Source organism: Eleginops maclovinus, chromosome 4 (genome assembly GCF_036324505.1).
Source record: "Eleginops maclovinus isolate JMC-PN-2008 ecotype Puerto Natales chromosome 4, JC_Emac_rtc_rv5, whole genome shotgun sequence".
Taxonomy (NCBI): Eukaryota; Metazoa; Chordata; class Actinopteri; order Perciformes; family Eleginopidae; genus Eleginops; species Eleginops maclovinus.
Genome location: NC_086352.1, coordinates 9,834,744 through 9,956,639, shown reverse-complemented (window position 1 = coordinate 9,956,639; position 121,896 = coordinate 9,834,744). Strand labels below are relative to the sequence as shown.

General features: G+C 41.3%; 6 protein-coding genes across 16 annotated transcripts in view; 5 read left to right on the top strand and 1 right to left on the bottom strand.

Moving 5' to 3' along the window:
* Nucleotides 1-11,097: 11,097 nt before the first annotated feature.
* Nucleotides 11,098-14,078, top strand: LOC134863439 (trans-1,2-dihydrobenzene-1,2-diol dehydrogenase-like). Its single transcript, XM_063881961.1, has 5 exons — nt 11,098-11,359; nt 11,804-12,056; nt 12,675-12,799; nt 12,984-13,134; nt 13,499-14,078. Exons 1-5 carry the CDS (start codon nt 11,270-11,272, stop codon nt 13,606-13,608), a joined length of 729 nt encoding a protein of 242 aa, XP_063738031.1. The 5' UTR covers nt 11,098-11,269; the 3' UTR covers nt 13,609-14,078.
* A 926-nt stretch (nt 14,079-15,004) lies between these two features.
* On the top strand, nt 15,005-19,928 carry LOC134863260 (trans-1,2-dihydrobenzene-1,2-diol dehydrogenase-like). Its single transcript, XM_063881676.1, has 7 exons — nt 15,005-15,135; nt 15,789-15,900; nt 16,078-16,241; nt 16,417-16,669; nt 17,075-17,199; nt 18,748-18,898; nt 19,749-19,928. Exons 1-7 carry the CDS (start codon nt 15,046-15,048, stop codon nt 19,856-19,858), a joined length of 1,005 nt encoding a protein of 334 aa, XP_063737746.1. The 5' UTR covers nt 15,005-15,045; the 3' UTR covers nt 19,859-19,928.
* A 1,164-nt stretch (nt 19,929-21,092) lies between these two features.
* On the top strand, nt 21,093-25,056 carry dhdh.2 (dihydrodiol dehydrogenase, tandem duplicate 2). Its single transcript, XM_063881677.1, has 7 exons — nt 21,093-21,275; nt 21,935-22,046; nt 22,224-22,387; nt 22,563-22,815; nt 23,223-23,347; nt 23,540-23,690; nt 24,871-25,056. The coding sequence occupies exons 1-7, from the start codon at nt 21,186-21,188 to the stop codon at nt 24,978-24,980; spliced, it is 1,005 nt and encodes a 334-aa protein (XP_063737747.1). The 5' UTR covers nt 21,093-21,185; the 3' UTR covers nt 24,981-25,056.
* A 455-nt stretch (nt 25,057-25,511) lies between these two features.
* Nucleotides 25,512-43,754, bottom strand: pkma (pyruvate kinase M1/2a). 4 transcript variants are annotated; one of them, XM_063881673.1, is made up of 11 exons: nt 43,553-43,754; nt 33,715-33,899; nt 33,473-33,564; nt 31,544-31,675; nt 31,243-31,429; nt 30,873-31,143; nt 30,582-30,732; nt 30,292-30,444; nt 28,568-28,734; nt 26,860-27,041; nt 25,512-26,741 (listed from the first exon to the last, which is right to left on the bottom strand). In XM_063881673.1, the coding sequence occupies exons 1-11, from the start codon at nt 43,597-43,599 to the stop codon at nt 26,635-26,637; spliced, it is 1,674 nt and encodes a 557-aa protein (XP_063737743.1). In that variant the 5' UTR covers nt 43,600-43,754; the 3' UTR covers nt 25,512-26,634. The 4 variants fall into 4 exon arrangements, with proteins under 4 accessions (XP_063737743.1, XP_063737745.1, XP_063737741.1 ...); XM_063881675.1 differs by lacking the exon at nt 43,553-43,754 and adding an exon at nt 42,048-42,285; XM_063881671.1 differs by lacking the exon at nt 43,553-43,754 and adding an exon at nt 37,547-37,833.
* On the top strand, nt 42,503-67,471 carry LOC134863257 (protein mono-ADP-ribosyltransferase PARP6). 8 transcript variants are annotated; one of them, XM_063881668.1, is made up of 25 exons: nt 42,503-42,635; nt 43,505-43,677; nt 45,172-45,267; nt 46,595-46,752; nt 47,284-47,361; nt 49,257-49,351; nt 49,575-49,635; nt 49,833-49,923; nt 50,105-50,171; nt 50,955-51,104; nt 52,882-53,032; nt 53,725-53,856; nt 54,823-54,918; nt 55,702-55,794; nt 56,389-56,514; nt 56,737-56,802; nt 57,113-57,180; nt 57,782-57,830; nt 57,963-58,075; nt 60,093-60,165; nt 62,344-62,413; nt 63,858-63,937; nt 64,129-64,192; nt 64,812-64,896; nt 66,000-67,471. In XM_063881668.1, the coding sequence occupies exons 4-25, from the start codon at nt 46,750-46,752 to the stop codon at nt 66,100-66,102; spliced, it is 1,914 nt and encodes a 637-aa protein (XP_063737738.1). In that variant the 5' UTR covers nt 42,503-42,635; nt 43,505-43,677; nt 45,172-45,267; nt 46,595-46,749; the 3' UTR covers nt 66,103-67,471. The 8 variants fall into 8 exon arrangements, 6 of the variants coding, with proteins under 6 accessions (XP_063737738.1, XP_063737739.1, XP_063737737.1 ...); XM_063881669.1 differs by having other exon boundaries at nt 43,505-43,772; XM_063881667.1 differs by lacking the exons at nt 42,503-42,635; nt 43,505-43,677 and having other exon boundaries at nt 44,981-45,267.
* A 36,655-nt stretch (nt 67,472-104,126) lies between these two features.
* celf6 (CUGBP Elav-like family member 6) overlaps nt 104,127-121,896 on the top strand; it is a 137,807-nt gene continuing 120,037 nt past the window's right edge. Inside the window, exons 1-2 of the mRNA XM_063882009.1 lie at nt 104,127-104,355; nt 114,051-114,133. Of these exons, the coding sequence (XP_063738079.1) occupies nt 104,175-104,355; nt 114,051-114,133 (264 nt within the window). The 5' untranslated portion in view covers nt 104,127-104,174. The remainder of the gene's footprint in view (nt 104,356-114,050; nt 114,134-121,896) is intronic.

The window sequence follows — 121,896 nt, the reverse complement described above, 5'->3', positions numbered from 1 at the left end:
TGTATTGTATATGTTATTGCATAATTTATGTATCTTCTTATATTTATAGACATATTTTATTTCTATTTAATTTACTAATAATTTTCCATATTTTTTTTTATTTCTCATGTTTATGTTCATGTTTCTATTCTATTATATTTGATATTTTTACATTTATTTGTTCTTGATTGCAGCAACACATAAACCCAATTTCCCCCGGGATGAATAAAGTATTCTAAAGATGAAATATGTTATGTGATAAAATCATGTCAGTGTGAGAGTCAGCTGTGAAGAGCTGTGGGAGTTACGATGAAATTGTCATGCACCGTATGCATCCAGGAAGGCTTAATTACAACCAGTGCAGGACTAGCCATTGTTCAGAATAATTAACACAGTTTGAGTGTAATTACTGACTCTCATAGTTATAACTTCACAAAGCAGCGTGTCTGTTTAATCACTATTGGAGGGGAGCAATTTTGGAGTCAGCCAGCCAATGCACTGACTGTCACACAGGCCCTGCTGACCTCCATGCTTCATCTCACCTGCAAATGAATAACAACTGTTGGGATGCATGGAGGGAATGCAGAGCCCTTTCATGTATGTGGATCAAAAACCCAATTTAAATGTGAATGGCACTGAAATCCACTGGGATGGAGACCTGTTCATTTTGAAAAAAACAAACAAGCAAACAGGCATTCCTGCGGTGGCCATCTTGTTGCATGCCATAAATTCATAACAAACCAGGTGACAGATGGAACGCACATGGAGACAGGTTCACAGCAAACGATTTGATTCTCCTCCTTATGTCAAGTGGCCTGTGAAGTTATGTCATACAGCCCAGGGGAGTGCCGAGTGAAATCAGAATCAGCTGTGATAGTTAGACCTTGGCACAATGGAAAACCTTTCAGGCTTTCCATTGAATGATTTCTCTTCCCATTGTGGAACACAGAAATTCCCTGTCGCTGACCACCTCCCGTGTGCTTACGGGTGAGAAATAGATCCCACCATAAGGCTTAAAAGACTGTTGAACAATCAGCAGCTGCAGTGCTTTCACAAAGAGAGGGCTGTGGAGGGAGGGAGGAGAGGGGAGGGTGACGAAGGAGAGGCAAAGGACACTGAAGATGAGAGGTGGGTGAAAAGGGAGACCTCGAGCAAAATTAATTAAGTTCAGGACAATGACTGTATAGACTAAATTATGAAATACCAGATATTCCTTATTGAAACGTTTTAGTCACCAACAGAGGGTTATATCTGTTAAAAATAAATAGATAAAACAAAGAAAGGTCATTTAAACTAGGAAGTGTCCATTGGTTTGCACAGATTAAGTGTACCAAAAAAATATATGGACAATAAAAGCAATATCGGGGAGCAGTGGTCCAGTGCTTTGCTTAAGGGCACCTAGGTAGTGCCCATGTCAAGGAAAGTGTTATCTCCAGGGGCCAGCCAGCACTTTAATTGAACCCTTAGGTTCCCAAGCCAAGTCCCTAAAGACTGAGCTACTTCCTCCCCCTCTTCTCCCGCCCTGATTCCCTTGGAAATTCAATCCCTGCACAGTTGTCATAAACTACAAAGCTACAAACATGTCCACTTTGTTGAAACTCGCCGGGTTTAGCACCAAAGGACCCCCCATTCCCGTGGTCACATTGTTTGACATTGTTATTATATAGAATACTGTATAAATTATAGCGGCTTTAAGGGGAACATCTAGTCCCATCTAGGAAGTCACCACGTCATGCATTGCTTGATTTTGTACAAAAGCATTACTTAAAGCCTAGGAGAAAAACTACAACCATATTTCTGTACAACAAGGTGGAATACAAGCTTCTCTTCCTACATTTCCGCTCATCAGGGAAGGTAACATATTGTAGATTAAGGTTAAGATTAACGAGGCAGACAGGAAATCACAGGATCATGGAAATACCTGTCTTATGCAATAGATTAAAATACATGTTATCATTTCCCCTAAGGTTTGAGTAAAAGGCAAACACTAGAGTGATATGCGGACTGCTGCAGTCACAGTCATGACCTTGTTAAAGTTAGGAAACGATCTGGATTGTACTTATTAGAAACCAGTGTTGATTGTCAGAGAAAAATAAGCAATGTTTACCTTTCTGAACTCTCTCTCCTCAGGGTTTATGGCTATTAGACAATATCACGTAACTTCCTTCTTTTGTTAAGTTATTTTGGGTTTTTTCTGTCAAAAAGTGACATAATTGACTAAACTTCCTCTACCTGTATCACCACCTTCAGCAATCCAAGCAGGTCTGACAGAGGTTGTAGAGTTTTTACATAACATGAATGAAGCTGATGCTAATTTCTTTAAAGGATCTACCTTTGATGTTTCCTCCTCAGGTGTTTCACTGGAATTCATTTTTTATTTGCAAGATGTGCAAGATTTATATTGCATGTAATTGACTGTGTGTGTGTGTGTGTGTGTGTGTGTGTGTGTGTGTGTGTGTGTGTGTGTGTGTGTGTGTGTGTGTGTGTGTGTGTGTGTGTGTGTGTGTGTGTGTGTGTGTGTGTGTGTGTGTGTGTGTGTGTATGAAGTGAGTGTGTAACCACATAGCTCACAGCAGTGGATATAATAGACGGTTAGAGTACGGTGCCAACTTCCCCAGAGCAAAACTGAGAAAAAACAAGAAAAGGAGGAGTGGGGAAAATTGTATTGTGTGTGAATGTGCGTGTGTGGTGTCTGTACTTGTGTGTGTGTGTGTGTGTGTGTGTGTGTGTGTGTGTGTGTGTGTGTGTGCTAGGACACAAAAGCTGTAAGTATGTCAGTATGTGCAAATGTGTGTGTTTTGTGATAAGAGGGATGGAGGAGGGGGTGAAGGAGAGCAGAGATATTGTAGAAAGGAGGAGGAGGAAGTGAGAGGGGGGAGGAAAAGGCCTGTGAGTTGATGGGCGAGCGTGTGTGAGAGTGTGTCCGTGTCCTAGGTGAGCGTACTGTAGGTGTGTGTGTGTGTGTTTCTGAAGAGTGTGAGGAAGAGAAAGAAAGGAGGGAGAGAAAGAGGCGATCCAGTTCTGCTGCCTTTCTAATCCTGGCACAGCCGTTGGGATTAAAGGAGGCAGTTAAACACTGAATATTTCATGGTTTTCATGTCGACCACAAATAAATGTAGATTTTTTAAGATGATGTTATGTGCTGCGATTATACAAAGAGTCAGAAGTGTTGTTGTTTTTTGTAGGTTGACCTGAATCTATTGTTTCCTCTTGATCATTCTCTCTGATACCCAGCAGGGGGGGGAATACAATGGTGGCTATGCTAGTCTATGAAAAAATTAGACTACTTCTGATTTCATATATTACCTCAGAAAGTATCACTGGCTTCCCGTATTTCTTAATACAGCGTTAGGTTTATTTTGTAAATGATGTTCCCATGAGGGGAGTATACACAGTAAAGTACGGTTAAGGGCCACGATGTTTGAAGATGAAGATTCATGAAGATTCAACTTTATTGTCATTGCACAGAGTACAAGTACTAGGACAACGAAATGCGGTCTCTGCATTTGACCCATCCTAGTGTTAGGAGCAGTGGGCTGCCATTATGTACGGCGCCCGGGGAGCAGTGTAGGTAACCAGTGTCTTGCTCAGGGACACCACGGTGGCACTTGGTCTTTCGGGGACTTGAACTGGTGACCTTCCAGTTCCCAGGCCAAACCCCTATGGACTTCGCCACCACCGCGAAAATGGTGCTGAAATGAAACCTTTTTCAAACTGTTTTTTTAAATGTGTTTTAAGTTCTTTCATGGTCGCTTTTCTTGTTTCTTCTCCCTCTCGGTCACTGTCCTAAAGAACATTACAGTACTAAGGGTTACAGAATTTATTTTATTTTTGGTTCATTTGATTTAACAAAATAGTGGAGCGGTCTAAAAGCTTTGACGGCCCAAAAAGTTCATGAAACATCAGAGTAAAAATCTGAAACTTCCTGTGCAACAAAATGAAATTAAAAACTGCGGGGGGGTTTTGTGCTATTGCTAAACAAGGAAATACTTTTTAATGTAATTTACGACACGTTTTCTAACCTTTCTTGCAGTCTTTCTGATATGCATTCCTTTTTAAAGTGCTGCACTCAAAAAGCATATACAATGTATTATTTTTGTTTGTGAACTACTCCATTAATTTGCTTTCTGGATACAGCTGATAAACTCTGAAAGCAGCATGTCATCAGCTCAGGCTGCAAAACGTACGCTCGCCGACATGAGAGGCCAGCTTATTCATCTCTGTGTAAATAACTTGTTTACATTGTTTTAAGTACAAATCATTTGGAGTGGGGAAGATCTGCCCCTCTTAACATTGTGTATGTGCGTAAAGGAAAGCTTGAAAAGAGAACCAAATGTAATTCATTCTGATTGATTCTTAATGTTTGAACGGTACTACTCTGAATAAGATAGCTACCATTGATGTCAACTCCAAAAATGTGTAAGAGAAATGTATGATAGACCATGAAATAGGATGCATATTTGTTCATTTATTTATTTAGGGTTGCTTTGTGGGATGCTGTGACTGTGTCCAATCAGTCTGTGGACTGACCGCAGTGACATGTCTTAAAGCAAATGGAGGGAGTTGCTGAACGAATTCAATAATTCCCTCATGAGACAGAGCTTGCACTCAAAGAAGTGAAATCCTCTTCCTAATCCGGTGCCAAAAACTCAGCTGGAAATATAAGAGAATTGGTTTTCCCCTGGATCTCTGTTGGTCGGCTGTTAGTAGTCTCTAAAGCTCCAATGAGGATCTGTCTCTCTTTGAATCCCCCACTGACACTTCTCCTCCCTTCACCTCCCTCCAAAGCCCTAAATCACTCTGACTTTGGACAAGCATACAGTTAATAAACCTAACAGCCAAAAGTGAAGTGCTAACCTCGGTGTGCATGTGTGTTTGTGTGTGAAAGAGAGTAACCTTTGTACTGTATCTGTCTCTAGGCAGAAAGAAGCGTCGTATCTGATAATGAGAGCAGCTTGAGGTCATAAATCCATCGACTATATTTTCCAGAGCTTCTTAAAACCTCACAAGCTCTGAAAACATCCTCCATTCGTCACAGTTCAGCATTCTGGTTTGTAGGAAAATATCTCTCAGTGATAGTATTTAACAAAGTGCTGAAGACATGCCTCATTATCTGAAGCACAATGACGACAAAGCATAAAAGCCAAAGTCGAATTTAGGCATGGATGTTCTGTGCTATGTCACGGCTGGGAGGCTGGGTCACACACTTTGATATGCAGGTGCACTGAAGCCCCGGGATTCAGCAGGCAGGCAGCTCTCTTGTCAGAGGTATACCAAGGCGTGACACGCAAACACACACACACACACACACACACACACACACACACACACACACACACACACACACACACACACACACACACACACACACACACACACACACACTTCTCCCCTCCTGGCAGCCATCCGCCACAGGACGGCTGATAAAAATATCACAAGTCCTATCAGGCAATTAAACAGGGAGACGCAGCGGAGTGTGTTGGCTGCTTAATGGCTTCGGCCTCCCCGCAGAGGAGCCAGGGTGACGGGCCAACAGGGGGGATACAGACCCCTGATGGAGGGGGAAATCAAAAGGTGGGTGAAGGAGCTACATTGGACACAGTGAACAGTTTTTCCATCACGTGGTGGAGGAAAGCTGCTCATGGAGATGTTACCATGTATTGAGGCAACCAAATTAACTTCACTATGAAAAAACATTTTACCAAAGATGTAAAAGTATGTCCGTACGACTTTTCACCGAGTCATCATTTCTGAATTGTCACATAGTGAGGTTGTTAATGATTAATAAATCCTTTGATAAGACCTTGTGTGTCGGTAATTAACCATAAATGGAGGCAGCTCTTTGTTTGCCAGGTTGTGAAAAACCTTCCCGACAACAAAGTGCTCATCCTGAAAATCTATATACATTAAGCTTCTTAGTTTGTTGGTCTTTAAAAATGATTTATTGCTGATTGCAAATATACCTTAAATATTTGTAATGCGCCATTGATAAACTGCTGTTCAGTATTCAAGGGACTGCCATTGTTCCAATACCCCAAAAATCCCAAATATTTCCTGTTTTATGGAAAGCCCATTTGTCAGATAGACCTAAAATCAAAAACCCATTGCAGCGAAAACGTGGGGAAGGACTGCCTGGCCTCCTTCTGCTCATGATTGGCTTGAATTTGTTGTTATAAGACTTCTTTTGGTGCAGGGAGAGTATGTTTTGTTGGAGTAAGAGGCCTTATAATTGTTTTTTTGTCTATTTTGGTTTACAATCTGGCAAATGAACTTATGTTCGGGTGGGTTTTTGATTAATTGGCTTTCAGAACAATGGCATGGCCCTCTATCCCACACCACAGTCCGTCGTCCTTGGACAACCCTACAGCAAAACACACTCCTAAATGGACATTATCAGGCGATAGAGGACAGAGGTGATAAAGGTTGGTATCGGCCCATGTCTTGGCTCATCACATGTCCGCTACTCTCACCAGATCACGCCTCACACAATCTAAGCCAGCTGATAGGACGTGGCACCAGCATGGACTGGGATAGAGACACAACGACAAGTGTGGTGTGTGTGTGTATGAGAGAGAGACACAGTATGACAAAGGTGAAGGAGAGTGACAGTGTGTTTCCTATGTTCCCTAGATTCAGGTTGCAGCTAATGGAGACAGATTGTACTTACTCCAGTGGAACAACAGCACTGATAGACTATACACCTTGTTTAGCACTCAAACTGAAATAAACATTCACCACAGGGGGCAAACCTCTTCTCCACGAACTCGTATTTGTTGTCCTGAAAAATCTCTCTCAGCGCCATTAGGAGTAAACATTACAGAAAAAACATCAGATATATTTTGGCAAACTCAGAACAGTAAACCCATTCACCTGCTACCTGCAACTTTGGTCAGTGCAATACTTATAGGGCGTACGTAGTTTGTTGTTATAAAGTTTAAGGCTGTTCTCACTATTTTTTGTAATACCTATCAAAGTCATGCACTAAACTCATAAGTAACCCACAAATTAAATGTAAACCATATAATGAGGATGTCAGGGTGGATCCATAAACCCAGGAATGTTACCCAGGGGAACATTTTTAGTGTTATTCATTTTAACAATTAACATTTTTTGTCCATCTAACAAAGTGGCTTTGTTTCCTGAGCCTGACATGCTTTTTTTGCCCTAACTCAGCACGTGATTTGTGTTTGTCAAACAGGTTCTGCACTGCAGGGGTTTGTGAAGGTACACTGATTGCTTGTTGCATATTCTTAGAAAAACACAGGAAAACATTTTCAAAAATAACTGAATGTGACGTGTCATACGAGGACATGTCGAAAGAGGAAGGGTGACATCAAAGTATGTTTTTAATGTGAAGATTTGGTTCCACTTTTCAGGGACCTTTGGGTGGTAATGTGCACAGTTGCTACCAGCAACAGCTTATTTTGTGCCATTAACAGTGTACAAAAATGGACCTTGAACCTGCACCAAGTATCCGGGACAAAGTGCACAATGCTGACTATAGAATAAATCATATAATAACCAGACTGCTGACATGTTGCCTTATGTGTCTTCCCTTTCCAAACCCTGGCAAATATGGACTCAGCTGACCATAAAAGCATGGAGAGTGGGTTGAAAGGAGGAACGGTGACCAATGTTATACTAGCTCCATGTTTGACTGTACTCTCCTCCTCCTCCTGCTCACCTCCCTATCAGCGCTAACATCCAGATGAATGGCTGCTAAGTCAGCTCTGGTCCAGCCTGCTCCACAGCTCAGCCTCCCACCGTGTGTGTGCTGCAGACAAAGATAGGACTCTCAAAGGGCCGGCACAATGCAGGCCAGCTCAAAGACTCCCATTCCTGCTTGCTCCTCTCTGTCTCCCTCTATCACACTTTTTCTAATGGAAAGAAATAACCCGGCCCACACATCAGAACATGCTGTAGCATTGAAAAAATGACTTATTACTCCTCAGTGCGCACTTCCCTCTACCCTCCCCGGATTCATCAAGCTCCCAACCTCCCCTCAAAATGGCTGGCACCTCCTGGCGCTTGTCTAGCCTGTCACCCTTCCTCTGCAGTGACCTTGAGACAGAGATGAAGGAGTGATGGTGCACCTATAACTGCCTCAATACTGTTCCTCTCCCACCACAAAAAAAGAGATACAAAGCAGGAAGACAGCTCTCACTTACACTGACAGCTGGAGGAGGGAGGAAAAAACCCTGCATATCCGCATCAATCAAAATAGGATTAGGGTGCGTCTCTCTGGTCCTTTTTATTTCCCATTAAGTTGAAGTTGCTGATGAAATAAGGAGCTGCTACATGGTAACTGGAGTTGCAGCAGAGCCACATTGTAGCTTTTACTATCTTCTTTAATTAGATTAAATACAAATAGAGATAAAGATCAAGCAACAAGCTGGCTTTATTCAAATTATTCTAGTTTAATAGTTCTGAATCTTCCTCTTTCGTTCGTTTCAGAACTACATTGGCAAGATCATTAGCAGAATTTGAGTTCAAGGGTGCAAAAGTCATTGTGAATGACAAAGGGGTGGCAGAGTCTTTTTGACAGCAAGATACACAGAATAAAATGACCTGACAAAGTGTGAAACAAAACTGTCCGCTGTGATCAACCACCTTCACAGGCCAAATGATCCTCCCCCTCTAACAGAACCGTCGCGACCGCTCATGTGACCCATCAGATGCCATTCTTCCATGTCCCGGTGGAAAAGGGACGCAGACAAGAGATGATGCATGAATTTCTAATCAAATAAAGACAGTGAGAAGTGATAGGAGTGGAAGGCAATCGTCCTGGCCGTGCTGAATTAATGAGGCGCCGGCTTCCTTCAGCATGCCAGCTTTCTGAATGACTCGGCTCATCACTGCTCGCTCTCTGGATTCGTCTTTACCTTCCCTGGGCCAGGTTCAGGAAACCCAGGGCCCCAAACTCCACCCTGTGATACCCAGCCAGTCTTTATTAAAACAAATAACAACATTGCACCTTAACTTTACCTTGAAGTATTCAACCGTTTAGGTCTGCAACGCTGACAAAATAGCTAATTACAATTATTTTGAATGACATTGCAGTATTATTTGGTGTTATAAAGACAAAGTTCATTCAGCATTATTGACATTTTTTGATGGGATTCTGTACCAAACAGGGATTTTTTTTATTAAGGATGTAGAAAGACTATAGGACCACAACTTCTCTGTAGTATATATTACCAAATATTACAATATACACGTATTTGTTGCCTTTAAAATTGCATTTCCATTAATTCTGCAGCCATAAAAGGCTTTAATGTCACATGCACAATAGCTACAGCATAGCTTTTAGTCTGTCCCAGGCTCATACAACAATGCAAAATACTAAATACATATAGAAATAAAATAGTGAAAGAGACATAATGGTGCATGCTAGAGCAAAAACTATAATAAAACCAAACAATACATTTGAGTTAAAGAGGAGCTTGAGACATGGCCATCTTGAGCACGTTTATGCAGAGGAGGGCTGAATTCAGCAGTACATTTAGAGTTTTCAGTCCCCACTGAGGCATCCGAGGCTCAGCTGATGGTGATGGGGCAGGGTGAGGCGGTGGGGGGGAAAGAAGCCGGGCGACCCTGTGCAAGTCCTTTCCAGAACACCCTTTTCCGAGCACCTGAGCCCCTGTGCTGCGTGCCAGTCTGCTGGAAGTCACGTCAGGCAGCACAAAAATAATTCATGGCTTCACACCAATCCAAAACCGAGATGCCCTCGCCCTGCCAGGTTACAACTCCTCCCTCTCACTTCTCCTTCTTCTCTTAACACCTGTAGTGATGTCACAGAGTAGTCCTGCCTTCTATGTCCTGAATCCATGAAATAAAAATAACAAAAAAGTTTACAAATGACTCAAGGAGAAGTTGGGCATTCCCATGGCAACCAGGTCCTGTGGTGTAGGCAGGGATTTCAGGCCAAGCCCAATGCCATTTGCATACAAATTGCCCAGCTGGCACCTTGTTGTTATGACAACGTCACACAGTTCCCAGAATTGATTTGGAAGTGAAATACAAAAGGAAAGCAGCCAGCGAGGAGAGTCATTGATAAAATTCTTATTCTTTATGATGATGACACTGCTGACACTATGTTCTCATGTGCGTCCCATCAGCATATAGATCCTGCAGGAAATGAGGACAATAATCATACACTGAAGACTGGAATTATAGGACAAGAAAATGACTATAATGTCTGTTGAATTTAATGCAATATTATATGTTCAATGTGTTTGCAGATCTGTTCACAACTTGGTTAATTAATGACTCATGTATCTGTAATTGATTTTTCTTTATAACAAACTCAACAAAAGTTAAATAAGCACTGGCATCAGTCTTCTCCTTATCTTTTGCAAACCTTTATGTAATTCCTTACAATGAGCCATGCCAAATCCTCAGAGCTTCAGAGAGAAAGTAAACTCGGCTGACAACACAGTGTCCTCTACTGGCTGCATGCGGCAGGAAGTTTACACAACCGCCTGTCTGTCTAAACGGATAATATTTAGCTCAAGGGCAACTGAGCGAATGCTTTTCCATAGTCATCGTGGCTCAGCTTACTGGCCAGTTAGATAGCCCTGCTGTGGGCAGCATATCTATTTATCCCAGCGAGTCCCACGAGAATCTGGTTTAATCATTGGCTTCTGTTTGGCTGTCAGACCATCGCAGGCTAATCAGTGCCTCTCTCAGTGGGAAACAAAGCAGCTCCTGGTCCCTATACTTGACCTGTACCTCGAGGGGTAGAGTGCTGGTCTGTGGGCAAGGTGAAAACATTAACAACTCTGCACTTTTCCCCTTTCATCATGTTCATGATGAGAGCCCTCCTGATAGCCCTGTTATAGATTGTTAGAGACAACCGGTGAAAACCACTTCAGCCCGGACTGAAAGGCCTGTTTCAGCAACAACACAACAATGTGTGTGTGTGTGTGTGTGTGTGTGTGTGTGTGTGTGTGTGTGTGTGTGTGTGTGTGTGTGTGTGTGTGTGTGTGTGTGTGTGTGTGTGTGTGTGTGTGTGTGTGTGTGTGTGTGTGTGTGTGTGTGTGTGTGTGTGTTTGTGTGTCGCACCCTTTACCTCAGGGTGGGAGCAGAAGGAAGGTGACACATCCTGCCTCAGTAGCATATAAATGGAGGAGCCTTCTCGCTGAGGTGCCGCTGGCTCGAAGGCATGACAGTTTAGTGTGTTTCTTTCCCTGAACGTGCAACCTTTCCCAAGGTCACAACTTGCCAGCAGCTCAGATCTTTACTCAAGCACCATCACCACGCTCATTTGTCACTTAGCATCCAATCCAACATGGCGACCCGATGGGGGCTCTGTGGTGCGGGGAAGATCAGCCATGACTTCAGCGTGGCCATGAAGACTCTGCCACCTGGAGATCACCAGGTACTCTATCCAAACAAGCTCCCGACCTTCACTGTCATACAAGGTGTGTCCTTTGCAGAGCTGCTGACAGAGCAACACTGTGATTAATGTGTGTGTTTTTCTGTCTTTCGCACAGATAGCAGTCATTGCATCGAGGATTGATGTTAAGTTGATAGCTCATTGCATTTCAGCTGAGCAGTGGCATGATATTGCCATGAGTGCAGATATTTTAAGCACAGCAGGTTAATGTGGGAAGCAAAACCCTGAACATCCTGGGAATATTTATGACTCGTGGTGCAGTAAAACATCTTGTCATGTCATGTTTAACCAGCACATCTGCCACAGCAGTGCACGGGAGGTGGAGGAAGTGGGGAGCTGTGGTAATAAACTGCTGCCCGGGTGAAGCTCCAGTATGAGCTGTTTACTGTTGCAGCGGTGCTAGGTTGTCTGCTCTGCCCCTCTCAGGCCATCTGGTCCCGCTGTTTCCCCGCGCATGCTGAGGTTCGCAGGATGCTGGCGGAGGAGGCGGTAGGGGAGGTGAAGCTGGTGAAGGCCTACTTCGGCTCCCCACAGCTCCACATCCCCCGCTCGGTGGAGAAGGAGCTGGGAGGTGGTGCACTGCTGGACATTGGAGTGTACTGCCTGCAGTTTGTGCTGATGGTGTTCAACGGAGAGAGGCCAGAGTCCATCCAGGCCACAGGGGTGCTGCTTGATACAGGTATGATTCAGCACACAGCAGTATAGTTACATACAGATTTGTATCATTAACCAAACAGCATGAATCAGAGATGATAAAGTGGTTATTGAGAGCATCAAAAATAAAGTCCAAAAGGAAGTAAGAACCCCTGTTGTGCTGCAGAAGAAACTTACTTTTTTTTATGAACTGTCCAAAAAGTAAACACCTCAGGGAAGAATTCTCCACACAGAAAATCCCAGACTTATCTTTAAAATGTCAGCCTAGTCCAAATCCTCCCCGGGGAATACAGTAATACAGTCATACTGACAGGGGAATATGTAACTGCATGTCTCACAGCAAGATATCCTTCAATTTAAGTCCACACTATTCATGTAATGAGCCTTTTCTTATCTTTTACTTACCCATCCTAAGTTTTCATTTTGTATACTTGTGACCTTTTCTTTTGAATCAGAAGGTGATGCCTGTAAAGCTGAACAGACGTGAACTGATTTGACCCAATTGTGGTTTGCTAAAGAGTAGTGTATTACAATGACCTGAAGTGAACTGAATGGAATTATTACTCAACTGTTGTTTTGATACCATTTATTCACCCATCACTCATTCCTGTTTAGACACTTTACCTTTTCAAATGTTTTGCAGGAGTGGATGAGTCAGTGGTTGTTGTGATGAAGTTTTCCAAGAACAGGATGGCCTTCTGCACATTTTCAATTGCGGTTCGGCTTCCGAACGATGCTGTCATCGCCGGCACTAAGGGCTCCATTAAAGTACGCTATGCTAGTCTTCCACAGGAACATTTCACTTAATCAAGAAATGATTCAGGCATGAAAAAACTGAGTTGACTGCTATCTAGTTTCACATGTAATTAGATATCCATACCAACTGCATTTGATGATGCACGAGTTGAATGATTGGATTAACACAAAGATTCATTTCCTCTTTCTTCTTCAGGTTCTTGGCCCCATGCACTGCCCTACCACACTCGTAGTGAACGACAAAGAGACGGAGTACCCTCTGCCTGAACCCGGCCTGCCTCTGAATTTCGACAACAGCACCGGGCTTTGCTTTGAGGCAGAGGAAGTGAGGCAATGCCTGCTTAAAGGTACGTCATGACAAAGGGAAAGTGTATTTGTGTTCGAAGAGATGAAAGGTACCTTGAGTTTGAATGCTGAAAAAGCTGCAATTCAATGAAAACAGTGGCTTACCTGGAGCTTCTTGTGGATATTTGCATGAATATACAAACACACTCATCAGATTGATTCAGAATCAATGCTGTTATCAGACCTTGGAACGTCCTCCTGCTTATATCACACTCCTATTGGTTTGCCTCCTATAGACATTTACATAATCTTTACATCCTTGCTTTGATATTTTAATGCTGCATTGTGAACGTTTGTATAATTTAACCATGGTTATGAAAAGTCGTGTCAGTCAGATTTTCCTGTGAAACTCCTCTTCATCCGCAGGACTTAAGGAGAGCCCACTGATGCCTCTGGCAGACTCGGTCTTACTGACAGAGATCATGGATGAAATCAGAAAGCAGGTGGGAGTTGTCTTCAGTCAGGACAGCCAGTAACATCACTCTGAAGATGGGATGTTTCACCTGACCTAAACCAACTCAGACGGAACAAAGGGAGTTGCTCGGGGCGGGCATTGAATCTTTGGTATTAGCAGATCACTCATAGAGCCGTGTGACAACTGTGACCTGGATAACACACTGCAGCCACCGAATGAATATACAATCAGTATATTATTAGAATTTATGTACTGTAAGACTTGGATGGATTTATTAAGTCTGCTTTCATTCATTTGCATCTTATAGACACATTAGAGCTCCAAACATTGTAATTTCCCCCAAAAATGATCATCTTTGATACAGTACACGACAAAATGTGACACTGTCAGTTTAAAAATGTCCTAAACCAGATAAATCTCCATGTAAACAACCCATGTCCTGTAATCAAGTTGTAGAGACTTGCAAAAACAAACCCATCTGTCAGTGTGGGCTGTGTGATTGATGAATCCAATAAAGGAATGATTGTGAAAGCCTTGTTTAATTTCAAATATGATCCGCTGGAGAGAAGAGGAGACTTCGATTGGCACTTTTGATTCAAAGTGTCACGTCTGACCCCTGCAGCCGTGTACAAATAGACTCATGATCTCCATACAGAAATAGGTAGCACCGTCTGCTTTTCAAGGTTAGGACGGAGGAAGGCCTTTATGAGTCAGCAAAGAGCATGGCTCATTTAATAATGGTTGTAACCTTTTGGGCTCATATAGGACTCCTACCAACCGGAGGGTATCTCTTGATACATACACGTTGTCGTCCATGAATGCAGATTGGGAGGATTTGTATGCAGTGACATTCATTTACATGATTTGCTTGGTTAATAATGAAAATTTTGAAGACAGTAATCAAGAAGTAAAATGTGTAAGGACATTATTAACAATTACATGCTCATTTATTTCTAAATAGTTTACCGTTTGGTGCCACAGCTTCGACATATTAAATGTATGTCTTATTTAATGAAGAGATTAAATAAATGTAACATTCAGCCTCAAGCATCACAATAATAAACAGACTATGGACTAACAAACACTCTCTGTATATGTCACCTCTACCAAGAGGACCTTTAGATTTTCACAAGAACATTTTAAATCAAAATTAAATGCAGAACAAAGTAACAGACCTACTGTATAGTCAAGTAGTAGATAATAAAGGTAATCACAATGAGGACAACTACTACTCTGTGTCACTAGCAGGGGAGAAAGAAGATATCAGATAGGATAAAAGAAAAATATAAGACAACATTTTTTTTCTGGTATTGGTGTTTTGGTCACTCTGGAGGTCACGTTTTTGCACAAATCCTCATGTCATATTTGTGCACAGTCACACAGTTAAATATGATACTGCGGCTCCACCTTGTGGCAGAGAAGTGCCACTGTTTTACAAATCAGATTAACAACTCGATCTGATTTCCTTACCTCCCTGTCCATTGTCCAAGTGTCCAACATGGCAACCAGGTGGGGAATCTGCAGCGCGGGGGTGATCAGTCATGACTTCGCTGTGGCTCTGAAGACCCTTCCTCCTGAACACCACCAGGTAACAGCAGCAGGAGAAGCGCAGACACTTTTAAATCTCCAATTATCAACACGTCTCGAATTCAGTCTATGCACTTCACCAAACGAGACTTTTCGCTCCGTGCAGTGTGTGTGTATCTGCTGAGAGTTCACACACATTTCTTACAGTCTTTGGTTAAAATCAGGTTCTAATCCAGTATTGAAGATGTGCAACCTGCCGCTTTAACGACTTCATAGAAATGTTCAACAACAGTCTGCAGCATTTCGAACACTTTAGCACGCTTTCTTTTTTTTTAAACAAAAAATACACACTAAATAGGCACATTTTCTTTTCACTCTAGTTGTGTTAAGGATTACACTAAGGCATAACATTAAGCTGCATACCACTTTAAAAACAACATTTAGCTTTAAACACTATCTTTATTGAATCTTTTAACTGACTATAAATGGGTTACTATAATAAAGTATAGTATAGCTGCCTCCAAACACTGAGAATTGCATAGTTTTAGCAAGAGCAATTAGTTATTGAAGTTACACAGAACATTTAATATGGTTCCAGTAGTCAGATGGTGTAATTGTTTTTCTGCAAGGACATTTTACTTGGTGGGAATTTTTATTAAGGTTGAACAGGATTACCATGTTGTGATAAATAATATTCTGAAACTGTATTCACAGGTTGTGGCTGTGGCAGCTCGTAAGCTTGAGGATGCACAGGAGTTTGCCACAAAGCACAGCATCTCCCGAGCATACGGCAGCTATGAGGAGCTGGCCAGAGATCCAGACATAGGTTGGTTTCTTTCAGACCTCTGTCAAATCAGAGTTGCTGATGGTGCTTGTATTACTCTTGTATTCAGTTTGAACCAAAACTGTCTTGATTTCCTGTGGTTATTATACCATAATATATATTTTGACATTGCAAAACACAACAGCATGTTCTCTGGTTTGTGTTTTCATTTGTATGCAGATGTTGTGTACATTGGAGTTATCCACCCCTACCATCTGAAAACTTGCCTGGTTTTCACAAATGCCAAGAAGAACGTGCTGTGTGAGAAGCCGCTGGCCATGAACACCAAGGAGGTGAAGGAGATCCTGGCTTCTGCCAAGAGGAATGATGTCTTTCTCATGGAGGTAAGGATGGAGTCAGTCCCAAACAATAAATTATATATAATGTATTTATAGCTTTAATTCTGTCTCCTCCATTTTTCACCTGCAAACTTAAAATGACTAATGTCAGTCACCTATAAATAAGACAGCACCTATGAAAGCACTGACTATGTGAACTGACTCCTGCCCTCGGCTCTAGGCTGTGTGGACCCGGTTTTTCCCAGCCTCAGTGGAGATCAGGCGGCTGCTGGACCAAGGGGAGCTGGGAGAGGTTAAGATGGTGAGATCGGAGTTTGGTATGCCGCTATCACACGTGCCGAGGGTGGTTGAGAAGGAACTGGGTGGAGGATCAATTCTGGACGTTGGCATCTACTGCCTGCAGTTCACCTGCATGGTGTACAACGGAGAGAAGCCGGAGAGCATCCAGGCCAAGGGGGTCTGTCTGGACTCAGGTACTGAAAAAGTGTTTCATTTTTGTACAAAGTATAGTTCATATTTTATGTGAATTGATAATCTTTAACCAAGGGAGTGTTCCTGTATGATAAGATATCAACTCAACTGGTACAATAAAAGTTAAGCTTTGATAGTCCACCTAGTGTTGTCCTACATTCTTATACACAGTTTTACTATCCTTCATTATAAAGCACAGTGCCATAAACTAACCCAACACTTTATTTGCAGAGGTCATGGCAGACACTGCACTTACGTTGCACCTTTTCAAACAATGACACTGCTAAATTTTGTTTATATGATTAGCAGCAAATCAGTTATTGCATGTCTCAATAATTTCTTAATCAAGTAAAATGTTCCTGTGCATGATCTGTCCTTCAAATTCATATATCTGTATGTTATTGCAGGAGTGGATGAGACTGTGGTTGTCACTCTGAAGTTCTCCAGGAACAGGATGGCCGTGTTCACCTGCTCTTCAGGTGTCAAGCTGCCCAATGGCGCCATTATTGCCGGCACAAAGGGAGACATCAGGGTAGGTCATATCAGCAGGTTCGCTTAGTCAAAAAACAAGTGAAAGTGGTCTGAAAGTTCAATTCCCTTTCGCAATTTGTATATACTATTTTCACATTTCACAATATGAACAAGGTCAAGTGTGAAGCAGTGTAGCAGGCAGGGTAGGAATTTCACGGTGGCCATGATGGCAAAAGAAGTACGTTAATCAGCCCTCGCACACACATATACCGTTAGCTCTCTCGTAGCATTCTCCCGTCTCTCTCTCTCTAGGAACCTCCCTTCTCCTCACCTAGTGGCGTTTTGTTATGTACAAAATTGGTGGGGCACGAACAATTTCAGTATTTATATATAGGCATCTTGTACCTTAATACATGGAGTAAAGAGCGACGTAGTGCCTTTTTAAGTATGATCTATACTTCCAGGTGTAGCCGGTCTGGGTTACACAGGCACCGAGAGATGCGAACCGGAGAACTTCTCGGACGCGTGCTCCAGTCCAACAAAACAATGTCCAATTAGCATGTGTCTTTGAAGCTCTCAATCCTTTTATTTGTTATTCAGGATAATCACCAACATTGCTCGGTCTGTTTCCATCCTGTGAACAATGTCTGAATGTCAGCTCTGATACACTTTAACCCATACTTTGACTTTAGTCCATGACACGACAAGGTCAAAAACTGTTTGCTTTAACTACGATTAAAATATATCTAAAATGAACAAAAAAAACACACACACCTGACTGATTACCAGGTGATTACATGTATGCACTCTGCAAGGAATGCTCTATCCTGTGGTCAAAAGTCAGAACTGCAGGTCACCATTAACTTATATATAGATAAAATAAACACACAATGCATTATGGCTCCAACAAGCGCTATCATGAAGCATAACTTAACAATAACAACACCCGTGATGCCTCAGCATGAAAACATTAGACTGTAGGAAAACACAGACACTCGTCACCGTGGTTAAAATATCAATCGATCCAGCAGATGGAAGCCTAAAGGCTAAACACAGACATCAACATACACTATACTTCCGCTCACCAAAGCTCCAGTAGATGGTCAAATTCTTTTATTTTCTGTTTGTGTTATTTACCCCTGGTGATGTAATCTAAGCCCTCTTGTCTCCTCTTCATATCTACTCTTTTCGCACACACACTTACAGTCAATCAGCTCTGACTTATGAGATGACGTTTTAGCGGGGCTGCGAGCGCTTTGCCCCACTTGTGATTTCTTTTTTGGCCGCACAAATTGGATGAAAGTCTACTCTATTCAATGCGCAATGTAGTAAAAAAGTGATTTGTTTTCCATGTCATTCGTGTGTTTTTATTATCAGAAAGTGAAGTTGTGTTTTTGTAAGTTCCAAATCCAAATGTTTCCCTAAATGGCCTTTGTGCCCTGAAAAAATGTGTGACACAAAAGGCCAAATCGCTTTGCCCCTAAAATGACGAAATTCCAAGCCTGGTAGCAAGTGAGTTGAAAGTGTTTTCTTTGCACGTATTAAACGGTATATATATCATAATTGTCTGATCTTATTTTGTGAAAATATCCTGTGGCATGCTTTTTAGATTCCTGACAACATGTGGTGCCCCACATTATTAGAGGTGAATGGGAAGGAGACCCAGTACCCACTACCAGAGCCTTACCTGCCCCTCAACTTGATCAACGGTACAGGGATGCGTTACGAGGCAGAGGAGGTCCGACAGTGTTTACTCAAAGGTACTGTGGGTTTCAGCAGATTTTACACTGTATTCACATCACTACAATAATGAATTTATGTATTAACAAAAAAGTGACAATCAGTGATTTGTGAATGTTCAGGTAAGGATTTTTTGTCCAAACAGAGACTAAGATGAAAAATAAGCTACATGATAAATATATGTCTTAGTTGTTTTACTATAATATACTACTACTGAAAAAAAGGTGACTCAATAATTTCTGTCAACTCATGCGACATTAAACCACTTAAATGAAATGGACCCGATATTCCAGGAGATGGCGCTATGCAGTGGTTCATGATTAATCTCTAATGCTTTTTGCATCAGACTCTTCTTAAATTAAACAATAGGAACAGGGTTAAAGTATTGCAGTATATAAAATGTCAGTTGACAAAAATGATTCAGCTCAGGTCAATGTTCACAAATTGTCTTCAGAGTATATTAATCAAATAAGACTAAAACTCATACATCAGGATATTTTCACATTATGGCCTCTCTTTCAGAGTCCTCCAAACATACTTTCTTTATAGCTAGATAATTATTCCTGGCGCTAACAAAAATGAACTACTGTTAAACTCATCATATAAAAATGAATCTTTCCTGCAAAACTGGGACTAAACTATAACTTGTAAGTGCACTCTGAACATTATTATATAACTCAATTAAAATGATAACATGTTTTTCTCACTCTGAAGTAAATTATATTCCCAAATAACCTCAGTTCAATCGTTATTAGGCTTGTTGTACACACTCACAACACAAGGTGGCATCAGAAACACTGGAATATTATAGATTCCCTATGTTCCCATATGTAGGTGTTTGATTCTGACAGTGTGATATTTCCCATGTAGGGCTGAAGGAGAGTGCAGTCGTTTCCCACGCTGACTCTCTGCTGCTGGCTGAGTTGGAGGACGAGATTCGCAGGCAGGTTGGGGTGGTGTACAGCCAGGACAGCAAGTAATTGCTAAGCTGGATACATTGACCTTGTTGAATAGAATCAGTTTGTGTTGGAGAATAAAGGGTTCCTTATGTTTTGACTGGATTGTGCATTCATACGCTAGCAGTGAGGGGCATGTTAACCTTGGGTGACGAGTTACATAACTTCATGGGGTGTGTCGGTCTTGAATATCAAAGTTGTCACCTTCACAAAAAAGTAGTAGATATAAAAAGATAATAAAACTAAATATTTATGACAATCAGCTCAGCTAGCAAGGCAGTATGTTTCTATTACATGTTGAGTATAGATTATTCAGACACACAAGAGTCAAATTTTGGAAATAATGCATAAATCCTTGTTGAATACGACTTTAGTATTGTATAAGAAATCAACCTGAATACGCTGTACATGTAGATGGATTCTTGGAGAAAGCAATTAAGTGTGATTAAAAACCCTGCACCCCTGTACATATAGCAGGTGATTTCACTTTAGTGGGTGTTGTAGACTTTTACTATGTCTGTACTATAGGGAAACCTAACCTAAAGAGAACAACCCATGATTCGTCAAACAAAACACAAGAGTTACGGTATAGCTGCTCATCTCTTTTATTGATGGTCCAGTGGAATCCAGTATTCAAGGACAGCCCGTTGGCTGTTCAGGCCACCAGAACCACACGCATGGTGTTGGTGTAACCGGAGCCGGGACGCCAGCCGGTCAACACGATGACAACGTCTCCCTCTTTGAAGAAGCCTCGGGCCTTACCTGGATACAAAGCATGCAACTTTAATACATCGCTAATCTTACATTGTACACGGAACATGTTACATTTTCTTCTAAACATCTAGACATATTTAGTATAGATGATATTTGGAGATAAATACTGTATTGCATTGAATATAACTTTAGTAATGCATAAACCTAACATGTAAATTAAGGAAGCATTTCAGTAAGATTAAAGTCTGCTCACAACAGGTTATTTCACATATTCAGACTTCAGAAGACCATCTTTATGCTGGTTTTTGTAAGTCTGCCTCCTTTATTTGTGAATTATTGGTCTGATTCCACCCCAAGAAATATGGAACTCTGAAAGAAGTACTTTTGTAAAAATCAACCAGTGGTCTAGTTCAGGCATTTGCCAGGCTCTCCCAGTTACTTCCTGAATCAGTCCCTCTCCCCCTACACTCCCTCTCTGAATCCCTAACTACGCCATCACTGCCCTCCTCCACCTGTTGTCACACAGTTAAATGTGATACTGCGGCTCCACCATGCGGCAGAGAAGTGCCACTGTTTTACATAAAGTCAGATTAACGACTCAATCTGATTTCTTGAGTTTCCTGTCGAAGTGTCCAATATGGCAACCAGGTGGGGAATCTGCAGCGCGGGGAAGATCAGTCATGACTTCACTGTCGCTCTGAAGACCCTTCCTCCGGAACACCACCAGGTACCAGCAGCAGGAGAAGCGCAGACACTTTAAAATCTCTAGTTTGCAACACTTCTCTACTACAGTGTATTCACTGCACCCAGCGAGGGGTTTCGCTCCATTGAGAGTATGTGTATTGACAGTTCACACACATTTCTTACAGTCTTTGGTTAAAATCAAATCCTAATCCAGTGTTGAAGATGTGCAACCTGCAGTTTTAACGAGTTCATCGACATTTAAAACAACAGTCTGCAGCATTTCGTTGTGCCACGCTTCTTTTATTTTTTATTACCGTAAAGTACACACTAAATGGGCACATTTTCTTTTCACTCTATAACCGAGTTTACGGTAAGCCGTATTAAATTACACTAAGGCAAAACATTAAGCTGCATACCACTTTAAAAACAACATTTAGCTTTAAACACTATCTTTATTGAATCTTTTAACTGACTATAAATGGGTTACTATAATAAAGTATAGTATAGCTGCCTCCAAACACAGAATTGCATAGTTTTAGCAAGAGCAATTAGTTATTGAAGTTAGACAGAACATTTAATATGGTTCCAGTAGTCAGATGGTGTAATTGTTTTTCTGCAAGGACATTTTACTTGGTGGGAATTTTTATTAAGGTGGAGGATTACCATGTTGTGATAAATAATATTCTGAAACTGTATTCACAGGTTGTGGCTGTGGCAGCTCGTAAGCTTGAGGATGCACAGGAGTTTGCCACAAAGCACAGCATCTCCCGAGCATACGGCAGCTATGAGGAGCTGGCCAGAGATCCAGACATAGGTTGGTTTCTTTCAGACCTTTGTCAAATCAGAGTTGCTGATGGTGCTTGTATTACTCTTGTATTCAGTTTGAACCAAAACTGTCTTGATTTCCTGTGGTTATTATACCATAATATATATTTTGACATTGCAAAACATCACAGCATGTTCTCTGGTTTGTGTTTTCATTTGTATGCAGATGTTGTGTACATTGGAGTTATCCACCCCTACCATCTCAGCACTTGCCTGCTTTTCACAAATGCCAAGAAGAACGTGCTGTGTGAGAAGCCGCTGGCCATGAACTCCAAGGAGGTGAAGGAGATCCTGGCTTCTGCCAAGAGGAATGATGTCTTTCTCATGGAGGTAAGGATGGAGTCAGTCCCAAAAAATAAATGATATATAATGTATTTATAGCTTTAATTCTGTGTCCTCCATTTTTCACCTGCAAACTTAAAATGACTAATGTCAGTCACCTACAAATAAGACAGCACCTATGAAAGCACTGACTATGTGAACTGCCTCCTGCCCTCGGCTCTAGGCTGTGTGGACCCGGTTTTTCCCAGCCTCAGTGGAGATCAGGCGGCTGCTGGACCAAGGGGAGCTGGGAGAGGTTAAGATGGTGAGATCGGAGTTTGGTGTGCCGCTATCACACGTGCCGAGGGCGGTTGAGAAGGAATTGGGTGGAGGAACAATTCTGGGCGTTGGCATCTACTGCCTGCAGTTCACCTGCATGGTGTACAACGGAGAGAAGCCGGAGAGCATCCAGGCCAAGGGGGTCTGTCTGGACTCAGGTACTGAAAAAGTGTTTCATTTTTGTATAAAGTGTAGTTCATATTTTATGTGAATTGATCATCTTTAACCAAGGGAGTGTTCCTGTATGACAAAATATCAACTCAACTGGTACAATAAAAGTTAAGCTTTGATAGTCCACCTAGTGTTGTCCTACATTCTTATACACAGTTTTACTATCCTTCATTATAAAGCACAGTGCCATAAACTAACCCAACACTTTATTTGCAGAGGTCATGGCAGACACTGCAATGTTGCACCTTTTCAAACAATGACACTGCTAAATTTTGTTGATGTGATTAGCAGCAGATCAGTTATTGCATGTCTCAATAATTTCTTAATCAAGTAAAATGTTCCTGTGCATGATCTGTCCTTCAAATGTTAATCATATATCTGTATGTTATTGCAGGAGTGGATGAGACTGTGGTTGTCACTCTGAAGTTCTCCAGGAACAGGATGGCCGTGTTCACCTGCTCTTCAGGTGTCAAGCTGCCCAATGACGCCATTATTGCTGGCACAAAGGGAGACATCAGGGTAGGTCATATCAGCAGGTTCGCTTAGTCAAATAACGAGTGAAAATGGTCTGAAAGTTAAATTCCCTTTCGAAATTTGTATATACTATTTTCCCGTTTCAGTTAAGTGTTTCCTTTGCACGTATTAAACTGTATATATATCATAATTGTCTGATGTTATTTTTGTGAAAATATCCTGTGGCATGCTTTTTAGATTCCTGACAACATGTGGTGCCCCATATCATTAGAGGTGAATGGGAAGGAGACCCAGTACCCACTACCAGAGCCTTACCTGCCCCTCAACTTCCTCAACAGTACAGGGATGCGTTACGAGGCAGAGGAGGTCCGACAGTGTTTGCTCAAAGGTACTGTGGGTTTCAGCATATTTTACACTGTATTTACATCACTACAATAATGAATTTATGTATTAACAAAAAAGTGACCATCAATGATTTGTGAATGTTCAGGTAAGGATTTTTTGTCCAAACAGAGACTAAGATGAAAAATAAGCTAAATGATAAATATATGTCTTAGTTGTTTTACTATAATATACTACTCCTGAAAAAAGGTGACTCATTTCTGCCAACTCATGCAACATTAAACTACATGAATGAAATGGACCCGATATTCCAGGAGATAGATAGATAGAATTGGAGGATGAAACCCTCCTTATTTGCCACATACATGCACACAGCAGAGCACACACAGTGAAATTGGTCCTCTGCCAACCCATCCTAGTACTAGGAGCAGTGGGCAGCTATTGTGCAGCGCCCGGGGAGCAATGTGGAGGGGGGATTGGAGGTGTCCGGTGCCTTGCTCAAGGGCACCACAGCAGGGCCTAGGAGGGGAACTGGGACCTCTCCAAGTAGCAGCCCACCTTCCATATTTCAAGTCTGTTCGAGGACTTGAACCGGCAACCATACGATTCCCAGTCCAAGCCCCTACTGACTGAGACACTGCTGGACAAGAGATGGCGCTATGCAGTGGTTCATGATTAATCTCTAATGCTTTTTGCATCAGACTCTTCTTAAATTAAACAATAGGAACAGGGTTAAAGTATTGCAGTATATAAAATGTCAGTTGACAAACAATGATTCAGCTCAGGTCAATGTTCACAAATTGTCTTCAGAGTATATTAATCAAATAAGACTAAAACTCATACATCAGGATATGTTCACATTATGGCCTCTCTTTCAGAGTCCTCCAAACATACTTTCTTTATAGCTAGATAATTATTCCTGGCGCTAACAAAAATGAACTACTGTTAAACTCATCATACAAAAATGAATCTTTCCTGCAAAACTGGGACTAAACTATCACTTGTAAGTGCACTCTGAACATTATTATATAACTCAATTAAAAAGATAACATGTTTTTCTCACTCTGAAGTCAATTATATTCCCAAATAACCTCAGTTCAATCGCTATTAGGCTTGTTGTACACACTCACAACACAAGGTGGCATCAGAAACACTGGAATATTATAGATTCCCTATGTTCCCATATGTAGGTGTTTGATTCTGACAGTGTGATATTTCCCATGTAGGGCTGAAGGAGAGTGCAGTCGTTTCCCACGCTGACTCTCTGCTGCTGGCTGAGTTGGAGGACGAGATTCGCAGGCAGGTTGGGGTGGTGTACAGCCAGGACAGCAAGTAAATGCTAAGCTGGATACATTGACCTTGTTGAAAAGAATCAGTTTGTGTTGGAGAATAAAGGGTTCCTTATGTTTTGACTGGATTGTGCATTCATACGCTAGCAGTGAGAGGCATGTTAACCTTGGGTGACGAGTTACATAACTTCATGGGGTGTGTCGGTCTTGAATATCAAAGTTGTCACCTTCACAAAAAAGTAGTAGATATAAAAAGATAATAAAACTACATATTTATGACAATCAGCTCAGCTAGCAAGGCAGTATGTTTCTATTACATGTTGAGTATAGATTATTCAGACGCAAAAGATTCAAATTTTGAAATAATGTATAAATCCTTGTTGAATACGACTTTAGTATTGTATAAGAAATCAACCTGAATACGCTGTACATGTAGATGGATTCTTAAACCCTGCACCCCTGTACATATAGCAGGTGATTTCACTTTTGAGAACACTCGCTGTTTTAGACCATCGAGGACCCTTACCTTAAGAGAACAAACCATGATTATTCATCGTCAAACAACACACAAGGCGGAGTTAAAGTAGGTGCTCATCTCTTTTATTGATGGAAATCCAGTCTTTAAGGACAGCTCAGTACACCAGCTAAACATTATAATAACCCTTTACATTTAGTTAGTTCTGAAACTCTAGTCTTACAATCAGAAGCATGTTAGACACACAGACAGCTACAGTGGATCACCAACATAGAAGGAGAAAGACAAGCAGAGGGGTGCGCCCCCTCTCGCGCTGGAGTTGAGCGGGACTGGGTGTCATCCCTTCATCATGTCCCCTTTGGAAATACCCTAAAAGTGCTCTTTCATATCAGTCAACTTACATATGCGCCAAATTCAATAAACTGTAAAGGCCTTTTGTCACATCTATGAACACAAATACAGTAACTAGCTCAAACAACTCTGGACATCCAACACTAACATTTCTCTAGAGTTAGACAAAATATAAGTTGTATTGGATGTCCCAAAACAAAACGACAATTTACAGAAGTTAAGTATAACATTGAATGTAACATCGTCTGGATTAGATAAGGAGTGCAACACCTACACTTACAGTGATAGCTGGAGAGGACACTTCATACAGACAGCACTACGCAAGGGTCTGTTTGGGTGGAGCCAAGGCTGTTCTGCAGGAGGAGCCCTTTGATTTAGGACGTCACAAGTTTGTTCGTTATATCGGCGGAGGGGTTGTATCAGTACACTGTTACAGTCCTCTTTTGAAAAAGATAAGCCCAACTCCACCTAAACAGGAGGCAGTATGCACATGCACACAGACCAGGAAGCATTCACTCTCAGACTGATTCACCTCTAATAATAAGTGTTTGAGTGAATAAATACAGCAGTTTCTGGTCACGGTGTTTTAATCTGAGGCCCTGCAGACTGGTTTTGATTGAGAGACGTGAAAGGAATGGAGACAAAGTGGAAATCGACGAATCAAAACTCCACCCAAAACAGCTCTTTAGCCATGGAGGCTGTACTCTAATTCTAATTGCTTTGCATCATTGCCTACATTATCAATTGTTCAGGGTTTCGAGTCTATGAGCCCAGCAGTTGCACCGGGGGGGGGGTTGTGAGCTGGAGTGTAGGGTGGAGCGCTATGAAACATAAATGAAGGTGGAGGGAGAAAGCGGCGCAGCCCCGTTGGCTGTTCAGGCCACCAGAACCACACGCATGGTGTTGGTGTAACCGGAGCCGGGACGCCAGCCGGTCAACACGATGACAACGTCTCCCTCTTTGAAGAAGCCTCGGGCCTTACCTGGAAACAAAGCATGCAACTTTAATACATCGCTAATCTTACATTGTACACGGAAATGTTACATTTTCTTCTAAACATCTACACCTTCAAACACTAAAAAGGAAACAAAGACACTGACCCATATCCATGGCGAAGTTGACGCGCATGTCGACGTCCTCTGCCCAAACGTCGTGGGCGGGGCTGGTGTAGAGGACGGGGAAGATGCCGCGGTACAGGTGAGCTTGGCGAGCCGTCTGAGCGTTACGGGTCACGGCGAGGATGGGGGCACGGGGCCTGTACCTGGAGATCAGGTGGGCGGATCTGCACAGAAACACACAGTTGGGTGTAAACAACGTCCTCACCTTATTCACATGAGTTCTTACGTTTAAACTACTGATAGGACTATAAAATAACTGACAATTATTGAGACAAGTCATGCTTACACAAAATGCAGTTACTGTCAGTAAGAGGCTGAAGAGTCAACATATTTAGTATAGATGATATTTGGAGATAAATACTGTATTGCGTTGAATATAACTTTAGTAATGCATAAACCTAACATGTAAATTAAATGCTCACAACAGGTTATTTCACATATTCAGACTTCAGAACACCATCTTTATGCTGGTTTTTGTAAGTCTGCCTCCTTTATTTGTGAATTATTGGTCTGAGTCCACCCCAAGAAATTTGAAACTCTGAAAGAAATGCTTTTGCATAATTCTTCATGAAGAAACCCCATTTTACAGGTTTGATGATAAATGCAAGTTATCGATTATTTAGTGGGTTTAACGATGGACATTATGACAACCACAAATTAAATCTGGTGCTATCTCATCTCACCACATGCAACAGCGCACTTCAGACACACACACATAAACACACACGCACACAAAATCAAAGGAGGGGGATCTGTCAGAGCAAATTAGTTGTCCGAGGAAGAATTAGGAGCGGCGTTGGCGACACCTTACCTGGAGGAGGATCATTCCCCCTCTACCGTGGTCTTTCTTACCTCCCGGTCTTGGTGAGAACGATCAGGGCGCTAGCGCAGCATTTGAAGGCGGACTCGACGGCACCGACCGCCACAGCCTCCGACGGGTCCCTGGTCAGTTGGGAGTGTCTCCTCAGCTCCTCAAACAGCTTTCTGTGGAAGGTGGCCGCCTCGGCCTCTCGTGCTATCTGAGCCCAGAAGGACCATAGGAGGAGGGTGGCGTGGGGGGATTACTCTCAATCACCCACACTACCGTACGCGGAGTCATTCACACGAGTGGGGGAGACTGGCAAATGCACAACTAGTGTCCTGGTTAGTCATTGGTTGAATGATAGCACAAGTGTTGCTTTAAAACACTATGAAATTGAAACCTCCATAAGTATAACTTTTGGATTGAATTGTAAATGTGTGCCTTTAAAATAGATCTGCAAGTTTAAGAAATGCAAAATGAATGCATAATAGATAACCTATTAGAGGAATTGATCATTTTTGCATCATAAATCAATGAAAAATACAGTAAAAAGATCATGGTGTGCTTCTTTTACGACGCTTTGCATTATATACATATCTTTTTTAAGCCTGTAAAATATGGTTTGTAGACTTTGGCATCTCTGCAGCACCACAACACTTCATTCAAAATGATATTAGACACATATTTAGCCTTTAACAAATATTGTGCTCCTGCAATTTCAATATTGCACTTGTCCACATTGGGTAAAAATCAACCAGTGGTCTAGTTCAGGCGTTTGCCAGGCTCTCCCAGTTACTTCCTGAATCAGTCCCTATCCAGCCCTACACTCCCTCTCTGAATCCGTAACTACACCATCACTGCACTCCTCCACCTTTTGGACCTGCCTACCTTCCAGAGCCAGTGAGCACAATCATGGCAGAGGCTAAGCTCTTAAAAGAGGCCTCGACAGCGCCGATTGCAATAGCCTCGGCGGGGTCTGTGCAGGGCGGCGTGGAGCGACGCAGGTCCTCGAACACCTGCCGGTGGAACATGGCTGCCTCGGCTTCACGGGCAATCTGGCACACGTGAAGGTAAGATGCATCAAGCAGAGGCATTCCCAAACCACGCACAGGCAGTGTGAAATAAAATTAAATAAATGGGTGGAAAAAAGGAGAAGAGAAAAGGACACAGAGGGGCAATGTTAGAGACACACAAGAAGAATCAGTTGAAGTAACAAAAAGAAGACCGGAAGAAAGGACAGGAAGGACATCAAATACAGGAGTTAAGGGGTGCAGTTAGGTGGGGGAAACAGGGAAACATCAACATTAAAACATATCCAAAACTTTAACAGAATACATTTAAATTTGGTTTAAAAATACAAATAATTCAATACAACCCATGCTAATCTGGAGTTAAGAGAACTACGTTTTAAAAAGGACTTTTTACTCTTAAGAAAACATTTTTTGATTAAGAATAATACGGACTGAGATTACCTTAATCAAATAGAATCCCAAAATAAATAAAATTCAATTAAACCCATTAAAAAAAAGCTAAACTTTGGTTGGTCAACTGGGAGGAAATAAAAGAGTTTGGAGTGAAAATGCTAAGCACTGCACACTCGTGTCCAGAAATTGTTAGAAGTAGTACAGGAAGAATGAACAACAAAAGCACCAGAAGCATTAAAAGAAAAGAAGAGGATGCTCGATAAAAGGGATAAGAAGGCGATTTAGTCAACGTGAGGTAAAACCAAACACGAGTCCCACTAATAAAAGCATGGTTTTGGGTCGGTTTTCTTTGGATTTTTAAGAACCCAATGCAAATTCTGTTTAAGGGGCAGCAAGCTCAAAGGCAAGGGATGCAGTAATGCTGAGTCACTCGTGCATCTGCATAGCTGTGCACAGCAGAGTGTAGCCAGGATGGGAGGTTAGCCAAAAAAAAGGCCTGAACGACAGCATTAAGTGCATTATCCATTGAGATTCGGATGTAAAAATTCATCACGACCTTACTCATAACAAAGTTTCATTAGTGTTTTACTTGTGTCTGTCCCTGACTGAACATTAAAAATAACACAAATGTAGCTACAACACATTTTGATAATCCATCATTAGCCTCATCAATAACTAATCAATGATGTTTCTAAGATACAGACAAACACAGTGCTCCTGAATAAATGCACTACTTCCTATGTGCAGCTCATTTTGAAGATTAAGAAGGGTGCGCTAACTATTTGTTTTCTCAATTCCATTATTATAAAACTGATTAAAAGGATGTTCAATCCTCCACTCCTTTCATTAGCCCACCTTAAAGCAGCTTAAATGAAAATAAGTGGATGGAAACAAATCTATAAACAAGGCATTTCCAGTTGGCCTAACAATCCTGCTGACACCTTTTATAGCAGATGTTAAGCCAAGAGGAAAAAAAAGATGCTGCGTCAGAGGAAACTGAAGCCGATGTGTTCAGGAGAACTCAAAAATAAGAAACGAGAAAGAGCAGTCTCCAAGGGTTAGAGCCTGCTTAGTTGAAAAGGAAAATCATGCAAGATCCTCCCCAACTCTAATCAATCATCTCTACTTTTTTTAAAACCACTCTTAATCTTGTGATTCTTGTATTTCTATTGTATATATAGAACTCACCATGTGCTGTGTGCGTACTGCCTCCAGAGGGTAGTCTCCCTTGGCGGTTTCTCCGCTCAGCATGATGCAGTCGGCTCCGTCCAACACGGCGTTGGCTACGTCACTGCCCTCAGCGCGGGTTGGCCTGGGCTTCTTGATCATGCTCTCCAACATCTGAGTGGAATGAAAGAGCCTTTTATCAACCAATGCTAACGTTCGGTTTCTAAATATTAAACTGACTCTGCCCTCCTGCAGATATTCAGAATAACAATCAGCTGTAGAGAAAGTAGTGTACTATGCTTTTATCTCACCTGAGTTGCACATGTGATCGGCTTTCCAGCTCTGTTGCAGCGACCGATCATCATCTTCTGGGCCAGGAAGACCTTTTCTGTTGGGATCTCAATTCCCAGGTCACCACGGGCAACCATGATGCCATCGCTGGCCTCCATGATCTCATCAAACCTGCACAGGAAGACAGGAAATAATCATTTAAATACCAAAGTAGAAATGTACAAAAATCAGTAAAACAACTCTAACCATGATGTATATGAAAGATCTACATCCAAATCTTCCTCAACACACACACACACATACACATACACCTGCGGACACCCTCGTGATTCTCCAGCTTGCTGATGATTTTGATGTTTTTGCCTTTCTCTCCGAGCACGGCTCTGACAGCCTGCACATCTGCTGCTTTGCGGATGAAGGATGCGAACACCATGTCGACTCCGTGCTCCAAACCAAACTGCAGGTCCTGGATGTCCTTCTCTGAAACAGCAGGCAGGTCTACAGCAGCGCCGGGGAGGTTCACTCCCTTCTTGCTGCCAATGGTGCCGCCGTTCTCAATCTCGCACATGAGGAAATCAGAACCTTGAGACACAAGAACATATTACCGGACTGAAAGCTTTTCTACCTTGTTAATTGGTAGTGTTCTCTAATGGAACAGAGGTGAGTCAGTGCTTCACTCACCGATCTCCTTGACCTGCAGGGATACCAGTCCATCGTCGATGTAGATCTTGCTGCCGATTTCCACCACGTTGGTGATGTTCTTGTAGTCGAGCCATAGGACCTCTTCGCTGCAGTTGTCCTGGTAAGAGTCATCCAGGGTGATCTTGATCATGTTGCCCTTCTTCATCTCTACCTCAGCTGTGCCGCTCTGTCAAAACATGAACAGACATAACTTTAACGTCTGTTTGGTTCGTTTTCATGCCAAATGTTACTTATTGTGAACAGCTACAAAAGCCACTAAAGAAACTACAGCAATACTCACTCCCTTGATGAGGCCGGTCCTGATCTCTGGGCCCTTGGTGTCCAGGGCGATGCCAATGGGCCTGTACTGGATGCTGCCGGGCTCAAAGCTCTCACACGCCTCACGAATGTTCTTAATGGTCTCTGCATGGTACTACAGAAAGGAAGACAAGACAGTGAAATATCTCCAGAGAAACCCTTAGCAAGATTATGAACAGCACAGTTATTTATCGTGATCACACCAATCACCTCTAATCAATTTTCTTATCCAATCGCAAACAAGGAAATAAAAACATATGAAAGAGGCACCGGTATTTGAGATGGAGTTAATAAGTTTTATACACCAGATGTAAAAATCAGGCCAGGGAAACTGAAAGATAAGGTGTGTGACAACTCACACACTCATAAACATGAGTCATATTGTGAGCATCACTACAGGGTCATGCGTTGCATTTTATACCACCCTAACTGACATGTCACAGAGGAATCTGGTTGCACAATAACTAAGAGACTTTGGATTGCAATGTTAGCCTCATTTAATAACAGCATTGAGACTTATGAGAATGTATATCAGACAGTATCATGTAAAGTACAGTATAAGGATTGTCATCGATTGTCCTGTTTTGCCTCAGTTTTAGATGGAAGAGATCTTTATAGTTAGTCAGTCCTGTCACATTACTGCTGCAGCCATCTTGTCCCTGTAGTGCAGGCTAATGATCATGTAGCGCAGTGTCCGTGACTTTAAAGACAGCCTCTCCGCTGCTCACGGCTTAAAATGCCCACCTGTGTAACCAGAGCTTTCAGTAATAGATTAAGTGGCAGGTAATCACATTGGCTGCTTTTCTCACTGGCAACACATTGAGCTAATGCTACGCTCAGTGCACCACGATTACAATAAAGCCTGGATGGTCTCACCAACAGCAAAAAATGAATGAAAAACTAATCCAAAGTTAGACTTTAACCAAGCCCAAAACACTTACAGCTGCAATTAATATTAAGGCTCACGCTGAGGCTCCAAATGCACTGAAGCGTTTTAGTTAGAGACGAAAGCAGGGTCTGAGTATAGGTCAGGGTCTGTTCACTTTAATTCATTTTCTACACAACAAAAGTGAAACCCCAATGTTCAGCTAGTTCCCCTGTCATTCTATATTATCAACACTGGCACTGAGAATAATGTGACGTGCAGCATGTGCACTTTCCACTTCCTCCTTCCTCCTTTGTTTATACTGTGGACTGACCGTGGTTTGTGTACACACACAATTACAGAGTCTAGGTATGCGCCCTGCTGAGGAGATAAAAGGTAGACAAGGGCAGGGCAGGAAGCTACAGGTGACTTATTTAGAGCACCCAAAGCCAACAAAGCTCTGATTTATTTTGCTGTTCACACAGTCTCGACTAACCTTTGATTTTGATGAAATAACTCAAACCATAGATACTTTTCATACTTTGTTTTCAGGAGGAACTAAAACTCTCTTCTAAAGATAATGGTCATGATGTCAACTGATTAAATTGACACTAAGAAAAAGTGTCTGACAGCCTCACTTATCATATGTGGATGACATGCCATTCAGATTGCATTATCTGTTGATTAACATAATGACCATTAAGACAGGATTCTCCCTGCAGGAGTCTGAAGGGCAGTAAGTTCAGCTCCCCTGGACTGACTGCAAGATTAAATAGTTATTTTCAAGAAAGAGGTTTTAACTGTGAAACATGTTGGACTTTTGAATTTAACAAGTGAGCAGGTATAAGCCTGTTTATCCATCTGTCTTCCAATATATCTTAAAGGCCTAAATACTTAAAAGCGCATGTACCAGAGTTTCAAACTCTTCTTAAACCAAGCTAGACACAAAATTCCAGCCAATAACTATGTGATACAGCACAGAAACGGGTTATGTGGAAATTATCAGCACTGTTTACACGTTACTTTTCACAATGTGTAAAGACCCACCTCATGTGTGCCATGGGAGAAGTTCAGGCGAGCAATGTTCATGCCAGACTTGATCATCTCCTGCAGCATATTCACAGAGCGGGAGGCTGGCCCTGCAGGCAGACATCGAAGAGAAACGATTAGGGTTAATTAACACTCATCATACTTTTAAAACCTTATAACTACAAACAATTTGACAATTGAGCTGTTATGTTGCAGCCCCGGAAGCAATCGTATGTTGAGCAAATCAAATGGTCACTAACCAATGGTGCAGATGATGCCAGTGTTGCGAGCGGTGGTGGGCTCGGAGTCGATGTCCAGAAGGCACATGTGTTCCAGGAAGGTGTCAGCCATGGCAGCATTGAGCTGTTGCGTCTGGATGAAGGCAGAGCCCATGTCTACAGACTTTGATTGAGGCATGGTTTTCACTGGTGCAAACTTAGAAGTCCTGCAGAAAAAAGAAATGGTGAAATAATTCGGACGCGGCGATGGCAGCAGACAGCTTTCTTTGGTTGACCACTCTTAGTCCGGGTCGGGATTACTGAAATCCTTTCTGAAGTTGCAAGCCACTTCAAAAGTTGAAACCAGAATATGATTTATAAAAATGGACTTTTAAAAACAGTGCTGGTTCGCTTGTATTACGAGACTGTGAGAGTAACAACAGTTGGCTGGTAGCTAGCACAATTGTCACACTGTGGTTGTACTGAAGTATAACTCAGTGGACTGAGAGATCTCAGGAGAGGGATTTAATTCCCAGCGAGATCACACTGGCCAGAAAGTAATGGCACCGGATACACCCCGCTGACTTTCCTTCTCAACACACTGAGTGTACCTAATCCTGCTTTGAAGCTAACCTCGTGATAGTAAAGTAAAAGGAAAGGATGATGCCCCAGGGGGAATCAATTCATCACGTTGTTTGCTGACGTACCACAGGGATAAATATGGTTGTTATTCACCTCCTGCATATCTATTTTGGACTAACTGCAGCCACCAACACCATACAGACTAAGATGAGGCGTATGAAATGTTGCCACTGGTTTTGTGAGCTACTTAGCACAAGACTATCTTATAGAGTGAATTCATGTATGAATATGACAACTGGGGAAAAAGCCCCCACTAATCTTCAGTTGATTACAGATACAGTAACGTGGATTTTAAGTGCTAAGGGATAACTCCTCTGCATTGCACCGCACTGCTGCCATGATCCTACGAGTAGCGCAGTATAGCTGATAGTACATGCTGTTCCCACCCACTTTTCGCTGAGTCACCCATGGCAACGACACCATCACGACTACAGGGCTGGACCTGCCAAGCTTTCATCAGTAATTTCTTACCAGAAAAAGAATAAAGATAAATACTGTACACCGTAGCACCAAAGAGATATTACATCAAAACCTGTGTCTCAATACTGTCCTGGTGCTCGAAGCCTTGCTTTAACACTTCCGTTTTTCCCCTTTTCTCTTTCTGACAGTATTATGAGCACTCAATTAACACATTAACGTTGAGGCATGTCTCAGCAAGTAGCCACAAAGGTAGGTGTATAAAGGGAAGGAGTAGCAGGGATACTCTGATGAGGAATGCTGCTTCTACTACAGCTGTATTTGTTGTGGTTACATAACAGGTCATCTGACAGGCTGCAATGCTTGGTTGGGCATTCAAGCTGGTGAAACGTGTGAGCTGAGAGTGGAAATTCAGGGTGCAGATACCTACATTTTTCTACTGCATTATCAATGATGCACATGAAGTGGGGTTAGATGTGTACACTATCCGCCTCCTGTTCTTTCCTCACCGTTCCCATCAGCAAAATACAACGTGAGAATAAAGTACAGGCAGTTTTAATACAAATTAGGTTAAACAAAGCAGGATTATGATAACACAACTAGAACTTAATGTACAACATTAATGAAATACATGAAATGTAAGAGGGATGTGAAAGCAATTGAGCGAAGGTCCCATTATCCCTAGGTACATTTCACTCAACACAAAAAATATAATGAATACTTGCCAAGTACAATCTCTAGACACAATCCAAACCACCCAACAGGGAGAGATCAGGTTCCCTTTGTTTAAATTATGAGGTGCACTTCAACAAAGAACACTCTCACTGGTTGCTTCCTTGGGAGAGCAATAGGGTGACAGATATCTCTTTAAGGGAAGAGGAACCCTGTCATCCTTATAGGACTCCCTTTGGACCTGCTCTGAATTCTGACACCAGTAGAAACGTGGCACAAAATGCTAATGTAGACCCAGCTGGGTGTCCGTAGGAGGATGGCAGATTTGTGAAGGCTGCATGAGATTTTTCTGTGTTTTTTTACAATGCGAGTCATGATTGATCCCTTGTCTGTTATCTGCAAACCAATTCTACCTACGGGTACAAATAAACAACCTGCAACTGAAGCTGAAGATGGTGCAACTGCTCCTAAAGACGCGATCATTGAGTCACTCAGAAAAAACTAATGAATGCATCACAGTGGGGGATTCCAGACAGACCCATTTACCAGCAGACTCTTTTAACTGGGTGATGATGTAACAGGCAAAAGGAGCAGCCCACTGCTGTACGTGAGCACAGTCACATCCCTCTACTGCAACACAGACAAGCATGGAAAAGGCTGGGAGCTGACATCCTCATGGACTGAACCGCAGGAAAAGACTGCAGAGAGGGGGGGGGGGGGAACAAACATAGAGTCTGCATATTGGCAGCCACTGTTTTATAAATGTCTTAAGGGGATGTCTTTTTTAATAATTAAGACAATTGTGAAATTCTCTCACACACGTTAAGTTTTTTATGTTTCTCCATTAAAACCATCAGATCTTTGTTGGCTACAGCGTTTCAAATGAGAGCATCTGCTGTTACCCTGGCCTGGTGCTTATTTTTTTACATTAATTATTTGATGCCATAGTGACTAATGAAAGTCTCTTTGACTAAACAATTCCCCTTTAAGAATAACTATAGACATTCAACTCTTGAGTCATGCTAATTGAAGCCATCTATAAAGTATCTTCTGCAAATGGTGTGCTATTGCAGCATGACCAATAAAGATTACAACTTCAGTTTAATGTAATACTAAAGACAATGCAATACTGGCAGTTACAGTTTCAACACTGAAAGGGGAAACACAGTTGAGAGTATGTTTAAGGCCACTCATAGCAATGATCCAATGGTCAACAGTATTAACAGTTATCAAAAGATTGTTTTTAATACAACATAATGTAGCTTGACTTAGGATTCATGACTTAGGAGTGCAATGTGATACCTAGAATGATAGCACAATGTGTTTCCATTTTAATCATAATTTTCCTCCATTTACAGCAAGCCTTATTAAGGGAGTGTCATGTTTTATTTTATGTTTAGTCTATATCCCCTCAGCTCAATATTTTCAGGACTTGAAATGTATGTACAACACTAATTGGCAAAATGGAATGGAATTAAAGGTCTTACCTCTCATGCGGTCAAATTTCATTAGTCAACAAGTACATTTAATGAAAGGCCCTCGATGCAATTCCAAAACTCATCCAAACACTGGCTGCATCCTCAGCTGAGATGTTATTTCAGAGCTTAAGTATCAGAGGGAATGTGACATGCTCTAAAACATTTTGAAAATCAGGTAGTGACTATCCTTCTCCAAGTACAGTAATCGTGTTCTTCCTGATCTAGTTGGTCAACTCCTGGTTGTCAGAAATACAAAATGTCCTAATTGGCTGACTGACTAACATGGATAGTGTGTCTGACCCCAGAACAGCCAGTGAGCAGCCACCATTGGCTAACAGCAGCCATAGTAACCGTGACACAGAGGCAGGGCTAACTTTAGATCTGGCAACTAATAATCCCCTCCAATCCCTTCCACCTTTGAAACATACTCTCTGTTAACAAGATGTCGGTCACTATCTTCTTGTTCATTATTCCTTTAATACGCACCTGTGCAAACACGAGCAGGCATGGTAGTAGCATTGCTATCAGGGTGACATGACATTCAGTATCATCTACTAAGGCTGTGACGCAACACCGGGCTTATCCTATTTGGCTCACAGACACAGTGGAAGAGATCTCAGTTGCACTCACTCAAACAAGCAGCGTTTGAAGGATGCAGTACATACCCCCGGTAGATCTTACTGCTGCTCCCTGGTACAAACAGACACCTTACAGCCAATGACCTCCAGAACAACCCCAGAGTGTTGCAGCTTTCAACGCCAATGAGCAAACCCCTCCCTGCAACAGCAGTCCAAGCAGATCCGAACGCTGCAGTGTGCGTGCATGCATAGGACACATTCAAATGCTCAAGAGTAAATCCCTTCGGTGAGGATAATGGAAAGGGACAGATCCTTCTGTAACCGAGCAATCGCCATGACTGGATACAATGGACGTACATGAGACTTCTACTACGACACACCACAGCAGTGTGCAGCACTACTCTAGGTCATAATAATAATAATAATAATAAATTAATTTTATATAGCGCCTTTCAGGACTCTCAAGGTCGCTTTACAAAGAGTGTGTGTGTGTGTGTGTGTGTGTGTGTGTGAGTGCGTGCGCGAGAGCGAGCGAGGGTGCAAGTGCGCAGGGCGCCAGGTGGGGTTGTGAGGGGGTTAAAGTCCATAGGCCTCAGAGAAAAGGTGTGCCTTGAGGTGCTTTTTAAATGAATCAACTGAGGGGGCACAGCGGATGTGTGGGGGGAGTTGGTTCCACATGGTAGGGGCAGACACACAAAAGGCCCTGTCCCCAAAAGTCTTAAGTCGGGTGCGGGGTACTGCCAGCTGGTCCTTGACAGAGGACCTGAGGGACCGCAGGGGGGTGTAGGGGTGTAGGAGGTCGGAGAGGTAACGGGGGGCAAGGGCGTGGAGGGACTTGTAGGTGAGTAATAGGATTTTGAATTTGATGCGGAATTTGACAGGTAACCAGTGGAGCTGCATGAGGGTGGGGGTGATGTGCTGCCAGGGCTTAATGCCAGTTAAGACCCTAGCAGCAGAGTTCTGTACATATTGCAGTCTGTCCAGGGTTTTTGAGGGGAGACCTGTGAGGATGGCATTGCAATAATCCAGGCGGGTGGAGATGAAGCAGTGAATGAGGGTTTCGGTTACTGAGGCTGAAAGTGAGGGTCGGAGTCTTGAGATGTTTTTCAGGTGGTAGAATGCAGATTTAGTGATGTTGTTAATGTGGGACTGGAATGATAGAGTGGGGTCGAGAATGACACCCAGGTTGCGGACAACGGGTGATGGGGTGATGTAGCAGCCATCCACTTCCAGGAGAAGATCCCCAACCTTCCTGAGCAGTGGCTTGGGCGCCACAACCATGAGCTCAGTTTTATTGCTGTTGAGTTTGAGGAGGTTAGAGGTCATCCAGGTTTTTAGTTCTTGCAGACAGTTGATGAGTGGGCCAGGTGGGAGCAGAGTGGAGGGTTTGGTGCTGATGTACAGTTGAGTGTCGTCGGCGTAGCAGTGGAAACTGAGGCCGTGGTGACGAATAATTTGGCCGAGGGGGAGCATGTAGATGGTGAAGAGGAGAGGGCCGAGCACAGATCCCTGGGGTACGCCATGATTGACTGGGGCCAGGATGGAGTTGGCATCTTTCAGGGTGACATATTGTTTGCGGTTGGAAAGGTAGGACTGAAACCAGGAGAGAGCTGAGCCCCTGAGGCCGATGAGCTCAGTGAGACGGGAGAGGAGGATGGAGTGGGACACTGTGTCAAAGGCTGCAGAGAGGTCGAGGAGGATGAGGATGGAGATGAGGCCATTGTCGGCGGCAGTGAGCAGGTCGTTAGTGATTTTAATGAGGGCGGTCTCGGTGCTGTGTTGAGTTCTGAAGCCAGATTGGAGGGGTTCAAAGAGCTCATGGTGTGACATGTGATGTTGAAGCTGGGAAGCCACTGCTCTTTCCAGAATTTTACTTAGGAAAGGAAGGTTGGAGATTGGACGATAGTTGTTAGGGTCGTCAGGGTCCAGACCGGGCTTTTTCAAGGTGGGAATGACTGCAGCTGTTTTGAAGCCTGAGGGCACCACACCAGAGTCCAGTGAGCAGTTTATGATGGCGGCAATAGAGGCAGAGATGACAGGGAGGCAGGTCTTCACCAGGGTGGTAGGCATGGGGTCCAGCTGGCTGGAGGAGGTCTTCGCTTTGGACACCAAGTCATGCACCTGGTCAGTGTCCAACATGGTGAAGGAGGAGAGGCAACACTGCAGTGGGCAGGCAGTAGGGGTGTCGGCACCAGGATGGTGGGGAGAAGGGGGGGGTGGCGTAGAATATTGCAGAAGGTGATTATGAATAGTTTCCACTTTTTTCTGAAAGAAGTCCAGGAACCTGGAACACAGATCAGCTGCATCAGAGGGTTGGGGGGAATCAGGAGGGCGCAGTAGTCGGTTGATTGTTATGAAAAGCTTTTTAGGGTGGTTTTGTTGGTTATTAATAAGTATGGAGTAGTAGAGTGTCTTCGCCTTCAAGAGAGCCTCCTTGTAGTCCCTGATGTGGTCTTTGTAGGCCTCATGGTGTACGGTGAGGCCAGATGTCCTGTAGCGCCTCTCAAGCTGGCGGCCGGCTGCTTTCATGAGGCGGAGCTCAGGAGTAAACCAGGGAGCGGGGCGTGCAAATGAGACCAACCGGGTTATGGGAGGGGCAACTGAGTCCAGACTGAGGGAGAGAGCAGTATTGTAGTGTTCCACCAGACCATCCACGGTGGTGTTAAGAGGGGGAGTGGCCAGGTGGGTCACAAGGGTGGAAGACAACAGGGATGTGCAGACCTGTTTGGTTTTCCGAAATGTGATGGTTCGTTTACTGGGCTGACTGGGAAGGGGCACAGAAACAGAGAATGAGATGGCGAGATGGTCCGAAATAGCCAGGTCATCACACTGGAGATGACGGGGTGATTCCAGTGGGTTCCATACTACCCCCCAAGGCCTAAAAACTGCCTCATGGCTAAATATAACACACAGCATGCAGAGTTGTTTGAAGAAATCTAACACTCAGCATGTACTATGGTATTTACACCATGTGGGCCAGTAAACTAGTCTTGTATACTCCAAAACAAATAGCAAACAAGGGTACAACATTGGTTACACTGACCTAATGGTATAGAATGCTGTGCATGTTCAATGCAATTAAAATACACATGGTAAATGATGTGGCATTATTATCTGACGTGTTTAACGTCGTGTTAAGTCAGTCAAGTGTGTCTGCAGTAGCAAAGGGATTTACCCATAACTGGTAGTTTTCCACCCCGTGGCTCCACATAGCATTAGTCAGCAAACATGCAGCTTTGATGAAGAGTGGGGCTGAAGGAGAGCAGCACCACTGCAACAGGCCTACCGCAGTGACCACCACATCAGCTGCAACTAAAACTACCTTACCACAACAGCAGGTCGGGAGCACTTGACCACATCTACCAAATGGTATAAATAAAATAACTTAAACCTGATCCAGAATAGAAAAACAGCAGGACATATATGTATATTCTACCTATGTTGAAGTATATGTATTTGATAAAGGATATGACATTACAATTTTAAAATGTACCACAAAGCCCTGCCTTGGTGAAATCATATTTTACTGAAACAGGCTGAAAAACAGGCCTCAGTTATTGCGTATCATGTTAAAACTAAGCTGTTAATTAGGGAGCTAAAAAACAACCTATAAGGTAAAGAGTAAGACCTGCATTTCTGCTCTTGTATCGAGTATCAACAAGACATTTTATCTGTAGCAGCACTGCAGCAAACTACTGCAGTGAAGCTACTTAGGCAATGTGCATATTTCCAACGCCATTATCACGGGATGGTTTTCCCATTTTCTAAAACTGTCCAAAAGGGCTTCAGATGTATTGTACGTGCTTCTGTGCAAATGTGACTGGAATATTGAAGTATATAAAAAGGATGAATGTGACGAAGCTCTCTACTGACTAACCCACTGCCACGCCATTTAAAGGAGTATGGCGATATCCCACAACTAGTGCAGGGAACATTAAGCTCTGGTGCAATTGTGGTTAACCGGATAAAACGCATATTTGAATGTACTGTGCATACGATGCGCTAAAGGTCACGTTCTCATCCTGCGTCACATTTTCCTGATCCGAGTGGTCATCACAGAAACTGACTAATCAGAGGCCGAGCAGACGGAGCGGCCACACCCACATTAGGAGGCAACAGGAAGCGAATATCAAACGTTCAACACTGCACGCATCACATTTCTGTTTCATTATTTTAAATGTAGGCTAATACCAATGTTTAGCAAAAAAACAAGACCACAAAAACGTAGTGCGTTAGTTACAGGAATATCTGCTGAGTGCACGGACACATTATCTCAGTCTGTGTAAGTGCACATCTCTACGTTGTTGAACAAATTATATCAAACCAGCGGAACATGATTAAAAAAAGCTTTGTTTAAGACTATCACACACATCTAGGTGTGTTAGGTACACGTGAACATTATGTTCATTTAAAAAGTAGATACGTTAAGAGTGGAAACAAGCCACGAGAGGTTGACTCACACATGCCCGGACTTACCAGCTTGCAGGATGAACACATAAAAAAGGCTCAAAAAGCCGTTATATGATGTCCCACAAGTAATGAGTTTACCTAAAGAGACAATTTAGCAGTCAATGTTGAGGATACACACCTTATCTTGCTGAACAACTGCAGCGAATGATGTGCCTTCTCACTGTGATAAGCTCAAGGTGATCTCCCTACTAGTTCCTCACTCTGCGGAACTACTTTCTAGGGATGCTGAGACATATCCATCCGAGAGTGTGAAGATACTATTTACTATTAAAAAAATAGTAAAACTTCATAACCATTATTTACCTATTGCAATAATAAAAGACTTCTCATGAGTGTGTTCTCTTTTTGTATTACTCTTGTGAAAAGACCGGAAATTATACAAAATATAATCAAGGCGGAATGATACACCGTCTCGTGGTGGAAGTGATTGGTAAAGTTAGGCAGCCAATCAGCGGACGCGTGAGAGCATCCGTATCGCATGAGTCTGACATGTGACTGTGGACGGCGTGCTTTGGTTTCCTGAAAAAGACTCAGTATTTGAGTTACTAGGGTTAGTCTTTTCTATTTAAATGCCGCTTTAACGACTCCAACCCGTAATGCGTCCTGTTGTCAGTTTGGCTCTTTTATTCTACGGATATGAAAATCATCACCTTAACGCTTCCTAAATGGTTCATGGAAAGCATCATCACACGTGTTGCAATATACGGTAACAGTCGTAGAAAATACCACAAATATTGTTCACAAACTTCTGTTTAATTTTATAGAAACTGGGGCAATAATGAAATATAATGTGCCTTAAACGCATTATTATTATTATTCACAGCAAATCCTTGAGTGTTTGAGAGGATTGAAGGATCATGACATACCTTGCAGTGTTTAAGGCAATACCTCCATCTAGTGATGAATACTGATATAACAGTTTATTCAAGCATTATTTTACATTTTTAGGTACACCATGTTGAGTATAATAATACAAAACATTAAAAATAGATTCGCTTTTTCTCTAATAATTTAATATTTATTTATGTTGTTGCGTTTTAAGCACACGTTGCAAAATTGTATATTTAAAGCAACTGTTGTTCAACTGATACAATTACACAAATTGCAAGTCAATCTAAAGTTGATATTTGTTTTCCAAAGAACTTAACAACTCTGAAAACTGTGTGCGAGACAAACAGAACTTATTAACTAACGCTATATATTTATACATATTTTATAGAATATTTCATGATATTATCTTTTGCTAATCAGCTGTGTTATGCCAATGGACGACAATAACCAAACATATAATGATTGTTTGTCCAGTGCCCAGAAAAAAAAACATGTTGCATATGTTCCCAGGATGATCAATTGTGGTGTAGTGATAATAAGCTCTGCCAAAGGAGATGGCAGACTAAAACTAAATCGTTGACAATAACAACGTCTCCTATCCAAACCATAGAGAGGTCACATTTGTAACACTCAAACGTGCAACATAACAGATAAATCAATCTGGCAATGATACTAATATAAGTACTTGATACACAGAGCACCCTGCTAATCGTTTTTCTTTTCTCCCTGTGCTTGACTGTAAAGGTGCACTCTTCACTGAGTCAATGTCATCTCCCACTATTCTGTTCTCACCTGTTGGCAGCTGTGGTGGTGTTGGCACTGCTGCTCCCATTGCCCATTTTGCCGTCTCACTGGCTGGAAATAGCCTCAGCATGGAACCACTTCACTGCCTGAGGCCAATTGACACACCTGTCCAGGTGAGCGACAGATCTGCCATCCAGTCCCCCTGTCCACTGGCAGAGAGCCTGGCTGTCAGTCAGTATTATTGGCTGCTTCGTCCTATGGGCCTGAGGTACAGTATGACACTGTGGTAATGTGCTCAAATAAATCTCAGTGAGCTGTGAGGACACCCTAATACTTTGGTGTGTGTTATTACTGCAGGAGTACAACAAGTGAAATTATAATTAAAGAATAAAAGAGGTAACTAATACAATTATATATATTATGGTACACATAGAAGGCAATATTGCATGATGATTGCATTTAACATAATATTAAAAAAGGCAAAGATAATAGATGTGGAAATCTGTCAATATTCACTTAGTACTGTGGAAGTAAAGTGCAAAGTGGAACAAGATTTAGGTGTATTTTTAATGTCAATCTGCATTTCCATTTCCTCCATCCAGTTGCACTATAGGAAAAACATGGGGTATTGTTTTAGGGCTACTACTAAAGTGAACAAACAATGAATCAGAACACCTATTCATATAAGAAGTACCAAGCAGCATGAGCAGGGTTGACAAAAATAAACAGTTCATAAATAAAATGTCAAATATGTTTCCTAATATTAATATTGTGCCATTATGGTCAGTGCCCTTTAGTTGCTGCATTTTGTGCCAAAGTTATGTTTAAAGATGTCTGAATTGTCTCCTATATCCTGGCTACAGCCGCATACTCATGAGACCGTCGGCATAACACATGTTCAGTTCTGAGGTCACTTCTTAAATTGAGCCTTGGGATAATGTGGGATAAGACTGATTAACTCTAGTGAAAGCCTAATGGTCATTGTCTCACAAACAGTATCCGCACAACAACACAGTGTATGATAGATACAAAGGGTATGTTATTTGTTGCAATATTTTTTTGTGATATTACTAAATATAACTATTGTTATTGTAATATAATTAATTAAGCGTATGCATTTCAGCATCTATACATCATGCAGTGCAGCTTAAGTATAAAGCACATTGTAAAAATGATCATATTTATGCTTTCCTTCTTTTAATATATTTAGATAAGACAGTATTATCCATAAGCTGCCTCCAAACATGGTTGCACTGCAATAGACACTGACTTATGCAATCATACACACACACACACACACACACACACACAACACACAAACACACGCACACAGGCAGACGCATATACACAGTAGAGCCATTTTTCCTCCATTTTTCTTCTTATTTCTCAGCAGTAGTGCAGTCAGCTGCAGGTCACATGACCGGCATGCCTGCTCTCACTGAGCATGCTCAGACCCCTCAGTGTTGTCAGGCAAAATACAAGGCAGCAGTAGCAGCAGCAGCAGCAGCAGCAGATATCTGCAATAGATAAACACACAGACTCACACACACCAGCTGGATTGCTCACCACACGCATTGAGACACAGGCGCTGTAGAACTGGGGGATAGTGGCTCTCGTTCCTCTCACAAATCCTATTTTAATGGGGTTATTGTCATCTATCATTTCAGTGGAAAACAGCCACGGAGAAAAAGAGGCAGGTGTGCCCTTTAAGAGGGGGAGCAGCTGAGGCAAGGACGGCATCCGAGTCTCCATCCTCTGTGGAGGTAAGTGTGGATGGATGGGGTGGTGGTGCGGAGCATGGGGGGAGGGGAAAATCCGCCTCACTGCATCTGTGTTTGTGTTAAATATGATCAGAATGGGGACGGCCGTGGTGGATATGTGTGTAAGTGGGGGGCTCATTTTGCCGCCGTGTCTATTGGTATGTGAGACGACAGCGACTATGGAATTGATGGAGGGTTGGGGGGGGGGGGGGGCTTGATGTAGGTGCTTGCAGGGTTAAAGATATGGCAGGGCAGCAGACGTATAGGGACAAGGAGGGGAGCTGAAGCGGAAGATGGTGATGACGAGGGAGCTTTGTTTTAATAGGATGCAGTGGATGTCTGGAGGAGCCGTGACACAAATAAAAGACTGATATTCCCGATCAGGGAGGGAAAAGCACTGTTCTATCTTCATATTGTGGAACATAGACCAATCTAAGGTACAGAGGAGCTTAGTGTCCTGTGTTGGACCAGCAAACAAGGGGAAGGGTGTATAATTGGTGTTCATTTAATTACATTGTCATATGTAGCGTGGATGACTTCATGCTTAGGGGTTTTGTTAACGCAGTCTGCCCTCGAGTGCCAAGCCATCCAGTCTTTGTTTGTCAGATTTAATGCTGTTAAATATTAAGAACTGTAAATTGTAATTTGTATTCTGATGCTGCAGTGTGAGTTATGCAACTCTGTATCTGCAGCTTTAAATCTTGTTGAAAGAACATCACGCTCATTGTTTACATGTCTGACACAAAATGTGATGGGCCGCCATTAAATGTACTGTAGCTCCCTCTGTTATGTCACACATTTTGTTTACCCCCTTACAAATGTTCTCCTGATTTCCAAGTTTTTTCCAACCATTTATTAATGTATTTTCATCAATTCTTGAGAAATGTCGACTGTGTGCGAACAATGTACTCTTCTTATGCTAACCCAGGAATAATGGCGCTTCAACTACGATTTCCGTCCATATAAATCATCCAGGCCAATCCAACACGTCAGTTTAACAATGACATCATTCGCTTAGCTCAATAAAGGTGTGCCAACCTTTGGTGCTTCGGTATTAATAGGTACATTTGCTGGGGGGGAAATCAAACAAAACAATGATACATCCTGGGTACTGAACATTCAGCAGATATCTCCCACTCATTCTCTCCACAGTGATTAATGCCACTCTGAAAGGAGGCAGAGATGGCTGTTGCTAGGAAACATGGCAAGGTGAAGTGCAGACCATTGAAAGAAAAAAAGGAGGAGGGCACCGTTTACAAAGCATGGCATGATGGCCTCTTTGTTTCACGTTTTCCATCCTTAACTGATTTCTATTTCCTATTTCTCCCAGGATTTGCTGGTTTGAAGAGTGCGAAGAAGAGAGGCGGTCAGACGAAGCTCTCCGGATTTCTGTTCTCGTTCCTTCCACCTGGAAAAAGGCTGCAATGGTCGGCAGTATTCAAAGGTTTAAACCTGTCTGAGTGAGCCCTATGAACAGCAGACCCAATGGTAAGACAGCTAGGATTCTATTGGTGTAATCACTGCATACGATTAAGCTGTCATCCATGTGTGGTGTTTGAATGTACCATTGGTAATTGAAATGTAATTGCATTGCCGTCTATGCTAACAGAAATGCAGACTTTTCATTGACATTAGGATGTTGTGTTAGCTTAATTTTAATAATGGATAGATTCAATACGTTGGGTTTTGCAACAGGACCTCTGAGCATCAGGCTTTACTGGAAATGACAAGAGACATGGTTATTTTCCCCAGATAAAATCTTGTCATTGATTGTAAAATGAGTCTTCTTTTGAAGGTCCTGAATTTAGAGCCTTTCCTGTCTACTGGAAATAGATCACTCCTCTTCATCTCTCTCTTTGAGATGTTATATAAAGCATTGTTTTGAAGCTGGGTGTTTTGAACGCGAGGCTAAATAGGAGATGTGAGAAAGGACGTGAGATGAAAGGATGATAGAGAGAGAGGTTTCATTTTTCTTTCCGCTCCACTATAATGGCCTTTTCACAATGTGTGGGCCCACAGGACATCAAAGGCCAGTGTTGGACAGACGAGGAGTCGGACGGGGAGAACGAGTCGGAACAGTTCCTGTATGGCATTCAGGTAAAGCGCAGGCTACTGGATTACATTACTCTAAATACATGTGTCCTTTCTGGTTGTATGTCGGGAGGTGTTTTCTTATAATGACTGGCAGTGATTCTCATTAACGTAGGTCTGTTTATACAAATAATACTGTATTAGTGCCCATCAAACTGTAAAAATGCTTCTGACATATAATTGATTTGATTGTTTGAGTTGGTTTTGTGGAAAACCAGCCACTAGTTATCAAGATTTTGTCACAGACCTAGGTTTTTTTCCAGGGAAATTTGACCTATTGTAGCTCCAGACAATAAATCAGAGGCCACCAAATCATTTTGAATCATTCCTTCAAAAGAATAATGCATATTCAGAGCAAATGCAATGCAATGGGCTAATAGTTGTTGGGATATATTGCTCTGGTAAAGCACATCAGATGGACTATGTCAATGCGTCCCTTAATGCAGGGAAATATATAAATTCATATGAAGGAAATTCATTTATAAAATATACAGGTTAGTTTTTCAACATACTTTAAGTCCAAAGTGACACTGTCGAAATAAATGTCTCCGGCTGCTATTTATTTCTATCATCTCATAGAGTTCAATGCTTCACTTCCATACAAGATCTCTATCTGTTCGTCATCCTTTTTACTCTTATCTTCCAACTCTTGTGATTGAAATGTAAATCCAGTCTGGGAACTTAGAGCTAATTTCTATGCAGCCGGAGAACATGAAAGCAGTGCAGTGAAGATAAGGATGAAAGTGGAAGATCTGCACTCAGAGCTCAGGAAAGGAGTGGGACTTCAAGTCTAGACATAATATGACAAACTCAGATCAACTGTTGTTATAAATACTCTAATACGTTGTTTTTTTAATGGAGGATACTAAATGTACTGAGGTAACCACAGAAAAAACACCTTGGTGAGGTGAGAGATTCAGAAGCACAGCTGATGTGAGAAGGAAAAAAAAAAGATTAAAACATGTTGGCTGTAGTGTTGCTATTGACAACGAGTTAAAAATGTATTAAAAAACAAGCAGAGAAGTCTGAACAGGTATCTCAAACCAGTGGATGGATAGTTAAAATAGAGGTTAGAGGTTATAGGTAAATGGTTAAAATACAAACGATATTCAAACTTTATTCGTACAATAAAAAAACCAACATATAAAAAGTGTCTTTCTTAAGTGTAACGTAATCTCCAAATGTTGAAACTGCTCAGATTAATTTCCATGCTCACATACAACATACTGTTTCACCCCTATTCTGTCACCCCTGAAACAATATTAAAGCATGGATAATAAACCTAAAAGCTACCACGAATGTGATGTATGATAAAGTATTGCCTCTTTAAAAAATGACTTTTCAGTTTCACAATGCTTGTTTAATATTCAGTTTTAATATTCAGTTCTTCATGGATTAGCAGCTTCCCCCACATCCATCTTTCAGAAACATGTTGAACATAGATTAAACGGATCAAGAATTAGAGCGGACATGGTTGTCCCGCAAAGAAAAACATCTGACAGCTTACAGTCTTCTAGCATCCTTCTGTTAAATATGCTTGATAAAAAGTCTTCTTAACCTTGTTTTTTTTACTGATTTCCTGCATTTTACTTGTCCTACTTTGCATGAAATGCTTGCAATACCGCTCTTAGCTTTTTGATCCTGCTGCTCATGCTTTGCCCCCTCTGGGTTAAATCTGACATGCTGTGAGCTTTGTGTTCCTTTAATGGCCATTTTAACATCTGGACAACAGTTGATAACTAGCCTCTTGGCTTACACTGGCCTATTTGAAGTGCTGTCGATCATCATTGTGCATTGTCCTGGGAAAATAATATAATAAATGAACACATTAGGATGATGACAGATGGGGTCACTGAAGGGTATAATTGTGAGCCTCGGTGTTAATGTACTGCTGTTTACAGGGGAGCTGCGCTGCTGACCTGTACCGCCACCCTCAACTGGATGCAGATATTGAGGCAGTGAAAGACATCTACACTGACAGTGCTGTCTCTGTGAGGTACTGTACAGAAACACACTCCCACACACAGAAACACAACCCTGTAAGACCTATTTTGGAAAGATTTTGTACATGAATCTACTCAGAGATATCATTTATTCATCTCCACTAGTCGCTGTCTGCGAAATAGGAAAAACACTCCCTGTTTTCCCCCTAAAGGGATATTGAAAGTGCATGCCATTACTTGTGATGAATGAATCTGTTTTGTTTCGTCTCTTCACAGGGAGTATGGAACCATTGATGACGTGGACATCGATCTTCACATTAACATTGGCTTCTTAGATGTGAGTCAGCATTCCTCTTTCCCTGCACACACCTCCTCCTTCTCTCCCCATTACTATTCCAACGTTGACATTCTGCAAAGTAACACATCATGTATAATGCATTGTGTGCTCGTAATTTATTTATGCAATGAGAAATGGCCCTAATTAGGATGCTAACTCTGTATATTTGTGTGTATGTGTGTGTGTGTCTGACTCAGGAGGAGGTTGCGACAGCTTGGAAAGTTATCAGAACAGAGCCCATTATTCTGAGACTGCGCTTTTCTCTTTCTCAGTACCTCGATGGACCTGGTGAGTAAAGATGTCAGTGTTGATGTTGGTTTTCTGGGAGAGACTTTAGGTATTTGTGCCACTCACTGAGCGTAGGAGGTGAGTACAATATGTGCTATACAAGAGGGAAAGTGAGAAGTGAGAGAGTGTGTGTGTGTGTGTTTCTGTGCACTGTGTAATAATGGCAGTCATCTTTACTCAGAGCCATCAGTCGAAGTGTTCCAGCCCTCCAATAAAGAAGGGTTCAGCCTCGGTCTGCAGCTCAAAAAGTGAGTTGTTTTTATTGAACATTTCACAGTGAAATTCTAGACTACGACCCAATATAAATATGGTATCAGAAGATGCAGGTGGATACATCCCACCTGGGTCCTGGAAAACAGGCAGCAGCAAAACAAACTGTTCTGTTTTGAATGAGGATTTCTGGTAGTAACTCTTCCATCTTTCTGTTAACAACCAGGACCTGGTTTGCATGCTGCACACGGCATGAGTTTGCAAAAAACTGAAAGTACTTGGTTAACTGGCTGAGATATTGGCTGTGTGCAGCCTGCAGCTTTTCCTCCAACACTTCACTGTGCCCTCTACTATTCCGTTACTCTCTGCAATATATATAAAAAATGACTGGTTTCAGCTGCATTTTTGATAATGAATAGCAATCAGTGTCATTTATAAACCCACTGCATTTCCTGTGACTAATTCACACTAAATGTTAACTCATGTTTCACTAGTTTCAATGCAAAGCTGCTGTAGAAGGAACTAATTGCTTTGCATTAGGAGTCACTTTATACAGCATTTTGTCACCAAAGAGTCCAGTTCACATTAGTGTCAATATAATATTTTCATCAGTGAGTGAAATATAGTGACATTTATTGAAATGAATTGTAACCGCAAATGTGGAGCCTCAGCAATACAAATACCATATTCATTATTTTTACATTTTTGGCTGACTTCAACTAACAAAAATGAATAATGCGCACACCAAAAAGTGGTGATTTAAGGCGTAATCCACCACCTCCAGGTTAACGAACCTATCTGCCTTATTTGTGCCATATCAGGATCCTGAGCACGTTCACCTCACAGCAGTGGAAGCACCTCAGTAATGAGTTCCTCAAGGCCCAGCAGGAGAAGAGGCACAGCTGGTTCAAAGCCGGAGGAACCATCAAGAAGTTCCGTGCCGGGCTCAGCATCTTCTCCCCCATACCCAAGTAGGTCTCTCTCTGTCTGTGAATCTCTTTCAAGGCATCTTCACAACCATGGCTGTGTTTTATAGACAGCGTGCTACACGTTTAAAGGGATCCTATTGGGGGTTTCCCTGTCCTTCATTGTGTTATATAGGTTTCTGTGCATGTAAATGGTCTGCAAAGGTTTAAATCCCAAAGTTCCCTCCAGAGGGATTCTCTCTCCCACACACTCCCTCCGTCCTACCTGACACGCCTCTATTTGAGTCATTTGTTTACTTCTGTAACATAAAGACATCACTATGTAACCGCTCCCTTCTATTGGCCACCGCTCAAAAACATTGTACGTGATAGGGGCAGGATCTCTAAGTGATAGACCAATCACAACAGAGCTGGCCAGCTAACCAATCACAGCAGACTGGGCGGTGGTTTCAGACAGAGGGTGAAAAGAGGTGCTGCAGCACAGGCAGTATGAGAAAAATAAAGAGCTTTTTGAACATTAAAGCATGTAGAAGAGGTTCAAAGTACAACTATGTACCTGAAAATGAGCATCATTTGTTGAGGCTGTGATTTACAATCCATTAGGTTGTTATATTTAAATAAACACATAGTTTCAGCAATGATAATTCAATAACAAAATCATCATTTCAACAAGGAGTTTAGCTGTTACTGTGATCGTCATACACCTTTAAGATGCTGACGTCTTTTATTAAGAGATGTCCTGATCTATTTTCTAAACACTTCACTGTTTTCAAGTGTCTGCAATCACTCAGGAGAAGAGCACAGATGAAATAACCTCAAGTACACAATCAGGCTGTGTTTGTGTAATGTTTTGCATTACGTCGGCAAATGTTCTTGTCTTTTTGGGATGTCGTAGGAGATTTAAAACTAAATTTAACTAAAGGAACAGTTTTTACAAAAAGATTCAGCTTTCTTCTGTCCTGTAGATTTTTAGGAAAAAACAGAAGGTTGAAGATTAAGTGTATTTCTGATATTCAGTCTGTACCTAGTCACGATATGATATTAAAGCCTCTTTCTGGAGACTTACTAGGACATATCATATTTCCTGACTACAGTTTGTGTTCATTTTTTATTCTAATTTATCATTATTGGATGCCTTTCTTTTTTCTTTGATGCTATATGAATATGTTTACTTTACCAACATGCATTGAGCTATATCCCCAAGTCCCTAGATTTCTGTTGGGCGATAGAGAGACAGCGAAGTAATACTTTCTGGAGACTGTGCGTTGAAGACTGTAGCAAAGGAGACAAGCAGGAACAGGAAATATCAGACTTTGCATGTGTAAGATAGACTCAAACTCAACATTTGACAGTCAACCAATTTCCTAAGGGGGGATTTCTCTTCTCTGCCTCTGTCTGACTGTGTGATGCTTTGACAGTGAAGGGTGCGCTGGGATATTTTCTCGACCCCCCCGTATGGAGGTCAGCCTCACAACTGCTAAGCTATCTTGACATCCTTACTACTTGACAGGAGTCTAACATAAAGAGAGTTTGTGGTTAAAAGTGATGATGGTTCTTGTATAATACAGATTTGAGTTTGAATAATGTAAGTGTAGCGTGAGTGTGTATTTCATTTATAAATGTAACTATAAAATTACCCAGGCACTCACTATATGGTATAGCTAAGATGATGCAAAGTATACCATTGCTAATTCGACTTTAATCAAATCAACAATACAATAATAGGTTCTGACATTTCTGTTTGGCGTTCCAAGTTATCGGAAAGATAGAACATGCTTGGTAAAGTAACGTGCAGGCTTTGTGTCTTGTTTTTTTTTTTAAGGTCTCCAAGTTTCCCTCTGATCCAAGACACAGTTTTGAAAGGGAAGCTGAGTGTCCCTGAGCTGAGGGTGACCCGCCTGATGAACCGCTCCATCTCATGCACCATGAAGAACCCCAAAGGGGAGCTCTTCAGCTACCCCCCCAACAGCCAGGTCAGTGTCAGTCTGCACTGGGCATCAGTAACACACCTCCACTCTCCTCTGACTTATTTCAGGGTTTCAGCAGGTCCTTAAAGAGTTGCTGAAATTAAGTGATTTTATAGGTCTTACATGATATGCTATACTGTGGTGTTAACTACAAATAAAGAGGGTTGTCAGAATGTTATTTTACTTGTATAATTATTGCTGGTATAAATCACTTTTTCATTTTAAACATGTCAGTTAATTATTGTACTTAAAGCAATTATAGTCAGAATTTTCTTCATACTCATTTCCAATCCTATTTCTGCCAGTATGACCCCAAAAATACAAATGGGTAGAATATTCTATTCAATGCATTCTTAAAAAGGTCTTAACAAATCTGAATGGAACTAGCTGAAACCTGCAGAAACCCTGTTATTAGTCCCTAACACGTTTCACTCACATGTCAAGTTGTGGTCCCAGTGTTAATGCCACAGCTCTGAACCTTGACCCTGCGTATGTGTAGAAACCCATGAAGCAGAATGCTGCTGCTGCCTGCTGTCGAAGGCACTGTATATTTGTTTTAATCCACTGTAACCCACTCTTACCCTCTTCTCAGTCACCTGCCACCTGCACTGTCCCCACCTGAGCCTTTCTTCCCCCCCCACCGTAACATGGCTGCTGCGCCGTTTCCCATAATGCTTTGTCTTCACTTGACTCATCAGACTGTGGCTGTCCCGGCGGCCAGGGCCCCTGCGCAGATTACCACGAGGCAGCTGATTGAATTGTTTTTCTCATCCCAGGCGGGCGGCCACTGCAAGAACATCCCTACCTTGGAGTATGGCTTCTTAGTGCAGGTTAGACCCCGAGGACATATCAGCTGGTGGGGGGTGGGGTATTATAGTGTATTCTTGTGCAACAGTGGGAGAATAACAGATTCAAACAGTCCTAGCAAGAGGTGGAAGAAGTACTAAATTCTCAAGTAAAAGTAGCAATACTACAGAGGAAAAAAAATACTCAGTTACAAGTTAAAGTCTTGCATTCAGAATAAAACTCAAGTAAAAGTGCAACAGAATTAGCAACAATCAATATACGTTAAGTACCAAAACTGGAAGTACTTATTTTGTGCATTCCTGCATTAAATGTGTAGCAACACCGCAGTGAAAAGACACCCAGTCACAAGTGATAGTCCTGCATTAAAAATGTAACTATAGGTATCAAATTATACCAACCAAAGGTAAAAGTACTCAGATAAGATTAGATAAGAGTAGCAATACTACAGTGTAAGATAACAAGTACATTCAAGCATTAAACTTATTACAAATACTGCAATATGAATTATTGTTTTATAATTACGAATGCATTCATGTGTTCATAGCTCTCATTTTGCACTTAAGTAAAGGTGTTTTTTATTTTATTTTAGTATACTGCTGGTTATCCTATGATACTTATATCTTATAGTAACTAAAATAATATATCAGATTTTATTTTGTATTAAAAATCTGAAATCTGCAAAAGTAGTTCATGCTGTAGAATGTATTTAGTGGGGTAAAAAGTACAACATTTGCCTTCAAAATAAAATGGGATGAAAGTATAAAGTAGCATAATATAAACATACTCAAATCAGGTAGAAGCACCTCCATTTTTTACTTAAGTAAGGTAAGCAAATGTACTTAGCTACATTCCCCCACTTGTCGTAGCTGCTGTACTTAATGATAGTTTTGTGACTTTTCTGCTGCTAACTTAGTCTTTATTCCTGTATATGTCAGTCCTGGAGGTAGAAGTGATAATTGAGAACTCCACTCTGCTTTTTCTCTGAACAGATAATGAAGTACTCAGAGCAGAGGATCCCCACGCTCAACGAGTACTGCGTGGTGTGTGACGAGCAGCACGTCTTTCAGAACGGATCCATGCTGAAGGTAGGAGCGACAATGGCTGTTAAAGAACAGTTTTTCTTGGGGGGGCTGTGCTGGGGTTCAGTTATTGAATGAGAGGGGCACAATCTGGACAAGGGCAGTGTTCAAGATTTAAACTTTTTCAGTTCAGTATAAAGTCATAGCGTACAAAAAACCATAAAATACCATTATTAGTTATTTCTGTAAATGACTTACTTACTTTACCAATAACATAAATGCTGTTTGGGCTAATACATTATTTATGCAGCCAAAGGATGTATTTATTTTATTTCTCAATATTTGTTGGTATTTGTTTTAGTAACAGAATTTGTTTCAGTGACTTATTTTCAGTTTATTTAATGACATTACTGAAAAAAAGCCATTCTGTTATTTTTTGCCCACATTGCAGTACAGTATTGGCTGCAACACTATCACAAATTGCATTGACATAGATGTATTCTTTTAGAGGGGGGCCACGCACAGTGTTACAGGCGCACCGGCTCCCTACAACCGCCCCTGATAAGCGCAGAGAAATCCAATATGGATTTATAAACCATTCCATATTGCTTCAAACATCCGATGTTATGAATAGCATGTGTGATGTTTTCTCTCTCTATTAGTAACATGATCCCGTTAATGGATTCTCCACTATTGTCATTGTGAAGGAGCAAGATAAGATAAAGAGAGGAAGAGCGTGTGCGTCAGTGTCTGTGTGCATGTGCTTTTATATGGATATGTAGTACGCATTGAAAAGAGTGTATTTTTATCTCTCTTTGTCTGTGTGCATGGCTTTGTGTGTATGTTTAGCCGGCTGTGTGCACCAGGGAGCTGTGTGTGTTCTCCTTCTACACTCTGGGTGTGATGTCCGGAGCTGCAGAGGAAGTGGCAACAGGAGCAGAGGTGACGACAACACAACAGATAGTATATGATATAATTATGAACAAATTGCAATAGTCCTAGAAATAGTTTGCCCCAAAATCCCCCCCTTTGAATTTTAGATCAAAGAACAAAAGTATATCTGACAAAAAGTTAAAGTACTTTGTATGCAGTATTGCTCTATTTCAGAATACATTGTACTATAATTATTGATGTATTAATGTGTTCATCAGTTCATTGTTGCACTTGGTAAAGGTGGGGTTTATTGAACTACTTCACATGCTGCTGGGTAGCTTAACCTATAATAATATATTAAAATGTATTAGTTGATTGATGTTTGGTATTAGGATCGTATCAGGGGTGATAACAACACAATAGTATATACCATATTCCTTATTATTTGTATTTTTTTAACCTCAATAGCCTTTTGGATAGAAGATCAAAGAATAACTTTATATGTTACAAAAAAAATACGTGCTGGTGTTCATTTGTGATTATTGTATTGAAACTGAGGCAGGTATTTCTATGGTATTGCACTGTCAATAAAAGCATTAAAATAAGTATAAAACAACATGCAATAAAGGAATGAATGTAATTATAAAACCCCTCTCTCTGCAGGTGGTGGACCTACTTGTGGCTATGTGTCGAGCTGCACTTGAATCCCCTCGTAAGAGCATCATCTTCGAGCCGTACCCATCAGTCGTTGACCCCAACGACCCCAAGACTCTGGCCTTCAACCCAAAGGTCAGCATCCCTACTTCTAAGATCATGATTACTAAACCATAAACACATTGTATTCCAAGATTGACGAATGTTGTCAGAACAGAACTGGAATATATTAATGTGATTAAGAAATAGTATCAATATTTTGTCAAAATGTTGTCTTTACAAGTGATTTTAGATGTCTGTATGTTGTTCCCTCTCTCATTGCATACAATGGATGTTTGGCTCAACCGATGAACACAGAAGAAGAATTATGAGAGACTGCAGAAAGCATTGGACAGCGTCATGTCCATCCGGGAAATGACACAGGTACAAGGAGAAGATGGGAGGGGAAGAAGTGAAGGGTCACTGTGGATCTAGGACATAGTTAGTCTTAAGGACAGATTGTGTTTTTTAGTTTTAATAAGATCATTTCTATTCTGTATGTCTACCCAATGTTTGAAAATGTTACACAGGATTAGTTATCCTCCTCTACTGTTTTTCCTCTCTTGGCTGCGTCCATACTATATATAAAACACATCATAGGAATATGTCTGAATTACTTCATTTGGCTTTTGGGAAACAGCATCCTGATATATGCAACCAACACATGCTTGTCTGTTTTTTGTTTTTTTTCGAGGGCTCATATCTAGAGATCAAGAAACAGATGGACAAACTTGACCCCTTGGCCCATCCCCTGCTACAGTGGTGAGTAGAGAAGTTTGAAATGAACAGGAATAGCGCTTCACACCAGCAGAAAGCAGATCACACTTATTAAGATATTTTGATATCTACAGCAGGAACAGAACCCTTTTTAATTTAAGGCATTTCTTTGTGAAGATCCAAAATATGTTGAACGAATCTTGATAAAGCTTATTGTAGTGTGTAAAATCATATTTAGAGTTGTCACGGCTGTCAAAAATGAAGTGTTTAACAAAATACATAGTTACCCACTCATCCTCTCTTTCACACAGGTGGTCTTTATTTATTATATATAAATATACCTCCCAATACATATTGATGACACAATACAAATTAAAATATAACATGGAAAAAGTAATACTAACATACACCGTCTTATTAGTCATGACTTTAATCAGGGCTCCTACTTACTGTAAATAGTGATCTGAATGATGGTTGAATTTGTTGTGCATGTTAGTTCTTTGTAACGTGCCCACTTCTTACCGTGACGATATAACAGAACAAATTCATTTACAGTATTATTAGTACTTCCTAGTTTGAAAGATTGACATTTCTGTTGTGAAAAATACTTTTTTTATGTTCTGATTTACTGTCCGGGTTTTTTCAGGATTATTTCCAGTAACCGGTCTCATATTGTCAAGCTGCCTCTGAGTAGGGTAAGAAACCTCCTCACAAATGCCCTTTATCAAATGTGTTTCTTATTACTCCTACGCTCAGTCATTAAATGCTTCGTACTCACTCTCTCTTTCGCTCTCTCTCACTTGTCCCTCATGATCCCATTGTGATAGCAACTGAAATTCATGCACACCTCCCACCAGTTCCTGCTGCTCAGCAGCCCCCCGGCCAAGGAGGCTCGTTTTCGCACTGCCAAGAAGCTTTATGGCAGCACCTTCGCCTTCCAGTGAGTCCCCTCTGTTCCTCTCATTAGCTGACACAGCATGCATCCCATCAAGGCTCTTATGTTTGAAATGAATGACTACTTTGCAGCTTAAAGAGCTACAGAGTCACAATTGTTTAGGCTGTTAAAAAAATTCTGGGAATATTTTGTGGTTATTATGTTGTTAAGCCTGTGGATTTTGGACACATATAATGTGCGAAATCAAGCCATTATTCATGTTTTATTTTCCCAAAGTCCAAAAAAGCATACTTGATTGACTCGAATGTAGCATAACGACACTGTCTTATTGAATGACTCATTTGAAGCAAATAGCTTGTGAAGTCACAGTTACAGAAATGATTTGTGCTATTGTAAAATATGTTAATGTAGTTATAATATTGTTAAGCTTTCACGTGTGAAATCACTAACTGTACCCAACTGATCTTGAATCCAGCATTGTCACTGAAATGCATGCATCATTCAGAATTACAGCAGTACACTGTGTCAAGCATGAACTCTGCTTGTGTAGCACCTGGTCATTATGTTGCGGGTGGAGTAGCAACTCAAGCAGATTTTAATGGAACCATAACAAACAACAGCAACGAGCGCTGACCACTCTCTTGGACTAAGAAACCACCTCGCTCCGCCAGCACACGGAGCCAGCAGTATCTGTGACATGGAGATTTGTACTGTAGCAGATGGGGCTCTGCTGAATATTTCAGAGGCACACGGCCCATGTGGGCACTCGCTGGGGACGGATAACACATGAGCGGTGCTGACAGTGTCTCTTTACGCTGGTGAATACTACAAAGTGTTGTAATTCTCAACAGGAAATGTTATGTCAGCTTGGCTGCCGTGATTTCACATTGTTATAAATAGAATTATAGAAAATATAAATACATTTTTAGAATCAATTTGATAAAAATCTGCGAGATTCAGAAGGGAATCAATTAATAGCCTATCAATTATATTAATAACGGCTTCACACCTAGTTCAAAAATAACAGCCCTGATGACACTGCTGTTTATCTTTATTTTAAGAGCTGTCTTGGGAGTTGGATTCAAATCACCCAAACTGTGCTGAAGACATCAATGATGGGTTGTCATCTTTGATGTTCATTTTTTAAGATATTTTTTAGCATTCAGTTATATAAATATGCAGTACTATGATGATGTAACAACATGTCCCAAATGTTCTTGCACAATTGCAAAAATAGACTTCAGAAGCTCTTTGTATTTGGCAGAAGAGAGCGTGAATTCACTGTCTTTATGAATTCCTAATTCTAGCTTTTATAAAACGTCAAAAGCAGCAATTCTTAAGTTACTAATTTCATTGCTTTTTGTTCCAGTTATAATCTATGCCATTTACAAAATACATGATAATATATAGTATACAATATAATAGTAAAGGAAATGATATATCCACTGATGAAGAATATTTGCACGCTGACTCGGAATGCTCCCTCAATAAAAAGGAATTATTCATTAGCCCCAATTTTGGAATATTGCAGAAATAAGCTCTGAAACATTAATGATGAGGTAAAAAGAGGTAAAAAGCTTACAACATCACGGTCGCATGACTTCCTGTAATCGCCGCTAAGCTAAATGCGGCTAATGTTCAGCTTGATGACGTTTAGAAGTCTCATTTAGCCATTTATAATGGACACTTTCTGGTTTTGTTCTTATAGCCGTATTGAATACATGTTAGGCTTTAGATATTCACTAGAAGTGTATTAACTTACATATTTTCTTTTGTAGAATAACAGGGAACATCTCCTAAAATAAAAAGCATTTTAAAAATGACATTGCGTTTTGAGGCAAGGGAACCGGAAGTGGTAAACGCTCACTCATTTCTGTGTTTCAATACTCATTCCTGCACCACTAAGGGAACGTCAAAGGTTACAGCGACGATGCGACAGTGTTCTTTCCAGCAGCATAGATCTGGCCCGCTACACACCGGTGGTTGCACAGTGTTTATATTCACACAGCATTTTGTTTTATCTCTTCTTTCTTATCTCTCCCTCTCTCTACACTTGCTCTAGTGGTTCCCATATAGAGAACTGGCACTCTGTTCTGAGAAATGGACTAGTCAATGCCTCTTATACCAAACTGCAGGTACGTAACCCTGGCAGTTCTCTGGAGTTTACGATGCATCTCCTCTCGGACAGTAAACCTGCTCTCTGATAGAGCAGGCTCGCTGTCCGGCTGATTCATTTTTGCAGTTAATGGATGCCAGCTTCCCTTTCGTCAGCTTTGCAATTGGCATTTTAGCGAGCGGGGCACAGGGTTAGACCATCCCGACCAATGTCTGCTGCCCTGTGACGCAGACAGCAGCGGACAGCACGTCTCTTCCTGTTGCGGGACAAAGGGAGGGGGCTGTGGTGTCCGCTGTGATGTCGGGAGGCTGCCTGTGTGCCCTGTTGGGGTTAACCACCTAGAGCACTGAGTAGGCTAGGTCTGAAGCTGGACGATGCAAAGGACAAGCTCCATGGTAGTGAGTATAGACTTCCTGTGTAAGGAGGGCTTCCATAAAAGGTCAGTAACTGGCACCTCACTTTTTGTTTTCGAACTTGAGCTGAGTAGACTGTGATTCACAAGTACGGTAATATAATTTGTATAGGAATCGCAATATCCAAGTTGCAGTAATATTCGTCAAATGATGAGGGATTATCAAACTGAAGAGACTGCAGAGAAGTCCTACAAACAGTATTCTACAGACGTAATACAAAATCTCAGGAATAGTACTGCAATTTATCAAACTTTTTATAGGAATTTGTTTTATGAACTAGTGCGGTATCCAAATGGCAGTAGTAGTGCAATATTTAGGAAAGGTAATTTATTGGAAAATATAATTCTGATCGGTATTGGCCTACAAACAGTATTCCACAGCCTTAATAACAAATGGTTTGTAACAGATCCATTTGAATAATCACGCCATGCTCATTTGAATGTTTTTCAATGATAATGTGAATTATGTTTTCAAAATGATTATTCCCCCTAATGCCGCAAATCATATCTCAATTTCAAAATCAGTAAATATGACATATAAGATAATAATAAGATCATTTGTATAAATCATGCGGCCCATTTAGCCTCAATTAATTGGAAGACTATCTACCAAATGGGTACAATTTCAAATCAGGACCATAGGTAATTTAATCAATACAATAGCAGAAAAACGTACGTCTCTTCAAAGTGCATTCTCATCCAGTCTGCACCAAACTTCCCATTGCATTGCAAAAGTTGTCCTTGTTGCACTTCATGAATCAGGTCTGTACAAATAATAAAACAAGAGAAGTGAGAACTAGAGAGCACAGACGTGTCTCCTATGCGACAGATAATGACTGCTTGAAGACACCCCGACAGGTCCTGAAAATAGATGAGAAACAATTAAATGTGGAATCTTTGAAACACTCACGTCGGCTGTGATTGCTCTATCATGCTGATGCATTTCATTTACGCCTGCTTTGTTCTCCAACTTTTTGAACTCTCCATCTTTGATCTTGCCTCGGCACTCGTCTGCCTCCTCTTTCTCCTCTCCTTTCACCTTGAGCATTGACACCCCCCCCCCAGCCCCTCATTCTGTCATTGTGTTTCACATGAGGAGGAGGAGGTTTGCCTCCAGCTCCAACCATCACACAAAACCTCTTGTCTATTCCTCCTTTTGATTTCTTCCAGATGTGCCATGTCCTGACCTCCATCTCAATGTCATCCCCAACTATCTCCTTCCTTTCATGTGGTTTCACGGTGGTTCTTGTTCATGTCACAGCTGTGGTCCTTTTTCCTTTTCCTCATCCTGGACATGCTTGTGTGTGGAGGCTCATGAGCATTTCAATCCACATCATACTTCACCATCTTTACCTTCAAAACGTGTTCTCATTTTACACTAAATTCAAGAGCATCACATGACCTTCTCTCGACTTTTTTATGTTGTCATGAGGAAATATGTTCGCAGTTAAACTGTGTGACTCTCTGGGCTGTAGGAGCTTACTGGATTAATAAAACTCTTCTTTCTTTTGCTGTTGCGATCCACTGTCTTTAGATTTTCCTCTGTGTGTGTGTGTGTGTGTGTGTGTGCGCGCTTTGTATGGGGATGTGATAAACTGATAGACTTCTACAGTACATGCTTTCCCGTGATTTAACTACAGTAAGATTGGTATGTAAAGTGTGTGTGTGTGTGTTTGTGTGTGTGTGTGTGTGTGTGTGCGCGTGCGTGCGTGCGTGTGTGTGTGAGGTTGTCTTGTGCAACTGCTCAGTGACCCTTCCTTCCTTCCTGCTCTTTTCAAACCCAAGCTGCATGGGGCAGCGTATGGAAAGGGCATCTATCTGAGCCCCATCTCCAGCATTTCTTTTGGATACTCAGGTAGGAACGACTCATTCTTCGACCACTCAGACCCCTCCAGCACCCCCCCCCTCCCTCTCCATGTTGACTGAGTACGCTCTCTGTTTGTAACATGGCCTGATAATCATCCGGGAACACTTCATTTTCACATGTGGGAGCTTCCCGTGCTATCCTGTCGTGCTGCTCTGTGTGTTATCGTGGTGGGTGCTGGGCCTCGGGCCTTCTTTCTCTGAGCTTGTGTGCCGCCTACCATACCATATATTATGTTGTGGTTGTGATAAATGGAGCTCAGTGGATCTGTGTGTGACTTTGTACTTTGTTGGCTGTTTATTCTTACTTTCTCTTATGTCTGGTGGTGGTGAAGAGGCAGTTTAACTGTATTTCTGCTCTCACACAATTAAAAAGGTGTATTTCTTTTGTTCCCACTCAGGGTTTGGTGCTGATTATTTAGGATGAGATTGCCAGGTTACCAAAGCAGCCCCCATGTTAGCATTTTTACCAAACCCTTACTCAATGGTTTTTATCATTTTGAAAGAAAGATGTTGAAATAATGATTCTAGTTGCTGGCATTTTATCCCCCTGGTTTACTCTTTCCTAGCCCAGATTAAAATCAATGATGAAACTTTCTTTAGATACAAAGTTAAGTATAAAAAAATAATTCAGAAATTCTGACAGTTTATATATAAATGTGTGTAAATATTTTTGCACCTTATCTAAAGCAAACAATGACCACTTATGGTAACGTATTATCATTATCTTTTCCCACCTATAATGTATACTAACCAAATGAATTGTATACTTGCTAAATACATTTAGTATTGAGCAGTTATATAGAAGAAGTATAATGATACTTGATCTTATAAGCCATTATTAAATGCTTTGTAATGTGTTGTGAATATTGTTTTTAAAGGCAATTCAAAGAGCTTTACAAACGAGAACACATATTAAGATATAGTGCAGTGGAAACACATTAGAAAAAAATATTTAAAAACAATCATTGAAAACAGAGAATACAATAACACTTATTTACAAGGAGACAGGCATTACAAACTTCCATTACTATGAATACAAGTTGCTACAAGCAAATTACAATGCATAATAAGTATTTTAATAATGCATTATAGACATGGGACTGTGTTACAACACACATCACTACTTAAGTTTAAATATATGAATGAATGGTATAATTAAAAATGCACTTTTTATGATGAATAAAATAGAGGTGGTTCTTCCTGTATCACCTTTTTGTGTCTATGCTGAATGTTGCCATACTGTGCCAGTTTATTTCCTAAATGTGGACCTATTCAGTAGCCTTTTAGAACAACCTTCATATGAAGGTTAGCACTGTGTGTAATCATTTCCGTGCACCAGGAGCTGCAGACACTAGAGGAAGGTTCCACAGCCTGAGTGGCTGGAGTTGAGGTCGCTCTGACTCTTTGCTCTCTGTGTGTGCTGCTCTTTGCAGGGATGGGGAAAGGACAGCACCGCATGCCCACCAAAGATGAACTGGTGCAGCGCTACAACCGCATGAACACCATACCACAGGTACTGGGCATATTAAATCCTCTCCTAAATGCATCTCTTTTTAAAATACACTGCAGCACTACCAATCCAGACTGCACACAAAACAGATATGCAAATGCAAAATGTTACTTACCACTATTTTAAATTCACTATGCTTTAGTCACTGCAGCTTCGTGGCGTTTTAACTGTTGTCTCTTTATTTTGTTCAACAGAGCCGTCCAATACAATCGAGGTTTCTTCAGAGTCGGAATCTGAACTGCATCGCTCTGTGTGAAGGTAAAAGAAAATATCATATGTTTTAAAACTGAGGTGATTCTGAATATGTGGCATTATTTTACAGACATATTACATTCAAATGTATGTGTATCTGTCTTTAAACAAACACACATTTTATTCAAATAAAAATATTGATTATTGATTGTTATATCATCTCGTTCATACTTTGGCGTCTAAAATATGTCCATTTTATTAGACACAATGAATGCAAAACAAGATACAAATGTATAATCAAAGCCAAACAGTAAAGCTAGCAAGACTAATTGTGCAGTCAGAAAAGGTCATGAAAATCCTCATAATCTGATGATTATCATCATAATAATATGAGGTAAACAATTAAAAATGAATAAAATAATAATCTGCGTCAGTTATGAAAAATCATTAAGCTGCAGTGCATCTAATGTAGTACCAATAAAAACAGCAACAACCAATAATATTGCATATTTGTTATGCATGCTCCTTAATTCAATTAAGCTATCGTTGGCTCTTTACTGCTGTTACAATGTGAATTCCCCTCTGTGGGACGGATAAAGGCATTCTGATTCTGATTACTGATAGTAACAGATAAGTCGTGTAAATTTAAACCACAGTTTCTAACAAAGTGTTTTCTATTCAACAGTTATCACGTCTAAGGATCTGCAGAAACATGGGAACATCTGGGTGTGTCCAGTGTCCGACCACGTCTGTACACGCTTCTTTTTTGTGTAAGTAATCCCATGTTTTTTTTACACCTCGGAAATGTCTACAAAATGAATGTGTAATTACAAGAGGTGTTGGCATAGCAGCCAGGCGGCCAATATTAAAAATAATCATCACGCTTCATTATCACTTAAATTGCATAGTTTATCACTCAGGTGGCTGTTTCTCTTCCTGCTAAACCACACATGATGAAGGAGATTTAATGAAGAATTATGGTATATGCTGCAGTTGTCCCTCATCACTCATCATCATTTTAAATAAGCAGAGAATAAAAGATGGCTTAGTGGAGTTACCGCTCCACTGAACCGGGTTCCTCTCAGGTCAGAGCCTTTTAATACGATGTTTACAGCTGTGTATTGAAGCTATGAGTTAGGGCTTTTGTGACTGAGCTTTGGAAACCGGCATTAACCAGATGGCACAGTCTATTATCACGGCCGCTGCTGTCTTCTGATTTGGAAATTAGATTTGAGAATGCCTGCAATCAAATTTAAGTCGCAGCTAAATATAATTTAATTCTGAACTTGTGCTCAGCATATGGTTGTGTTTTTCAGCTTGAAGAAACGTTGATCGGATTAGAAAGACAACATAAAGATTCCTTGCTTCAGACCTAACAATGCCTCTTTTAAAATCACTGTAAAACCCTAGCTTCGTAGACTAGAGGATCTTAAAGTTTTTCTCTGATGAGTTTTTTATCATCATCATTATGCTTCGTTGATGGGCTATTAAAACATTTTGGTTGTTTTTAACTAATATGGGGCGTCTGCCCTAAGCAGGAGTGAGAAAGAGAAAGGGATAAAAACTGGAGCAGCTATCGATGAAAAGCTTCAAAACATAATAATAACCAACATCATACCTGAAGACCAGATCTCCTGGGTTTCTACTTTTTCTGGATGTACCTTTATATGTCAACACAACTACTCTGTGTTCTACCTTTTGCAATTGTACATTTTTATTTATACTGTTACTTTCTTCTTTTATTGTAGCTATTCTTGTGTAAACACCTGTCCTGTTTCGCTCTTTTATTGCCAATAGTGCTCAGACATCAGGTTTTTCCTTTGGGGAATAATAAAAGTTTATCTCGCGTTAACTCGTCTATGTCTATGTGCAGGTATGAGGATGGCCAAGTAGGAGATGCCAACATCAACACCCAGGAGCCTAAGGTGCAGAAGGAGATCATGCGTGTGATTGGGACCCAGATCTACTCCAGCTAATGGTGGTTGTCCATTTGTATTTCTGGGGGTTGGGGGGGATCACAGGCAGGCAGCAAGTGTTTGGGCGGGCTGACCTCAGGCCTGATGCTAACGGCCGAGCTAGCTCTTGAACACATTATCTCTAAAGTCGTTTTGTCCTGGTCGTCTCGTTTTCCTCTCCCTTCTTTGTTCCTCTTCTCCGAGTGGCTTTGTTTTACATTCTCATTTGACCTTCAGTTTGGTCTGCTTTTCTGAGTTTTGTGTCAGTTACAACTGCAACACATCGATGAAGAAAAAAGGCTAGTAGTCACTTCTAAGTCTCTCCACACTTTATCCTAACTTGTTGCACTTTCACTGATCCTTCTGACTAATTTATGTATCATTATCCTTTGTGAATATCTAGTAAAAAAGGAAAGAAAAAAGAATCACTACAAACAAATAATGTGTTCCCCTTTTGGCAAATAAGTGATGGATTTACATGCATATAGAAGTTTGTTCCCTTATTGTGTTTGCAAAAGGCATTATCTGCGATCCGTTTGTTTAATATTCTTTGACTAATGACATGAATTAAGGTCTGTGACATAGTTATCTGGGGGGGCAAGCACTTCTCTGTCGTTTTGTCCTTGTCTGCTCCCAGAATCCAATAAGCGAGGTGTGGCTTGAAATCGAGTTAGATACACTGAAGGCACTTTGTTTTTGATAACATTATCAAATGTAAAAATCCAGACATTAACAGTATTATGATTTTCTTCAATGATTGATGCACTTTCAAAACCTCACAGCCCCAAAACATCCAACAAACAGGATATTAAAAAAAAAAAATCTCACTGGACATAAGCGTGAAATGGCCGGCTGAACAACATCGTGAAATCTAACTCTGGATTTAATAGGACATGTCATATCTGTTGCCTATGTTCTGTGTTGAAAAATGACAATAATCTGTCAGGCGCCGTCATCACCTTTCCTCCGTGTGGTGCATATCTCATTTCGAAATGAATCTCTTTGTGTATGAACTACACTTTCCATTGGAGTCATGACTAACGAAATCCAATGTACAGAAAAATCATGGACAATTTTACCAAAATATCTACATCCAGTCCAGGTGAGCTCACAACCTCACTGGGCCTCTACCTGAAGGACACTGGATGGAAAAAGGCAACCTTGTATAGCTAATCAAGTTTATCAGTTAGTCATGTACTGTATGTATGTATGTGTGTATGTGTGTATGTATGTATGTATGTATGTATGTATGTATGTATGTATGTATGTATGTATGTATGTACTGTATGTATGTACTGTATGTATGTATGTATGTATGTATGTATGTATGTATGTATGTATGTATGTATGTATGTATGTATGTATGTATGTATGTATGTATGTATGTATGTATGTGTGTGTGTATGTATGTATGTATGTATGTGTGTGTGTATGTATGTATGTATGTATGTATGTATGTACTGTATGTATGTATGTATGTATACGTGTGGGTTTGTATTTTCTTGACATTATACTAGACATTGCACTTATTCAACGTTTGCCTAAACTGGAGAAGTGAACTGTCCTCGGGAACTGCAGGACACCGGTAATGGAGGAAAAGTGGGGAAAAAAAGTATTTATGGTGTCAGGAAGACTATAATATCCAACATCTTAACCACGTCGGTGCTGAGACGGGCTTTCAGTGTCTCCTGGAACTGAGGACGACTGAATGGACTTTTAAGAGACTACTGAAAGAGAGCGACTTGTAAATAAGGACATTGGAGACCTCTTTGAAATGTATTGCCCTGAAAGAAGTGGACATGTACAGCTTACTGATTCTGTTGCGGGGACTGTGCTAATAGCTGGTGCCTGTTTTTTTTTGCCAAGAGGTTTTGAGCTGCGAGTGTCTTAGAGGATTTATTCTCTGGCTGTCTGTCTCCGGTGAGTTATGTTTTTAAAGATGATGTCGACGAGATTGATGGTGATTACGATGCTGATGATGTAAGGCGACGATGCAGAGAGAAAAAAAAAATAAAGCCTGATTTTGCACAGTTTTACATACGGTCTCTTTCTCTTTGATTTCTCTGTGGAAAATAAGTATAACCATCATATTCAGAGGTGTATATATTGTGCCTGAAACTTGCATTTTGAGCAGGAGGGGGCACTATAACTCCACACACACACACACACACACACACACACACACACACACACACACACACACACACACACACACACACACACACACACACACACACACACACACACACACACACACACACACACACACACACACACACACACACACACACACACACGTCTCTATTCTATTTGAAGCCTGCAAAACAAACCAGACTCTCACATTTTAAATTACCGCACTTGAAAAGGTTGACGCAATAGTAGGTGAAGTATGATGTTTGGGGGGACCTTTTGTACTTGAATATCATTCCCTCTCAAGTTCATGTGGTAGCATGAATCAATTATATGCAATCAGCACTATTCATAGAGCCATTATGTTCTGCTTTTTAGAAAATCGCTCCTATTGTATAAACATTATCCATTACTGCTAGCCCTGAAGAAAAGGAATGAATGAATAATAACCACAGGCTGATTATTAAACTACATGTGTGTATTCTGCACGTTTCGAAATACAGTGTATTAATATACAATCAAGGATTTGGAGTAAGAAAATATATAGGCATCATTTTGGCTGTCATCTTTCTTAACTATAGGATATGAAAGTAGCTTGGATAACAATAACACCGCAGCTTGACATCTAAAATTTGGTGTATATAGATTGTATAAATATTGTATTGTTGAGGAACCTGTGACCCAAGTTTTTCATTCATTACACAACTACACTGTAGTGTGTAATGATAAGACATTAAACCTTTGGAATCTTTGAAATTCAAACACATTTTTCTTCGAAAATTCATTCATTTAGTTCTGGAGAAAGTGGTGCAATATACTGACATATACTGCAGTACCTATAGCTTGATAAATGTACATCCAATTGATTTATTGCATCATAAATTCATGCAAGTTGACATTGATTTCCTCAAATCTTTTCTGGTTAAATATGGCAGGGTATGCTTTCACCTTGTTGTTTACTCTCTCCGTCTCTGTCTGACCACAGAAAGCTCTCATCTTTCAAACCGACCGAACACATCTCATCTCTACTCCTCTGCAGAAAGTCTGATGGCTATTTTGGCAAAGGAGGTTCTGTATGTGTATGACAAGTGCTGGGTGTGTAGAGAGTGGGCATAATCATGGGGAAGCTGAAGCACTCATGGGCCCTTGAAAGGCACTTTATGTGTGTATTTGTGGCTATGGTAATTGGGCCCCTCCCTTTGTAAGCTGACCCATTTGACAGGGCCCTGTGGCTGGGCCCTTGTACTGATAGCTGCGTACGTGTGTGACTAGCAGATGATGTGTATGGTTCACCTGTTACTATGATCTCTGAAACCCGGCCCTCATGTTGGACACGGTCCCCTGGTTTGGCTTTGTCCCCCATTACCAAAGCCAGCTGGCTGGTGGCACACAACTGCACTTCGATTCTTTCGTGTGTAGTTCAGCCATCCGCCACTGAGGGGAGCTCTGGTTTTATTCTACTAAGCCTGCTTTCTTTGCATACTTAACATACACCCTGGCACATACAGCGTTAGCACACACATGCAGGTAAACACACACACTCCACAGTGGTTGTTTGGTCAGATAAAGGAGTAGTGACGGGAGGGCAGAAGGTCACGGAGGGTGTCTAGCCCTCGGCGGAAGCGGCTGCTCCCGACCTCCCTCTCCCCCAGCCTCCGTAATAAGTGTGACCGTTTGATTTCTGCACAAAAGGAGCAATTACAGGGAGTTGTTTAATCACCCACACTTTTATTGAGCTCGGGGTCTCTTAGCTTGCAGCTCAGGCCCCCGTCGTCGGCAGCAGCGGGCGACAGGAGTGACAGAGAAGGTCGGTGGTTTAACGGGGCGCGAAGGGGTCTCGTTTGAGCTAAGACTTCGCGGGCTACTCTGCACGCTGCGGAGGCCCTCGGGACAGAGACAAAGAGGTAGACTAGACCAAAAGACAGGCTGGCTAGCCAGGCAGAGAGATAGATGGACTTAGCGTAGAGACGGAGAGGGCAGAGTTTGGGGGACACATCAGAATCAGAATCACTTTATTCGCCAAGTAGTATAAAAGAGCGGGAGTTTTTTCATGTGTTTGTGCAGAGATACCAGCGACAATTTATGCAGTGTCACAAAGCAAAAGAGGTAGACTTGTTGAGCAGGATGTGTGGTGAATTCCCAGGATGTCTAATGTTTTTTTTAAATATTTTTTTGTTGCTTGAAATACACTAGAGTATGAACAAAGCACAGACATGATTTCTGAACCCTACAAGCATTGTAGCATGACTTGTGTGGACATTGTGAGCGCAGGGATGGCATACAAAAATGGTTTTTTTTAACTGAAAAGATAGGGAAGAAAAACACCACAATTCGATTTTCCTACTTTACAGTCAGCCCGGAGCCCCAGTAAGCCCAACTCCCATTCAAAACAGTACCGTGCACTGTCAGTGTCGGTGCCTTTTATTGAATTTTCAGCCCGGGTGTTACTCTACAGTTTGTGTGCATGCCGAGTGCCTCCTCCTCCTCGCTTGATATGAATGATGGAGTACAAGTCCTTGTCTAGTCCCTCAGAGATGGTAAGGATGGTGGTGTGAGGCAAAAAAAAAAGTAAAAATGCATGAGTTTTTTTTGGGGGGGTGGGGTAGGTGGTTGTTTTTAAAATGGCACAAACTGGAAAAGAACAGCACCCCTGTGTGGTGACCAAGGTGAGGTGAGGTGTGTGTGTGTGTGTGTGTGTGTGTGTGTGTGTGTGTGTGTGTGTGTGTGTGTGTGTGTGTGTGTGTGTGTGTGTGTGTGTGTGTGTGTGTGTGTTTGGGGGGGAAGGAAGAGATAGAGAGTAGGATGAGAGGGAGGAAGGGAGTACACCATTGCTGCTCATAAAGCCAACAGCTGTGTGGGTAATGTTTTGTGACACCGAGCCTCTCCGAGCCCTTCTGTTTCCCAGAGAGCTCGGAGACGCCATATTCCGTCGTCACAAATGGCTCTGTCATTCACCCCCTAAGTCTTAATTATCGCTGCCGGTTTTTTGGCCACATTTTGCTCAGGCGTATGGATCCATCTGCACGCTGTATAATTCCACTCCGCAATTTACAAGTGGCATTTATTACAATGGCCTCCGCGGCATCTCCTCTTTAACACCGGCAGCCCTTTCCAGAGAGACGAGGGGGAACAAAAGAGCAGTGCAATCTGGCAGCAACAGTGCCCACCCTCACTTCCCTCAAATCTCTGTCTTTTTTTCCCCTTCCATCTGTACCCTTGCTCTCTGTACGACTATCTCTCCCCACCCACGTATTACTAATTTTTTCCACTTGTATTTGTGTGTGTGTTTTCCCTTTGTTATTAATTTAATTTTTATGGGATTCACAGTTCTTGCACAAACCGCCCCCTATCTGCCTCGAAGCAGAGGAAAAAGGAAATAGCTGATGTTGATTCCTCCCCCCCCCCCTGTCCTCTTCCCCCTTCAGTAATTCATTTTGGATTAATTCCCCTGTCTTCGGAGACAATCCTAATTCTTTATTATTTCCACTTCACAGGCTCGATGACATCCCCATATCCACATATCATATCCAGGGGAAACTTTACACCCAGCAGACCTTCTTGTTTTTTCTACTCTCTCCTCCCTGTCTCTCCCCTCTTCTCTCGATTACACCCCCCTTACTCTTCCTATGTGTTCTTCATACGTCCCTCATACCACTCCTTCTTTCTTTTTCCATCTATTTCACCACAACATCTCCACTATTTCTCACTGGACTGAAGTTTCTTGTTAGTTCCTTACCAACCAACAGAAGTCTGCTTCCTGTTTCACACACACACACACACACTCACACACACCTCCCCACGTCCTTCAATCAATACCATAGTATGCGTGCGTCATGTCTGCTCTTCTGTCCCTATTCATATGGGAATAAAATAAGTGTTCATTGCCATTAAAGTGCCACTGAAAAAAAAATCTCTATTCATTTGTCACTTCCTCTCGTCGTGTATAGCGCTCCACAGTGCTTTTGTTTGACTTCCTCACTTGTCAATTTCCTCTGCTATTAGAGACTCATTGATAGATGGACACTCATCATATATAGCAGCTCTCCTTCAACCTTCATTTCTTGCTTCAGTATTTTTTTCCTTTCATTTTTTTCCCGTCTTCTTTTTCCCGCTGTCCTCTGTCCCCCTTCATGTTTTTCCACCTCTGCATTTCACTCTCCCTCTCACCACCTCTTCCCTTTTGCGTTAACTTTTTCCCCCTCTGCATCTCTCATTTCATTCCTCTACCTTTCTTTCTGTGTCTCTTCTCTTTGTTGTTCTTCTTTCTTTCTCTCTGCTTTGTCATGCCTCTCAAACATTTTTCTGGTTGTTTTTTCCACCTGCTCATGTCAAGTAGTTTCTCAAATCAGCCTTCTTCAGATTTTCAGTGACCATTTTGTCTGCTGCCATGAGCGCTCTCCTTTGTCCCGCACCTACCAAGCACTCTTGCACAAACTCATACCCAGACACACACACACACACACACACACAATGTCCCATCTCCAATTCACTATTAAGTGGGCCCTGAATTTCCCCTGAGCTCTGGTATGGTGGCGGCCGCCTCTGGAGTCCGGCTGTGCTAGATGTGTTGTCTGCTTCCTTACCATTCAATTACCCTCCTGTAATCTGACAGGCTCCTCATGGCCTGCACTGGGACAATCACTAGTGTGTCGGTGTGTGTGTATATGTGTGTCCGCCGTATGAGTCCACACGTCTCTTTCTATTTCTGTGTGTCCGTCTGCTATTAAATCTATCTCTACAAGTCCTGCTTTTCAGATGCAAACGGAAGCAAGGACGTTTTTTTAGCATTGTCCGCTTTGCTTTTCAATGTTTTCCTTCTCTCACTCATGCTCTCGTCTAGATCTCTGCCCTGTAGTCACTTGACATCCTGCTACACCCACAGAAACACACACTGACGGGCTGGAAGTCTTACCACAAACAAACCACTCTAAAAAACTGAAATGTTGACTTGAATGAATGTGTTATGTCAACACATTTCGCATAACTGTATTAGGTTTCTTGAAAACAATATTAAGTTGAACCTAATATTTTTAAAACTCAATATTATTGCTTTCAACTAACCTGATACAGAAATGTGAAACCTGTTGCCACAATACATTCAAATCAAAGTCCCAGTTCAGTGTTTTCAGTACAACATTGTGTCCTCCTCTACCCTCTGTTATTACTTTGCCCTGCAATCTACCTCCTGTTCCTTATCGCTCTCTTTCCTCCATAAGTTCGTCTCGCTCTCTCTTCCTCACCATTTTATCATGTTCCCCTAATCACTGTCCCCGTGTTTTGCCTTTTTATCTTCATCTACTCCCTGTGTCGCTCTGCCCCCCTTCTCCGTCTCTTTCTGTGTGTACGAGGCGGGCTGGCTCTCGGTGTTGACCTGAGAAGGACTGACATTCAGAGGCCGGTCCCCTGCCTGCAGCACTGACATTTCTGCCAGACTTTGATGGCGCCTTTGAACAGAGATGTGTGGAGGGGAAGAGCTGCCTGTCTCTCCGCCTTCCAGCAGCTCCAGCTCTGCCTGTCCACCACACAGCGTGAGATGTATTGTAGCCGGGCCGCTCTCCCATCACACACGCAGGCCAACATGTGCAAACAAACACACAAATACCTGAATTAATTTACTTATTCTCATTTAACAATGTTCTCAGAAAGCATACATCTATACGTAACGATTACATGTGCCAAAACACACACACACACAAAATCATACAGTACACCTCCTGCTGGGACGCCATCAAAGACCCTCGTTGCCCCCCTTGGATAAAACTGGCACAGGGTTAGAGATATAGGAGCAGAGGGTTGGAGGAGACCCGGTTATCTCTCCCACCTCTCGCCTTTCTAACCAACCCCCTCCACCCCCCCTGCTGTGAGGCCTTCAAAGACACCCATGTCACTCCAGTAACTGTCGCTCTCCCCTCCTCCTCCTCTTCCACTGTTCTCTAACCTCTCCTCCGTGCACCACGCTAGCTTTGTTACCAGCTTCTCACAAGGTTACAAAACATAAATAAAAAGGAAATAGAGACAGGTAATTGCTTGATGGGGGATGCGCTTCTGACAATCAGGGCTGCATGATGTAAAAATGGAGCTCTGTTCCGTTATTCAGTGGATGCAGGTTCTTTGCCAAGCCGCCTGCTTTGGCAGATTCCCCCCCCCCCCCCACTCTCTCTGCTGTCACTTAGGGGAATGGGATTTTTCTTTTTCATGTGTTGGAGGTAGGGACCAAAGCATGTGGTGCTCTGTGAGTCTAATTAAAATGACTTGGCTATTTTGCCAAGCCATGGTTTTCTCTGCGAGGTGGAGAAGAATTGAAATACTTAATTTAGTTTCGCCCGGATCCTCCTCTCGGTGGAGTTAGAGCATTGATGAGAGTGTGGACTTGACAGCTGTGCATGCATGGGGATGCATATCTTTCTGTGTGCACATGTGTGTCTTTGTGTGTGTGCCCTGCAAACATTTTAATACATCACTTAATTTGTATTCTGTCCCAAAGTCATAAATAATGTAACTTCCATCATTAAAATGTCCTGACCACAAAGTGTAGAAATCGTGGCGCTCTTGTCAGGCAGTTTATCATCCGAGTTTGACTTGACTCATGTTGGTTTTATTGATGTTCCTGGAAAAAACGATGAGACTGATTTCCCAGACCCCTTGATGAAAGATATACTGCCAAAAATGTCCGTCTTGTATTATTTCATCCTATTATCCACCTTAAATCCTTCTTCTCACACAGTAAAACTATCTTTTCTGAGACAAATTCACTTGTGTCTAATGCTACCCAGTTACTTTCAAGTGCCTTCTTAAATTAACTGACATTTTCTTGAAAAGCGCAGAGTAATCGGCATCTTAGAAGATGCTGTCACTATTTTGAGGAAAACTCTTTCCGGCAAGGGAATACAGCCTAAGAAATATGAAACTTTATATTTATTGCCATCAGAAATGGTGTTTAAACTGCATGCATTTGTCAAATTAAACTGAAATGGCTTTGCTAAATCAATGAATACAAAACATCTATTTGAAGAACTTGTGTAAGTTATTCAATTTAACTTGTAAGTAATGAGTTTCTTTATTTAAATCCCCCCTTTCTCACTCAAACAGAAACACAGCCTTTATTTCCGGAGTTCGACTGGAGGGCAGCTTCCTCCTTGGAGGTTGCCAGCAGTGCATTAACACTCCTCGCTTAGTGCGTCGATTAGCCTGGTTTTGTTTAAAGAATGCAAGATTTGCAGATTTGATTTACAGACAATTTGTGCTTTGATGCATTTCGCTGTTTGTATGTGTGTAAGAAAGAAAGAAAGAACAGTACCCAGAAATACAGCTTTTACTTTCAGGAGTTCGACTTGAGGGCTGCTTCCTCCTCTGAGGTTGCCAGCAGTGCGTTAACACTCCTCAGTCAGAGTGTCGATTAGCCTTGTTTTGTTAAGGAAAGCAAGATTGGATTTGCAGACAAATTGTGCCTGTGTGCATGGTTTCCTGTTTGTATGTAGAAAGAAAGAAAGAAAGTGACATGTCCAACCTCTTCAAACAGCCCTCTGGCCCAGAAGCATGGCATGATTCCACATCAGGTTTCTTGCCAGCTCCCCTCTCTCCCCCTCTCTCCTCCCTCCAAGCTGGGGGCCCCAGGGTGCCTGCAGCCTGCCTGCACTGGGCTATTGATTGGGAACAGGGCTGCAGCTCACCTGCTAATTGAAAGCCGATTGGGGCCCTGGGGCAGAGCTGTAAAACAGGCCCCACGTGGCATTAAAAGCTGAAGGCTGACGGGCCACTGTAAATCCAGAGCCGCTAATAGTGGTGCTGTATATCCATCTGTGTTAGAGCCGGACCAGCGTGTGTGTGTCCATGTGTGTGTGCTCTTCTATCGTATGTGGGCGCACGTACGTGATCTAAATGCACGTTGGGTCCATGTGCGTGCATCCTAATGTGTGTATTTGTTTGCACACACTCGAACATGTGCTTGTATGTGCGGGGCTGTACTTGTGTTTATGTTATCATACGCATTAAAATGTGTGTGCATGTTCAAGGGGACACATTGACATATTATGTGGGTTTCTGTGCTCATGCATATAGACACCACACACACACTTAAGCACACTCACACACAGGTGGTTCATGATGACAGTCTGGTCTCCGATGGCACAGGAGAACAGTCTCGTCTGTAATGGACACATCCTTCGTCTTTCTTCAAACCTCCTGACAACAGCAGCTCTTCACCCCCCACCCCCCCCCCTCTCTATCTTCCTCTAGCTTTCTCTTCTTTCTTTGTCTCCGCTCAAGTCACACCTGTGATCCTCCGCTGAGACACCGGCTCTTGAGCTGAGCTTCATTTTTCTCCTTCTCCTCCCATCATTTATATTTTTTCCATGAATGTCTGTCGCCTAGCTCTCTTATCTCCCTTTCTTTCATTCATGGTTCATTTATGTATGTTTGCACATACATGAACTTGTAAATGTTTCACAGGCAGATGGTGATCCCAAAGGGGTTTGATGGAGTTGAGTTCAACAACACATTTGTAACATTTCCTCATGGATCTGCTTTAATGGGCGCATTGTTATCTTACAACAGAAAACGTGCTTTTTCAAACTGTTGCTGCCAAGTTAAAGACATCTGTGTATCTTAACATGCTGTAGCATTAGGACTTTATCTCAGTTGTAAAAAGGGAGCTAGCCCAAACTGTGTAAACACTAACCGACAGAGGTGTCCACATACTTTTAGCCACATAGTTTATCTATCCCTCTATCCACGGGATCTCTCTCCCCTCCTCACTTAGTTTTTCTTTCATTAAATCTCACTCTGCTTCCCCTCCCGCTCCGTCTCTCTGTCTATCTCTCTCTCTGAGCGGTGTGATTGAGTAGGGAGGGTGCTGGCCGTCCTGCAGCATGGCGCATGGAAACAGAGGTTAATTGGATTGTAATTAGAGCGGAGGTGATTAATTGATAGCATCTGTAAATTTGGATGTTTCCATTGTAAATGTGACAAATGAGAGCGTGGCAGGCCGGAGGAGGAAGGGCAGAAAGAGAAAGAAGGGAGAGAGCGACACACACACACACACACACACACACACACACACACACACACACACACACACACACACACACACACTGGAAGAACAGAGGAGGAGTTGCAGAGAGAGAGAGGAAAAGAGAGAAAAGCATAGGAGGGAGACAGACCGGTTTATTGTTAGTTAGTGCTGGATCCCTTGGTGGTATGGTATGGCAAAGCTCATAAATATGGCTGAATGCTTCTATGACCAAGCAAGTCACAAACTACTTAGACACACACATACTGAGTGTTTAAGGCAGAAGTAAAATAGGTTGCAAAATGAGCAATAACATTGTATACATAAGGTATTACTTTAATATTGTAGGTCAGAGTTGCTTAAAGCATTAGTGTTTATTCACTTTCGTGCGGAGTTAAGAAGATTGATACCGCTCATATAAAGTTACAGCCAGCAGAAGATTAGCTTAGCATAAAGACTGGAAGCACTGGGAAGCAGAGAACCATCGCCTTATGTAACTCTTCGTAATGGAAATGGAAATTGAGGGATTTATTTCAAATCCTCTTTTAATCACACACAGCTACAAACACACAGTGAAATGTATTCTCTGTATTATACCATCCTGGTATAAGAAGCAGTGGGCAGCTACTATACAGCGCACGGGGAGCAGTGTGGGAGACCATTGCATTGCTCAAAAGCACCTCTGCAGTGCACTGGAGGTGAACTCTCAAAGTGCCAGTCCACAATCCATACCTCAAAGGTAGGTCAAAGTTCAAATTAACACACACTGCCATTTAAAGTTTCCTTTCATTGGCTTACACTATGTGCAAAATAGAATTGCAAGAAAACGCTCTATATACAGTATAGATTATGGTTATGATCTTACATAATATGCAGCATAATAGCTAGTGGTCGTGACTGACGCTGCTCTCAGATCGCCGTTAGCATTACATCTGCAGCTGCCATATTCTTTTTAATGAGACTGCACGGGGGTGCCGATGTAGAAGACAATAGCAAGAAAGTTCACACGGCCTCAAATGTTGCCACAACACAATGCAGTGTCGCATCCAGCAAGGATAGGCTTGGCATATTCCTAAAGTGAAGCAAAAATGTGGTCTTTCTACTGTTAGAATAAAAATCAATTACTCAAAATCACTGATAAGGAGAATATAATGGATATGTCATTCATGCTGGACATTCTGGATCATATTCCATTCATAACGACAAAAAAAACTATATTAAAAAAAACAGCGATGCCTGGCTCAGTTCAATATGATTAGATTAGAGGATGAAACCCTCTTTATTGATCACACACATGCACACAGCAGAGCACACACAGTGAAAGGTGTCCTCTGCCAACCCATCCTAGTACTAGGAGCAGTGGGCAGCTATTGTGCAGCGCCTGGGGAGCAATGGGGAGGGGGGATTGGAGGTGTCCGGTGCCTTGCTCAAGGTCCAAGGAGGTGAACTGGGACCTATCCAAGTAGCAGTCCACTTTCCATATTTCAAGTATTTTCGGGGACTTGAACCGATGATCCTACGATCAAGCCCCTACTGACTGAGCCACCACTGGACATATATGATAGGATAAGTTGACCATGATGAAGATCCAGTCAAAATGTGTTCGTCTTACAATAAAGTTGTTCCATATACTATGACTTGTCCTTGAGTTTTGACCTCGTCAGACTTGTTTCCTTCTCCATGCACTTTGGAAGTAGGTGAAGTTGTGCAAGAAATCCAGACTCAGCTTCCTAAGTTTGATATTTGCCTTAAATTGAACATAAAAAAGTCCTATTCAATTACAGTCATAGAGAATTACAGTTTGATCCATTGCCTTCTCAGCAGGTGCTGTTGTGCATTTTTGATTTATGCAGAATGCAAGATCTGTAGTCAACACACCTGTTAGCCTTCAGGAGTTTCGTGTTTTCTCTGTGAACGTAAATCACACCTGTTATATCTCAACAGTGAATTCAGATGCCACAGAATGCCAGATTTCTACTAAATGTAATCCATAATCTTCCAGATTCTCAAAAAGTGCTATTCTGCGACGTACAGCTCATTGTTGTTGGTCTACAGTAAAACTTTCATCTGCTAATGAGGATTTTAGATATGGTATCCGCTGACATGAATTTTAACAGCTTTGCCGTCGTCTGTGGGACATGCAGCAACACCACAAATGTGTGAATATAAGCCCTTTGTTCACAGCACAGCTTGTATCCTAAATCAATTGCAAATATTCTGTTAAATAAAGGCATAAAAATCAACCCTTGAAAATAAAAACCCTTTTAAAAACACATTTACATTGAAGGTTGTCACTCCCTTTCGCATGAAGACTTCTCGTTTGTTCTGGAGAGCCATTATTTTGGGGTAAAATACAACAAGGTTTGAAGCTCGACAAAAAAATCGATATTTTGCAGGAATGCCGTTTTTTTTTCCTCTAAAACTTTAACTCACTGTCATTTCCTGACACTATGGGTCTCTCAATCAAAAGAATAACAACAGTTGGGTGGCCTCCATTCTTTAGATTTTCTCGGTCAGGATGACTTTATTGTTCATCTTTCAGGAGGTTATAAACCAGAGGCTGAATTATACCCAGAGGTCTCTTCTATTTCAGAACAAATGGACCCAGTGAGTGCAAGCAGGAAAAACTTGAAATAGAGCAGCTTGACGTAGAAATAATGCACGGTAAGGCGGACATAGGGTGGAGGGGCTGCTAGTTTCACACTAGCTAACTGCTAACGTTAGCTTGTAGTTTGTGCTAGCTAACCATTAACGTCAGCTTGTTTCTCAGTTGGTGTGTCTGATAAAATAAAATCTACAGTAGATATGGATAAATAAAATAAAATCTTTTATCCAGTTACAAATATAGTTGATATTGACCAAGATCTTAACATGTAATTGTTATATCTTATATATCTTGATTAAGATCACTGATTTTCCAAAGTTTGAAAAGTGTTGGAAACATCTCTATATAATGTGGTACACAACTCAACTTTATACACATTTATATACATATATACTGTATATGTCATAGGTCTAGTCATTTTTATACCTCTCAATGTTGGTGTGTTACATATCATACATTTAAGTATATAATCTGCGTGAGATTGTAACATGCCATGTCCTCTAGCCATGTTTGACGGTTCTTGCTGCTATTTAGATGATAATGTCATGATTCAAGCTATTTCTCACATGGAGCTGCATGCTAAAACGTAACATATGGCGAGGGTGTGAAAGATGCACCGTGTAAGGTGAGTGTGTAATGACTTTGCCACAAGTAATGTCTGAGCTCATGCTGGGAGGCTCTGAACCTTTCCACAAACCTCTCTATATGCAACATATACAGTAAGATAAAATACTATATATTATCCTGGGCGGACATTAAGCTTGTGTGCACAGCAGTGGACAACATGTAAGGCATTTACATGTTAACTATATTCACAGTAGGAACCTGGATAATACAACACCTCTGTGAGCCATCAAATTAAAGCACCATCCAAGGAGAGAGAAGTTAACAAAGCAGTTTTCTTGGTTGTACTTTTTATGGTCACAATTTTCTCCAATCTAATTTCTTGGCTAAGTGTCACAATTATGAAAACCCTTCCATGCAGCGTGTGGACTGCTCACGACGGCTCGTGTGTTTTTCGTTACTCAACGGAACAAATTGTTCATTAACTGTGGGCCTAATGCTCTAACAAATGTTCCAGGAATATTGCTGTGGTGGTCCACACGAGGATGGAATTAAGCTAATCAAATAAGCCTCCAGTCAGGTCCTATCAGACAGCTCCAGACTGCAGCAAATGAGCCCACGTCGCTAAATTTACATTTCATCTTCCCCCGGGGACAGGTAGGGTCCCACCTCGTTGCCACTTTTCCCCCCAATCAGCATCTGGCGGGAAGACGAGGGAAATGGGAAAAAGAGGGATGCGCTGGTTTCTGGCTGAACCCAGAAGCGGCTGAACCTCTCTTGCCACTTCCCGGGCACACTTCCGATGAATAAGAGAGCGAAAATAGAGAAGATGACAGCAGGGGAAATATTTGCTGTTGTGGTTGGAGCCCTGCTCAGATCCCAAGAATGAGGGCCGGGCGTATTTGCACAGCTGTCCTGTCTCCCAAGCCCGGAGTGTACATATGACTGTGTGCCTGCGGAAGTCTATTTGTTTGTCAAAGTCACTATGCCTCCTCTCTGTAAGTTATTTGTGCCTTTGGTTGTGTATCACTCTATATATGTGTGTATATATAGTACATGCGTGCTTGGGCATGAGAGTGTGTGTGTGCGTGATTGAGTGTGTATCCAGGGAGAAGCAAATCCATCTGTCTTTCTCGGATAAAGATGCCAGAAACAAGGAAGAAGGAGAGATTTTGCTCCAAGAGAGGCTGGGGAAGGAAAGAGAGCCAAACAGATGCCCCTTTCACTCCTAACTTGTGTCCTTGTCACCTTCCTCATTCCAGATGTTCATCTCCAGTTTATGTGGAGAACTGGTCCATAGTCATGAGGATATTCATGCATCCCATGCAAATGTGTTATTTTGAATAAATTCCCCAGAACTGGAAAGACCGATATTAAGGAGTTAACACCGGAGGAATACACTCAGTGTTTGTGGAGATATAGATAAGTGTCTTGTAATAAAAATCATATTTTTTGTATTGTAATTTTAGCTTACTACAACTACCCGGTTTATATATCCCCTGCCTACGTCTTGCTCTCTCTTTGAATTTATTTTCTTGATGTTAATATCGATTCGTACAGTCTCCCAATCCAATTGTATGTCAGGGTTTTGTGCTACTAAAATTTTAATGCAGGTAACCTGATGACCCGCAATCCCAGGTATCTGAAACAGTGCCAAAATCAAACACCATTTGATCATCACACATTTTCTAATATACTGTATATTGAGGATTTTGTTGTAAATAATGCATCAAATGTATCAACACAACACAGACAGGTACTCATCCAGGGTTAACATCAGCTGATGGTAAATAAATCATTCATGCTTTTGTGTCGAACTTTTTAAAGTATAAATAAAATAACAACTTGAGTTTACAAGTTGAACACACAGACACTCTGCCAGCAGTTTATGTTGTTGTCTTTTGTTAGTGTCAATAAATCATAAATGTAAGTCAGTGAAAAATAGTGGTAGCTTTTTACTAAGCCATCAAGCACCTTTATTCAGAAGGTAGAGGGTCAAACAAAGCAGCCACATTCTGGAAGAAAAGGGGAAAAAACAAGCACGATTTTCAATAATTACGATGGTGGGTTTTGTCACTTTTACAATAATTAATAAGCCATTAAAACCTTTTCACATGTGGGGCAACAAAAGCATATTCACCATGTTCATGCAGCCTTATTGTTTAGCAGCACTTTAGGCTGTCACACTTTTAGAAATAAACATTGGGTGGGGAAAAATGATTAAATATTGGGGCATTAGGTTTTACGCAATGCAGGTTTTATTATTTGGGCTTATACCACCTGTAAGGAGGTGAGCAGGGATCTAATGCAATGAAAGTTGGAGACCCTTAAAGCTTTGATTTGTGTTTGTCAAGTTCTAATTACATTCAAAGTATAGAAAGCATTTTGACATTAAGTAATGTCCCAACTCTGCGTACAAATTAGCTGTCATTTGCCAAAATACATGTCTTTACTAAAATTGAGCATGACTTGTCATATTGGTTTAGATTGTATTAGCTAATTGCACTATGTCTGTTTAGAAAATATTGCACGTCAAATTAGAAATGACAAATTACCCATAATAAAGTTTAAATATGCTAACAACCTTGTGATAGGTGTGTGTTGGCCAAGATGGGTACACTGTGTGTGGGATTCACTGAGCATACTTAATGCTATACACACACCTGAAGTGCTGTGAAGAAAAATAAAACTTGACCTGTGTCGGTGGTCAATGCCATGCAATCTGTTTACTGAGTACTTCACTCCCTCACTCCAAAACACTTCAACTTTTCCCTCCCCATTAATTATTTTTCAATGCATTGAAAACAGTAAAACACTTTCCATAGCAGTATGGAGCATAGCTACAAATATACAAAATAATGATTATGCTATCTGTACCAGTGTTGGTAATCATAATCGTGTCTCAGTGTCTCTGCTGAGGATATCCTGACATCCTGGAGAAATTACTGAAGACATATTTTGTGTTTGATCCAATCAGATGTAGGTGGATTTAAGGACCTGTATACAATGGCACTGAACGTTGGCATTGGACATAAATCGTGCTGCACATTCATCCAATATGAACGGACAGTAAATCCTCGAGATACTTTGAAGACAGAAATATAGCGGGTCTTGTGAGTGATGACAATGCTTTGAATTTGCTTTCAAACCCAACTCTTAAACAAACGTAAAAGTAAGAAAACTTAAACACTACTAATGCAGCTTATCTGCTAATGTTAATTCACTCTTATGGGTTGTTGTTTTGAAAGCGTGACACTATATGTTAAACATGGTTTTTCATGCACTGGTTAATTTGATATTCATGGATATCTTCTCTTCTTTCAGTCTAGTGAAGGATTCTATTGTATACACTTGGTCTACCTTCATCTCAATCAAAGAGAGCAATAGATACTGCTTTAGGTAAACTTAGCAAGCAAACAAAGAATACATATTTTATCCTCTTACAAAATAAATGGAATTTTACAAAACTTACGGAACTTTTGGGCAGTTTTTTTTTTTTACCAAAAGAATATTTCTGATACATGAAATTTCTTTGCTATCCATATTCTGAAGGTTTGCATACAGGGTTTAGTTCAGATATCATTCATAGGCTAATTTACATTTTACTGTTTTATTTCAAAGATGATAAAAATAGATTTTTTATGGCTGGATTTTTCTGGAGTTGTATTAATATATATCCACATTTCCCACTTTTTCCACTTTTTGAAAACGAAAACAAAATGTAAACAAAATAAAAGCAGCATTTTGAATCCTGCTTTCTTTTTTTCTTCAGTTTTCTGATTTCACATGCAGTATAACAAGATATGTAAATTGCATAATTATAGAGACGTTATACACAAATGAATAGTTTAATGTGAGTAATCAACATGGGGAGGTTTAATGGTTTACCCTATTCACCTGTAGTGTCTCCCATTAAAATAACTGGCCCCTTTGTGCCATTCTGTTAGTATGCTGAGATAAATATCCATGAGAAGAATACGACAGAATTAGAAAAAACAGAATACTTAGCCTAAGCTCTAATGTGCATGCACTTTGATATCACTAGTAAGCAACTCACATCACTATCTTACAGTCCAAAAAACTTTGATAGGAGATAGTGACTCACTCCAAGAGGAAGCTGTCTCTCCTAACACACGACACATGGAGCTTAATTTCCTGCAAGGGAGAGTAGAGAAGATTGGTGATATCACTTGGACCCTGAAATGGCTTTCAAATGTTTGGATTATCTGATGGACATGAAACGAGCCTTGAAATATTTCCCCCAGGTTTGCTCAGTGTGAGGAAGGACTAATATCACTCCTCCAACTCTAATTTTTGCTCCGGACTTCCCTAGCCCATTCCCTAATTTGTTGAATCGCTTTGGGCCGATTTCTTTGCATACTCTCACTGAGATTGTTTCACATATGAGGCCCTCGACTGGCCCCCTCGATAGTATTCCAACTAATTTATACAGAGAGGTTATGAGGGCTGTAGGCCCTAGCCTGCTTCGCTTTCTATTCAAAACAGCTCTCTTTCATCTGGATGTGTTCCAGATATTTTTAGGAGGGGGCGCTGAAATGTTCTGGCCTTTGCTCTCACAGTAAGTAAAAAGCAAGTTATTCACATTTTTGAAATGACCTTATTATTCTGGACAACAACTTGTTTTTTGAACAACTTCAAGAAGAGCTGTAATATATTTGTTGTATGTTTCTGGACTCATGTTCTGATTCATTGGTGGTTGTTGATTCATGAGAGTGCACCATATTGGTCTTTTATGACCTTAGCACAGCCTTTGACACTATTGATTATGGCCCTCTAATCAACACAATAAGGCCGAAGGTGGGTGCCATTGGGTATGTGTTCTATTGATCAACCTCATTTCTTGCTTTGTCTCGACTAGTGAGGTGCAAAGAAATATTTTTGAGTATTTTGTATGTACGGTTAGCCTGTCCAACATCTGAGTTGTAATGAATACTTATATTTTTCTACTTGCCGCCCTCTTGCTATATTGCTAACGCCGGCGGCCTGCTGCTGGTGTCGCTTATGCGTTAATACATGATTACTGGTAATGCATTGTAGTTTAATGGGACAGGCAGCGATAGCGGACAAACATGCAAGTACTATAACATGGAGAAGGAATATCCTAAACACTCTGTATTTTTTTTTCAGTAAGTATACTTCTGGTTCCCGCAAGTTAAAAGCTTTTTGAAAATGTTTTTAATTAGAAGCCACAAATTAGGTCTGTATTTTACACAAGCTTAAGAGTTTTTTTTTACATTTGTAAGTGACTAAATGAGACTACAAAAAGTCATCACACCGAATGTTAGCCGCCTTTAGCTTAGCGATGAAATAAAGACGGGCGATTGTAATGCAGTTAGCTTATAGGCTAATGTTAGCTTTTAATTGTTCCGATTGCATTTACGCTTACAAAAATATCATGTGTTGAGATGCAACGTTTACGTATCATAAACAATTTTTGGGGGCCCACTCCAAAATCCCTTTGTTTTGTTGAGGGAACCCTAACGAAGCTAACTTCTGGATTGTCACACACAAAAAAATAAAAACGATCCTTCGACGATACTAACAGAATATCTTGAGAAACTAGAACAATGCAAGAGTAACAAACTCCATAAGGTGTAACCAGTTCATAAGATCAGTATGGGTGGATCATAACAAAAAGTATCAATTAAAACTACCTCTTTTTTATCATTCACTGTTTGAAAATGGCTGTCAACCTGCAGTGTGTAAACACAACCACCACAACTACCTGCACACCTCAGACCACCACATTTGTAAAGTAAATTCACCTGTTTAAGTTACAACACTAAAAAGACACAATTGTATATATGCACCTTTAAAATACTAAAATTAAATGCAATTCTTATAAAACAGCTGACATTGTGTTACTCAAGGTGTCGGATATCTGAAATTGTGCTGTATGCCATAGCCTTTTCACATTGACTGCTGCTTCTTCTTGGAAAATATAGCATGAAAAAGAATGTAAGGGGATAGTGTGTGACTTATGTGAATAAAAAGGTCAAAGTACCACTTTCCACTCCCCTCTTTTTCCATGCCAATGGCTCGTTATTGTTCAGAAAGATAAAATGTGATAAATGGCAAAGTCAAACAGGCGAGTACAGTACATCGCAGCGTCTCTAATTGTATACGTGGACACACTTCGTGCTTGCATCGTTAACTGTGTGTGATGGTTTCTCAGTTCATTACACTTGAGGAAAGCATACACTTTAATGGCATTCTGCTCATAACCATCATGCGGTAGTTATAAATATATTTATACCTGAGAAAAAATAGATATAGCTCATTAAGCCGTGCTGAACTTAGAGGGCAGACGACGAACGAGCGTTCATATCAATAATGTAATGATTGCGTGTTTCTGCATTGATATTCTTCTGTGTAAACACTGATGACAAGGGGAAAGCTTACAGATAAATGGGATTATGGCTTTTTGTGTATTGAAATAAGCATTATTGGATAGTAATTCAAGTCTGACACGGATTACAAGTTCCTTATTCATGCTCTAATAGTTGTTTTAATTCCCACCACCCCAAACAAAATCTCTACCTAATATGAATTCTACATGCATGGACACACACAAACTGTTTTCTGTTTAATACATACAGTCATCAAGCCTGTCAATGGTGGGGCGTTAAGTTTCTCCGCACATAAACACTGTGAGGTTGGACTTGGCATCAATCATATCCAACACTCTCCCTCATTTGTCCATTTGATATTTGTTTGGTTATTGCATTTGCTATTATTGATGCTGTAGTTTGATGTATTCCCCGACAGCTCTTATTTTCATCATAAGTCGTCAATTAATACACAGAAATGCAATTATTTTGACAGGAAGTCTAATGTGGGCCGTGGAGATGAGAAATGGATTTTGACGAGTTGTGCTTGAAGCTGTCACACAGAGTGGTGAATTCTCGCCTGTACCGTTCCTTATAGCACCGCTCTGCAAAAAACCTGACCTATTACAGAGCTTCATTTGTGTTTTAGATCGTAAGTCCATCTATTGACTTTCATACTGTATGTTATTAAGCTCTTAAACACTGAAGTAACAGAAGAAACATGAAAGAAGACTGACAGGGCTTAAATATTTTTGCCCAAAACATGTTGTTATGGCACTGGAATTCATATTTTCTATACAGTATTTTACAAACCTGCAAAACAAGCTAACAATATAGTTATGGTTCAAAGTAAAGGCAATACATTCTGCTCATTATAAGGTTCATACTTGTATTTTTGGGCATCCAATAAAACTATAAGCTATAATGTTGAAAGACATGCCTTTCGTCATATACCTGCATTCACCCTCTGTCTTAAATTAAGTGTTAGCATTTCCTGAAAAAGCCTCTGGAGAGAAATATGGCGCTCTTTTGCAAAGGTAGTTCTCCAGCCGTTGTCTTGGTATAAAACCAGCCCAAAATGTATGTTTGAACGCACTGAAAAAGTGAGTTTCTGTCTCAATAAAGTATTGGCAAGGTATCATTCAAGCTGCATGGCTAAACACAACGTTAAAATAAAAACACAGAATTAAGAAACACCCAAACAATAAGAACAATAAAGCACAACACTGTGGTTTCAAGGTGTGTGGCCCTTATGTTTCTGAGCCCACTCTGGATTAAAAAAGGCATTTGAACCTTTTGCTTTGATGACACTCCCATAAGACTTTAGAGCAGGTGTGTGATTTAGCAATAAGCCAGTTTTTTTTGGACTCGAACATCTTTTATTGCAGTTCCTTAAATCAGATAACAGATTGTTTCTGACTTTTAGATTACTACTTTTTTGATCTAAAGAAATCCACGGAAAAAAAAGAGCTATATATCAGAACAAGACGCATCTTTAGCAGATTTGTTTTGAGTTGGTTTCACTTTTTTTCTTGCACAGGAACAAAGCCATGGTATCTTCCACCACAGGATGTGTTAATCAGCTATTAAGAAAGGAGTGTGATGTTACTTTGTTCAGCTTTAAAGGTATCACCCTTTTCCTCAGTTTTCTTTTAACTATGAGCGATGGGTTCTTATGTGAACAAAACTTTCTGGAAAAAGTTTGGATCGTTTTTTGTTAATTCAGATATTTCTGTGGCTGAGATAAGCTGATGTGTCGTACTGTACTGTCAAAGGGCTTTAAAGTCTCTGTAAACAGTGAATATATTCTGGTGATATTGACCCTGTAAAGTTGATTTAATATGATAAAAAAGCAGCATATGAAAAACACATTCCTGAAAATGAAAACTGTGCTTCAGAAATAATATATTACCCAACAATATCATTATGCTGAGAGAGAAAGAACAACCCTGTATTTCGACAGTGCAGCGAGATGTGTCTAATATGATTACTAACATTCCTCACATTTCGCACCAGGCCCGGAGGCCTCGGTTTGCCCTCATGTTGACCTGTCTCTCCTCAAATGCACTGGCCTTGACTTCTCCATGGCTCACTTGGCTTTCCTGCGCACTAATTCTCAGACTAAATTCACTTCTTCCCCTCTCACTCATGCATCGTGCTGCATCTATCGCTTTTTATCCTTCTTGCTTAGCCCTGTCCTCTCTTGTTTCATCTCACCTTATCCTGCCAATCTCATGTCCTTGTTATCCCTACCTCTCTCCCCTGCACGGTCCCTCACCCTCCCTTTCCCTGTCTGTCTGTCTCTCCCTCCCTTCCCTCTGCTGTGGAGGTCAGGTATGATGCAGAGCCAGAGAGCTCGCCCGTGTTTAATTACATTAATAAAACACCCTGTGAGGTAGAATGACCTCGCACCCCACAACCCTCTCCATACCGTCCGCATCCCTCACCCTCTACCCGTCCCTCCCTCCCTGTTGTTCTGCAGGCTTAGGTCTATTGAGGCTCCCTGCAGGCCCAGTCCAATCGGTGCCAGGTTGCATTTCATGGCTGATTGCGAGGCATGTGTTTCTCTCTCTTCGGCATTGGTTCCGCCTCCAATCTCCAGTGATTCCCGACACGCTCACTTCACTGGAGGTCATGTCAGAGCCGTCTCCCTCCCTGCCTAAACCCTCTGCAGGTGGAGGACATGGAGGAGAGTGTTCTGGCAAAACGTGACCTCTCTCCAAACAGGCGTAATGAGGGACATGCCCTTCCGGATGAGCTCCTCAGAGATGTAAACCATCCTGATCACTCTCCCATTCGTTTTGTTCACATGTAGCCCTCTCTGACTGTCAACAGGAAAGCCGTACGTTTGACTCCGCATCTCGCGGATTCTATTTGGAAAGGAGCTTCTCAGCATGCGAAAGGTTTTGGTTCACTTGGCATTGTTGGAGGCTCTCCGCTCCTTGCGTCATAAAGCTGGAATCGGAGGCACACAAAATGCCCCCCGGGCCTCAAGACAATGGTCCCATGCACATAAATTATGGCAGAAGCAGGATGGCATATGACAAGCAGCAGTAACTTACTATTATTGCCTGCAACCGATGATGACAATTCCTGCGGTAGCCAACAGGTCGGAGCGATGTAATATGCATAGGATTCATGCAAATGAAATGACTCAAACATGTGTCAGAAATATCGCTGCCACTGGGTACAAACCTTGTATCTTTGAAAAGAAGCCCTTATTTCTCCCACTGACAACCATGCATCCTTATTCTAGTTTATGAATACATTTTGTGGGCCTTAGGGGTCACACAGCTGGCAACTTCTATAAAGAACCACATAAACCTTCTGATCAGGTAGAAACATGGAAATTACTGGTTGGACTTACGAGTGTTTCCCGCAACAGCAGGAATCTAATCTCCGACAACCACCTCCCTGATTTTCATGAATAGTCAACAGCCTAACCATAAAAAGTGGCATCATCGTCTCCGAGAACATTACAGCTTAATGTGGACACATAACTTACATTTCTTCCACAATGGGGAATCCTAACCTCGTATGGAGTGTTGTGCTCTTTTGGCAATGCTATTTATGTGCCACCCTTTTCCCCGTAGTGTGTGCATGTTGATACTGTAGTGCTGTTCTGGCGTATTGTTGCCAATATATTATGGGCTAATGGCAAAACCACAGGGGCACTCTGGCACCCTAATGGCTTTGATAGTTGATGCTTTCAGTTAGATTCTGACAGCAAAAAGTAGTTAAAAGCGTTACATGCTATGGGCGATGCTAGTCTTTTTTAGCGCCAGAGAGCTGTTTCTCTTCCCAGTGCCATCTCTGTTCTCGATAACAGCATTCATCCTTAGAAAGGACACAAAATCTTTGGGAGGAGAACATGTTGCACATGATAATTTGATAAACAGCCATCCAATGATGGAATAAGATCATTTCTTGTCCCTTTGGGTCAGCTTTTAAATCTCTTCCTAAAACATGTTTCACAGAAAGGCTTTTTATATTATTTGTTTTTACCTCCCTTATACTTACTATAAATACGTGTTTTATTGATCCCTAATACCTGTTTCAATTCATGGCTGGCATTTCCATTGTCTCTCTTTGAATTACTGTTGGTGCAGAGTCTGTGAAGCATTGTTTTTATTAGCTGAAGCTAGAGTGTTTATTATTTCCATTATTTCATGCATTCTTTCATTGCATTGCTCTCCTCCCTTTGTTCTACTTTCATACACTCTTCACTGTCTGCTTTGTTATTTGTTTGGAGGGTTTTCATTAGATTCCCCGACTAGCAATTAGTGTTCCTCTCCAAAGCGAAGGCACAACAGTGGCACTCAATGCCCCATCTCTTTATTGCATGGTTAAGTACCCTTCAAACCCACATGGTTATTAATAACATCATTGCTAAATCACAGAAAAAAGCATTGCTGCTAAATAGGTTAGCGTACTGTTTACTTTGCCTCAAAACATCAGGTTGAACAAATGTACTTTTCCCTTATTTCTCTCTGTATCTCTCTACCTCCCTTCCCCAGTTTGAATATGGGCACAAAGAGAGGCAGAGAGAGGAAAGTTAATTAGATAGAGGTCCAAGGAGGAGGGGGGGGCACCTGGTAATGGAAAGGGGCTGTATGGAAACAGATGGCTCAGAATTTATTAACTTGCAGGGGCACTTCAAGGAAGCCACTGCGACCAGACATTAGGCCAGTCACTGTCTGGGTGGGGGCTAGCAGGCGGCTGGTTACAGGTAGAGGCTGTCAGAGCCCAAAAATAGAAAGCAGATTTATCTCTGGATTGTTGCAAATGATCCATCAGACCAGAAAAATGGATGCAATCCGGCTCACTGGTTGACAGTTTCACTTAATGCCTCTGAAATAGCTCTGTAAGTACGCAACTAGAGAGAAAAAGGGGAGTTTTGTGAGAGACATTTAAAAGACAGAAGGTGAGTTTGAGACATCTACAATGCTCTTTCCTATATCCACTGGGGAAAAGCAACTAAATTAAGTGTTGTACTTTTCTGCTACTTTATACTTGAGCTTCACAACAATTCAGAGGGAAATATTGTACTGTTTACTCAACTTCATTTATTACTATTGTATTTATACGATATATATAACTTAAATTACTCAGCAGACAAAGTATCCAAAATGTGTTCTATATTGCTGAATGACAACATTAAAACCAACTCTTATATGTATTTGTTAGTGATAGAAACAGGAATATATCCTGTAATATTCTGTGATAAAATGACTATCAAAAGAGCATACTCCTGGCCCCGGCTGTGGCGCAACTGGCTGGGGCACCTGCACCGTACGCCGGCGACCCGTGTTCGATTCCCGACCCGTGTTCCTTTCCGTATCCCACCCCAACTCTCTCTCCCACTTTCCTGTCACTCTCCACTGTTCTATCCGATTAAAGGCAAAAATCCCCCCAAAAAATATCTTAAAAAAAGAGCATACTTTTATTTTGGACACTTGAGTGCATTTTACTTATAATACTTCTATTCTAAGTGACATTTTGATCATGGGATTTTCTACTTGTAATGGAGTATTTTAAGACCATAATATTTATAGTTTGATTTTAATAACCACTGCATATATCCAACATTATCTGGTACTTTTTAGTTGGCACAGTTTTCATACTTAAACACTCTAGACATGCTTACCTCAGCAATTTAGGGTTAGGTATCTGACCAAAGGATCAAACCATTAGTATAACAGCCGTATAGTGTTTGGATTAATGTTACTTTAATTGAAAATATGAATTCTGTTTATTTTGTAACTTTTTATAACATGTAAACTAAAGGTATCCAAAACCCCCATCTCTGCCATTTGCACTGTTTTGGTTTTAAGTATTCACTGCACTCTTGGCTGCAGGTACAGTATATAAATAAATAGATAAATAAATAAATAAAATTGCCTCTTTGAGAAGATGAATAGGTGAAATTCATGGCTAAATGAATAGCAGTGCAAAAGTTCAAGGCAGCTGCAGCCTGACTGAAATAATACACAGCAGATTGCTGTATACAGATTGCTCGCTCAACAAAATAATAACTGCTAACTGTTTCCACTCAAGAAACATAATTGTAACTAAATGCTATTTCTAATGTCGTTTTAGCCTAAGGTCAACATGAGCTGATTGGTTTATGAAACACTCAATGGAACAAATTGTCTAGGAAAACGAGTGCTTGGATATGAGAACTATGAGAGCAATAAGTGATTCTGAAAACACTTTGGTGACAAATGGAGTTAAATAATAATCCAGTGTGTTTACGCGTGGCAGTCTTCATCAGGGTTACAAGATACAGAAAGAAAAACATTAAAGTACGATATATAAAAAGTGTATGAACTGAATCATGTCGCAGTCATACGCGCTGCAGTTCTACAGTATTCAATGTACAGCCCTCAGTGCTTAGAGACAGAAAATACATCCTTTAGACGGCAAAACAAATATATCCTGTCCTTCCAGCACAATAAAGAGCATTATGCTAGATGGAAGCACACCGTCGGGATTGGAACATTCTTAGAAAATAAGTAGAAAACAACTATATTATATTGAGCCCCTGAGGTCCTCAGACATCTTAAGAGAGGTGGTCTTCGACACATTCTCAGGCTGGTGTGTGAATCATATAGAGACACACACACACACACACACACACACACACACACACACACACACACACACACACACACACACACACACACACACACACACACACACACACACACACACACACACACACACACACACACACACACACACACACACACACACACACACACACACACACACACACACACACACACACACACACACACACACACACACACACACACTCTGGTGCACACTGTGCCTTAGACATAGAAAGCCCGGAGGGGAAATTGAAAAGGATTCAGTAAAGTGCAACGACAGCTACAGGTGCAGGAAGGTGAAATAATATTATGTTATTGTCATCCTTTTTCTTCTTCTCCCTGCTCACTAACATGACAGTGTACATGTTTTCAAACACACAACACTCTGGTTTCTTTTCCTTTGTTGAAGCTGTGAACTAAAATATGCAAATGTTTCATCAAATTGCCTCTTTGGCATATGTGTTTGCCTGTATCTACACTGTGTTTCCTATTTCTGGCCTGAAAAAACAAGAAAAGGATCCTCTACAGGTTTTAGGAGCTGCAAGGAGATGTAGGAGTTTTGATGTGTTGAGCCAAAGCTCTAAAGGCGGCACGGCTGAAATCAAACAGCTTGCACAACACATAGCTTAAAGCTAATGAAAAATAGATTTAGGAGGGAACACGTTACTTTATTTCAGTCTCTCAAAGCGGCGTGATGGAAGGCAACATGTGCGACAGAACAGCTTGTGAACTAGTTATGTAGGCTCTGTGAAGCAGCGCTGTTTGTGAGTCAACGGCGTGAGCTTCAAATGCCACTCTGCTGATCCTGCCGGGCCTCCGCTAAAGTAAAAACAGACTGTGATGACAACTCTGTGGTGCCATAAAGACGCCCATTAACAATGTGTGTTTCTGGTGCTGTCGAGGGGGGGATCTAGATCAGCTCACCTCAAGCTGTTGAAGCAGCCTACAGCAAAAAACAAACCTAACTTCCCTCCTTGATCAAACAATCCCTACCGTATATAAGATGAACAAAATCCAACATGACAAAATGCCCAGTCTCTGTAAACAGGGGCTAAAGCAACTAACGAGGTTTGACTGGCTGCAGTGCCAGACTGTGTGTTACATCTGATGGAAACAGAGTGCAAGCTGTTGGAGAAATGCGTGGCATCGAGCCTGACAATTGCTGAGTGCTGTGTAAGCTTCACTGTGCTCTTTCTGTGGAGCTGCACAGCGTGAGGGACCACCATGTCCTCGTTTGACACTCAGAAATGTAAGAGGTAAATTTCACATGTGCAGGAGATTCTGCATGGGCATGTCTTTTGGGGACATAAGGAACATCATTACTTGTGGTGGTGGTGTGGATTCACCTCCCTTCATTTAAAAGTTTCTAAAACTGTCTAATTAGCATTGCACTGGTCAACGAAAAGCAAGATGAATTTGTCTATTTGCTTTTGGATTATTGCAGGAAATAAGCTCCGTAGCAAACACATGTTTACTATAAGATTTAAACAAACTAACAAGAGGATGTAGTTTAGTTTAGCCTTTTGTTAGCAACCGCCTTTATTTCACTTCTGGGGTTTTTACTGACATATTTTGTCTTGTAGAACACAATATATTAACCTTGCAGATACCAAAGACCTATTTCAAGCACAACAACTTTTATAGAAGGAGATCTGAAGTGCTCACCACTTGTTGAACTCTCTTGGAAGTGGGGACTTTTTGCATTGCTGAATAATTCAAATTTCCATTAACAACCAAGTAATAGCCCTTCAGATGATCTGCTTTAATTGCAAATCGGTGTGTTTGTTTACTATGACTCTGCAGCTTTGTAGTTTTTTGATGCTTGTAATTCTGACATCTGATACAATCAAACATTTAAAACAAGGGCTATCCAGTGGTAGGCTTCCACAGACGTCATCTAAAAATATGGTGTTCAGAGAGGGATGCAAGTTCTTGCTACGAATGAAAGTATTGCGGTCAAGAGTCTAGCAGAAAACATGCAATGCTACCGTACAGTTCAGTGGTGTTAATACCAGTGTATGAATATGTGGTGTTCATACATGCACACACACCCTCCCCTCCAAAACCCCTTCCCTAAGGCTGTTGTTGCAACAACTCATGTTACTTTTTTGTCAACCTAGATTCTGCTGATATGGATAGAAAAAGTACCTAGGGCTGTTTGACAGCAGCATCTGCAGCAAGAAGTTCATAAAACTTTTTAAAACACTTAAAAGTTACAGTGTACTGTGTGTAGTATTTTAACACGGTTATTCTTTTCATTTATCTCTTTAGTAAAGACACTGAGGGTTTACTGTATCATTGTAGTGTATCATTTTGATGTAAAACATATCAAAGCCACTCAGAACTTGTATTGCTTCATGGCCTTACTTTGATGAGCTGACCTAGTTCTTTTATCTCTAAGTTGAACACACACACACACACACACACACACACACACACACACACACACACACACACACACACACACACACACACACACACACACACACACACACACACACACACACACACACACACACACACACACACACACACACACACACACACACACACAAAGGGCTTACATGCACAGAAAGTAAAAAACACACGCTTTGGTTTAGGAGAGACCATTGTAGGACAATTACATGCAGCGAGCTAACAAAGACCGTGCCTCAGCAGAATACGGTGTAAAGGTTTTTTGCAATATGAATGGCGATTGAAGCTGACCGGTGAGTGGGGACGCTCAGGTCAAGGGATGATGAAATGGAAATAAATCCTCAGGCTATCCCTGAGGTTACCCAGGAGAGCAGACTTCGGGAAAAGAGTCAAAAGAAGAGGGGGAGGGAGGGGGAGATTTGTAAGAACTTGAAAAATCGGAGAAGCCTGGTTCTTTAACTTGCATTGAAGGGATAGCTAACATATTGGGGATGGCCTAGTTGATTTTCTTGTAAAGCATTTGATGGGAAAATCCATGCCACACTCACGTCTGTACAGTAAATATAAAGTTGGAGCAAGCAGCCAATTAGCTTAGCAGAAACATTGGAAACAGCTAGCTTAGCTCGGCCAAAGGTAACAAAATCTGCCAACCAGCACTTCCAGAACTAATTAATTACCACATATCTCTTTTTTATGGGCACAAATACCAAAATGTAATAAACAAGTTGCGGGGTTTTCTTTGAACAGGATCAGTCAATACCTGGAGTGTTGTTGTTTTGGTTAGTTTGCACAAAAGCCTGCTTAAAGCCACAACTTTTAGTTTTTAAATGTTGAATAAACAAAAACAACATTGATTAGTAAGCGTGTTTTGTTACCTTTATGAAAGAGCTAGGCTAGCTCTTTCTAGTTTTTGTGCTAATAAGCTAACAGGCTGCTGGCTCAGCTTCGTGTTTACAGATATGAAAGTGATCAGCAAGAAAATAATACATGCATTTTCAAAAAAGTCACACTTTTCCTTTCAGATTATTCAATCTTTTGTGCATTTTGGTGTAAAGATATAAATACCAGATTCAAAAACAGTATAACTGATGCAGCTGATAGTGAACCATAGGAGCAGTATCCTGTACAAAAAATTGCACATAATGCTTCTCTATTTCAATGCTTTCAAATACCTGATAAGCCCTCTTACATAATATATGCATCACTGTGGATCAGTCATGGCTCAGTGTGGATTATACTTGGAGGTTTCAGGAAACTAAAGAGAAGTTTTCAACAAGTCAGGGCTGAGAATGAGCCTTATTCTTCTTATTTTGTCAGAAAACGTTAAGGACTCTTTGTAATGTGTGCAGATTCACATCACGTCGCATTCATATATGAAACAGTCACTTGGCTAAAGGAGGTGCTAAATGAAGAGCGATTCAATATTGTGTGAATGTGTAAAACATGTTAATGGAACAGAATAAATGTGATGACTACTGGTACCTGCAGTGACCTTTATTTGAATAGATATACACGAGAGGATTAGAAATGATTTCATTTTATAGACCCGGCAAAGGAAAAACATAATGACTACAGACTATAAAAGTTATTGGTATTTCAACAGCTTGGAAAGAGAAGACTTTTCATAGCTGTAGTCATAAGTGCCTTTAAAATAAACACCCCTCTGAGCTTGTCATTACCGACAACATCAGCGCATGTCATCAGCGTCTGAAAACATCTGAATGAAATTGCTGTTTCAATTTGCAGTAGCATGGTTTGACAGATGTTTTTTCGTATATATAAAATCAAAGCAGAGTGAAATGTAGATGGACCGCAGTGTCCTTGGATTTCAAATCAGCATATTTAGTACCTAGCTAAGGAAGGGGCCCCTGAAAGCATAGAAACCATTAACATTATGGAAATGAGTATCAGTTATCTGTTCATAATCATCATGACACAATAAAAAATCTAATTGTGAGGAAGCATGATTGAAAGATTAGCTTAGTGAAATGCCAATAAAGAGTGTGCCCCTGTGCTTTCATGGTAACACAAAGAAAGTGTTTTTTTTAGATATAGACTGCAAAAGAAATGTACAGGGATTTGTCTTTGTGACATCGGTGCAGAGACATTGACAACTTACAGAGCTCCACAGTGCATACTGAAGCTACAATAGCACAAGGACAAATTGACTTTATGTACGATGCAATGCAAAAGATCACAAAATATGTATTTTAAGAGCATACCACACAGATTGCACTGCATCGTTTGCTTGGAAAGTAGATAAACTAGCCATGACATTAAAACAGTTGTACAAAAAGTATAGAAATGATGATGGGCAAAAAACAGACTTGCATTCAATCAGTGAGATACTGCCTACTCTGCATACATTTGGTAGCCTCAATAGCAGTGATGATAATGGTGGTAAGTTGTTCAACACACAATGGAAACACAACACAGATCCATGCACACTTTATGCAGCTAAATACTGCATACACACGCTGAAGTTATGTGTGTGACTGTACTCGGTGGCCTGCACAGAGTATTCTGGGATTCATTAGCCGCCAGAAAGCAGATGAGTCACTGTGGTCTCCCTGACCTCTTCTTCGTTTTTCTTCTCATTTATTCCCTATCTTGCGTCAGGAGTGAACTTAAACATACAGCGAGGTGCCTGCTTATCATTCAGTAGAATACAAACTGCAGTAGAAACGAAACATCAGTCATATAGAAAAGAGATCTAATCCACCATTATGAAATGTGCAACTTCATTTAGAAAAATTACATTGATCACAGCTAAATCAAAACCCCCCACAGCACAAAACGTTGTGAGGCTCTATTCTGCTCATTTTCAGCGTGATATTTCTATTTTGTGTCTCCTTGCTTTAATGTTCCAAAAGCTCTTTATTTTTCTCATACTGCCTGTGATGCAGCACCTCTTTTCACCCTCTGTCTGAAACCAGAGCCCAGTCTACTCCGATTGGTTAGTTGGCCGGCTCTGTTGTGATAGGTCAACAGCTTAGAGACGTCCCACCTTTTAGCCTATCACGTACAATGTGTTGGACTGCCATCCGATAAAAGCAATAGTGATGTCATTATGTTACAGAAGTAAACAAAGGAGTCCAATTGAGTAATTTCAGGCAGGTTGGGAGGGTGTTATAGAGAACTGTAGGATTTTTGCCGTTGCAGACCATTTACATGCACAAAAACCTATTTAACACCCTACAGGAAAGGGAAATCTAAAAAAAACCATAAAGGGCCCCTTTAAGAGAAACTGACACCTTCTGAGTGAGTGGTTCTTTATCTTGCAGAGCCTGTTTTGGAGGGGGATGGGGGATAGTGTACCCCTCCTTCAGGGAGAGACAGCAGTTGAGGTTTGAGGCTGCTCTGGTATTACCATATACACTCACAGATTCACAAAAAATACTGTCACACCTCATACTGGCTGTGCCATGAATATCAATGGTTGCTCTCCTTTTGGACTCACTCTACAAAACAGACAGTGAAAAATGTTCATGCATGACAACGTTCCACCTGGCCCACTCCATATATCCAGTTTAATGGGATAATGAACACACAGTATAAAGGAACTGTGCATGACACCATCCTGTTATGCACAATGCATGACTTATGTCACTGATTTTGCTTCTTCAAGGGTCTTTTTTTTTTGGGTACCGGTTTCAAGTGGTGTGTCTGTGACATTCCGACAAGTCACCTTGACAGCGGTGTGAATAATTTCGGTAATAAAAACAGAAATTGCAGTCACTCAGGGCTGGAAAACAGCAACTGTACCGTGTGAAATATTCAGAGTAAATATTGTTGGGCATTAATGTGGAAATGATTTTGCTGACACATTTACAGTGTTCACACCCCCACCTGATTTCAATTTTAGTGGGACTTCTGAGAGAAAATCCTTGCTCATTGCTAATGGGCCAACACAGTTTCCATCCAGAAATAATAAGAAAAATAAATTGAAGGAAATGTGTCTCTAGGTGTGCGAGATCCTTGAGGGACTTCTTCCTCCCTTTTTGTTCTTCTTGCAAGTTCATACCCACTTCACAGACACAGCTGGAACTCTTCTGACTGCTCTTTTGTCTTTTTTAGTGCAATTGGCAGAGGTGCCCTGTTCAACCATCCAGGTGCTGCGCGTTGCACAGGCAAGAAGAAGAACGCTGTCAACCTTTCTGATACGCTCGCCTGTGTTCGAACAAAGAGGATGCTTACAGACAGGCATAATTGAAGAGATCATGCAGTACCTGCATATTCTCCTGCCAGGCAAATTCCAAGACTTCGCAGCTGTGCAGTAAAACTATCCCGTGGAGAAATGACAAAAACAAGGAAACAAAAAAATCACAAAGGCAATAAGAAGCGCTGAAGCTAAATCAGTGATGTCTTTGTGGGAAAGAATGGCCCTGATGGTATTGACAAGGGAGACTTGTTGTGTTTTTAGATCCCCATTCAGAGACAAAAACTCCACAGGAGTTTTTGAGAGGGTCTACAAAGACATGATTAAATAGAAAATAAATAAATATTCATAACAAAGCCAATGCAGAGCCAGATGTTACTGTTAGTTGCTCTCAGAATAAAACTATCCCCGAAGATCATTCACTCTGACAGGCATCAGGGTGAACACACACAAAAACACACTCAAAAACCTGCAAAGTGAACAGCAGATAATCCATCAAAGCTGACTCCTCAACTACCCAGTGACCAAAAATGTTTATGAGGTACATTGTGACACTTCCCACCGGAGTAACCCCCCACAATAGACTATGAGCTTATCATACTGTAAGGTATTTCTGAGAAAAGGCGGCCACCCTGTTTTTATTTGCAGTGGATAAGATTCCTTTGATACCATAAACACTAAGTTACTCACTGAAGGCATTCAAATGTCAAATTTGAATTGGTATCAGGGGGGAAAAGAAACTGGGCGGCTCAATTACAGACTCATGGGAGATGCTGCTTCGTTGAATCTTTCACGACAACCATGCTTTTAATCAGTTAAATACGATATTTTTAACTGAGTAGTTACTCTTAGTTCTTATGCATATACAGTAGATGTAGATAGATATATATATGGATATATAGGTAGATATAGGCTTGTAGAACTCCATACTTTATACATTTGTGTGTGAGGCTGCTGTTTTCTGCTCATTAGCAAAATCAACAGAACAAAAATAATCACTAGTATTTAATTACATCTTCTTATTAGCCAATTAATTCTGACCTAACAGAGGTTAAGCATAATGCACTTCACTGGACATGCAGTTTTTTGTGATTCTCTTCTGATAGCGCGTTTGCTCGCCCAAATCCACAAGGGGATCAGAGGTCATGCTCAGTTACAGAACGACTCCTCTGGAGGTGTCAGGGACTCCATGTGTTGCTCGAAGACCGTTAAACAGGGGAGATCCTACTCCTTTGCATGCTAGCGTTCACCCCCCGATTAACGATTCTCATACAAAACTTGCCACATACAATCAATCATTGATACATGATATTATCCACAAAAATGCCCTCATATCAAGCGTAATTACTCATATCAGTGTGAGCTGCACTGCCGTTGTATTGACATTATATTCCCATCTGCACTAATTAGACCTTTCTGGGTGCGAGTAATGCAACACGGGAGGGTGGGGGGGGGGGGCACATGCTCTCTTGCATGAATAACACAACTATTCTGAAGGGTGGCGTTGAATGCATCATTCCCTGGGTGGAGTAATAGACGGACCAGTTTGGAGATGGATAGCTGGAGAGGGGTGGGACAATTTCGAGTGCAAACATGTTAAAAACTGAAGCTCCAACAAGCTTTTTAAATGGCACTGAATGGCAGCACTGATTCAGCACCAGGGACAGTGACACAAGGCAAACTGCACTGCTTTATTCCCTTGTTCTTATTCCCTCCATCTGCTCACGTTGTCTTTGTGAGGGGGAGAAAGAGCGGCACGTTTGTTTTTTTTATATTGTGCAACCCTCTAAAGGCTGCTGCGTGTTGCATTCCAGCATGCTGCTATCTTTTAAATTATTTACCCAAATATGCCTTTGATCCGAGCACCTGACCAAACTTCCATTTTCTTTCCAGATTGTCCTTCTAAATAAAGCAGGCGAGGTTTGAAAATACCAGGGAGCTTACAAGCTATGCTGAAGACAAACAAAAAACATGCAGACGGATCAAAACTGACTTACTTGACTTATATATGAAGATAACCTTTGATGACAGAATGTTAAAGTTCAAGTGCAATTGATGTATAGCATGTTATTAATAAAGTATGATTCAAAGGTCTCTTAAACATGTCATAAAAAATATAAAGTATTTCATGAATTAGACGAGCATAAAACATGAAGAAAAATATGAATACTATTGATGACAGAGGGCTAAGAACTTTCTAAATATTACTATTATTGTTATACCTTATAGGTTTTGACATTACATGGGATCTATGGCATCTTATGAGTATCCAAAAGCAATACATTAAAACCAATTCTCCTGCTCAAAACAATAAAGCTACAGTTATGACTCAAAGCAAAACATTTTTTTGTCTAAAATGCATGTCATATTTGGAATTATAGTAAGTATTTATGGTTAGAATTGCTCCAATCTATAACATATAAAAGTATTTAATAAAGTAGACCATTGGAGCACAGTCCCTAGAGCATCGATTCTCAGTCCTCAGGGATCACAGCTCTGTTGGTTTGCTACCCTCCGAAGTAGTAAATAGCATTCACCTGGGTGGTGTCTCACTTGTCTCCCTGTTGGATGGTTAAAATGAAACCCAGCAGGGCCCTGGCTCCTGACGTCCAGGATTGAGAACCTCTGCTGCAGAGAACATTCCTACAAGGCTTCACAGCAGTGTATTTTATGAATTAGACCACAGGACTTACAGCCCTGCTGGTTTCTTTCTAAACATCTGACAGGGACTTTCTGACGCCCAGTATGCCAGATGAATGCACTTCTTTAGCAGCACACCTGGGTCCAGCAGACCTGAGAGTTATGAGGACAGGGTTCGTTGGTAAGATGGTCGACATAAACAGTGGTAAATCCTCCATTGTGCAACATGCAAGAATACAAATGATAACAATTGATTTACCATCCATCCATCCATCTTCTCCCGCTTATTCGTCAGGGTCGCGGAGGTAACAGCTCCAGCAGAGAGCCCCAAACTTCTCTTTCCCTGGCCACATCAACCAGCTCTGACTGGGAGATTCCAAGGCGCTCCCAGGCCAGCGAAGAGATATAATCCCTCCACCTGGTCCTAGGTCTACCCCTCGGTCTCTTCCCAGCTGGACGTGCCTGGAACACCTCCCTAGGGAGGCGCCCAGGTGGCATCCTCACTCGGTGCCCGAACCACCTCAACTGGCTCCTTTCAACGCGAAGGAGCAGCGGTTCTACTTCGAGTCCCTCCCGGATGACTGAACTTCTCACCTTATCCCTAAGGGAGATGCCAGTCACCCTGCGGAGAAATCCCATTTCGGCCGCTTGTATCCGCAATCTCGTTCTTTCGGTCATGACCCAATTGATTTACTTCACATGTTTTTACATTAAGTTTTTTATCCAAAGCTTCCTAAATACACTAACACCACAGACATGAGTATCTTGAGTGGGATCGACCAATGACCCTGCCAGAGCCGTTCCCGAACTTGCCATTTACCCTTTTGGAATTGGTTGCTTGACATGAGTTGACCAAGTCTAATACACCTAGATATGCATGTAAGCCATCAAATTAGTCACACATATTTTGTAATTTCCAAATGGCAGTACTGGGTTAGAAAACACCAGAAAAAAACAGATTTTAAAGCACATTTTAAAATTCTGATAACCAGAGGATTTAAAGATTTTAACATATTGATGTTCAGCATCACACTTACTTTAAGGTACAAATTGTCAAAAAATAATAATGACCCAACACAAGCAGAAGAAGTAGCACTAATGTAGCATCACACACTTTAAATGTTCCAAGCTTTCCACTTTACACAAATGTTTGCATTCTTACTCTGCCCTGTGAGCCCCTCAGTCATCCTGCTATCTCATTGGCCCTGGGCCGCACTCATTATGCAAATTGGTCAGTGGGCGTGGTCTGTGCAAAAGTGTGCGAGTTGACGTCACGGGCAGAGTTGAGGCAGTGGGGGGGGGGGGGGGGGGGGGATAGGGGATGGTTGAAAGAAAAAAAATGAAAACACATAAAGCATAAGCAAAATAAATAAGGCTGGTTCCAAACAAGGAGGCTGTTAAGGAATAGGAGAGAAAGAGGAGGAGTGAGGAAGATATAACAAGGGGGGGGAGTGTGCACTGTGCAGTTGACTACAGAGAGGAGAGAGATAGTGAGAGAGAGAGGGAGAGAGAGAGCAGCTCGCCGGCCCATTGAGGAAAGATGGCTACAGTCACTGCAAACGGAGTGCAGCAAGAGAATGGATTCAGCACCACGAACAGCGCCGGCAGGATGAACGGGCTTACCATCGGCCAGAACACCATTCCAATGAAGGACCACGACGCCATCAAGCTTTTCATCGGGCAGATTCCCAGAAACCTGGAGGAAAAGGACCTGAAACCCCTGTTTGAGGAATTCGGAAAGATATACGAACTCACTGTACTGAAAGACAGGTTTACGGGAATGCATAAAGGTTGGTTATTTTGCTATCTTTACTTTTGTTAAAGCCTTCAAGGAGAGGGCAAGCGAGAAATCAAACAGCGTCCCAATTCAGTTTTTCGGGGGCATGAAAAGTATGTTAATGTGCAGATGTTTGGGACAGAGTGGGAGCCCCGTGGAGCCGTCACACACACACACACACACACACACACACACACACACACACACACACACACACACACACACACACACACACACACACACACACACACACACACACACACACACACACACACACACACACACACACACACACAATACGCACATATATGAGGCGTGAGAGGGAAAGCACGTGGAAGTGAATGCGAGGGTTAATTGTAACCGCGTCCAGCCAATCCACGTGAATACTACAGCTGAAAACGCCTTTGTGTGTTTACATTGAATCTCATGTGCGGAGCGTCCCAGTTAAAGGGGGCGGGACAGGCAAGTGTTATTTCAGCGGATGCAGACATATCTTCATAATAAAAAAAATAAAAAAATCTGCATCACAGACTGCAGCTTATTATCGAGGAATAAAATGCTCTCACGGGAGCGGAAAAGTGCAAACCATTATTACAATAAGCATCCGTGATTAGGGTGGTGCTGGCATGCTGCTTTGACCTTTCAGAGGGATAATATGTAAGCCTACTTTTCGGACGTCATTATCTGTGGAAAATACGCGGCAGCTGTATTGTAATGCTGCTCCGTGGGCGGGTTGCAGTCAGGAAGTACAAAGCAGGATAATAGTAGAGGCTGGGTTCCAGCGTGCATCGTCTTCGTGTTCTGTCCTCACCCCCGCTGTCACCCCCATTGTCCAAACTGTGTTCACTTAGTAATTAGTCAGGGATCAATTATAATGACAGTTATAATGGTGAATGCCAAAGTGGGGTTTGTGTTGGAGGGTGTTTTACAAAAAAAAAAATCAAAGTCCAACTCTAGGCACAACTTATATGCACGAATCCTATTACACCTGTACACTCAATTGTGATGCAATAATAAAATAAAAGGTACATATAAGTACCACCTTGTTAAAGATAGTAGCTATTTTTTCTTTACAAGCTTTGAATTTCCCCAGTGTTTCCATTAGTGGATTATATTGTGACAAAATAAAATTCCAAAATTTAAATATAATAACCAAAGTGAGTATTATCACTATTATTATTACAATTTCTGAAACTTTAAGCCTGTATTTAGAAGTGTTTTAAACCAGCATTTTAATGGACTGGAACGCAAAAATAGGGTTTCAATTTCAGCACTATTTGTGTCCCTATAAGCAGGCTGTCCTACAGTTTATCATCAGATTAAAGATGGTAGTTTTTATTAGCATCTGCTGCTGCTTGTAATAAATCATATTTTCATGATGGCTGTAAATTATTTTGTTATTTTAGATATCATTTTAAACCATGAGAGACTCACACACAGATACATTGAATTCCCTCTCAGTTCACTCCCAGTGAAACAGAATCTATTATCAATGCAGGCAAATTATGTATGATATGTTAGTCAGTGGCTACAGTTCATGATCTCATTGATCGGCGCAAGTCAAGCGCTCTTGTGGGAGAATTGAGTGTTGGCTCAGCGTGGATTTCTTGTGTGTGCAGCCCTGAAGGTCTCCATGCACCACCTGTTCCTTCAGCCATCAGTCGCTGGTGCAACCTGCTCCTCCTCCTCCTCCTCCTCTTTCCCTGTGCTCAGTGATCGATTAAAACAATATTTCTGATGTTCATGTTGTTTACGCCTGTCCTCGACCATCCCTGAATGTCAACACTCTAGAGGGTGGCTGCCTCGGGACGGATAATCCTGTTCCACTGTACGCCCGTTCAAATCATCCTCCACCAAGGCCACTCTGATGCATGCATTATGCCCACTTCATCCCGCATGACATTCAAAGTCACTTTGGGAGCACGAGCATGCACTTTTAATACGATTTCACCAATGCATTACAGGGATGAGTTTTTCTTATTGGCCACTACCTAAAGCGTGTTCATGCCTCCTGCTGCGTCGATATGTGATACCTGTAGACCGAAACAAGAAAGTACAAGAGGAACAAAATGGGATTAGTGTCGTTAACAAAACTGAAAATGAGTAGTGTATCAAGTGTTGTGTTTCTCAAGGAGAGCCTCCTAAAATGTCCAATCTGAAATCGAGGAAAGCTTTTGTAGAGGAATTAAAGGTAAAATTAATTACTCATCTGGGAAAGTTGTAGGTTTGCACCAAGGTCAGTCCAGCAGTGCTCTACATTAGTAGACTGATAACCTTTCATTTAATTGTGATTTAATTTGACAAGCAGCCCCATCTCAAAGCCCACCTGCTGGTTATAGTCCGCAGCTTTAACCCAATCACACAGACTTCATCAATGTTATATGTTACGATGTGAAATGTTATTGTAAGTCCTTTTTAAGAACAGGCAAACAAAAAACAATGATATTATTCATATAAAATGTGGTCGTGCTAGTCTGTCAAACCTTTGCTCTCGTTATAACCTACTAAAGTCAATTGGGATATTGCATATTGGCATAGAGCATAACCTGTTACTATTCCAGTTACTACTCAACATTATTATAGATCTCCTAAGTAAATTCAGCACATATAAACAGAGATGGATCAGAAATCAAAGGCACTTAACTCCTTCTGCATTATGTCAATTAAAAATACATGTTAAAGGGAAACCAACACTTTTTATATTAATGATGAATCACTACCTCATTGTTAAAGGGGTCACACTTGATGATGAATCCACAGAGATTTATCATTTAACTACAGACAAAGTAAGACCAGCTGCTGAACATATGTATAAGACCATCCATATATTTCCCTAAGGAGAAACTGAAGATGAGAAACAGAGCTAAAGGGAGCATGAGTACTCGACAAACATTCATCAGGTGGCCGGAAACGCTAATCCAAGTGAACGTAAATGCCAATCCTTCTTGTCTGCTAGAAGTATAAATAACCAACTGTTGGCTAATAAGTTTTCCAAATTAACTCAAAGTATGATGATTTGCTTTGTCCACCTTTTTAATTGCTGTTGCCAAAATAATACGGCCAAATAAAAACAGCTATTGCGGTTTAAAGAAAATCTCTGAAGGGTGAAATGATTTTCATTTTGATGGTGGTCCATCACATTAAAACAGGAATGCATCATAATTGTGCACACAAGAAACACACATTGAATTAAGACACACCTGTAGTATTGTAGTTTTACAGTTTAAAATGTTGTGCTACTTCATTATTTCTGTTGGATGGTGCAGAAGAGGCATTGTTTTAACCATTTAAACCATAAAGTCATACGAGAATAGTTGATACATGTTTTGGTCACATGACAGCTCAATCCCATCCAGTAAAAATCCATTGGACGGGTGGTATACTATCTTAACGACTTCACACACTCTACACCTACCAGCCCAGTGGATATGTTCATTTGAACCTGGTGTTGTACTGCCTGGATGAATGGGATTAATCTACACAGAGAAAGTGTTGTAGCTGCTTCATTCCCTCCCTCTGGCTCTATCTTATACATGGTTTTGCAATAATCTTTTGTCCACGGTATTTGTATTGTATTTGAAAAATAGTCTGTTTTCTATTTGCTTCACAAACACATAATATGCCAATGAATAGTTATTATGCCAAAGTCCCAGGAGGCTCCCGATGTTGCAACACATTCAAATCACATTTTTATCATAAACAGCAACAAACATTTTTCACAGCAGAGCAAACAGTGTGTGTGTGTGTGTGTGTGCGTGTGTGTGTGTGTGTGTGTGTGTGTGTGTGTGTGTGTGTGTGTGTGTGTGTGTGTGTGTGTGTGTGTGAGTGTGTGTGGAAGGAGGGGGGGTTATAATCACATTGGCTCCACGATCCTTTAAAACATAAAGTTCATAAAGATTTAATGCATTGCCATAAATTGACTTTGACTACAACTTTGAAATCCCTCTTTGAGCTCAGTTTGTATTTGATTTGCTTCGGATAGACGATGTATATGGCTGTTGGCATCAGTTAGTAAACCGTGTCTAATGGATGATTTGCAGCACTACCTTATTTTACAGCCCGAGTCCTGTGACACAGTATTGCACCATAATTATGGATTTAAGGGCAGATCAAAATATGTCATGTTTGCTCATGATTTATTCATGTGGATTGCGCTGCATCACTTCGAACAGATGTTTTGTGCTTTGTGAATTCTAACTTTGGGCAATTCAGGGATCTCCTGGGACTTCTCTAAATATCTGGGGAATTCGGTGTTTCATATTTCCCTGTACATCTCAGTGGATAAGTCGTAGCTGCATGATCTACTCAGAAAGTGTCTTTCATTTGAACAGATGAGCCTTATAGCTGTTAGACGCTGTTGCCTTTAATGTCGATCTGATAGTTTGTGTGTCGTCAGGGAGCTTTGTGCATCGCGTGGGATGACTTGACACTATTGGCGGACACGGTACTCGTTGCTGCGTTGTGCGGCCAGGTCGTGCTGTTTAACATCCACCATTCCACTGAGCACTACATTATCATAATACTTAGTGTCAGTGCCAGAATGCATGCATTGTTCAGACATGCTGAATGTTAGTGGGGGGCAAATCTTTTGCTTGAGTAGCGTTATCTATCAATCCGTCTCTGATGCTGAGAGGAGGGACTCTGAGCTGCACCACACAGCCAGGAGGAAGAGATACAAAGAGTTGTTAAATATCCTCATCCATTCTCCTCTCCTCGGTAGGTCCACGCAGGGTAATTGGCTATAAATAGCCTGCCAAATTGACATAAAAAGACCTCTAAGGCATAAAAAAGTCAAAAGTAAACCTCAGTAGGGCATTAATATCTAATTGCACATGAGTCATAGAATGAATCAACAGATCTTTGAATGTGTAGACTTTGAAATTCATTGATGTTGCTTTAAAAAAAATACTTCTTAGACTTTTAGTGCAACCACTTTGATTTACAGAGCCTGCTGGGTTTTGTCGGGTGTCGGGTGTAGAGGAAGTGTTGGACGTTGATTGACAGTTTGTGTAAGTTGAGTGACAGGTGTAGCTTAAGTCTACAGATGACCTCTTTGATCATTAGAGCGGTGGTTGTGTGTGAAGCAGACAGCTTAGCGCTCTGAATGTAGATGGACTGAAAGATAGAGGGGTGCTCGGCAGGTAACAGTGTGGTTAACACAGAAACATGACGCGGTTGATGAAGGCTCACATCGTATTTGTCTCAGCACCCATGAGAGGGTCAGGCTGTCACACTGAGTAGCTTCCAGTTGCTTTACATAATTATTTTGCGCTTCGATCTTTTTTGGAAATTAATTTGCATTATTTTCCCCACTTTAATAAACATTCTAGGATCAGACATGTGTGAGGAGACCCGAGGAGAGCAAATTGCTCATGATTCATGAATTCACTGCTAATGAATTGAAATTTTATACAAATTTGTTCTGGAGTTATTTCAAATACAGGTACCTGATGCCTTAAAAAAAAAAGCACTCTTAATGCCTGGATGCATGCAGTTGTGAGCACATACTAATTTGCATTTTAAAATAAACTGAAAAAGCGTTACGGGGGGGGGGTTCTTTAACTAATTACCTGAAATGTGTTTTTACAAAGACACATTTCCTGCTTTCTCTTTGAACTAGTTTACACGGCTTTCTTTTTCATTTGCCTTAAATGTAATTTGTTGAACTCTTGCCCTTCGCTGAAATTATAGTGTGGTAAATTGTCTTTGATTACCAAAGTATTATTTTCACCCCACTTAACCCGCTCATCACAGGAAGCCTAAAGCAGATCTGCTGAACCAGAATAACAGCCATATTCTCCTTCTCTAATTCCTATTCAAAACTTGTTTTTCTGCACTAGTTGCTTAAGATGTTCTTGATTCAAACCAGTATTCTCAAAGTAGGGTTTTTAATATCATCGCAGTTATTGGCTGTAAATGAATACTGTACCATGACAACAGTGGATACAGTGCCATGGCAATAATGACAAGTATTGAAACATTAAAGGATGTGTTATACTCATTAAAATATGCACTTTACATTACTGCTAAACACATCCAAGACTTTAAAGACTATAAAGACTTGCTCCAAATGCCCAAGTTATGCCTCACAGGGAAAGATTGTCTCCTCTTTGCAGTCTTCTTTTAATATTGTTCTTGACCAATGAACTATGTGTATGGTTTGGGAACGAATTTGGGGATACCAAACGTTTCATACAGGCATTGTGATAAAATATATTGCAATACATTGTGATACTACAAGAAAGGCAATATATTCCCTATATTGACGAAAGAAAAGTTGGGTTTGTTATTAATTCAGAGCAGCGGAATAAAAATGAGCTTTAACATCCAACATCATTGCTCTACCTTGCTAAGAAATACAAATAAATAACAGTTCTTGAAGATTTGGCGGAAAGATTCTTTAGGTCTAAATTAAGTTAGAATTAAACCTCACACAGACATATTACATGCATTGTTTTCCATTGAATCGGTTTCACAAATGTTAGATTGCGATAGTCAAGTGTATCGATATTTCGTCAGACTACCGATGTGATTGCACATAATACCAAGAGTAGAGTAAGTATAAATGTAATCCCATGCCAATTAGTCAATTTAAACTTTAAGGCTGACAGCGCTAACCTGTCTCCAGCTGTTACCTCCCCTCGAACTGTATCACCGCACCTCTCCTCGTGTTCTCTGAGCTGAACGCTCATCTGTTCCACAACTGGCTTCCTCTCTCACCGAGTCCTCTGGGCTTCAGATGTCCTCTGAGCCAGCACTGTTGGATGCAAAGCTTTCCTAAAGTCTAGTCGGTTTTGCACCACCGCGAGGAAGCTGAGGCAGCCACGCAGCTGGCTTGAATAATAAAAGCTACCTTGCACAAAAAGTCCAGTTCAACAAACAATTTGAACAAATAGTATTACACGCTTTTTTCCTCTAGAGGCAACTACATACATCTACAGTGGGAACAGAACGCTTCACCGTTTCAGACGCAGTTTCATCTGCTTAGAGCATGCTCCTGGAAAACCTCAACAGTGGTGCAGTTTCTCGGGTTAAATCTAGAAACACGCTATGAAAATGTTCCATTGCAATTACTGAGTATAAGTTCTGCATTCAAACACGTCCTATAGTAAAGTATAGAAGTATTTGAAGTAAAATAAGGATAAAGCACTATTAGTCGAAGTGTGCTATTGGATTATTTATGTGTTAAAATGTAAGCCCTTATGCTGCTGTTGGTTTTGTGGAATTAGTTTTCATTTCTTCATAAACAGCTGTTTATTTATGTATCATATTAAGAACAACATATCACATCTATGCTTGTAAAATCCTAATCTGAAAGTACTTGTAACTATAGTTCAAAAATAGATTAAAGTTAAAAAAGTAATCAAAACTTCAAGTACCTCAAAAACAGTTCGTAATAAAAGTACATTTGCTTGTATTTCATCAGTGCAAATAAACATGATGAGTAAAAAGTATAAAGTGAATCGATAAACAATGAAAATAGTTTATGAATTTCTAGAATTGTGTCATGCTAAAGTGTGATTGATTTAATGCCACGTGAAAATGGACACCCTTTGCGGTTTATAGAAATTACAAACCTAATTTCCATAAATGGCAATCGTCAAATGAAAACTAAAGACTAAACTTTGGTCATTTGAATCTTTCACCAAAATGTATAAGCTGAATTTTAACATGTGATAAAGTCTCATCGTTTGTTAAATATCTTGGCCTTGGCAAAGTGGCATGGTGAAATATACCAGAAGAGGTAAGGGCATGGGCAGAAGTGTGTCAGCAACAGCTTAACAATTCCCATAAGCCTTTGCAAGGACGCGCCCCTGTGGGAGGCCTGGGTTCATGTCCCACAGTTTTGTAATGTCATAAAGGATGAAGGGTGTTTCCCCAGGCTCCAAAACTTTTCTGCTTTGCTGTGTGGCATGCTGTTTCATCAGTGTCGTTTAGGTGGCTTTTCCTCTTGAGTAACTGCCTAGTTGTGGAGGTGGGTGAAGGTTGTCGTGAAAGGGAGCTCTCTTGGCCGAGCGCCAGAGTGTGTAGCTGGGTTTTTGGGGTGATGGGTGCTGCATGGGTGTGTATCATCTCTATATACAATTTTTTGTGTGTGTGTGTGAGTGTTGTTTCTCCCATGGGAATCCTTGGCAGCAGGTGTGACATGTAGTAATGGGAAATTATGCTGCACAGTGCAAAACCTCTTCTGAACGGGGTCACCCACTGTCAGCTCTGCCAGGCGCGCAACAGAGCAACCACTCACCCTTTAATGAAAGCTGTCACATTTTTGTTAGGGATTTATTTATTGATGCATATTCATTCGACTCTCCTGAATTTCCCAACTTAAGGAAAAGTCTCCAGAGATGTGCGGGGGAAAGAGTTTCAGCTCATCACTGGAGGATTTTAATTACTTGGCAGCTAAAACAATATGCAAACAGTTTGACTTTTCCCTCCTGTGCCCGGTTCAATAACTATGAAAGTGATCATTCATCATGCATATTTTGTAGTAATGAAAAGAAAACGATAACGCACCGATCTGGGGTGACTAAGCATTTTCCATCAGCACTCCCAAATTAAACCTCACCTTCAGGATCACACCTGTTTCTACATATTTATGTTGGACATGTTTTTCAGTTTGTTAAGTCCATCTCACTTTATTAAGTTGAACGGGAAAACAACAACAACAACAAAAACACCGCAGCGAACAGAGTGAAAATATGCAAGAGTTCGGTAAATCTAATCTGAAGGGGTTGTCATATTTTGAAAGAAACGTGTAAAATTTTAATCGTGTTTCTCAACCAGCATGTTATTTTCTCTGAGGGTATAGAGCTATTAACTTCAGAGAGCCACATTACAATTGTCAGCGCAGTGTATGAACTCCATTTGAATATAATACATGTTTTTGGCAATAGCTTGTAAAACTGCAGTAAGACTTATATTATGGCTCGCGCATACGGGAATTACTTTAGCGGGAATCACAAATCTCTGGGTCCATTTGCAAGGTTACAATGGGGCTTTTAGGAGAATGCTTAATCTCTGCACACATATCAATGGAGAGCTGTTACATGGTGCATTTAGAACTGACTTTAATGCAGAGCTATCCAATGAAAATCGAGACCATTCAGTCTAAAGAAAGATTATGAAGTATATATATTTTTTAATCTGTTCCACGCACGGCTTGTGCTGTAAACTTTAGCAATCATCCTTCTATGTTAGACATTGTATTGATGGGTACTAAATGCTAAAATCCATAGATCGTAATGACCTAGATACAACTTTTGGGGATTAGATAGTTTACTACGGTACAGTTCACAGCCGTAATTTGCCTGAAGTCCAATTTGGGAGGTCTATGTTGTAATTGTGTTATCTTTTTTAATCTATACCCATGACATCTATTGCACGTATGTCAGTCCTTCGGGAGCAATCTCTCCCCTGTGGCTCTCCCCAAGGTTTCTTCCGTTTTTTACCCATTAATCGTGAGGTGTCCGGGTTTTTTCCTTGTGTGCTCTAAGGGTCTGAGGACAGAAGGTGTTGCATGCTGTACAGGCTGTAAACCCCCCAGAGACAAATGTATGAACTAAGACTATTTTGCATCCTCAAAAGCACATCAAACCTTAAACATTCTCTGTCTTAACACAAAGCCATATATCACTGTAACCCTTCTCTTCTTTTTATTATTAATGGCGGTTCATTGTCTGTCTCTCTCCTGTCTCCCTGCTATTCTAGGATGTGCCTTTCTAACATACTGTGCCAGAGAGTCAGCACTGAAGGCCCAGAGCGCCCTCCATGAACAGAAGACTCTGCCAGGGGTAAGTGCCCCCGATCTGCCCTCTGTCACAGGCTAAAGCCCCCAGGGCAGCCAGCCTGGCATGGGAACCCAAATTAACATAGGGATTATATCACACTTGTACACGCCGGGGCACATGGGGACACCGTATACATTAAGACACACATTCAAGAACACACACACAAGGAAATGGAAACAGATGGAAAGACACTTATCCGTTCTCAGACTCCCTCTCAGTCTCTCTCTATCGCTCGCCTTCACACACATTTTGACTTGCTTACTTGCCTAAGCGCACACACAAGCACACAGACATGCACACACACACACACACACACACACACACACACACACACACACAGACATACTAAAGGAGTGTGAGTGGCCTATCTCACCTTGCAGTGTCTTATTACACTAATCACCCCGCCGGAGATATTTGATAAGCGCTCCTTCATAACAGCCTGTGCCGTCCTTCCCCTGTCCTCTCACAATATGGCTGCCGCAGACACTAATTGCCTTGAGGAATCCCACTCTCATTATCACATATAATCAAACAGTAAGTATAAACAATCATTTTTACCATGTATATCACCATCTGGTGTTTTGGTTTTAATTCTCTCCCTGTTCTTTTTCTTTTTTTTCACCGTTCTTCTATTGTTCGCCTTTGGCAGGCGGGTAACTTTTTCAATTAAAATAATGGGCTCTTCAAACGACACAGGTAAAAACGTACCCAGTAGTTGGCTCTTAAGCCCACCCAGGAGGAGACCCTCAATCTGGGATCAGTGTAAGCTTGTGGTGTCTATCAGTACTTGATGTGTGTGAGGGGGATTCAACTCTTGCATCAGGGGAATTATCGAGGTGTGATTGAATTACACCCTCGGGTCCCTAAAAACGAGAAACTGCTCTATTGCCCAGACTCCTCACTGCCCCCCCAGCCCCCATTTCCTTTCACCACAAACCAAAACACCCTCCACTGTCGGGGCTTTAATCACAGCCCTCAGGATATCCATCTAAATCTCTGGGGAGGGAGCAGAGAGGCAGGAGGTAAGAGCCAGGAAGTACAGTAGGTTTGTTTGAAAAAGGGGTGGAGGGGGGTTGATGGACTTTATATTGTTCCTCACTGCTGGGTTAATCAGCTGTTTGCCCTTCACTGCATTTCATAGGTAGTTCGATGAATGTTAGCCACACAGGAACACCGCTGTGTCCCCGGGAGAACGGGCTCCCCGGCTCCTCACTGCCTCCCGCAGCTTGGTAATGAGATGATGGTCATGATGGTCCTAGAGTGTTGTTCTGCCTTTATTGCTCTCATGGAGGGAGATTCTTGTTTGTCTTCCATCTAGAAAGAGGTTAATGGCATGTTCTAGGGGGGGGGTTGGGTAAACATTTCCCCTGTACAGCTCACAGCGAGGGGTCAGTCCTGCAATCTCGGGCTGAGCGCAGCCTGCATACAGAGGGCTAATAAAGATGTTATGTGTGTGTGTGTGTGTGTGTGTGTGTGAGTTTTGAAGCGTGTATAACACAGAGAGAGAGTACAAGAGATTTGGAGGAAGACAGAGATAGGCAGAGAGAGGTGGCACTTCTGGAAAAGCCTCATTGTCATGGCCTGATGCTTGGAGATGCTCTGTTGTATAATGCTCCCCTGCACACAACGAGGCAGACATGATGGGGGAGTCCAATTGTGTTGATGGGACTGTCAGGCAACTTAAATGCAAATATTGTTCCAATGAGACATCTGACATTTAAAAAAAACCAAAAAAACCTTCCTTTCTTTTACAAGATGATCTGTAAAACTAAATGTCAACATATACAGACACAAACATGGATTTGACGCAGCTGAATCATAGCTTCACAGTTCAGTCCTATGAGCTTAGGTGCAATTGGAAGTATATGTGTAAGCTTTAAAAAACAGTCCAGCCTATTTCGTCATGTTTATCCAGCAAGTCCCTGTACGTGTTCCTCACTTAGACCTCAAAGTCAATGCACTTTTCCCTAAAGCTCCAGAGCACGGAGAAGGCTGGATTTCACTTATTTAAGTTCCGCATTTGAAGGTTTTATCAAATGGAGCCCACAGATGGGGCTGCTACTGTACTCAGAAACAAACCAAAGGATAGAATCAAGAAGATGGGAAATGGGAGTTTTCATGGGAATTGTGAGCCTCATTCTTCTTCTGACATATGTCAAAAAGGGAAGTAGTTTCTACCGATTTCTCTCCGATGTCTCAATTTTTTGTTGTCTCTCTGCTACATTAGGGAGTGCTGAGGTTTGGTTAGCTGAGGAACAGAACAAAGTACCATGATAATATCCTAGGTATCATTCATATAACATCATAAAACTAAGTCTGATGAGGTGTTTTGACAGGTGAGGCTGCTATCTTGCTGTTAAAATAAAAATGCCACCCATGAACTCATTATTTATTAATTAACAGGCACATTAATCCAGACTAACACTGGCATCTTGCTCTTATAATAAAAACCTCCAATAAGTAGAGATGGCCAGTTCATCACAGTTGAAGGAACATGCACAGCCCAGCCTCATGAGCATCTCAGTCTCAGTGCTGTATTGCTACTTGCACGGTTGTCCTTCGTGTAATTCTTTCATTGTTACAGAGCGTCACATTTTCTGCACAGTGTGTGTGTTTCACAAAAGGATGAGACTAAAGGCTTAACAGTGTGACAGAGAGGAGGAAGATATATTTGCTTGTGTGGTCTCAGCGGGAAGCCCCGACTGTTACATCATCTCCAGATTGGCTGTGAATCTTAAAATTTCCATATTTCACATTCATTTATTGACTCGTACTGTGTGTGTATCGCATTTGAGTTGCCACCAGAGAATATCTGGCTCTGTCTGTGTGAGGCTGAGGCGAACTGTGTTTACATTGTTTGATTAATTGCATGTAAAGAGCATAATGAGCTCTTGATGTACCATGTATCCAATCCCGCTGCTACAGTTTGTACAGTAAATGTAATCAGAGATCTCTCCCCTGGTAGGTTCATGGTGCTGTTGTGTTTAGGTGTGCATTCAGCAAATCCCATGATGGAGAGCATGGCATTGCATGTGGACAGGTTAGGTCATGCCTGTGAATGATCTCCCTGCGGATCTGATTAATTCCCAGGATGCTCACACACTGACTAGGAACACAGAGTAGTTTACGAACAATGCAATTCCTTTCTCCTTCATGACAAAGTGTGTACAGGTAAGTTGTTGCTCTATAAAACTTATGGCAATCATGGTACGTTCCTTTCCTGCAACACCAATAAAGACAGCAGGAAAGTATAAATAATATTTGCAATTGCAGCACCAAATTGTTTTTTCCCAAATGTTTGCCAAGTAGCCTCCCAACACGCTGCTATCGGAGCCGCGAGCCTTCAAATGAGTCCTGCTCTTTCCTTTCAGGGCCACGCCACCTTCTCCTCTCAGGCCAATTAGCGCCTGGTGTTCGCGTGTAACAAGCATGCTAATTGGGTGCTACTGAAGCCCAAAAGCCAATTAAAATGTTCTTGGAAAAAAGATCCAGCTTCTCTTTGTCTCTCATTCACTTGTGGTCTCTTTCGACCCTCCCCCAATGCCTTCGACTACCTAATCATATTTCTATTGCCTTCACTCTCCCGCTATCTATTCCACTATTATTTCAGTTGGATGTAGGGAAGCACCCCAACCTTATTCTAGGATCGAAGTTTTTGAGCTTTTGGGTGCCAGAAAAAAATCTCACCCTCCTGTTGATGACGAGGCAAACAAGCCCAACAGTGAAGCAGATAGGAGGGAGAAAAGTTACCCACCCCTACTTTCTCAAGTGTTTCTCTTCCAATTTGAAAGGGTAAGCTTGAAAGTATCAGCTTCCACCGCAGTCACTAGCAAAAATATTTCAGTTTCTCACATTTTTCCTCTTCATCTTGAGTGCATGAAAAGAGCAGAAAATTGACTTCTGTGTGTGTCACACAAAAATGGGTCAGGGGAAGATTGTGCAATACCAGTATTATGTGTCACTAAGCACACTGCCATGGACCAGTGCCTCCATGTTGTTGACACTCTCTCTCCGCACCACACCACAGAGGCGGCCACCGTAGATCTGCCATATGTCTCTGTCTGTGTCTCAGTGCACAGGGAGAATAAGCAACAAGCATTTTTCCCCTTGACATTTTTGCTCTTTTAAAATCACACACGCATAAGATTGACAGTGAATGCACCACGCCCCCCCCACAAGAAAAAAAGTTTCCTTTCTCTTCACGGAAAGTGACTTCTCCACAGTGACTTCTCGGGGGAACTAAATAAACACAGAAACACTTTTAAAACTGCCTTCCTTTATTCCCATTCATCTAAAATGAATGTTTATTGATATATTCAGTTAGGGTTTTTGTGGAGTATTCCAGGTAAGAGCAGCAAAGTGAGGGCGTCTTATCAGAGGACACACTCTCCAGCGGGTCCACTCCTGGACAGACATGCTGCAGTTTAAACTAATTACTCAGGGCCACGCAGAGCTTTTACCCATTTTTTTTAAGGGACAAACTGCGTTCTGTTACCGATCAATTTGTCCTCTGCGCCAGATTTGTCAACCTCCAGTGCCCGTGAGCTGTTGCCATTATCAAGCAAAAAAAAAAAGGCCTGGGCACTGGACGTGAGACCTCTGCTAAGGCTCCCGCTGCTCTCCTCATCATCAATTACGTCTATATCATTTTCTTTCTGCTGCCCGCTTTAGAAAAGAAATTAAAAAGGGCCATTGTTTTTCTAATCCCCCTGGGATGAAAGCATTTACTACGCTGCTGCACCATGCACAGCCATCCTGCCGATTAGGAAGTGAATGGAATCACAATCGAGGGATGCACTCAGCATTGTCTCCTATTATGTGGCTGGTGGCCCTGAATATTGTGCAAAAATTAATTTCGTTCCATCTGATGGGATTTTCAACCTTGGAGAGTGCAAAATGTTAATCCTGGCAGGCAGGAGGGTAGACATGGTGGAACGCCAGAGTCTTTTTACTGGTGAATTTGGACAGGGTGAAAACATAGTTCATTTTGAGACAGCCTTTAACCAGCCTGTAAAGATGGCAGGCCAGAGGCGCCAGACAGTGAGCAGGACAGATTGTGCTGTTTTTTAAAGGCCGCAGGGCAGGACAGTTCTGGTGTTCAGAAGATGGCAACAACCAGGCCCATTTGTCCTCTTGATCTTGAACATATCCTGCAATAAAGCAAAACACGATGAAGCCCAGGTTGTTCAGGTGAAAAATCACTGCTCCTCAATATATTGAAAACAAGACTTTCCAACAAAGGTATTTAGGATTTGTTCTTCTAAAGCAGATCCCAGGTTTGTGAAAGTGCATTCTACTATCATCATATTTGAAGCTTGTATAAATTCAATCTCAAAAAACAAAATGGAAAAACTAGTCGGAGTTCGGTTTTTGTAGGCATCAAAAAAGGAAAATAACATAATGAAGTTTTCCCTATTTAGATCTACAAATAAAGAAATATGTATTAATTTGCCTGCTTGATGCCTAAAACTAATGGAAAAAAGTCTATTTTTGCAAACAATTTCTGATCAGATTGAGGGCAATTGAATAAATGTATCAAACACAGACCAATTAATACCCTCCCATACGTCACATTTTATTCTCATTGGTGTACAAATGAGCATCATCCTGGCTGGATGGGTTTTGTTTTAATATGAGTCTGAGGCTTGTAGGCTGAGCAGTGCGTTCACAGCCTTCCTCCACACCGACACATCCACTATCTTTCCCTCGCTGACAGGTGGAGTCCGACTCCGCCATGCTTGCTCTCCTGTGCTAATTTATCCACTTCTTTAGCTGTAATGAGGCAGAACTGGTAAATGTGGGGACAGCATTGTTAACATTGCTGCTTCACTGGGGAAGAGGCGAAGGCTGACAAATGGTGGAGAAGGATGGAAATGAGGGCCCGGGTGCTGTCATACCTCTAAGAATGATGATTTTAGTCTTTTACTAGGGCTGGATTGCTGTCACTTATTTAGGATGCACGCTGGAATATGACATTTCCGAAACCAATTAAACATCAAGCTTTCCGTTGCATCAAGATCAGGCTTTCAGGCGAAAAACAATTGGAAAGAAGAATTCAAAAAACAGTCCAAAAATGAATCCTTGACGCTGGATCTATTCTCCAAATCATCAAAAAAATGCTGTGGATTTGGCTAATTAACTTCCCTTCCCACTCAGTTTGAGAAGATCAATTTTGAGAAGATCAAGGCGTAAGTCTACCTTTAAAGATGTGTGATCTTTATAACTAGTTTCAGACAATGTGATGCATCAATAGAAACAGGTGTTGGCACCCCACAATGAGCGGGGTAATGAGAAAATGTGTTGTCTTTTACTAAGACAGCCGCGTTGAAAACTGAAGTCCTTACTTTTTTCCACATCACCTTGCTTTGTTGTTCTTTATCATTCAATTTTCTTTCTTCCCTATGAAGTAAGCTGGTATCCCTTCAGTGCAATCCACAGCTTATTCTGGCAATCACTGAAGACATCCAGGCATTCTGCACGTATTTGTTCAAAGACAAAACAAGTGGTAAAGACAAGCTGATGCTGATTTCAGTAAATCACTCTGGCAGTAAACACAGTTAATCATGTGGAGGAGTGTAAACTTTGTCTGACTTTCAAATGAAACGCATAAGTCTGACATATTTGGGAAGAGACATAATAGGAGGGTAAAAGAGGAAAAAAAAAACTGATGAGTCATCATGAAAAAGGAAGAGGGATATAAGGAGTGAAAGACAGAGAGAGGAAATGCACTCTTGCATAATTAACCACAGAGCATCACCAGGACAAACTCCTCCATCAGCGTGTCCAAAGGATTAACTACGCCACGCTCCTCTTATCTCCCCCCATTTCGTTTAAGAAAGAAAATGACCTTGCGCTTGTTTACATGCTGATTAAAGACAGGAGGGAGAGAAGGAGACGGCGAGAAAGTCAAACTGTAATCAGAAGAGTTTGTTAGGTGAAGTATTTTTGGTGCTGCCGCCTCAGCAGATCGGAGTTAACGGCAAAACAACCAGCGGGTGAAGCCGCTAACGAGCAACGAGTGGGCTGGGACTAAAACAGTGCACGTGTATGTGTGTGTTTGTTTGTGGAAGGTGGTGTGTGTTTAAAAAGTATGTTTTGTGTGTGGGTGGTTCCATTAGTTTGTCTGCCTGTTTTATTGCACTGGGAATAACTGCTGTGGGGCTGCTGTGAGTCAGGCTTTACTGTACTAGTATTAGTGCGAGGTGCATGTGTGTGCTACAGTTTTTCTTTCCTTGTAAGTTGGACTTTTAGACTTTTAAAAGAAGGGCATTTGTGCAGAGTCATTCTCAACATGAAGGCCAGGTTTATTGGAATGCCATCCTACTTACCCTCATTGTTTCATCGGTTGGAGCTAGCTGCACCTCTTTCTGCCCACAAAGTCTCAGCTGGTGAGACTGCAGCATGAGGGAATCAGACTGAAGGTGTCAGTACTGTAGGAAACTATCAATCTTCAACATTGAAAAACAGCATGTAGCTGCTTGGTCATTTATATTTGTTGGCATTAAGAGTCTGGTTGTGTTCGACTTTATAGTTTAGAAAAGGGTGCTTTTAATCCGGTAGTAGGAAGGTTAAAGTATGGTGATCAGTGGTATGCTTTTCTTTACACAATAAGACTGGTGCTGTTATTTGAACATTGACACATGTTTTGCTGCAGTAATTATTCCTCCTTTTCATTCTGAAAATGTCTAAAGCTTGAAACTCAAGTGGATATCTTCAAAGGGTTTAACTAAGACTTCTTGAGTCTGAGAATAGCTTGAAAATAACTT

What these genes read in the sequence shown, in the direction of transcription:
- LOC134863439 (XM_063881961.1), top strand. Translation starts at nt 11,270, where the DNA reads ATGGCGACCCGATGGGGGCTCTGTGGTGCGGGGAAGATCAGCCATGAC. An exon ending in TGCCACCTGGAGATCACCAG is followed by an intron (nt 11,360 to 11,803) that starts GTACTCTATCCA and finishes TGCCCCTCTCAG; the next exon opens with GCCATCTGGTCCCGCTGTTT. An exon ending in GAGGCAATGCCTGCTTAAAG is followed by an intron (nt 13,135 to 13,498) that starts GTACGTCATGAC and finishes CTTCATCCGCAG; the next exon opens with GACTTAAGGAGAGCCCACTG.
- LOC134863260 (XM_063881676.1), top strand. Translation starts at nt 15,046, where the DNA reads ATGGCAACCAGGTGGGGAATCTGCAGCGCGGGGGTGATCAGTCATGAC. An exon ending in TTCCTCCTGAACACCACCAG is followed by an intron (nt 15,136 to 15,788) that starts GTAACAGCAGCA and finishes CTGTATTCACAG; the next exon opens with GTTGTGGCTGTGGCAGCTCG. An exon ending in GCACAAAGGGAGACATCAGG is followed by an intron (nt 17,200 to 18,747) that starts GTAGGTCATATC and finishes CATGCTTTTTAG; the next exon opens with ATTCCTGACAACATGTGGTG.
- dhdh.2 (XM_063881677.1), top strand. Translation starts at nt 21,186, where the DNA reads ATGGCAACCAGGTGGGGAATCTGCAGCGCGGGGAAGATCAGTCATGAC. An exon ending in ATGATGTCTTTCTCATGGAG is followed by an intron (nt 22,388 to 22,562) that starts GTAAGGATGGAG and finishes CCTCGGCTCTAG; the next exon opens with GCTGTGTGGACCCGGTTTTT. An exon ending in GCACAAAGGGAGACATCAGG is followed by an intron (nt 23,348 to 23,539) that starts GTAGGTCATATC and finishes CATGCTTTTTAG; the next exon opens with ATTCCTGACAACATGTGGTG.
- pkma (XM_063881671.1), bottom strand. Translation starts at nt 37,818, where the DNA reads ATGTACGTCCATTGTATCCAGTCATGGCGATTGCTCGGTTACAGAAGG. An exon ending in TCTCCCATGGCACACATGAG is followed by an intron (nt 31,676 to 33,472) that starts GTGGGTCTTTAC and finishes TCCTTTCTGTAG; the next exon opens with TACCATGCAGAGACCATTAA. An exon ending in CCTGCAGGTCAAGGAGATCG is followed by an intron (nt 31,144 to 31,242) that starts GTGAGTGAAGCA and finishes TTGTGTCTCAAG; the next exon opens with GTTCTGATTTCCTCATGTGC.
- LOC134863257 (XM_063881665.1), top strand. Translation starts at nt 47,254, where the DNA reads ATGGCCTTTTCACAATGTGTGGGCCCACAGGACATCAAAGGCCAGTGT. An exon ending in CCATCCGGGAAATGACACAG is followed by an intron (nt 56,803 to 57,112) that starts GTACAAGGAGAA and finishes TTTTTTTTCGAG; the next exon opens with GGCTCATATCTAGAGATCAA. An exon ending in GCCCATCCCCTGCTACAGTG is followed by an intron (nt 57,181 to 57,781) that starts GTGAGTAGAGAA and finishes GGGTTTTTTCAG; the next exon opens with GATTATTTCCAGTAACCGGT.